This window comes from Elephas maximus, chromosome 9 (assembly GCF_024166365.1).
Source record: "Elephas maximus indicus isolate mEleMax1 chromosome 9, mEleMax1 primary haplotype, whole genome shotgun sequence".
Classification (NCBI taxonomy): domain Eukaryota; kingdom Metazoa; phylum Chordata; class Mammalia; order Proboscidea; family Elephantidae; genus Elephas; species Elephas maximus.
Window position 1 is genome coordinate 98,504,138 of NC_064827.1, and position 144,179 is coordinate 98,648,316.

The 144,179-nt window shown below is 42.4% G+C and overlaps 1 protein-coding gene across 10 annotated transcripts; it reads right to left on the reverse strand.

The window, feature by feature from the left end:
• Positions 1-12,183: 12,183 nt before the first annotated feature.
• On the reverse strand, positions 12,184-114,887 carry TLE1 (TLE family member 1, transcriptional corepressor). Of its 10 annotated transcripts, none has more exons than XM_049897270.1 (21): positions 113,503-114,887; positions 112,635-112,735; positions 111,103-111,166; positions 110,943-110,987; positions 80,379-80,441; positions 78,735-78,809; positions 64,605-64,806; positions 63,855-63,871; positions 48,962-49,078; positions 45,362-45,415; positions 44,150-44,302; positions 41,549-41,693; positions 40,845-40,946; positions 40,323-40,513; positions 38,405-38,481; positions 22,274-22,523; positions 20,282-20,529; positions 15,889-16,036; positions 14,377-14,527; positions 12,958-13,034; positions 12,184-12,815 (listed from the first exon to the last, which is right to left on the reverse strand). In XM_049897270.1, exons 1-21 carry the CDS (start codon positions 113,524-113,526, stop codon positions 12,708-12,710), a joined length of 2,412 nt encoding a protein of 803 aa, XP_049753227.1. In that variant the 5' UTR covers positions 113,527-114,887; the 3' UTR covers positions 12,184-12,707. The 10 variants fall into 10 exon arrangements, with proteins under 10 accessions (XP_049753227.1, XP_049753225.1, XP_049753224.1 ...); XM_049897268.1 differs by having other exon boundaries at positions 40,323-40,510; positions 64,605-64,809; positions 78,705-78,809; XM_049897267.1 differs by having other exon boundaries at positions 64,605-64,809; positions 78,705-78,809.
• Positions 114,888-144,179: the final 29,292 nt, after the last annotated feature.

Here is a 144,179-nt window from a genome sequence, read left to right on the forward strand (position 1 = left end):
ACCTAAAGAACCACAGACTACTGTAAAATTTCTGTTCAAATAAGACTTATTTACACACATCTGTATGTCAACCAACGGAACTCGAAGAAATCACAGGGCATCAAGAGCTTTGGTCAATTCCAGGTAGAATGTCAGCCTCGCCCTTTCACAGTCAGTTTGAGGAAAGAGAGAAGAGAAAGAGAGGAAGGAAACTAGTAGGTTTAAAACTCTTTAGCTTGTGATAATATTAGCTATCTGGTGATTTATCTTAATGTTTCGCTACCCCCGGGAGCAGGGAGAAAGGCTAGCACCAAAATCCATTTCAGCACTTTTCTTGCCTGAGTTGTTCAACCAACCAACTCTTCATCACTTCTCCCTCAGAAAATATGTTACGTTGTGGCTAAGGGGAAGCCTTCCCTCAGCTGTGAACACTAAGAGGAAAAGGGCTTACAAAGACAACCTGACCATGGCACTGAACTCATCATACATGGGTATTGATTTACAGATTTATTTTTCAGATAGGCACGTTTAGGCTAAAAAATTAGAGCATATGTATTTTGTACCATCATTAGTAGGTAACAATTGATTTTTATTAAGCACAAATAGTTCACTGGGATTTAACACTTAAACAATGAGTCTTTAATAGATTTAATTAAAATAATTTAAGTCTAATGTTATGAGGAAGTCTTTGGGTGGCACAATTAAGCGCTGGCTACTGACTAAAAGATTGGCAGTTCGAGTCCACCCAGAGGTGTCTCAGGAGAAAGGCCGGGCAATCTACTTCTGAAAAATCAACCACTGAAAACCCTATGGAGCACGGCTCTACTCTGACATACATGGGGTCGTTATGAGTTGAAATCAACTCAGCAGCCACTGGTTATTAATGTCACTGGAAGAACCCAGAGTAGATGGCACACTGAATCCTATTTTAACAAAAGACAACTAGAAAGCCTCAAATACATAATGTGAGTGGTCCAGCATCTGTATGGGGCAAAGCTAGGGGAAGGGGAGAAGTAAAATTCCCTTGAAGCACTGTTACTCCTTTAGAGTCTTTCCACTACCAATTTTTCCACATCATGAAGAAATGGCCATCCCGTCTTGAAATGCTCAGTTGAATAAGGCTGTGAGGAAGCATTTGTTAGTGGTATCTTTCTCACCTGTGGAGAACTCTGCTCCACATATGCTAGAAACAGAGTAGAGCTTTTGAATTATTTAGATGTGCACATTAATATTTCCAAGGATTACATCCTGAGAGTCCATGTCTTCTAGAAGAAGTCAAAGCATCTAAAATGGATATAAACTAGTAGACTATATGACCAAATTTTAGGCACTGATGCTAAAATTAAAAAAAAATATTAACATTTGCATTCTATACACTGCAGTATGGAAGGTCTGCATCTTCCAAAATAAAAATACCTGATAGAATTCTCAACTACAGCCCAGAGGAGATGGTTACCGTGCTGCTAAGTGTTAGTCCAGAAATTAAAAAGATAAACATGGTAGACAAGAAGGTGTGCCCACTGACAAAGTAGATATAATGGAAAGCAATAATAATCACCTGAATTATAATTTGTTTGTTAATTAAAATGTTAGGACACACATTGTTGCTAGGTAGAGTTCATTTTATTCACTCTTCAAATAAGTCTTTCCAGCCCAATGATATGTCATAGGATTGTACAAATTGGCCTTTGTGAATATCAAAAGGTTGTCTGCCACCCAGAAAGACATGTGAATTTACTGTCGGTTGCTGGCTGCCAGGAGCCTTTCTGATCTTGTTTCCATGGAAATTGACAGTAGATAGGTGAGGGGGGTGGTTATGGTTTCCGTTTTTATTTCATTATTTCAAATGAGATGTTTGAACCTTTTACCTTCTTTGAGCCCATCTGAAACTGTGAGACTGGTTTCCCTGGCAACAGAATCAGGGATGCTTCCCCCCAAGAACTCTTCCTTTACTGATCTAGGAAGACAGAACTGGAGAGGAGAGTCTGCACAGCCTAGGGTTCCTTGGATCAGCAGAAGGGAAGGAGTGTGAGGAAGAGTGGAAAGGAATCAGAACTGTTCTGGAACTTGATACAAAGGTTTAAAAAAATGGAACAAGGTGTTCTCTATTTCAAAATCAAGTCATTCAAGGAAAACAAACATTCAAGTGGTGATGGTCTGCATGGACCTTAAAAATGGCCATTGTTTGGGATAAATACCTAATCCTGCCAGCCTCTTTGGTTCTGACCACTTCTGTCTTGTACATCATGCTCACTTTCTTAGAGGGGGAAAACAAAAAAGAAAAACAAAAGGAAAATACCAGACAAGATCTCATTAGGTCACTTTTTCCCTTAGATCAATGTTTTCACATACTAAGTGATTTGTTTTCCAATGGAAGACACACCTTCTCCTCACTTATCAACATAGTTAAGTTCCAAAGACCAGGTCATTATGTGAAATTGGCCTTACGCAAAAATGGAGGATGACCACATCATTACACAATTGCCAAATTACATCATTACAGAACTACCAAACCACTGAGAATCACGGCCAAGTTGACACATAACATAACTTTATCACAGCCAGCGTTACCCTCACCTCACACCTCGGTGTTCGTTACTGTCAGACATACGTCATTAGTGTGCAAAATAGTCAGACTGTAGATTTTTAAAATATTTTCGTAAATGCAAAATGTTGGATAATGAAATAGTCAATAAGTGGGGAGAAGGTGTAGTTGTTTGTAAAAGGATTTTCACTGCAGAGGGTAGGTTAAATTGAGAATGTGTGGCTCTAAAATAGCTGTCTGCTTACCAAAATAATAATAAAGAAACCATAGGGGAAAGAGAAGAGTGGCCACTAAACTAAATTATTAAAAATAGTTAGCACTTTTCATTCCAAATGTGAAATTATGTTGGGGCTATTACAATTGCAGAGAGCTCCGCAGTGGATTCAGTAGAATGGCCATGTAAATTGAAAAGCAAACTAATGTCTCTTCAAGCTCTGGAAACCACAGAAGGAATTTGCTCCCAAGAGGAACTCTAGGCAATCAACCAATGAATCACTCACCCGAAGAACAAGAGCTTTGTCTTTCTCATCAACCGTCTTTTATGTAGACGTAGGATATGGGTCACTTCATACTACATCACAAAGAAAACTAAAAGGGCATAGACCTCAGCAAATAGACTTCACTTGGGTGCTGATGGTTTGTATTATAGAAAGGGAAACCATTTGTTCCTCTTCTTTAATTTTGCCATATAAAACACTCCCATGAAAAGCTACACCCAAAATGCTTAATAAAAATAAAACTCTTGATTGAGATGCTTATGTTGGGCGGAGGTGAACAGATTTTATTTTTATGCAAACAAGAAACTCAACTACAGAAATGAAAAATAGGTTTATAAGATGTTCACACCCTATGATCTAGCAATCTCATTCTTGAGATTATTCCAAGGCCATAATTCAAAAGGAGAAAAAGAAAGCCCTATATAGGAAGATGTTTAATGAGGTATTTGTTACTAGAACTAAAATACGCTAAAAAAACAAACAAAAACCCATGCAAGACTGCAGAATAAATGGTGGTATACCGTTTTAGGATGGAGAGGGTTTCGCTTTTTAACACTTTGTAGTCCCTTCATTCGGTGATACATTTAGGCAGTAATTCCAATTTTGCACCCTTCCTGCCTCACTTTGGAAACCCTGGTGGTGTAGTGGTTAGGTACTCTGGCTACTAGCCAAAAGGTCGGCAGTTCGAATCCACCAGGCGCTCCCTGGAAACTCTTCGGGGCAGTTCTACTCTGTCCTATAGGCTCACCATGAGTCAGAATTGATTCGATGGCAATGGGTTTGGTTTTTGTTTGTTTGTTTGTTCGCCTCACTTTTGCAAGTAGCTTTGCATGTTGGCCATTCTTTTCCACATTGGTATTACAGTGTACAGTAAAGCTAGGTCACTACACCATTACTTCTCTAACTAGACCTAGAACGAGGAAAATAAATAGTAGCAAGCCCCCATCACAGCAAAGGCAAAGGCCACTTGCATCAAATAATTAGTGAATTTCTGACTATTAATGGAACAGGTGGAAATTGTGCCAACCTTACAGCTCACAACTTTTGAGTGAAATGAATAGTATTGGCTTTAAAATTACTAGAGATGAATGATGCCCAAACTCAAAGGAATGTTGAAACATATTTCCCTCCTAGGTAGAATGGTCTGAATAATCACTTCTAAGAAATGAAGGATCTCCTCCCAAGCTAAAGTATTAAGACCCACTTACTGACATCACAAATGTCTTTTCCAGAGCTGGAAGATGCCATGCACAGAGTGGACAAACACCAGTTATCAGCTGATGGCATCAGGACAAGGAAGGAGGAGAGCTGCTACATCCCTGCCATCTGTGCGTGCTACAAAGCAATGATGAGATTTGTCAGAAATGACCTTTTCAGAAGGTAACACTTGAATTTGGTTATTTTAGGGAAATATGCCGGAGGGCACAGAAGTACCAATGCCACTGAACTTAAACAAGAGTGACATGAAGGCTTTTGCTAAAGTCAGGCTTAAGATCATCCATTTGTTGCCCACGGCAATCCTGAGTAAGGGCCAGTTAGTAAGTTCTAGTGGTCAGCCAAACTGGGCCTAAAGTGGCAAATTCTCAAAGAAGAGTGACCAGCATCATGTTAGACTCTCAAAATATGATGTCTTTTTTAATTCGTTTAAAGGCCTATGAGATAGGTATTTTTATTTCAATTTTACAGTTAAAGATCTGAGAGAGGCTACAGAACTTGCCCACTGCCACACAAAAAAGATAAATGTGTATCACACCTGGGATCTATACCTGTTCTGGATTTGATTCCAAACACGGTGATCTTACTGACATACTGCAGTGCCCAGTGGGCTATTTTCAGTTCGTGTTCTCATTACAAAGGGGATATTACTCAAGTGACTAAAGAAGAGTCTTTTAATTATTTTAAACAACAATATAGGGATAGATTATAGGTCTCTACTTTTAACTTGCTACTAAAGTTTACCATCATTAAAAACCTCAAACGAAATCCCTTGCCTTCAATTGGCGGTTCGAACCCACCAGGTGGTCGAAGACAGGCCTGATGATCTGCTTTCATTAAGATTAAGGCCAAGAAAACCCCATGGAGCAGTTCTGCTCTGAAGCACATGGGGTCACCATTACCATCGTTGTTGTTGGTAGGTGCCATTGAGTTGCTTCTGACTCATAGCGATCCTATGTACAATAGAATGAAACATTGCCCAGTCCTGTGCCGTCTTTCCAATCGTTATGCTTGAGTCCATTGTTGCAGCCACTGTGTCAATCCATCTCATTGAAGGTCTTCATCTTTCACTGACCCTTTACTTTACCAACCCTAATGTCCTTCTCCAGGGACTGGTCCCCCCCACCCCCCAACACATCCAAAGTATGTGAAATGAAGTCTCGTCATCCTTGCCTCTAAGGAGCATTCTGGCTGTACTTCTTCCAAAATTGATTTCTTTGTTCTTCTGATAGTCCATGGTATAGTCAATATTCTTTGCCAACACCTATAGTTGAAAGGCATCAATTCTTCTTCAGTCTTCCTCATTCATTGACCAGCTTCCACATGCATATGAAGTAACTGAAAATACCATGGCTTGGGTCAGGCACATCTTAGTCCTCAAGGTGACATCTTTGCTTTTAAACACTTTAAAAAGATCTTTTGCAGCAGATTTGCTCAATGCAATATATCATTTGATTTTTTGACTGCTGCTTCCATGGGCATTGATTTTGGATCCAAGTAAAATGAAATCCTTGACAACGTCAATATTTTCTCCATTTGTCACGATGTTGCTTTTTGGTCCAGTTATGAGGATTTTTGTTTTATGCTGAGGTTTCTAAATTACCTCTTTAAGGATAACAACACATTTAATTCTCAAAAACCATACACTCTTAACTTTAAAAACAGAACACACAATTTTACAACAATCAGAAACCTACCTTGAGAAAAAAGACAACCACTGTCACTGTCCAAGAGAAGCTATCAAGGGTCTATAAAAGCTCTGCTAGGACTTGTTAAGAGGATAAACATCCATCTTTCTTAAAACTTTTAGGTTTATTCTAGCTGACGGCCAATGAACTGACTTCTTCAGGATCCTTTCGAAGAATGAACCTAAGCTAGAGCAACACTAAATGGAAAAAATAAGGTACCATTTATTGCCTATCATTAGCAAAGGTTTTTTTCTTTTAAGTAAGAACATTAATGCGGCTGAGCTGAGACAAGCTACATTGCCGTGCTTTGCTGGGAGGAGTTTAAATGGGTCCATTGCCTCTGGAAAGCTGCTTGGCAATGTATAATATCAAGGATCTAAAATATCTTTATATTTTCTGATGCAGTAATTCCACTTCTAGTAATTAATCATAAGGAACAAGAAATAAGGAGAGAAAATTACATATGAACATTTTCTTTAAAAGAATTTCTTTACAAAGATATTATATATCTAAATATTAGAAATAGCCTGCATACCTAACGAGTGAAAAATGGGCAAATTAGCATATATCTAACATGAAGTTGTTTTTGATTAATTTTTAATAATCAGGAAAAATAAAGTGGGAACCAGGTTACAAAGTCACATAGAGAGGGAGATAGAGCAGTAGAATGAAGAGAATGAGTTTTGGAGTATGACCTCTTGGTTTACAATCTGACTCCACCAATAAATAGCTGTGTAATCTCAGACTAACTACGTAACAGGTGTGTGCTTCAGTTTCCTCATCTGTTAATAAGTATGAAGCCAGTTAAGCAGCTCACTGGGCTTTTGTGATAATTTAGTGAGAGAATATACATACAGTGCTTAACTGTCCCTTGCATATAGTAAACACCCAGCAAATGTTATTAAAACCCAAAAACCAAACCCGTTGCCATCGATTTTGACTCATAGCGACCCTACAGGACAGAGTAGAACTGCCCCATATGGTTTCCAAGGAGCGCCTGGTGGATTTGAACTGCCAGCCTTTCGGTTAGCAGCCGTAGCTCTTAACCACTACGCCACCAGGGTTTCTAGCAAACGTTATTAGTAATGATGACTATTACATTTGACATAATAATTGTCAAGAAAAATGTCAATATATTAATGGGTTGTTTCTAGGTGTTACAATTATAGGTTTCTATTTTCTTTGGTCGGAAACCCTGGTGGCGCAGTGGTTAAGTGCTATGGCTGCTAACCAAAAGGTCGGCAGTTCGAATCCACCAGGCACTCCTTGGAAACTCTATGGGGCACTTCTACTGTGTCCTATAGGGTTGCTATGAGTTGGAATCAACTCAACGGTAATGGGTTGGGGCTTATTTTCTTTGGTCCTTCAGTAGTACAAAGGACTGGGTCTTTGTGTGGCTTGACTACAAAATGAAAGGTTGGCAGTTGAAATCCACCCAGAGGTGCCTCGGAACACAGGCCTGTAGATCTACTTTCCATTGAAAACCCTATGGAGTGCAGTTCTACACTGATATGTATGGGGTCGCCATGAGGAGGAATTTACTTGATGGCAACTTCCTCCCCCACCCCCCTTATTTTCTTCTTTGGATCTTGTTGTATTTTCCAAACTGAGTGTCAGGTATACATGACACTTTGATGATTAAAAACAATTGTTATAGAAACAAAGGGGAATATATTTCTTAGTACAAGGTATATCTAGTAATTAAATGCAATTAAATGACAAAATATATGGAAGCCCCTGGCACGGTACCAGCCATACAATAGATCTTTAAAGCATTTGTTAGAACGATACCCTTGGGTGTTTTAGCCAAAGGCCAGCCAATGTCAGATTGCTAATTCACACACAAGACTGTTGAGAACTGTTTGTCTATCCCTTACTGCTGGTTTCCTTAGGGCCGTGCCTCATCATACCCTTCCTCCATTACCATCAGCAGATTCTTCTCCAGATCTCCCTCAATGGAGTAATTTCACCTTAGTCACCAGCCCTGTGGCCACCTTGCCACATGATGCAGTTATATCCTCAATCAACACTGGTTGGATAACTGAACCCAATGTAATAATTAGAAGCATAAAAACATTCTATAAAGTCAGCAGCTTACTGTTTTACACACAGTAAGTATTCCAATTTTCTATGACTGACTCCTAACTTTTAATTATATATCACCACTCAATTTAAACTGTATACATTCTTGAGGTCTCTGCTACATTAGGTCATTGTAGTAGGTTTTCCAAACCTTAGAAGATTCACATTGCTTTGAGTTTTGTCTTAACAAAAAAGCATCTTTTTTAAGAGCTCGATTTTGATTTAGACCTATTGTAATATTCTGCTTCAAAAGTTAGTTTGGGGGACAAGACTATCCAAAGAACAGCTGTCAAGCAACTTGAAAACAGCTTGCCTGGCATTTAATTGTCATTTTACTTTAAATCCTCAGCCCCATGGCCTAAAATGTGAGAGGGTTCCTTCAAGTCTTAGGAGAATATGAACATGTTCTAATAGTTTTTGATTAGATTTAGAGTTCTATTAAAGAATATTACTCTAGATCACCAGTTCTCAAAGGGTGGCCTTCCAGACTAACTGCCTGAGGATCACCTGGGACCTTGTCAGTAATGCAGATTCTCAGGTGCCCCCCTACCCAGCCCCTCAGACCCAGTGAATCAGACTCTAAGACTGAGGTCCAGAAATCTGAATTTTAACTAGACCTGCCACTGATTCTGATGCAGACGAGAGTTTGAGAACAACTTCACTAGAAACTTGTGAACCCAATTAAAATCTAATCATTTAATTGTTTTAAGTGCTAGGACAAAATCTAGAGCTAAAGAGGCTTTGAATGTGTGGACAGAAGTTCCCTGGGGCAGAGATGATCCTTACACAAGCGCCATCTTGCTCAGGGAAGCCTGAAACTACAGTGACCTGATGACTCCATTGCCAAGTGAAGAGTGAAGCCGACAGGCCTGAGAAGAGAACAATCCGTGAGTCTATTGTACAGCGGAGGGTTTGAAATACTGCAACTCAGGCTTCTTCCTGCCACAAGAGAGGCAGTAGCCTCAGGCTGGGATTAAGAATTTGATCCCACTTTCTGAGTAACTGGAAAAACTTTGAGAAATCCACAACTTCTGGTGTACTACTAGCAAAAGCACAATTTTTTTAAATGTTTGAATTCTGTACAGCTGTGGAGCCAGGTAGACCCTAAGCTTGACTCTCAGAGCTGCTACTTAAAAGTCAGGAGATCTTAAAAAATGTAACCCATCAAGACTCTATCTCTCAGCTACTGTGCGGGTTCTTACAATCTATGTCCGGCACCTCCTACCTCTATCGCCGGGCGAGTAACAGAAACTTAATGTTAATTATATACGTGAAATATTTTCCTCTTCTTTTAAAGTAAGTGCTAGGAACATCTAGTTACAAAGGTACCATAAAAACGTCAATGGGACTTCAATTTTTACCCAATGAACTCCAATTCCATAGAACAACATAGCAGAAACCTGTGTACAAGGTATAAAGACTGAATCATTAAAAAAGATTAAACATAAGAAAATTTTTGTTGATAAAGAACTCATAAAACAATATGTATATAAACTGAGTTATAAATTAGCGAACACAACCTATCCGTATACCTACAACATTGCATAGGAGTGATACTTGAGAGAACTGTGCAAACTGTAAATATGCAAAGTGGAAAGAAGAAAGCTGTTAACTAGAAGAAAACAACCCACTCCCTGAGACTTGGTTCCTTTAAATAGGCTCAACAGTAACCACTTCCCAAAACTTTTATATTTGAAACTGCCTGGCATAAACCAAAAACCAAACCCAGTGCCATCGAGTCGATTCCGACTCATAGTGACTCTATAGGACAGAGTAGAACTGCCCCATAGAGTTTCCAAGCAGCACCTGTCAGATTCGAACTGCCAACCCTTTGGTTAGCAGCCATAGCACTTAACCACTATGCCACCAGGGTTTCCAGCAGAGTGCATAGAGGGGATCGATAAATGTATTGTTGGATCCAAATGTGTTGAAGCCTACTTTGTATTCCATGTACAAAACAAGAGATATATACTTGGTTTACCTGTGTTTCAAAAATCACGTGATTCAATCTCCAAGAGGAATGGCGACTCCTAATTTCACTGCATAGGAAGCAATCATTCTCCCACCCATGCCTTCCACTCATGGGCCAGTGTTTGCTCACATCCCTGCTTCACATATCCACTTCTGATCCTCAAGACCTTGAGAGCTAAGCATGATAATTTTTATGGTTCCCTTTTTACAAATATGCAAACAATTGTCTAGGCAATTTTGTAAAATTCTAGATGCACTGAGCAGAGCAGCTAGATCTAGAAGGCCTCTTCCAAGACTCTCTCCACCAAACTAGTGAGCGTCTCATCCAAAAATCAAACAAAGTGGCTTCATCAGACTCAAGATAATTGATGAGTTGATATGGTCTAGACCTCAGAAAATTCCACTAGGTAAAGAACACAGGAGCTTAAAACTATAAAGTACGAAAGGAGATGAAGGGAGAAAATCTACTGATAGAAAATAGGACCATTTCTTTAACCCAAAATCCTTTCAAAGGAACTCCCCTTCTTCCACGGGCACAGGGCTACCAGCAAGAGACCACATCTCCCAGTCTCCCTTGTGGCCAAGTGTGACATGTCTAAGTCTCTGCGAATGAACTGATAGTGGAAGTGATGAATCGAATTCCTAGTCCCTTCCTTAAAAACACATCCCTGCCCCTGGTCTTCCACTCTCCCTTTTGCTAGCTGCAAGTGGCGGCAACTGTTAACATCATGGAAGCCCAGAGCTGCACTGCTGGCCTCGCTTCCTGGGTCTTAAGTGGGAGAGAAACAAACCCCCATGGTTTGAAGCCAAGGTATTGCTTTAAAAAAAAAAAAAAAGTTGCCACTGAGTCAATTCTGACTCATGATGACCCTGTATCAGCCTAGAACTGTGCTCAAAAGAGTTTTCAATGGCTGATTTCTTTGGAAGAAGTCAAGTCTTTCTTCAGAGAAGGCTCTAGGTGGAATCGAGTTTAGGTCTCTTTGTTATAGCAACTTAACCTCTACTGTACTATTGTAAGAAAGAAGGAAATAAAGTAGGTGAGGAGAACGAAAAAAAAAAAGCAAACGCTAGGTTAATAAACCACCAAAGTCTATAGAAACTTACTTCGTTATACCAGAAAGGGTGAAAGAGAAATCAGCTTTAGTAATTAGGGGTTTGCCATTCACTTAATGAGAAATGACAATATTTAACAAGCTCTGGAAAAAAAAAAAAAAAAAATTTTTTTTTTTTTTTTTTTTTGTAAAAAGAAAACAAAGTAATGTTTTAAATGTATTTCAAAAAAAAAAAGTCTGGAAAACAAATAAAAATATTAAGACAAACTGTCAACAACTTGCCGGATCATAAGAAAACAAGAGTATTAAAAATTACTTAAGCGCTATTTTTAAATAGCCAGGACACTTGGCTTAATGTTATTAACATTTTCTAAACTATTAACAGTATACGATAGGTATATAAAGAATGAGTCACATAGCCTTTTCAAGAGGAAACATGTATGGTGACTTATTAAAAGCCCAGGGTTACAGATCTCATCTAACCACCAAATTAGCAAATACTTGTCCACAAAAATAAAGACCAAAGACTAATGAGAGAGCGCAATGGCTGTAGCTACAGGGAAAGCTTAATGAGAGATGGGGCTAACTGCTGGGTATGATAGGCTTAAGTAAATTAATATAATGGATCAAATAAGTATTAATGAAGACACAACTAGCTGACTTCTCGCCTTTCTTTTACAGGTTAATGAATTCTACAGCTTTGTGTGTATTATACATCTTAACACAAAGCCTAAGTCACCTCAATTTTGGGAAATGTGAGGCTTGTGAAGAGACAGACTATAGATTTGAAAGGATCAGGACTTCTAGAGAAAATAATATGCAGTCTTCCAATGAATTGCCAGGGAAAAAGTCAAGCTTGAATTCGTGACCTTGAACCACAAGAACATCGTAACAAAAGAATGAATCTTGGTGACGTAATTTTAGCTTCCCAAATAAAGCTGCCGTTAATACAGCTTCAGCTGATCACAATTCCTAGTGTCACGCTTCTGGTAACCCAGACGGGTTTGATAGGTTAGGTTCCAGTGCAGTGAGCGGGAGTCCACGTCCACAAACATAAAGTAAGGAGCTCACTGTAAAACTTCCTCTACAAATGTTTGGGCTTTGCTTATAAAACCCACACCAACAATACCAGAGCTTTCACAAAAACCATAAAGAAAAAGAAAAACCAATTATTGGTACTAAAGCCTTTACTGTAATAAACCAAATATATTTACAATTTATACAAATGTTTAACCTTCAACAAAAATACAAAAAAACATTTCACAAGATGCAAAACCAGGGAACAAGTTCACTGGAGACACCACTGGTCTAGAAAGGGCGAAACGAGAGGTGAACTGCAAGGAACAGGAAGGTAATCTCACGCTCAGGCAACGCGCGAACGGCAGATCACACAGAAAGGAAGTAAGGGGCTCTAAGGCGGGCCAGCAGATTCTGTTCCTCAGTCCTATCACCCTCGGCTCCTCTGTCCACTCTGCCTCGGTGCTCCACTTGGTCTAGGTAGCTAGGTGACCTTCTGTTGATGGACTTGTCGCCTCCTTTTTGCAGACTCCAAGCAGTTTTGTGTCAAGACTCGGAAACAGGTTTTTGTTTTCCTTTTTAAAGTTACAACGTTTCTATTTCTACAAATTCAAAACATTTTGGCCCAATTCAACTATAAACGTTAAACCACATTATGTTTTCAGTAGATGACTTCATAGACTGTAGCCTTCTTGTCCCCTGAGCCAGTGACTATGTACTTGTCATCCACAGAGATGTCACAGCTAAGCACTGACGAGGACTCTTTGGACTGGAAGAGAAAACAGAGGGTACGTGTTTAAGGTGGAGCCGAGATACACAGGGGCCCTGCTCCCTACGAGGGTTCTTCACATCTGGTTTCATGGAGTGAATCGTGGTTGAACTGCCACTCTATGTAAGGAGCACACACTTACCTGGAATATACTGGCTCCGTAGGGGGTCCGCCAAGCATTGAGGAGGTTGTCTTTTCCAGTACTCACAAACCATTTACCTAGAATTAGCAAAGGAACATGCAGTTTTGGCAAGATTAAAATTCCTACGATACTATAAGCATGATCATAATGAAACTCAGATCACTTTTAATGAGTCCCTGGGTGGTGAAAAAGGTTAACAAGTTCGGCTGCTAACTGAAAGGTTGGAGGTTCGTGTCCACCCAGAGGCACCTCAGAGGATAGGCCCAACAATCTACTTCTGAAAAATCAGCTATTGAAAACCCTATGAACACAGTTCTACTCTGACTGGCATGGGGTCACCTTAGGTAGGAATTGTCTCCACAGTAACTGGTTTTTATCATGTCCAAGGGGTTGGTCTATGACATCAGTGGAAAGCGCAGGTGTTTTAAATCTGGGCTCCACTGTGAAGTAACTGTGTGAGCTGGGGTATAATCCAAGCAGTGGCAGGGACAGTGTCAGCCCTGTTAGCCACTGGATTCACAACACCCAGCAGCAGACCTCAAATACTGAATCAATGAAGTTGTTTTCATGCAGTACATTTCCTCAAAATGGGGCTAGTAAGGGCCCAACGCCTCATTTGAGTAAAATGCCAGACACAACATATGGCACATAGAATGTGCTCAGTGACAGCGACTCCTCCATCAGAGTGAGTCCCTGGGTCCACTGTTGCTCTGAATTCTGAGAAAAACACACAATTCTAGGTGTGCCAACGGTTAATGTGTTCAGCTGGTAATCAAAAGGCTGGTGGCTCGAATCCACCCAGAGACACCTCAGAAGGCCTAGAGATCTACTTCTGAAAAACTTGCCACTGAAAACTCTATAAGCAGTTCTACTCTGATACACATGCGATTGCCATCAGTCAGAATTTTTTATTTTATTTTTTTAGATGCATCCATCCATTCTGTGAATAAATATTTGACCACTTGCAGTGCACAAGAACAGTGTCAACATGAACTTCAGTCTTCTTTATCCTCACTGCAGAGTCTCAGAGTCTGGGTGCTGCTAAATATTCTTCCTCCTGGTCAGTCCATAAAGATCTCCACCACCCCTGCCCCTTTCTTCCATAAATTCCCACCTGCCCCTCTTCAGAGTGACAACTAATTACATGACCATCCTCACCCTAGGTTACCCCGGTGAACACAAATATTAGTCAAAACCTTGTATAAGGCAATTTCATAGTCTGACTAACTTCTCTCAAATTAGCCAAACAGACTGAAATAGATATTACTGTCCTCCGAGGGACATATTAAGACATGAGAATTACTGCATCCAGCTGTTCCGAGAATATTTTCTTCCCAGATAGGACCTCCACCATATTCTTTAAGAAGAATTTTCCATGTAGGCCATGAAAGCCCTCCACTTTCCTTTCAGTGAACTCACCACAATAAGCAAATTTTAGGGACAGCACACAGCTCTCGTGGAGATGCAGCTGATACTTGTCTGGCTTATTGACGTGCAGAACCTCCACGTTGCTGCTCTCCATGCCCACGGCCAGCCACTCTCCAGTGGGGCAGTACCCGAGCGAGAAGATCTATAGAAACAGAACAGGCTCACTGATTATCCTGTTCAATAAGCTGAGGAAGCGAGAAGGCAGCAAGACGGGAAAAAATAGCAAGGATGGGGGGATGTCATCAGCAAAATCCAGACTCTGGGAGATTCTACAGGACAAGCAAACCAGCTCAGACAAACCAATGGTAAAAAGCCTTTATGAAACAATTGGGAAAATGTGAATGCTTACAACGTATGATATTAAAGAATTACTCTTAAAAATAATGGTATTAGTTTAAAGAGGCTTAAAAGAGTCCTTATCTTTTCAGAAATACTAACAGAAATACTTATGGATGAAATGACATCATGTCTCTGAGATTTACTTTAAAATAATCCAGTGTTTGGGGGAGAGGGTGGTAGAAGAGACAGAAAAAACTGGCCAGGTGTTGATGGGTATTGATGGCACATGGGGTTTATTGTATAATTCTCTGTATTTTCATATGTGTTTGAACGTCCTCCTCTATGCTTTCAGATATGTTTGAACATTTCCCTAAGAAGTTTAAAAAAAAAAAAAAGGCAAATCAAAAATAGTACCCCACTTATGTTGGGAAAGGAGTGGAACAGGTTCAACTATAAGAAAACTCAACAAAACATGAACAGTGATATGGAATTTAGTCCGCTTTCTCCTGGTTTTTGTTTTTTTGTTTTGAGTGCAATTTATTACCAAAAAAGTAAGTAAACACCAAGTAATGATCAAAAGAACAATTCTCCCCTACTTACAATAGCAAGCACTGACTGTCTTTTCCAAAACAGGTCTGGGTTCAGATACTTGACATCAAAATAATTTTTATAATTAAAATCGAAGTTGCCATTTTTTATGTTATTTCAAAACTCCATGACTCTAGTCAGCCATGACTCCATTTTTTTAAGGGATGAGTGATAAAATGGGCTTCCACTGTGACCTTTGCGTTTTTTTAAGCTTCCCGATGCAAGGGGAATGAATTAACTTTCAGAGCAGTGCTGATTTTTCTCCACTCCTAGCCGACTCCCCTGCATATTTTCCAAGCTCTATTTATATGTGAATCAAATAACCATCTCTCACTCCCACATGAGATGGGGAGAATACGTACTACAGATCAAACACTGTGGAAAGAAAACTGTACATTCTTCTCTGAATGAACTACTTCAGCGAAGTCACATATAAATAAAACAGCTAACGTGACTTAACCAATACGATTTTGAAAACCATGCCAAGAGCTTCAGTATTTTTCTGTTTTAAGCAGTATCTCCAATTCAGCCCTAGTCCTGTTGGTCTAGCTACTACTGTGCTTTGGGGTAGGGAGGGTGAAGAAGGACGCCACAAACAAACAGCTCACACAGGCTGGGCTAGGGACAGCCAATCACCTGGGACGTGAAGTCATGCTGCTGGAGCTGCCGCCCCTCTCGCAGGTCCCAGGATCTGACCGTGTTGTCCAAACCGCCAGTCCAGAGCTTGGTGCCATCGTTAGAAATGTCAATACAGCTGGCTCCATCTGTGTGGCCCTGGAATTGCCTGATAAAACAAACCAGAATGAATAATGATTTCCTGCCAGAGCTCAAGGAAATGCTGTTGTGTTGTTAGTTTTGGATTCTGTGAGCGTGTGTCATCTCTTTGGTGTCTGCTGACGTACAAGATCAAACCAACCTTCCCCCGAGGAGGCTATGAAGCAGCACCTGTGGATTTGCTTTTTCTTTCTTCATGATCCAAGTGCTAAAGACGTGGATGCCATCTTAGGTTACTACACGGAAGAAGTCACATTTGTTCCTATGCTTTTCTTACAAATTCGTCTGGAAGGTGTAATTCCTCCCAGGTCTGTAAAGGTGTTTTAAAAAAAGGGGACAAACACACAAAATTCTAAATATATTCCTTAAAGATAAAGGCCTGCATTTCAATTGTGAAAAAGAAGTGGCTAGGTTACAAGCAGGAGACTCCAGAATCCCTCCCAGTGCCGTGAGTAAGTCAACACAGCGCTGCCCTTTGTGCCAACAGCACAGGAGCTCACACGTCTCTTGCACCTTGCTGGCTGTAGTAGAAAGAGTCCCGCATTAGGAAACTTCAACCCCCAGAGACAAGGGCCATCCTGACCTCCTACCTGCAGGGGTTCTGAGCAGAGACAAAGCTAACTGCTGAGGCAGATCTGTGGTACCTCAGCAAGTCCCCGCTCGAAGCTGAGCGGGAGGTTGTTTTCTTAAAGGGAACTTCACGCTTTACTCAAAGACCTTTGCCAGAAACAACCCATCAATGGAGATGTGTTCAGCGCAGGCACTGAAAACCCTATAAAAGCATGTGGGAGGGTCACTGTGAGCATCATGGGGCTGGCAATTTGTGAAGAATGGTGGCAACTGTCCTTCAGGACTCAGTTTTGCAAGCTGCAGGGGAGCTGGTGGCAAAGGGACAAGAGCAGATGGGAAGAGGTCTGGACCCCATTCTCACCGAGAAGAAGGCCTTTTCTTTCTCTCATCTCCCCTCCACTCCCTATCCCTTATCATTCCTGCAGAGCTCCAAACTCATCAGCTGGGCTTGGACTTTAGAGAGTGTAAGGGAAGAAAGAAATCCCTGGGTGGTGCAAATAGCTAACGCGTGTGGCTGTTCACTGAAAGGTTAGTGGTTCAAGTTCACCCACAGGTGCCTTGGAGGAAAGGCTGGATGAACTACTTCCAAAATATCAGCCACTGAAAGCCATACAGAGCATAGTTCTGCTTTGACACACATGGGGTCCCCGTGAGTCAGCGTTAACTCAAGGGCAACTGGTTAAGAGAAAAGAAAAATGCCACTGTTGTTCTGAATTCTGAGACAAGATGTAAACATCAAATGGCTTCCTTCCTCAAGCTACTCGCACTTCCACACCTCAAGATCTGGTCTAGTCCTTTCCCTACACACATCCTCACTCTCCTCCTCCATGGCCTCCTTGTGGGGTGGTACCTCAACTGTCCCAGCTGGCCTCCAAGACGTCCCCTCAGGTCCACCCAGGCCCAGAGCAGTCCATTTTGCCTTTTGAAAACGCCACGTTTCTCTCCCTCAAACTGCTCTTGAAATCCAGTGACTTCCTCTTCATTTCACCCTCTGACTTCTTTTAACCTTTATACCTCATTAAATGCTTTCACTCCTTGGCTAAAAATGCCTTTCTCTGCTGACCTGCAGAGCTAGATGGGTGTTCCTTTATCCCTCTGCCCTGCGCCCACACACCTTGGCATTATTCTCTGACTCCCAAAGGGCAGATCTCACAACTGTTCAGAATGTGCTGCGTCATCGTAGATACAAAGACATTCCACAGACTGCGTTGCCCCATCGCACATAGTAGCCACCAGCCACATGTGGCTCTTGGACACTAGTCCAAATAGAGAAAAGTTTGTAAAGTGCTACCCCATTATGCCCAAAAAGTATTCATTTACTCTGTGGGAGCCCACACAGGGTGAGGGTTCAGAGAGCAGAATGCCTAGGCTCCCACCTCAACTCCACCCATGCCTGTGCAACACAGGGCAGGTAAATGGAGCCTCTTTGTACCTCACCTTCCCTATCTGTAAAATGGGGGTAACAGCTATATAGGTGTAATGAGGATTACCAAAAACCAAACCTAGTGCCATCGAGTCGATTCCGACTCACAGCGACCCTATAGGGCAGAGTAGAACTGCCCCATAGAGTTTCTAAGGAGTACCTGGCAGATTTTAACTGCAACCCTTTGGTTAGCAGCCGTAGCACTTAACCACTATGCCACCAGGGTTTCCAGAATGAGGAGGATTAATGAATTAATATTTAAAAAGCACTTTGACTTTGTATTTCAAAAGTGCTATTTATTAAGTTAATTTAAACAGAGAAGAAAAAGCAAGAATTTTCTGAGTTACAGGTGGAAGCAGAGCCCTGATGCTACAGTGGTTAAGAGCTACAGCTGCTAACCAAAAGGTCAGCAGTTCAAATCCACCAGCTGCTCCTTGGAAACCCTATGGGGCAGTTCTATTCTGTCCTATGGGGTCGCTATGAGTTGGAATCGACTCGAGGGCAATGGGTTTGTTTTGTTTTTGGTAGATGGAATGGGCTCTCTGTTCTGGCTGCCTCAGTCCACTTGCTCACTTTGAGCTGCACAGGGAGTGGTAAGAAAAAACCGACTGCCACCTGGCTACCCACTCACAGGGCCAGGGCCTGGCTTGGTGACGCTGACTGTATTTCTACAAAGCAGGCTTGAAGGCAGTTTGCTGCTGAGGTGATTTCTACAGTCCCTCCCCTTTGGGACATGGACTCAAACACATTAGAAGGCCTGTCAAATAAGCTGGAGTCCTTGGGTGGTATAAACAGTTAACGAGTATGGCTGCTGTCCTAAAGTGCGGCAGTTCAAGTCCACTCAGGGGCACCTTGGAAGGAGGGCCTGGTGACCTACTTCCAAAAAATTGGCCACTGAAAACCCTATGGAGCCCAGTTCTCTGACGCACAAGAGTCGCCATGTGTCAGAAAAGGCTCAACGGCAGCTGAAACTGGCCAAATAAGCCCCTGCCCTAAAATGGCACCCTCAACGAAGGTTATTTCCAAGTGAGGACATGAAGATGAAACGTGAAACAAAAAAGTGAAGCACAGGCTGATTTTACCTTTGCCCTTTAGCTGATGCTTACTTTTTACAAGACTTTTTGCTAGCCTGTGGTGTGGGCAGTGCCTTTGGACAGGGGCGTAAGGTGGTAGGAGCCGAGGGGAGAGAGGAATGTAGCTGAGCCACAGCCATTGCTAAGGTGAGGAGGGCCGTTTCCAGGAAGCCAAGCAGAGCCTGGCTCACCCCTGGCTGTAATGATCCCTGGGCAGGTCTCTTTAGTTATTGACAAACACCAATACTTTAAAACCCTTTGTGAGTGAAATCTGTGGAATCCCCTCTTCAAACATCCTTTTGTTGATTTTCTGTTACCCTTTATCAGTGGGCTACCATTTGCATAAACAAGGTTCTTGCCAAAGTCAAAAGTATCTAGTACTGAGGACCTTTTGCCCTACTGTGTAATCCGGGTTATGCCATCCCTTGGCAGAAGCAGAAATATTTTTGATAAAAGTTTATTAGCCTCTATATGTCAACTAAAAAGAGAAGAAAAACCGAGAATATGCTGGGTTGTAGATGGAAGTGGAGGCCGTGGTGGCACAGCAGTTAAACATTCAGCTGCTAACAAAAAGGTCAGCAGTTCGAATCCACCACCCTGGAAACCCTAGTGGGGGAGTTCTACTCTGTCCTATAGGGTCGCTATGAGTTGGACTTGACACAACCAGTTTTTTTTTTTTTTAATGCCAACTAAAGAACGGGAGCTATAGAGTCAGTTCCATCTCACGGTGACCTCATGCGTGTCAGAGTAGGACTGTGATCCATAAGGTTTTTAATGGCTCATTTTTCAGAAATGGATCAGATCCCAGGCCTTTCTTCCAGATGCCTCTGGGTGGACTTGAACCTCCAACCTCTGGGTTAGCAAGTGAGCACATCTACCATTTGTATCACCCAGGGACTCCATTAAGGAGGTAAAAATTCTTGATGACAGTCTTAGAGCTCCACAGTGTCAACTCGTGCTGCAGCACACCAAGGCTCAAGGGGAGGGACACAGTTTTGTCTTTGTGAGTGTGCACACATGCACAAGTGCACGCACACACACACACACACCCCACTCCAGGACCGAGTTCCAAGCCTGGTAATTAGCATGTGGGCAGAGATCCTAGGGAACAGTCAGAGAGAAGGAGAGGTGGCCCGGCTATACAAGGAGAACCTCTCCCTCCTGCCCTTAGAAAGCACTATTTGCTCACCTCACCAGTGTCTGGTTGTGCAGGTCCCACACTGCGATGTTGCCATCGCTGCAGCACGAGAAGCAGACCTTGGAGTCGGGGCTGATGGCCAGGGCGTAGCAGGCAGGAGCTGAGGACGTCAACTCCGCCTTGATTCGCGGAGTCGGAGCCGCCAGGTCCCAAATGGATAGAGTACTGGCTTCCCCTCCAACAATTAGGGTGCAGCCATCAGGGAGCAATTTACAGGAACGGATATAATTATCTCTATTCTGTGAAATAGACATAATTCAATTACTATCATGCATTATGAAGCAAAAGATAAGGCCGAGCTCTCTGGCTGCTGTCTTGATTGTTGAAGAGTTTTATTTTACGGACACCCTAACAAGAGTTCTGTAGTCAATATTGGGGTCCTTCAAAATAGTAAACATAATAAACTCATGGGATTGCTGAGGCATTTGGGAAAGCTTAGATAACTGTTCCTGATGTCCAATTTCCTGCTTAATAGACAGCACTGAAATTATCTGTCGATGCAGACCTACTTCTCCAGGAAGAAACCACTTTTCAAAGCCAGTTTATAAATCTTTTACCTCATCATCCTCCACTATTTACTATCTGGAAACTGCAAGACCCACTCTCTCTGTCTTGATTTTTATTACCCTGAGCATTCTACCTAATGCCTGTATTGGGTCCTCATTAGTCAGATGGATCTTTATCTGAGAACTTAACAGAGCCGCTTTCTCACATTGTAATGTGGCTACTGCCACATTTAAGCTTCTCAATCTAGAGACCAAAGAAACTGATAAAAAATGGCCTCTCTCTATGAAAAACTCGTATTTTTTTTTTTAAGTTAAAAAAAAAAAATTCAGTAAGGGTATAAAAAAAAAAGGATCCTAAAATTACTTCCCTCACCCAACAACCAATAACATCTATCCTCCAATTTAAACTCAAAACAGATACAGGAAGTTCTTAACATGCTTGCATAATAGCCTATCTTTCGAAGATGAGAAAAACTTTAAACATTTAACTTCAGAGCAGGTAATGAACGTTACAAAATACTGCCATTACTACGGAATGATGGGCCGTGTCTAAGTCCCAAGTTTCAGAAATAGAGATATTTTTAAACTACTTGCTTAAAAAAAAACCCAACTTCTCAAAAAATTCTTTGTGTCTCAAAAACACCGCCACTCTCCTTTATGGAAATACTTTCTCCAGAATCCTAACAATTCTCCAGGTAGGTATCGGGGAAACTAAGCAACTGAGAGACAGCATCTAGTCAGACACCATACCAGAAGCAGGACAGGTGGCCCGCCTTCAGTTTCCCTAAGGCAAACGGTACGTGGTCTGTAAATCCTGGGGTTACAGCTTAGAGCTTAAAGCATGTCCTGGCGTGTTCCTGGTCCCTGAAATACGTACAATGTTATTCTCATACTCTGAGAGGAGTGGGTTAGGTGCCTTGGGACAGTGTTCTTGTCAGGCCTGTTTATTGAAGGCTGCCCTCATTTCTTACCTGGCACCTGGAGCCCTTTACATTATGATCTATTAACCCTTTCCTAATGCCAGGATCACTGAAACTAAACCAAGCTCTCCCAGGTCTCGCTGAAAGCACGGACTCTGTTCAGATGGTTTTTATGTCACTTTATCAAATGTTTACTATTCAATGTTTATCTCAAGGCGGTAGGGAAATTAAGTTGAGTGGATTGCAGGGATCAGAGTCCAGGCCAAGCTTGTGCTTTTATCCTTTAAATGGGAAACCCCTTTATAACACACATCCAAACAAGGAGAACTTCTGTACGAATAAAAATCCATCAATTCCGAGATTTAACCACTGAAATGGCAACAAATGAAATCTCCGCATTCGAGGGAGCAGGGTGGGGAGAGCTAAATAGCTAACACAGGAAACAGAACGGGCTTCCATTTCCTCATAATAAGAATAAAACCCAGGCCCGGACAGCTATTTCCTTATTGAGCCTCCAGGGAGAAATTACCCTTGTGCGCCAGTTCCTGTTCACTCACCAGGCAGTCGAGCTGGGAGACAGGACTCTTGTTGCCAGGTTGGCTGATGTCCCAGACCTTGACGCAGCCCTTCCCACCCGTGTACACGTGCCGCGTGGGGTTGCTGATGGTCACGGCGCACACCACCTCCCCGTGGTTCAGCGTGTTGATCTGGCGAGCATGCCGGGGGATTCCAGGTCCAATGAGGGCGTCAGGGGGGAAGGGGACAGGCTGCATCTGACCGTCTGCAGTGACGTGGAAGGAGTATGCACTTTTGGAGAGGGGACGGTTGGAGAAAAGAGAGGACAATGGAAAAAGGAAGACAGGGGAGAAGACAGAAAAGTCATTTCTCGTAAAGGAATCTGCCATTACCTCAGCCCTGCTCGGGGAAACACGAAGAAAATAAGATTCTCAATTTCACTGATGTTCAGATTTCCTTCAGGAATCAACATAAGTTGGAGTATTTGCTGACAGAACAAAGTTAAAATAAATAATTGCAGCAATCTTGGGAGGGGGGAGGTACCAGTAGGCACATATATTGAACTGCATTTGCTATATTAGGATTTTAAAATTGTGCTTATGCATTCCACACAGCAAGTCTCAAGTCTCATTATAAAACATTAAATGTGTTTCCAAATTAATATAAAATACCTCCTTCCTGTGTACCTTTTATACCTGTACGATCTTACGACAATTTTACATTATTACTGCCAATGCTTAAGTCCCTAAGAACTCATAATAATCACACACACAGTAAATAGTGCATTTCAACACATACACACACACAAAAAAAAAACAAAAATGGCTTTCTAAACATACCACTTCAAGGCATGGACCTAAAGTCCCTTTTGCATAATCAAGAGAAAATAAGGAGCTTCTCTGATGTCAAATGGCTTTGTGACACAGACTAAGTTTCTTCCTCAACAATCAACCTTACCCTATGGCAACAAAGCTCCCAGCTAAAAAACTACTTTTTCTAGTTCTCCATTAGCCAAGTAGGCCCACGAGATAAGCCAGAAACCACTGGATGGCATTTTATAGAAATTCTTAACTTAAAAGGAAGGGAGAAGTGTCCTCTTTTGCTCTTTTCTATTGACTGAATCATGAGTAAGATGACTGGTGTTTGTTCCAGCATCCATTTTAGAAAAGAAGAATTGAATATGGAAACCAATGGCTGAGAGAGGTAGACCAGAAAGACAGGATGCAGAGGCCCTGGTAACACTGCAGAGCTATAACACCTGCTTTGGGTTGCCAATAACTAGTATCTTTTACGGATGAAAGAGATAAATTTCTACGTTATTTAAGCAACTGTTTTTCTTCTGTTAAATACAACCAAACCCAATTCTCATTGCATATACTTTTTTCCATACCAAAATCTTAAAGCATATTTTTTTCTTCCAATGATCTAGTTATTTAAACTGTATACACTAATATATTATGAACATTATAAAACATACACAAAAAAAGGACATTTTAAAGAACAGAAGAAGCAGAAGTGCTAATATAATCACCCCAATCCCAACTGATGGAATTACGCACAACTCACTCTGAAGACCACCACTGGCCCTTCTTAACATGGTCTTGTAACTCCCACCTAGGTGACTGGGTGGGACTAAATGATAGGGCAATTGTGGCCCACTAAGAGACTTGGTAAGTTTTGTCATCCTGCTGGGCTTGAAATGAGCCACTCCAGAAGTGGGAAAGAGAAGAGCCCACCACCACCAAGGCAGGAGAGACCAGGAGATGACGCAGCGGGCTTCCTGGCCCGCGAAGCAAGAAAGCTGAGTGCCTGTGGGCAGAGACTGATGGCCAAGGAGAAGCCTACACCTGAACCTCGAATTTGGAGCTTGTCAGCCTCCACAACCACGTGAGCCATTTCCTTTATATGGTTCGTTTAGTTCCGTGAGACACTGCAGCGAATTAGGGAACCCAAAGACAGGAGGGAGAGTGCTGAGGGGGGTGGGAGTAGTTGATACTAGAGATGATGGAATGGTACAGCAGCAGCTTGGAAAAGCTGGACATTTGGGACATCTTTAACCTCTGTCTCCCAGGAACCAGCTTTGTGCTGACCCTTATAAAGGAAATTGTGTTTACTTCCTTAGCTTGAAAATAAAATATATGCTATGATTTTTCCCTTCATAAAAGCAAAATATCAAATATGTGAAGGTTTTTAAAATAAATTCCCCTCATCCCAACCAGAAGAAATAATATTAGATGTGTTACTATCTCCTGGAAAACTGGTTCCAACAACTAATATTAAATGGCTATATGGCCCAATTCTTTAATGTTCTCTTAATCTGAATAACTGGGCACATACAATGGGAAACACAGAGAAGGTCCTGGGAAAAAGATACGCATATAAAACAAGTACAGCTCAAGGCTCTCACCAACAACTAAACCTATTATTTTTTTATACAACAGGATCCTTTGGCGTCCTTAGTAAAGGGTCAAGTCCACGTGGCATTTCAATACATGCACATGTACATTATTAGTTGAAAAGGGGCCTATACTACTTATTATAAAATGTCTGGAGTTGGATTCACTTTATCAGCCTTGAGGAAGAGACCACAAGAACTGTAGACATTTAAGACTATTCAAGTCCAAGGAGAAATCTTCTACAAGTAACAAGTTAATAGGGGACATGTGCTTCAGTGGTAGAATCTTCGCATTCCATGTTGAAAGACCTGGTTTAACTCCTGGCCAGTGCACGCAAACTGCAGTCACCATCTGTCAGTGGACAGTTTCATGTTGCTATGATGCTGAACAGGCTTCAGCAGAGCTTCCAGACTAAGAAAGACCAGGAAGGAAGACCTACCTACCTACTTCCAGAATATCAGCCAGTGAAAGCCCTATGGAGCACAATAGTCCAATCGCATAGTACATGGGGTCACCATGATTCAGGGCCAACTCGATGGCACCTAAAAACACGCAAGTTATGTGACCCAGATATCAGGAATCATGATCTGGACCCTAAAACAACAAAGGACTATCCAGGTGAAGCTGGAGAAATGTCGAGTTTTCAAAAATAAAAATAGACTCAAATGTAGTTTGTAAGAAGAGTGGTTAAGGTGGTGAGAGAACTTCTCTGTGGGAAGTGGGAGATAGGGCACATAGGAAATTTAGTTTCTCTTTCTTTGCCATAAATCAACGTGTACACTTCCAGATAGTCCAAGTTTCCATCAAGTGCTCTTTTAATGACTTCAGACTTTCAGGGGAAGGAAATTTTATTTTGCTTCAATTGGCACCCTGCTTATTATAGGGTTAAGTGTTCCAGATTAAAACAGACCCAGGGAGCACAGAGAGATCTGCGTCAGTGTCTCAGGAACAATCCCTTCTCTTCCAGGTGTCCTAGTCTTTAAACTGCACAGAGGGCCTGTGATCATCACACTGAGGTAATTTAAAATTGAGTCACAGTGCAGCCAACTGCTGCCAGAAGCTGTGAACACTGGTCCATCCCATGGGAAACCCATAGGGATGCTAACACAGCAGACTTCGTGGGGCATGGAGGAGGCTGGTGCTGCCCGCACACAGGAGAACATGAACAAACGGTGCGCCAGCCAGGACAGCGCAAAGGGCTGATGGGTATCAACAAGAGATCGACTGGAAGCAGAAACCAGAGGAACAAGCAAGACAGCTTTGAATTAGGTAGTTATTTACGGACAAGAATGACACGTTCTTCTCTAGAAAAGGCCACACTGACGGCTCATCATAACGATATTAAAGATACCCCAGAAGGAAACTTACGTTCTCAACTGATTGTCAGAGTAGGAAAAGTAAAAGGAACCAAGAAAGGGTTTGCAAACAGAATGTTTATGACTATTTCTCAAGGCTGAATTCACAAAGAGGGCAGACACGAAAAAGCATATATGGCATGATTCTATTTATAGAAGTTCAAAAACAGACAAAATTAATCTATGGCATTATAAGTCAGGGTAGTGGCTACCTTCAGAGACTGGAAGGGGCACAGGAGGGGCTTCTGGGGTGATGGCACTGCTGTGCTCCCTGATCCAGGGGCTGCTACCTGGGTGTGTACATGAATATGATGTCACTGAGCTATCCACATACAATTATGCCCTTTTCTCCATGCATGTTATACCTCAATTTTAAAAGTTTAGATTTGTTTATTCAAGAAAAAGTACAGCACCTAACTGATTAACACATCAGATCATGTTCCCAGCCAAGTCCAGAGCCCAGACTTTGCTGTTAATGCACCTTAGGTTTGGAGTCCTGGCTCACCAGCCTCACTAACTGGCCTTAAGGACCTGCATCCTATAATGTGTTCACTTCCTGATCCATAAGACAGAAATGATAAAATATAAGGGTCACTGGGTGGTTGTAAGGATTAAGAGAGAATAACAAAGCACTTAACACAGAGTACTTGGCAACTGCGGTGCATCTTCAGGTCTTTAGGAAATGACGGTATCGTTATTAAACCACCATGGATTTTTTAAGTGGGAAAGCGAGAAATACTGTGAATTAAGGCCTCTTATCTCAACCACCGGGCAGAATCCTGAGGGTCAGAGGATACAGAGAGGAAGGAAGATGTGAGGTGGGAATCAGGAAAGCACAAGGACAATGGCTTTCTAGTTGCCACTGAGTCGACTCGGACTCCTGGCGACCCCATGTGTGTCAGAGCACAGCTGTGCTCCATAGGGTTTTTACACACAGGCTGCCAGGCCTTTCTTCCAAGGCACCTCTGGGTGGGCTTGAACCTCTAACCTTTTGGTTAGCAGCTGAGCTCATTAACTGCACCACGCAGGAACTCCTAGGACAATGACTAAAAAAACAAAAAAGGAGGGAAATCATAAAAATGCATAAATTATAAAAGGTGAGGGTGGGAGACACGACCCTTGGCAAAGGCTTGAACAAACACTCAAAGAGGAGAGCAGGACATTTGGGTAGGACTGTGGCAAACTGCAGGGCACGAAGCTCCACTTCCTGGACCCCTCGTCTGAGGACCATCCTGTTTTGTGTACCTTATCTGTGCAGCCCCAAGGAACTGAGCCCAGCCCCCATTCAGCTTTCTGAATCAAGCCGCTATCAGTCGGGATGGCATCTAATTCTGAAATCTGGTTGTCGAATTTAAAAGAACAAAGCCCACTAAATATCACAGTTTTAGAATGAAATCAAAACTAGTTAGGGGCAAGGGACTTTTCATTTATTGGGCACAGAGCAGAAGGTACAGGATCTAAAAGAAAAGAGCCTCCGCTGGGACTTCTCATGGCAGCCTGAGCTGGAAACACGACTGCGTTCCAGGGAAGCAGTTTATTCTTTTCGTATTGTTAATAAAACTGTGCTATGTTCTGTGGCCAAAGGAAAACAGGTGTTTACAGAGTTGCTGGTTTGCTGGAAATAGAACTACAGTGGCTGAATCAAGTAAACAGTAATGAAGAACCAAAAGCCCCAGAGATAATGGTGCGGCGAGAACCTGGTGGCAGAGGATCCGGACCTCCTGATGTTAAGCATTAACAGATATCAAAAATCCGGTCATGCCAAAAGCCACCACTCTCCAAGCTTCTTTAGGGCACACCAGGCTCTTCACAATTATGACCAATAACTCTCATTTCATGTACAGCCCTGTATCCTCAACTCCCAGCCATATGGGACAATGGGCCAGCCTCCTAAAATATTGCACGATGTCACATCTGAGTGCTGCAAACACAGCCCCCTCCCCTCTACCTAAAGCCCTCCTGAGAGTCTTTTCACCCTGCCCTTCCTCAACCAACCAAACCCCCTCAGGCTGGATGATTCTTTTCCAGGTTCCCAGCTCTTCACATAAATCGCTGCTATAGGGCTTATCATACTCTGCGCTATGACATGTGGTTACACGTCCATCCTTCCCATTACAGAGCTCTTCAGGGACAGGTGTGATGACATCACCTGCCAGCACACTCCCTGGTACACAGCTAGCACTCAATAAATTAATCGAAATGCAAAAAGTGTTTACTGCTACCTAATCACTTGTAAGAGGGCACTGGTGGTTCAGTGGTAGAATTCTCGCTTTCCATTCGGGGGACCTGGGTTCAATTCCCGGGCAACGTACCTCATGTGCAGCCACCACTCATCTAGCAGTGGAAGCTTGTGTGTTGTTATGATGCTGAATGGGTTTTGGTGGAGCTTCCAGGCTAAGATGGTCTAGAAAGAAAAGCCTGGTGATCTATTTCCAAAAATCAGCCAATGAAAACACTACAGATCACAATGGTCCAAGCTGCAAACAATCATGGGACCGGGAGGGACTTGAGGTTGCCATGAGTTGGAGGCTGACTTAACGGCAGCTAACAACAACAATTGCTCATAAAGACATAAAGGTCGCTGTCTTAGTCATCTCCAGTACCCAGTGCCGTCGATCTAATGCTGCTATAATAGAAATATCACCAGTGGATGGCTTTAACAAACAGAAATTTATTCTCTCACAGTCTAGGAAGCTAGAACTCCAAATTCAGGGTGCCAAAACTCCAGGTAAGGCTTTCTCTCTGCCAGTTATGGGGAAGGTCCTTGTCATTAATCTTCTCCCGGTCTAGGAGCTTCTCAGGTGCAGGGACCCCCAGTCCAAAGGATGCGGTCTGCTCCTGGCATTGCTTTCTTGGTGGTATGAGGTCCCCATGTCTCTCAGGATCCTTTCTTTTATATCTTGAAAGGGATTAACTTAAAACACAACCTAATCTTGTAGATTGAGCCCTGCTGCATTAACATAACTGCCTCTAATCCTCACTCACTAACATCATAGAGGTAGGATTTACAACACACAGGAAAATCACACCAGATGACAAAATGGTAGACAATCATACAATACTAGGAATCACAGCCTAGTCAATTTAACACATTTTTTGGGGGGATACGATTCAATCCACAACAGCCACTCAGACAAGGAAAATAAGGCAAAACAAGAAAATCACCTGGATTATGCCAGCCAACTTTTCCCATGGTAGTTCTAGCACCCACACCCAATGTCACCAAGAGATGGTATGAACTTTCCTGAAGCAGAAGGCAGTTTCTAAAGAGCCTTTTGATTTAGACCAAAAACAAGAGGCAAGGAAAGCGACTATAGTAATTGAATAAAACCCATGGCCCTCCTCCAAGTGAGCAGAACCCATACTTCCAAAGCAAAATCTGGTGGAAGCAATCACAGGTAACTGGTCACAAGGCTTGATCCTATGTCTGGGTATTGAAAACACATGACCGAAACAGTAAAGGCCAAGAAGTGCGAAGAGCCAGGTTGCGGTTTCAGTTCAGTCACTAACAAGTGGGAGACCGTATTTAATCTATCATTTCCCTATTTTTGAGTGTGCCCTGACAAAACTTACCCTGTGAACATAACTTCTGTGGTGTAAAGTTAGCGGGAATGCACAATATACAGCCAACCTTTCATTCCCATGTCAAAGGAGGTGCCTGGGTGATGAGAAGGACATTGGATTTGGGAGTTCTGGTTCTACCTTGTACTATTTAGAGAAGAGGGACAGAGGCACAGGAGAGCATCAGTAACTTGCCCCCAACCACACAGCTAGTGGTACAAGATCCAAGTTCAATTACAAGATTCAGGCCAAGTGCACATCTACCTTAGCATCCACATCAGCACTACCTCTGGCATCACCCCCTGGAGACGGATAATATGGGAATGTCCTGAAGGAGACACCTACTCACCCATAAAGGACATGAGGCACATCAACATGAGCAGCGTGATTCATGCTGGAACCCAGAGGCAAGATACCTGGGCAGCAAGAGGCTTTGGGGGCATGTGGCTCACTCTAAGATAAGAATAATGTAACTAATGAGTTTGGAGGGTAGCCTTACCCTGAAAAAGGAGTGAAGGTGGGAGCTGGGGGAATGGTGGTATAGGGTTGTAAGAAACTCAGGTCCTTATTATTTTAAGATTTCAGTTAAAGAAAATAGATCCTTAGTGGTATAACTTATCTGCTTTAAGGTAAAATCTTCCTCTCTGTCAATATAATAGGCTTTATTTTAACATTTAAGGTTTGCACATCTAATCCACAACATCCATAAAATTCTTTACTTCTCATGGGATTTTTCTAGTTTGGCATCTCAGCATCCCCTAAACTGGTAAAAAATATGTAGACCAGGGTACAATTCTTATCTTATTAGGAAGACTTCAATGGATGGCTTCATTACAAATTAAATTACAGGCTGAGAGCTAGGGACCATGGTCTCGGGGGACATTTAGGTCAACTGGCACAACACAGTTCATAAAGAAAATGTTCTACACCTGAGTGTGATGAATAGCGTCTGGGGTCTTAAAAGCTTGCAAGCAGCCATCTAAGATACGCCTACTGGTCCCATACCATCCAGAGCAAAGGAGGATGAAGAAAACCGAAGACACAAGGAAAGTATTAATCCAAAGGACTAATGGACCACATGAACCACAGCCTCCACCAGCCTGAGCCCAGAAGAACTAGATGGTGCCCAGCTACCACCACCTACAGCTCTAACAGTGATCATAATAGAGGGTCCTGGACAGAATGGGAGAAAAATATAAAACAAAATTCAAACTCACAAAACAAGATTAGACTTACTGGTCTGACAGAGACTGGAGGAACCTCCAAAACTATGTCCCCCAGACACCCTGCTAGCTGAGAACTGAAGTCACTCCCCAAATCTACCTCTCAGTCAGAGATTAGACAGGCGTATAAGACAAACGGTAACACGTGCGAAGAATGTGCTTCTTAGTCCAATCAAGTATAGGAGACCAAGTGGTCAACACCTGCCCAAAAACAAAGACGAGAAGGCAGAAAAGGACAGGAAACCTGGTCGAATGGACACGGGGACCCTGAGGTGGAAACGGGGAGAGTGCTGTCACATTGTAGGCGTTGCAACCAATGTCACAAAACAATTTGTAAATTTTTGAATGAGAAACTAATTTGCACCATAAACTTTCACCTAAAGCACAATAAAATTAAAAAAATTAAATTACAATTAGAAAGGTCCAAGCATTAAAAAAGGGAGACTTGTTGTTTCCTTATTTAAGTGAACACAATTCTACTCTTATTTTTTTCTCTAAAAGCAAATACAAACTTCTTAAAATAGAGACAAAAAAGAAAATTACCAGATAAAGAAGACAGTACTAAACAGCAAAGATATTGAAGAGATGGCCTATTTGACAAACTAGAAGGCTGTCTGGCCAAAGTCAGCATCTGAGACTGAGTTCTATGTAAGCCCTACTTCCTTCACCAATTAAGCAATTTCAAAGTTCTAAAAGTGCTGGGGCTAAAAACAAGACTTCTATGCAGGACAAAGGTACAAACTGAGAGATTCCTGGATGAAATGTAAAAAGAGGTTCAAGAATACTACTATTTGAAAACTCAAGTCAAAACTTCTAGTAAAGAAGCCAACTGCTAGAGACAAACAAGAAAACGCCCAAATTACATTTATATCCTATCAGCTGAAAGTCATTATTGAAGGGGTGAGGAGGAACAGAGACAAAGCAGGAGGAAGGACAACTGTCCAGGGCAAAACGTAATTCACATCAAAAAAGAAAAAAAAAAAAGAAAAAGGACCTCACATCAGTACGGCCTCAAAAAACTAGCAAAAAGTCCCAGCTCACCAGAGATTAAAAAAAAGAAACCAAACCCAACCCAACCTATTGCTGTTGAGTCGATTCCAACTCATAGCTAACCGAGAGGACAGAGCAGAACTGCCCCACAGGGTCTCCAAAGAGCGGCTGATGGATTTAACTACTGACCTTTTGGTTAGCAGTGGTATCACTTAGCCACTGCTCCACCAGGGCTCCAAAAACTCCACATGACTATCACAAGGCACAACACAGACATGCTGCTTTAAATATTTAATAGGCAACAAACACCCAAATATTATAAACAAGTAAAAAGAAAGCTGAATTAATTTTCAAATCCACTAAATAAACCAGCTGTGGAATACAGAGCCAGTCAACAGAGAAACCGGAAACAAGGTCAGGAGCGAGAGAGGGTGGTAGGAGCCCCTTTGCCACAGAAACGCCTTCTTGGCTAGAAGCCTGGGAAGAGTCTCTTTTCACCGCTGCAAAACAAGTTTTCGTAAGAGGCAATTTTACCCCAAATGTAGTTTTCTTTTCTCTTTAGGCTCCCAATCCAAAAAGGTACTTTAAGATTTATTTAAACACTAAACAAGTGGGTGGACGATTTCTGAATTACATGTCTGGCATTAAAACACAGGGTGAGGAACCTGGAACTAACCTGGAATCTTAAGCCAAACTATTATCAGTAGGAGTTATTACTGACCTCCAGGTGCTACCATATGAGGCAGGTGGAGCACAGCCCCAGGTATTTATAGGAAGAAAAGTAGTGCTATAGGGCCAGAAAAAAGTCTTAGGGGGCGGGGGATGTGAAACACAATAACAAGTTATCAGTCTATCTAAACTTCAGAATCCCACTTTCCAATAATCATTGCCCCAGAGCTCGGGGCAGTAAATTTCGTAAAACTAAAAACGAGTTCAAGTTAAGCTGACCACACAATTCCAAGGAAATCCACCCTTGAGGATTTGAAAACAAAGTCTGGTTACCTCTTACAAATTCACACTACTTTATTCTAAAATGCAAAGTTCACTTCTTCTTTCCAAAAGGATTCATCAGAGTCTGACTGTCTAAGACGGGGACAGTCAGTGGTGTGGTTCAGTGGTAACATTCTCACCTTCCATGTCAGAGACCTTGGTTCAATTCCCAACCAGTGTACCTCATGCACGGCCACCACCCATCTGTCAGTAGAGGACTGTAAGTTGGTATGATGCTGAATCGAGCCCTGGTGGTGCAGTGGTTAAGAGCTTGGTTGCTAACCAAAACGTCCGCAGTTAGAATCCACCAGTTGCTCCTTGGAAACCCTACAGGGCAGTTCTACTCTGTCCTACAAGGTCGCTATGAGTCAGAATCAACTTGATGGCAACGGGTTTGGATTTTTTTGGTATGATGCTGTTCAAGGTTTTAGCAGAGTTTCCAGACTAACATGGACTAGGAAGAAAGGCCTGGAGATTTACTCCTGAAAAATCTGCCAATGAAAACCCTGTGGATCACAACAGTCCATTCTGCAATTGATCAGGGGAATGGTGCAGGACTGGCCAGTATTTCATTCCACTGTGCATGGCATCACCATGAGTGGGTGGCCAACTGGACAGGAGCTAATAACAACAAAAACAGTCTGAGAGGCCCTGATAAGCCGGGACTGCCTCCCACCTATTTGATGCCCCTGACATTTATTTATCTGTACTCAAAGGGACAAGGGGACTTCAAGGAGCTGAATTCAATTCCAGTGGAGAGGAAGCACAAAGAAATACAGCATGTACACATGATTACAATCCAAGGCCAAAGTGCGAGGCATGCCATAAGATGTTACAGTACACTACCGGGGTGTGGGGTTCTGGAGAGAGGGCATACATGATAGATGCAATCAGCAAAGGCTTCATGAAGAAGCCAGAAGCAATTGAGATGTCTCTGAAGGACAGAATTATTTCAAGGAAAAACCAACCAAAACCAAACCCAGTGCCGTCGAGTCAATTCCAACTCACAGCGACCCTACAGGACAGAGTAGAACTGCCCCACAGAGTTTTCAAGGAACACCTGGTGGATTCGAACTGCCGACCCTCTGGTTAGAAGCCGCAGCACTTAACCACTGCGCTATCAGGGTCTCCAGGAAGAGGTGAAGATTACTGATAAGAGAAGTTGCTCCAGGTAGAAGAGCAAGTGCCCCCATGGAACAGGGCTTCTTCCCATTTGGCCCCAACACGTAATGTAAAGAACACAGGACATGAGCCTAGAAAAGCAGGCTGGGGTGATGTTACTGGACAGCCTCGAATGCCACATTCAGAGTTCATATTCAACTTTTGAAGATACCAGAGAAAGAAAAGGACCTGAACAGATGTGCTTTCTAATAAGAATAAGCTGACAGTCATTTGAGTGAGGTTAGGGGTGGAGAAAAATGGGAAAACTTATCTAAGGTCCTTGTTTGCACAGTAGGTATGAAAGAGGAGGATTTTAACAAAGAATAAGACTGGATAAAAGGAGAATGAAACACGGAAGAAACAAAGGCTGAAAGTTAGGGCCCAGATGACTGAAAAAATGATGCCTCTGAAATAGATAGGGAAGTTAGGAGAAACGAGTGGAGGAGGGAGGGAAAGTGACCAGGTTGGTTGGAAAACCCTACTGAGACTTTAGTCCCTTTAATTCCAGAAACTAGAGCCTAGAATGGCGGCAGTGCGAGTCATCTTGTTCTATTTCACTTTGATAGAAACAATGTAGGCCACAGGGCCTTTGCACATGCTGGTCCTGCCACCTAGAGGTTACTCCCTACTCCTAGCAGGTTAATGCAACTCAAAAAATACTTTTGCCTCAACCCTCTCAGACAGGATCAGCCCCTATCAAATGCTCTCACAGATTGTTTTACTCTCTGTCATAGCTTTTATCTGTATTCTCATTTTGCATGTTGTGGTGATTATTTGATTAACGTTCTCCCCACTATTAGACCATGAATTCCCCATGGTGTCTCCTAAGCCTACCCGGTAGATTTTGATGATTATTTGTGGATAAGAGGACAGGTGGGCAGTGGCTGTGTCTAGAGTTTGGCAAGCAGATGGTGTGAGAACCTGAAATCACAACCCACAAGATATAGCTGAAGCAATGGACTTATTTAGCCAGAAGAGAAGCCTCAGGTGGCAAAATGGTGGTTTGCAAATATCTGAAGAGCCGTCTGGTGGATGATGAATTAGCAGTACACTGGGTGGTCTCAGGGGGTCAGAAAGAGCCAGGATTGATGACTAAAAGTGACAGGGAGACAGATTTCAGCTCAAGGGTTGGAACACACAGCCATGGAAAATGGATTACTCCGGGAGGCGCACAGGTCCTTGGTGAGGAATCGTGGGAGACAGAAACACCAAGGACCATTTACACTAAAGGGACCTGAAGGTCTCTCTAAACCCAAATGAATTCTTCTGGCTTGTTCTTAGTTATCTAGTGCTGCTATAAGAGAAATATCACAAGTGGATGTCTTTAACAAACAGAACTTTATTTTCTCGCAGTGTAGTAGGCTAGAAGTTCAAGTTCAGGCCATCACCTCAGGGGAAGGCTTTCTCTCTCTGTCAGCTCTGGAGGACGGTCCTTTTCATCAACATTCCCCTGGACTAGGAGCTTCTCTGTGCAGGAACCCCGGGTCCAAAGGTTGTGCTCTGCTCTCGGTACTTCTTTCTTGGTGGTATGAGGTCCCCCCATCTCTGCTTATTTCCTCTCCCTTTTATCTCGAGAAAGAAAAGGTGGTGCAGGCCACACCTCAGGGAAACTCTATGTTGGAACAGAGATGTGGCCTTAGTAAGGGTGTTACAATCCCACCCTAATCCTCTTTAACATAATATTACAATCACAGAATGGAGGACAACCATACAATACTGGGAATCATGGCCTAGCCAAATGGATACACACGTTTTTGGGGGGACAAAATTCAATCCATGACAACACTTTACTGGTCTTGCTTCTCTAGAGAACCCAGCCTAAGACACGGTTCTAAGACAATGTTACTTTACTAACACGTAAGCACAGGACATCCTCTTGAACTGATGAATTAATATATGGGCAATAGGACCATAGTAGCTCAGATCCTGGGGACAAAAGTGAAGCTCATTTTTCCCTCTGATATTAATTCTGTGCTCCTCATATCTTACGACTGACCTCAAACTTGAAAAAGAATGCTGGGGGAACAATTCAACTGTTTTAGAAAGAGGAGTGGCCATTCAGATACAGAGGCCAATGGCCATTTCAAAGAAAGAAAATCACCCCCAAACATGGGTGTCTCACAATTTTGCCACTGTGCCCACTGTCCTTTTCTCAGGGCATGTTGTATCCTGGCATACAGGGCTTAAAGCACAAAGCTATCCAAGATGCTTACATGCCAACGACATGAATATTTTGGCTGTAATGAGCATTGCAGCACTAAGCTTTTGTGTCTAATGCAGGTATCCACTAGATCACTTTACACACACACACACACTCTCTCTCTCTCTCTCTAATGTAAGGAACAGGGACCCAGTTAACCATGCCCTACAGCCTTCCATACTAGCTCTGTAGTCATAGCTCTGGCCCCAACCCCAACCCCATCTCTCTCGCATTATCACACTCAAGGTGGAGTCTTGGCAGCTGGACATACCCCCAGACTGCTGACTCTTGAAGCTGGCTTTCCCTAATGGTCAGCTGAACTTGACCTTATTTGCCTATTATTCCTTTTGCATATTCATCAATCACTATTATAATTGCTTCTTATACCAACATTACTCATTGGCTCTTTATCTGCTCACTGATTGGTAGGTCACACAACAGCCACAGCGCCAACACTCAGAGACGAAATACTCCCAAGTGCCTTGGGGATGTCCTGAGCTGGAAGAAAGGAAGTATTCCCAAAAAAACCCCCAATGTAGTTTATGGGTATTCAACCGGAAGAGATCTAAGAAAAGTAAACACTGCCCCATTCTCTAATCCTTCTCTTTATCAGGCCTATAGGTCACCTCAATTTTTTTTTTTAAATCTCTACTAATTCCTAGTATAGACAAAAGCCTCATTTCAGCATGAATCAAATTACCATGAAATAGATAACATAATGCCTAGAAAGTTGAGCAATGGGAATCTGCTTCCCCAAAAGCAGGTGATGGGGTAAGGAATTCAACTTTTTTCTCATGCTGATAGATTATTTGAAACAAGGCTCCAATCAAAACCACCCAAGTATGACTAGGTATTTGAATGGACCGTGCAAAATAATATTCAATAGTGCAATATGCAACTGAAGCACAGAAAAAAAGCTAAAAGCAGTAACACGAAGGTGTAAAAAGTATAGCTGAAGGCAACAAGCATCCCTAACTAGAAAATTAACAAAACTTGAAAAGCCTTTCTGCCATCTTCTACCCAAAGGACAGGCAGTGTTATTTGCTGAGAAGTAAGATAGTCATATTTTGATTTTGCTCTGTTAAAAAATTGAGAATTCACAGAAATCACATTTCTAATAACTTACACATGTGGAAAGCACATGATTTTTTTTTTTTAAGGGACCTAGAAAAAATAATCAGCTAGGTTTTTCAAATTTCAAATATTATTTGCCCGTTCACAATCTTTCTTGCTTCCCCAAGCTACTTTTGCTTGTTTTTATTATTATTGTCATTCATATAATATAAATCTTCTAATTCTTCTAATAATTAAAATAGGTGTACTTTATTACATATAGTAACTTATACCTCAATAAAATACTAAAAATACAATCCGAGTAGTTGTTGTTAGGTGCTATGGCACCACCGAATCATGGGGACCCCATGTACAACAGAACGCAACACCATCTGCTCCTGCACCGTCTTCGTGATCACTGGGATGCTTGAGTTCATCTTGTGGCCACTGTGTATTCTGAAAGCCTTTCAACCCAGGGGGATCGTCTTCCAACACTGTATCATAGGACAATAGTATGTTGGTATCCACAGGGTTTTCTCTGGCTAATTTTCAGAAGAAGATCACCAGGCCTTTCTTCCTAGTCCATCTTAGGCTGGGAGAGCCAATGAAACTTGTTTAGGATCATCGCAGCATGCAAGCCCCCACTGATAGAAGGATGGGTCACGGTTGTGGATGAGGTGCATCGGCCAGGAATCAAACCAGGTCTTCTTCATTGAAAGGGAGGATTCTACCACTGAACAACCACTGCCACCTACAACCTACCCTTCAAACAACACTCATTTCCACCAAAGTAAGGAAAAAGTGGCACTGAATTGGATCAAAAGACAGCCCATTTCAAAGTTTTGAGATTTCAAGGGTGCACAGCTGCATAGAGCCCACAATACAGTACTGCTGAAAATTTCCAGCAGCTACCCTCTCACCAAACGGCAAAGCAAAGCAGCAGCTTTCTGAGTGGGCAAAGCAAGGAGGGTCAGCCCCCTCCAGTTCTCTCCTCCTTCCTTGTCCCATCGCCAACAGCTTCTCTCCAGAAATAACTAAGCACATGAAATCACCAATAGAGAGAAGACAGAGGCATGACACCTACAAGCTGCCTATTTATAGAAAGTGTTAACACTTCCCCGGAAGACACTAAAAATCTCCTTGGAAACGCCCAAGCCTATGCTCCCTTTGGAATTCTAGTCTGCTAATACCAATGACTGAGTAACTGCCTTTAAAACAAAACCAAGGAGTTAGAGGTACTTACGGTTTCCCCCCAGGAATTCCTGCCAGGTTTGGGGGAATGGTAGGTACTCTCATGTGAGGGGGAGGATCGAACCCAACCTGGAAGCAAAATAAAGCATCGCGGACTCAGTTTAGGCCCAGGTAGGCATTTCATTAACATCTAGAAAAACTTTTCATTCGAAATTCCTTTTTATTAGAAATTCATTTCTGTTCCCCCAAAGCAATACAAATGAGAACAGTAATATTACCCAGCATTTCTCAAAAGAAAATTACAACGCAAGAAGCAATATACCCACTTCTAAATACCACAGCACACATTTCCTTTCTGGGAGGTGGGGTGGGCGTGCGAGCCATTTGTGCACTGAGAGCCAGATGCCCATGGTAAATACTTCCCGTAGACTTAGGATATTTTGCCTCGACCAAGCAATTACAGAGAGCAACAGGTGAAGTCAGAATTTCTCAACCGCAGCACTATTGACATTTTGGGCTGGATAATTCTTTGTGGTGAGGGGCTGTCCTATGCTAGGGCGTTTAGCAGCATCCCTGGTCTCTTTAAGTGCTAGTGATAACATCGCCTCCCCTGATAGGACAACCAACAATGTCTCCAAACCCACTGCTGTCTAGTCGATTCCAAATCATAGCAACACTGCCAAATGTCCCCTGAGGTGCAAATCCCAACCCCTCCCCCCGCCCCCCACCGCCATTGAAAACCACTAGTCTAAGTTAATGCTTCAGTATTCATATATGGATAGCCTATTTCGCCAAAATCTGGAGTCCCTGGGTGTTGCAAACAATTATACACTCGGCTACCAATCAAAGGTTGGAGGTTTGAGTCCACTCAGAGGCACCTCAGAAAAAAGGATTGGCAATTTGCTTCCAAAAAAAATCAGCACTGAAAACCCTATGGAGCACAGTTCTACTCTGACACACACAGGGTCGCCATGAGTCTGAATTGACTTGAGGGTAACTTTTTTTTTCCCCTCCAGTAATGTTAGAATCTAGTCCCTCCGCTGCCTGCCTTACTCTGGGCTATCTCGTCCACCACTGCACAGCGTTCCATACTAGTGCAAAATAAGAATAAAATAAACTTTATTGTCACCCCAGACTATTGGAGCTATTGCTCCCTGAAGAAGGGGGAGGAGAGAAACGTGCATGGCCTATTTCAAACAGCAAATAAAAATGACTTGGGGTCTATATTTGCTATGGGTTGTAATCTACTCTCTTTTCTTACGCAGTCAATGGTTACATATTCAATTTTATACTTTAGATGTGGTCCTGAATCTTCTTGGACAAAAATTAGACCATTTATACACTGGTCAAAATGCAGAGCAGGAGAACCTTGCCCCGGTTTCACAGTCCTTCGTATTTCTACCTGGTTTACTGAAATCACTTCTCACACAGAAGCCAGGCTACTGGACTCAGAGAATAATACACATACAGGCATGGAAAAAGAAAGCCCCGGCTTGTCAAATATTTTCTTCTAAGATTTAAAGAAAGGAAGAAAAGCTCAAGAAAACAAATGAAAAGGCTTCTGTGAGCTACTCAAGTCATTTCATCACTTTCAAAAAAAAAAAAAAAAATCTACTTTGGTGCGAGAAAACCAGATGTACCCCCAACCACTGAAGTAGCTTCTAAACGCTGCCTTTTTTCATCCACAAAAACAGTAACACAAAAAGCATTTGGCCCTAACTTAATGAACCAGCATGCTGATGAAGGCTGACAAGAGGAAGGCAATGGCAGGCGTTGGAACACTGGGCGTCTTTGTGAGGCGTGTGGTGTTTGCTGCTCCTGCCCACGGAGCGTGGAGCGGAGGCCTCCACGGCAGCCGTCACTCTCTGACTCTGCCTGAAGCTGGGTGCCTGACAATGCTAAATGAAGCATGCAGCTTTTCTAACTGAACCAAAACCCAACCAACAGAGACGGAGCAGCCAGCGGCCTACCATCGGGGAGCGCCCATAGGCTACCACGGCAGCGGCAGCTGCAGCAGCACTCATCTGGGGAGACATGTTGTGCAAACTTGCGTAAGCGGCGCCCGGGCTGGTCAGCTCGCCGTTCATGCCAGCATGAGGGACCATTCCAAACGGAGCAGGGTACGGGCCAGGCACTGCCAGGGGCGTCCTCAAACCGGCTGCTGAAAGGAAACACAAAGTAAGACAGGACTCAACGGACACAGTCAAATTCAAACCTGATCAACAAGTAGTTTCTAGTATCATTTTTTGGTGCTGTTCATCGTGGAGAAGAGGAGGAAGGAAAGGCTTTGGGAGAAAAATCACCTCAGGTTTATATGCAGGGGCCATTCTTTCCAGGGGCCGATTCAACTCCCGGAAAAAAAAAAAAACCCCGAGGGACACAATACCCATACATTTTCTCATTGGTAGACACTGGGAAATCAAGGGAATTAAGCGGTATTATTGTACCCAACTTACAGAGGGCAAACCAAGGCACAGACACTAAATGTTTACCTGACTTAATCTCAAAAGAAGATTTTCTTGATAAAATCCAAGATTTCTCCTTTAGTCCGAACTTTCCATTCCCTGGTACCAATTCCAAATGAAAACCCAATCCTGGATTTACGTAAACCAAAGCACGGGTTTTAGGAGGAATATTCTGGTGCCTATTTTCCTTTGAGCCCGGGTTGTTACTTTTTTCCCTTTCCCAGGGAGGAAGATAAAGTTGAAAGTTATGAGTTTATTCATGGGCTGGAGTCTCAGTGAAACACTCCCAATTTCCACTGAAGGACAGACCACTGCTTCCCAAGGGATGTACCCGCAGAAAACCAGCCAACAAAAGTAAGCAAGAAGCACACTCGGGGCAGCCAAACCCGGCATTTCTGTCAATATTAGCTAACTCAGACACACAATGATAGTTTGGTAAAGAGCTTACATTTGGAATAATTACCAGAAACTTTATTGAAGACCCTAGCATTTGGATTATTTGGAAATAAAAGAAAAGCCTAATGTCAACAGCCAAAGACAGAACAGAGCACAGCTGCTAAAACCCAAGGACAAACATCTGTTTCTTATCATGGCTTTTCAGAGATAGGAAGGAGGATGGCATTAAGTGCATTTAATATTCACGGAGAAGTGGCGTCACAAGATTAGCAGAAGACGAATCGAGCCGGGAACAGGAAAAGCAAAACAAAGCAAAGCAAGAGGCAGCGCTCTACCAGCTTGGTTAACGAGGGGGTCCATGGCTGGAGGTTTGCCGAGGCCTGGACGGAGTCCTGGAGTGGCGCTGGTGCCCGGCGTTGGCATGTCGCTGCGTGGAGTCGGTGTGCTGGATTTCAGAACAGGCGTGCTGGCTTTTTCATGCTGGTATCATTAAACAAATTAAATGAGTATTATTTTTAATCCAAGCCATATTACACAATTTATCACAACAGCAGCTGGGACACTGGGCACCTTCTAGCGACTCCCTCGGCCAATTTTCATAAATCTACACAATGTTGACAGCATTAACTTGTGAGCGAGAAATGTTGACCTTTCCTCTTCCTGCCAGAATTAAAACTCTAGCGAGAAGGACAGAAGAGGATCCCACTTCTTCCTCTGTGGGTTTTATTTTAAAAAGTATTTTCCGTCAGGCTTGTGGATGTTGAGTCTAGGCCAAGTTGGAAGAATGACCACCCAGAGAAGGGTTCCCTGTCATGCAGAAACAAATGTCCAGGCTGCCAACGATGTCACAGGGACGACCCCTGTTCTGTCCTGCTTTTTAGGAGCAGCTGGATTGAAGCTAACGGCAAGTGGCTGAGAGGGGCCATCAATTTTTTAAGACACAAACCAGCATCTCAGAAGCAAAAGCCCTAGAACTAGTCTCATTTTGTTTGAGAGAGATACCTAAAAAGAATGACTCTTGGGAGTTTAGGATCACTGCCCAATTAGCCTACAGAGCCCATGTGACATCCACCAGAGTAGACAGTGACTTAGCATCAGAGCTAGGGGCCCCTCGGGAGCTGAGGCAGTAGCAGGGTGGCAAGCTATTACAGGCTGAATTGTGTCCCCCAAAGAGATATGTTGAAGTCCTAAGCCCCAGTACTTGTGAATGTGACCTTGTTTGGGAATACGGTCTTTGCAGGTATTAGTAGTTAATTTAACACACGGTCATACTGGGGTAGGGTGGCCCCTAATCCAATATGACTGGTGTCCTTATAAAAAGAAGAGACACAGAGAAACAAGACACACAGGGAAGACAGCCGCATGAAGAGGCAGAGAGTGAAGTGATGCATCTACAAACCAAGGAATGCCAAGGATTGCCAGGAACCACCAGAAACTACAAAGAAGCATGTAGCCTCCAGAATTGTGAAAGAATAAATTTCTGCTGTTTTAAGCCACCCGGTTTGGGTACTTTGTTATAACAGTGGCTGGTGGATTTGAACCACCGACCTTTTGGTTACCAGCTGAGCCGCTTAACCACTGCACTATCAGGGATCCTGCATAACAGCTCTAGGAAACTAATATACATGGCATCTTCCTTCGCCTCTCAAATGCTCATGTCCTTTAAAACAGTCCAAGAAGTGCTATGGTACCGGGAAGAGCGCCGGCCCTCTCAGACCTTAGACCAGATGGGCTGTATAGCATTGACACATTACTCAAGCTAACACCCAGGGGGACTGAGAGTTAAATGAGATGATGACACGTCCACTTGTTTGCTGGATGAGTCCCTGAGCACATGGATGGGCTTTGATGCACACCCCTCCCTCCAGCAGTTCCAGGCTTAACCCAGTGCCTCATGCCCATCACCATTCTGACCAGCTCCCCAAGCACAACATGCCCCAACACTGAGCGTCAGTTTAAAACAAAACAAAACAAAAAACCCAGTGCCGTCTCACAGAGACTCATAGCGACCCTACAGCACAGAGTAGAACCGCCCTATAGCGTTTCCAAACAAACAAAAGGACAGCTAAAGATAATGAGGATTTCTGAGAACCTAAGAGGGTTGAACTATTTTCCAGCTGGGAATTTGTGGGGGGTTCTATACCAGGAACATATTCCCCACATATTATAGACTGAATTGTGTTCCCTCAAACTATATGTTGGAATCCTAACCCCTATACTGTGGATATCATGTAATGTAGTGACCTCCCATAATGCAATCTAATGTTATGTAATGAGGCCATACCAGTGTGTCCTAAATCTGCTCACCTCTGAGTTAAAAAAGAGCAAATTAGACACAAACACATACTGGGGAAAACAGGTGCCATGTGAGGATCACCAAGAACCAAAGGAGGCCCAGGGCTACCAACAAGGAACAGCCAAGACCCTGATTTGGATTTTTAGCCTCCAGAACTGTGAGAAAAGAACTCTGTTCTTTAAAGCCACTCATGGGTAGTAATTCTGTTACAGCAGCACTAGGAAACTAAGACACCAAGTAAGAAGACAAAATGCATGGAATCTTTTCTTCCTCTCTGATCATGGCATGAGGAGCCCTGGCGGCACAATGGTTAAGCACTCTGTTGCTAACCAAAAGGTTGGTGGTTCAAACCCACCCACCCGCTCCACGAGAGAAAAACCTGGTGATCTGCTCCCATAAAGATTACAGACTAGGAAACCCTATAAGGTAGTTCTTCTGTCATATAGGGTCACTATGAGCTGAAATTGACTCGATGGCACCCAACAACAATAATCACGGCACAAAACAGACTGAGACGTACAAAGTGAAATCTGTACAGGGACAAACAGAAGGATGAGTTCCACAAAAACACTTAAAACAAAACCCTTGATCAATAAAACTCCACCTACAAAACAGGAAAGTGACAGGTCTCATTACATACCAAGGTCATTTCTTTGGATTTCAAAGAAGCAGAACTTCCCGAGGAGGCCGTGGACGCTGGGCTGCTGGAAGCATCTTTCTTTAGCAGGCGGTTTTTGTCAATTCCATTTTCCCGGGGTGAATGGGCTGGGCTTGCTCGTGGAGAAGAAGGGTCCTCAACAAGCATAGCCAAGGTTTTCATGAGTTAGCTTATAAGGGACAGAGCTTTCTTGTTACACACTCTACTTCTATGCTGACTGTCTAAGCTAACGGAGAACACTGAAGGTTGTTATATGACTAACAAGGTTGTTATAATTAACAGGATAGTGTTTGCAAACCCACCCACGAAGGCACCATAAACTAAAACCAAATACAGTGGATTAAAAGCCCCCTCATGCTGACCTTCTTTGCCTAGAGGAGAAAGCTGCACTACACTCAATTTAGGAATCTGAAATGATTGAGTAACAGATTATTTAAAAAGGAAATAAGAGTTCATGTTCACGTGACCCTATTGTTCCATCCAGGAACAACCACTGAACTGTTCATATATAAAGATGAGAGAGACTATCACACCATGCCTCTACTTCATTCATTGCTGGGGGGGTTTTGTTTTTTAATTTTATTATAGTAAAATAAAATTTTATTATTTTACTATAGAAGCCCTGATGGTGCAGTGGTAAAAGGGTTCAGCTGCTAATCAAAAAGTTGGTAGTTTGAACCTACCAGCCGCTGCACAGGAGAGAGATGTGGCAGTCTGTTTCCGTAAAGTTTACAGACTGGGATACCCTGTGGAGCTGTTTTACTCTGTCCCACAGGATCGCTCTGAGTCAGAATTGACTCGACAGCAGTGAGTTTTGGTTTTTTATAGTAAAATATGTATGACATAAAATTTGCCATTTTAACCATTTATAACTGTTCAATTGAGCAGCATTAATTACATTCACCATGTTGTGCAACCAGCACCATTATCTATTTTCAAAAGTCTTCATCACCCCAAACAGAAAGTACCCATTAGGCAATAGCTCCCCACAGCCCCCTGCCCCAGCCCGAGGTAACCACTAATCCACCTTCTGTCTCTAAGCACTTGCCTATTCTAGATATTTCAGATAAGCGAAATCAAGTAATAAGTCTGGTTTATTTTACTCAGAGTGTTTTCAAGGTTCACCCATCATTGTTGGATTTTTCACACAACGCTATTCAGGTCACTCTAAAGTCTGATAAAAAGAACAGTTACCTCATTAGACACATCCACAACCAAGTTGTCATCACTTTTGTCACCATCACTATCCTGGAAAGAAAAAATTTAACGCCTCTTAGTAAAGGGCTGAGAAAGGGTTTGAGGCCCAGTTAAGTTCCTTACTATAGCTCTTGGTAGGAGACTGGCTTAAAAAAATGGGCCTGAGATGTGCCCAAAGGCTCCCTTCCAGACTGCCAGCCCTGAGAAGTAATACCACCTTCCCCCTCTTCTCAGGTGACTTGGGACCATACAAAGCCCTAGGCAGAAATTCTGCTGCAGTAACACACCAGCTACTTACACAGTCACAACTTGTATACAGGTGACAGCAATCTGTAAATACCTGGCACACATTAAGGGCTCAATAAATGTTTGCAACAGTCAAAGCTCTCCTGTAAACTGAAAGAGGCACATCCTTGTATCAGAGATCTTTTCCCATTTGATTTCAAATGAATGACCCGATTTCCCGCCATTGTCTTAAGCGTATCACCTACAATTCGGTACTCAGACAATCCATCATTATAGAGACAAACAAAATCAAGCCACGTTCCCGTAAGGCTCCTAGGTACTTCAAAAAACAAATAGAAACTAAAAACAACAAGCTAACTGCTGGCTACAATAAGGAACCAAGATCTGCCCTCATGTTAAAACTAGACCGCTTTATCAACTGGCTTGGAATAGTCTTGCAGGTATGGGAGGAAGGCAGGAGGTAAATATTTGGAGGGCACCAGCACCCTGTGTTAAGACTTTTATTGTCTCTTCATAAAGCCATAAAATTTGATAATCGGAGGAAACTCCAAGGTCGCACTGAGTTTGGAAAAGATTCAGAAAAGCTGTTTAAATTAATGATCTGATCAGTCCTCTATCAAGTTCAGGGCAGGCTGAAAAAGGCCACTTCCTTAGCCAAAAGGCCTTCTGTCCTTTAGTGCACAATACAATAATGAACATATGGAAAAAGTAGGACATGGCGGTGGGTCCAAATTCTCAGAAACAAGAAGGCCTCTAATTTACGATCTAAACCATCCTCTTACTGATATCACTGACAACTCAGAACACACCAATAAAGTTTGAGAAATATTAGTACAAGCACCCATGTTGGCCTTCTGTGGGCCCCCAAGTCCAGGCTAAGTTTACCCTCGACTCTAATGTCTTAAGTGTTTTTGTTCTAATAGTCCCTAAAGCATTAAGTGTGGGAAGCCCAACTTACTTTCTTCAACAACGTGCTACAGAATATATTTTAGTCATTGTTGGAAGGCCCCATATAATTCAAGCGGCTCAATTCAGTGATAACATTACAGTCAGTAAGGAAGCCTGAGTAATCCAAAATAATAGCCCATCGAAAGAAATATTTTCATTCAACAAAGGAAAAAAATGCATACCAAAGTGTGTGTTTTCTCTTCGTAAAGCCCACAAGAAGCATGTATGTTTTCAGCTCTTAAGAACCCCAGCAAAAATAAAGGGCGGGAGGGTGGGGGCGGGGGGTGACTGAAGGTGATAAAGGAATATAAGTTGAACGGGAAAAAAACAATCAGAAAAAAAATTTTTTAAATGGCTAAAGTAGTAACTAAAATGAACCAGCAAAAAACAGCAAACAATTGCTTTACTACCATGGAACTCTGAAGGGGGTCCTTAAGTATCCTTTAGTTTAAATCTTAGCTTTGTATTGGACCCTTCTGAAAACAAGCCTTGACAGCACTGTACATTCTTGTCATCTGAGATCTAAGGTCCAAGGCCTTTGCCCCAGATTCTCAAATACTTGAAATGCATCATACCCAGTCATCTATCCAACCAGATACTGAATACAATCAACTTAGAACAGTCATGTTGAGCTAAGGATTCTGGATCATTCACTATTAAACAACTTATTAGATCCATAAGCCTCATGGAGAACAACTCAAAACTGTACACCAGCAGATTTTCAGATTTCTCTATGTTGTGGACCTTCTGACCTGTTAATGGTTGACATCATGAATAAAAGAATCCCTAGGTGGTGCAAAGGGTTAAGCGCTCAGCTGCTAACCAAAACATTGGAGGTTCAAGCCCACCCAGAGGCACCTAAGAAGAAAGGCCTGGTGATCTACTTCTGAGAAAGCAGCCACTGAAAACCCTATGAAGCACAGTTTTACCCTGACCCACATGGGATCATCCCGAGTCAGAGTCGACTGGACACAACTGGTTATTGAAAATCAAATACACATGTAGGACCCGGGCTCTGGGCAGCAGCAAAGGGGAAAATGATACATGCTAAAGAAAAAAAAAAAAAAGCTGAAGCTGGGGTGGGGAGAACCAACTACTTTTGTTCTCAGGATGTTATTAACCTACAGTGCAAAGTGTGGAAGGATTTGAGGCCCTTTAGCAAAATATCCAATCCTAGCACCTCAGCTCAGAAATGTCAGCATAGTGATATAAAGGACACGGTTCTGGAGCTGGGCTGCCTCCAGGCTCTGCCACTAACATTGACCTTGGACAAATCACTGAAAGGATCTGTGCTTTAGTTTCTTTATCTATAAATGGAAATGATGCCCCTCCCCCGCCCAGGGCAGTTTTAAGACTTAAATGAAATGGACAGGATGGCATCATCACAGGGTAGGTGTGTGAGTTAGGTGAAAAGCACAGGGTAGCTGGCACAGAGTCACTGCCCAAGAAATGCTGCCTACTGCTAGCTATAGGTTTGAGCCAAAGGCAAAGAGGCACAGCTTTTAAACGTTCTCATAGCCTGCACACAAGCCAGAAAAAGGTAGACACTTTGTTCTCCAACTGACGTAACTCAGAGTTTTACTCTAGTACAGTTCCTGAGAATTCATCTATCCCGAAATAGACACTCGGGACACTGAAAGAAACTCCAAGTCATGCGTCAGCTGCAGTGTTTATGACCCCGAGACCAGCGCCATAGCCATTTGGCTTGGTTTGCTCTCCTCTGGAATGTGATTTCAGCTAGGAGATCTGTGTCAGAGTCGTCGTTCCTTCAACCGGTATGTGATCTCATCTGCAGGGTTTGAGCTATGTTCCTCCAACATTTCTTCCATTCCTACATGGACTTACATCTCTCAACCGATCACTCGCGGGGAGGACCAATTCTGTCTTAAGACCTAATAAGAGCTTGAATATATTATCAGAATAGTATGCAAAAAGGTAGTTGGTGACACCAAAATTTCTACCTTGATTATCTTAGCAGGACTGGCTACAAAGTTTGCAGACCCAGGACAAAATAAAAAGGCAAGGGCCCTTGTTCAAAACTTGGAATCTGAAGATGGCGGCAATATAGCACTAAACCAAGGCTGGGACAGAGGGGCTTCTGAGCGCATGGCCCTGTACAACTGCAAGATCACATGACCAGAAAGCTGGGCCGGAGTTTTAGTAACCTCTCTTATGTGTACCTAAGGCAGAAAACCTAAAATGTGACACTGAACCTCATGAAGCATAATTTACAGCCCTAAAAAAAAAATAATGCCCTGTAATATAAGCAATCTGTCCTCTTCACTGTGTTGGTTTTTAAGGCACACAGAATTATCACTAAGACCTTGAAGCACGTTTGTATACTCACTTGGAAGGTGAGCAAGTAAGCAAACAAATATTATTTCAAGTCCTTTCTCCACTTACATAGTGGCTGGAGTCCTTATCATCCACCTTTCTTTTTTTGATGTCGTTGGAAAATTCAGGCCCGTTTCTGCGTTTATCTGCACCTCTTAGACTGTCTGGTACCAAGAGAGAATTACTCTGAAAGACAAAAAAAAAAAAAAAGGTAATTTAATTTATCAAAGATTTCTTCTCAGGTCTTTGTCCACATGAAAACCCAACCTGGACGCAAGAGCTGTTTTAGACACATGATACCAACACAGCCTTTAATTCCATTTAATTCATCTCATCCAAGGACTCTGATGGCAAACATTTATAAAGGTTTATGCATTTAAAAGGGGAACCCACCAAAGCCTGGTGAGTCCCTCAGGAACTCTTCATTGAAAATGTTCTGTTGTATTTACCGTAAGGAAAATGAGGGCTTCCTTTTTATAAGGGGATGTGTTTTTATTCTTCCCCATGCGGCTTTCTGGTCAGGAATATGAATGGCCTATGAGCAAAACTTGAGATTACTCTTAGACGTATTCTCTAAACTGTAGGAGTCACTGTGAGCCACTCTACAAAGACACAAAGGAAGGGGGTGGGACTATAGCTTCCTAAAAAGCAAATCACATTTTCTACTACAACAATTAAAGAACTCTTTTGAATTCCTTTAATTTATTGTTGAAAATAAGATTTGGTGTTCTTCACCAATAGTACTGAAATTTAAGACCCAAAGCGAGAATTTCGGCCAGCGAATCTTCAATAGCGAGGCCAGCTCCCCCACACAAAAGCAAGAGCAAGGACTACGGTCTTCTTTTCCTCCAACCACACAGAGTACTTTCATTCCCATACGCTGAGCACAAACTGTTGACCCAAAGAAAACAGGCATTTTAGATATTTTGGGGTCACATGGCATGATCTGACATCCTTTCAATTCCCATCTCCCCTCCAGCTAAAGCATCAGAACATGTTACAATGAGTTCTTTTAAGTGCTGGATTAGCATATGCAAGGCGGCAATTTGTTCAGTGATGTGTTACTGCTTTGAACAAAGCTGAATGAGCTGTGCAAAATCCTCCTTTCACAAAGCCCAGATCACCCCAATTTCTGAGAGACGTTTGAGAACTAAGGGGAGGGGGTGTACGGGGCCAACAGACATGTAGGGTACCTTTCTCTGCCACAATTTAAAATACAAGGGGGTGAAGAAACCTGTAACTTAGACCACAACTAATGCAACTGCAATGCTAAGTAAAAAACAACAAAAAAAAATTTTGTGGTACACTTTAAAAGCCATGGATCTTCATTCTAAACCAGCCAGGGGTAACGGCTGTTTTCAGGCGGGCTCTAAAACCTCCCCTGGGAAAACCGTGCACACCACCAACGGTGCACTCTCAGCTCAACCACACATTCCACTGCCACCAAGTCGATTCCAACTCAGTGACCCTATAAGACAGGGAAGAACTGCCCATAGGGTTTCCAAGGCTGTAAATCTTCACAGAAGCAGACGGCCACATTCTTCTCCCTTGGATTGGCTGGTGGGCTCGAACTGGCGACCTTTCAGTTAGCAGCCGAGCACTTAACCACTTCACCAAGAGGGCTCGACCACAAGGAGGAGGAAGTCAGAACTGGGACCAGAAGGAAATCTGAAGCCTCCTTTGCCCACGTCAGGGCCTGACTCCAAAGCAAGCTCTTTTATTCATGAATCTTTCGTTAAACAAATGCCAGGAGGCTTACATAAAAGAAGATGGGCGAAACCATGACAATTCAATATAAAGAAGCTCCATGGAATGTCTTTACCACAGTGTTTGGGGACCGAAAGGTGAGCTTGTTGGATCACTTAACTATTACCTTGATAAACATCTGCTAAAACTAACCCCTCCAACCCAGTGCCTGACAGAGGACACGAAAGACTTAACAAAAATCCTGCAAGATGCTAACAGGCACTCTAAGAGAAGCTAGGCCAGGGTGAGCAGCAGCCTGCTCACATATGTAAAAAGTGTTTAAAACACACCTATCTCTGTTCTCAAAGGAGCCCTGATGGCACAGTGGTTAAGCACTCGGCTGCTAACTGAAAGGTGGGCAGTTCAAACTCACCAGCCGCTCTGCATGGGGGAAAGATGGGGCATTCTGCTTCCATAAGGATTACAGCCTTGGAAACCCTCTGGGGCAGTTCTACTCTGTCCTATAGGGTTGCTGAGTTGGAACTGACTCCATGGCAGTGAGTTTGGTTGGTTTCTCAATTCTCAGGAGCCCTGGTGGTGCAGTGATTAAGCACTTGTCCGCTAACTGAAAGGTCGAGGTTTGAATCCATCAGCTGCTCCATCAGGTAAAGATTACAACCTTAGAAACCTTATGGGACAGTTTTACTCTGTCCTGTAGGGTCACTATGAATTGTAATTTACAGCATTGGGTCATCTTTGTTCTAGGTGCCTGGGTGGCGCAAACAGTTTGCTCTCGACTACTAGCCAAAAGATTGGCAGTTCAAACCACCCAGTGGCACTGTGGAAGAAAGGCCTAGCATTTGCTGTGTAAAAATCACGGCTAGGAGAACCCTACGGAGTATACTTCTACTCTGTAACACACCCGGTGGCCACGAGCTGGAATCGACTTGCTGGCAATGGGTTTGATTTTTTTTTGGTCTTTGTTCTAGATTATTTGAGCCTCGGGTTCTCACTGCCCAGACTCTGAGGAGATATATCAAGGGCAGAGCTGTCTCTTACTCAGCATTCCACCCACCCAAGCCCCCAGCAGAACGTGGCATAGTTGTTGTCTACTGGCAATTCTGAAGTTTACCTTTGTAGTCCTCAGGCTGTGAACTAGCTCAGAACTTCCAAAGGACTCAGTCATTCAAACACAGCCTATTTTTAATGTCTTACATTTATTTAATGATGTTAAGTGATATTGCAAATTTAAAAGTAAACTGTAGCTGTTAGGAATAACACAATTTCTAAGGCTGTCAAGCTTTGAGGCCTACACTTTCCTATGTTAGAAGTTACTATTATTGTAATTCTGCCAAGGCAGGGAACCTATAATCCGAATGGGTCTTGAAAAGCTCTAAGAGTTCTTCTGGGGCAGTGGTGGTTCAGTGGTAGAATTTTCACCTTTCATTCAGAGACCTGGGTTCAATTCCTGACTATGCACCTGATGGGCAGCCACCACCCATGTCACCAGAGGCTTGCACGTTGCTATGATGCTGAACAGATTTCAGCAGAGTTTCCAGACTAAGATGGACTAGGAAGAAAGGCCTGGTGATCTGCTTCCGAATATCGGCCAATGAAAACCCTACGGATCATAATGGTCCGATTCCATTGTGCATGGGGTCCCCAAAAGTCAGGCAGGGGCTGACTCCATAGCCACTAAGGACAACAAAGAATTCCTTTAAATTTGGTAAGGGCTGACAATTAACACTCCTGCTTACCTGAAAATTGGCCATTATCAACTAGAAGACCAACGAGTTACAAAACGAATGTCTCATCATACTTTTGATGCTGTCAAATTAACTCAGAACAAGGCTGCAAAGACTATGGACTAGCAAGTCCAAGGAGACCAAGGTCAGGAGCCAGGGAATTCCTGGCCCATACTACAGCCACCACCTGGCAGGCTTTTTGACATAAAGGCAGCCCTACCAAAAACATGCCACTTCCCTCTTACCCTGTTCCCAAGAACCTAGTTTTCTATGTGCAATTCCTCCTGACTTCTTCCAGTCCCTGATGCTGTTTCACTGTTGTTCTTGGTATAATACCCAGTACCCAGTGCCATCAAGTCAATTCCGACTCATAGTGACCCTAAAGGACAAAGTAGAACTGCCCCATAGAGTTTCCCAGGAGCACCTGGTGGATCTGAACTGCCGACCCTTTGGTTAGCAGCCATAGCACTTAACAACTACACCAGCAGGGTTTCCATCAGCAAATAGTCCAAGCCTAATGAACTTCACTGCCAGCACTGACAATCATGTCAGGTTTTTAACTGCTACCTTGGTGACCCGACTCTTGGTGATCTTCCCACTCACTCCCCAGAAGCCCCCAGGTACGTCTCACCAGTACCACTGCATGTCTCATGACACCATAAGTCCTTTTTCCTCAGGAAACATCTAACGTTCCTCAGCGCTCAGATGTGGACTCCCATAGTTTGGATGCTCATCACAGAAGCCGAATTATATGTGCTCTCAGAAGAGGTTATACTTGGGTATTGATTAAACATACTTTTCATCCTTCAAAATTCTGGAAGCTATTTTATCCTAGTCCGTATCTAACAACCCAACATATAAGAAAAGACCGTTTTCAAAAGAGAAATTGTTTTGCTTAAGTTATTTTTAAAGTCATGCGTTCTAAACAGAATGTAATTAGAATCAAAGCTTTGAAGAGACCAAAAGCAACCTAAAAAGACATACGTTGTTCATCTTCCTTGCCCGGAGAGGGGAGAAGATTTGCCTAAGGTTAAGAAGCTCTTTCTAACACATGCATGCCAATTTCCATTATATCAAAGTGCCTCCCCCTCCCTGAAGAGGGATTTTTAAACTCAGTTTATGAACCTAGAATACTAGGTCCCAGATACTTATTGCTTAAGATCCACTGTGGCTCTTTAATCTATTGTGCTTAACACTATAATGTGACTGACTAGTATCTATTGATGTCTTCTTTGCTCCTAACCACAGTCACACACATACACACACACAGACATGAAACCCCTTGACTGAGCTGGTTATATTCCAGCTGATGGTTACACGCCTGCCGTCAAGGTGGCCCATATTCCAGCTGTTGGTTACATGCCTGCTGTCAAGGTGGCCTGAGTCATAGTGATCCATGCACAACAGAACCGCTGCCTGATTCTACGCCACCCATGTGAACAGCTGTGGATCAGAGTGTTGCGATCCACAGGGTTTTCACTGGCTGATTTTACAAAAATAGATGGCCAGGCCCTTCTTCCTAGCCCATCTTAGCCTGGAAGCTCTCCTGAAACCTGTTCAGCAGCATAGCCACGAGCAAGCCTCCACTGACAAAGGGGTGGTGGCTGCACATGAGGCATAAACCAAAAAAACCAAACCCAGTGCCGTCAAGTCGACTGTGACTCATAGCGACCCTATAGGAGAGGGTAGGACTGCCCCACAGAGTTTCCAAGGAGCGCCTGGCGGATTCGAACTGCTGACCCTTTGGTTAGCAGCTGTAGCACTTAACTACTACACCACCAAGGCTTCCAACGCATGAGGTATACTGGCCGGAAATCAAACCCGCGTTTCCCATATGGAAGGTGAGAATTCTACCACTGAACTACCACTTTCCTCTTTGGCTATATGCCTACAAACCAAAAATGTGAACACACAATCAATTAACATTATACAACCTACTTTAAAATTATCTGAGAATAGTCCCAAAACTCCTTCCTTTGCATGCATGAACCCTGGCATACATAAACTAAGATTCACACTTAAAGTACCTCCACGGAGAGTGTCAAGAAGTCCAGGTTCACACAAACAGCTTTGGTTTCATGTAATTCCAATCATGGTGGATGGTGGGTCTACAGTCTTATATGCCACCAGACTTCTCTCCCCGGGGTCCATATTTTGAAAGATCTAAATCTATCAAACAGCATTTATCAAAGTCAAGTTCACTTTTCAAATATTTATTTGCCAAATAAATATTTAAGCATGAATCAGTGTTTTGGTCAGCATGAGAACTGGTGTTACTACACTGACTGATATACTCGAATTCTAGCCAAGAAACTTGATGTTTTGGTTCACCTTGCAGCTGGTAAAATTTAAGTATCTGCCAGAATTTTTCAAACGCTGTGAACACTGGGCAGACATCTATTACAAATGTCCTGAGGATTGGGATTTCTGGGCTGTATACAGGTTTTTCTGGTTTTAAAATTTTATTAGGATCCAAACAAAATCATCTTATTTATCTCATGTTTTCTATAAGAACTCAAAACAGAAGTTATACAGCCCATGGGGAATTATCACAGATCTGAGCAAATACAGATCTGAAAACACAGTATGTTTTCAAAACAAACTAAAATTCTATCCTTGAACAAAACCATAATGATTTTCTACACCTTATGTGTTGCACAAACTTATGGTTATAGAGCCAAGTAAGACAGTAAAGGGAGAGGCATATATGGCAGGTCTTTGAAAAAAATCCTTGGAACACTCGGTTCTAGAAAGAGGGCCCCAAAGACCCATTAGCCCAACTGGCATGACTTTTGCTCCCTTTATATGCAGATACAGCCCATGGGATGACCATTAGCCCAACTGGCATGACTTTCTCTCCCTTTATATGCAGATACAGCCCATGGGATAACCAGCGGAGATGCAAGAACAGAGATAACACGGGAAGACATCACTCCTGCTTAGGAAAATTAGGGACTTTTTTTGAGAACATAAAATCTCAGTGGGCATCTTCACTGACAAGAGGAGAATACTGGCACTAACAGTGACGTGACAGTTAAGGACAGTATGAGAGTAAGCAAAAGAGCCAATGTGACAGGTCTTCCCGTATCACACCCTGTGTCCAATGCCTTGAGCAGTCAAATCCAGAATCGTGCTCTGGAGGTCACTTTCTTAACTGTGGGAACCACGTTTTATAAAAACACCAAATGGATGGATAGTGGTGATGGTGTCACAACATGACGAATTTAATCAACGTCACTGAATTGTACACTTAACAATAGTTACAATGGCAAGCTTTTTGTTAAATATATTTCACCAAAACACAATTTTTAAAAAAATATATACCAGGGCCTTTCCATGTTGTAGTTAAATGGATGCAAGTGGTTGAACCTAGCGGGTAACAAGTGTCCAATATAGTCTCTCAAAACAAAAAAGAATGCAATTATTTAACTGTACCTTCATATAAGACGTTTCAGGGCAAATGGAAGAATCTACTGAATCCCAGAGAGCATCCAATTTTGTCAAAATAAAACGTCAAGATCTGAACTTTGTATTCTATCGATCCTAACTTGACCACTGTGGACAACGATTCCTTCACTTCCACGATCTAACCACCGACCCAAGACAAAGGTAACAAAGATCCAGCTGCCATAATAAAGATAAAAACCAGTCTTTAAAGTCTCGTTCCTCGACTTTTCCTGACTTTTATTTAGCAATCTTACTTTTGCTTAGCAATTTAACAGAAAAAGTCATTCATGCACACTAATATATTTTGGATGGTAACTCCAGAAAATATGAAAGAAAGCAAGTTTAATGAAACATTATACTGTCAGTGTTGGCAAACACTTGCTACAGAGCCTTCGTGTTGTCTTGGGACCTCAAAGCAACTCTTCGGCCAACCAAGTCTAAACCCTGAAACCATCAAGCAGCAAATCTAAAAGGCAAACCCACTTATGGATACAGCAAAAGCTAGACAGGTTTCCCTAATGTGAAAATAATGCACATTATTCAAATGGATTTCTTTAGCTGCCTTGCTGATTCCCCTTGGGAACTTTCTCCTCCCTGCAGGAAAAGTGTTTGTGTCAGAGGTACAGATTGGAAACTCCTGACACCTCATTTATCCTCAGTTACACTAAGGCAGTGGGAACCTAATTTGCTAGCACACTACACTGTCAATTAACTTCTCGGTGAACATTAAAACAATTAGGCAACAACACACCCCATCACATCTGTGTGCCTTCCCCATCTACACCTGGTACCAATTAAGCCGTCACCCTGCGCTGTACTTTTTGCTGCAGTCCAACTGGTCACTCACATATCATATCCTGCTCAACATTTCAGCAAACGCTTTTCTTAATCCATAAAATTCACGAGATCCCCACTTGTCAACAACATGAAGAAAAGCGGAAATGTGTCCACTTGGCAACCACATCACTTGTCCAAAGCCCTGGCTGTACAGCCAGTCTGAAAGGTCCACGTCTATTGCTTATACAGTGTAGACATGCAATATACAGGAGCGCAACTATGGTCTCGCGCCTGGACCTAGGAATAAATAAGCACTGCCCAAATGCATCCGAATGCAGCCACACAGACTCACAGAGAAGAGCGAGCCTCTCAGGACATCCAAAATCAATGACGGTCAGGGCTGGGAAGGGTATCAACCCACACAGTACCTTCACCGTCACCCTCTATGCCCCCCACCACTACCCCAGCTTGTCCTTCAGCCCTCCTTCTCCAGAGAAAACAAAACAAAAACTTTGGAACTGACAAAAAAATTTAGTAATTTAAAAATAATTTTTAAATGACCTCATTCCACAACTCGGAATCTTATCAGAGTAAAAATCAATTCTATATTAAAGCTCTTTTTTACAAGCATGTTCTGTAAGAGCTACTTAGCTGTTACTGGCCATCCTCTCTAGTCTTTGATGAGATACATTCAGATGCAAGAAAAAGCCCTGTACCTGGTCAGGACAAGCCTGTGTGAATTACCTGAATACGTCATGGCACCCACATTCACATCTCCAGGAGTCTGCTGGTACAGATGCTTACTGTACTTGCCTGCTAATCAAAAGGTTGGCAATTTGAGTCCACCCAGAGGTGTCTGGTGATCTACTTCCAAAAAAGCAGCCATCAAAAACTCTAATGGAGCCCAATTTTCTTCTCTGACACACACACTACGAGTCAGAATCAACTCCATGGCAACTGGTTACTGATCACATGAAAGATGGAGGCCCAGGGTTTGTTACCTATCTATGTTCCAGAAAGGGAAAGATAAAAATGATTACTGGGTCGACAAGATAAATAAAACCTGCCCACGATAGTGGGCATTAAGAATTCTGATTCCGGAGCACAAACTGAAATCAAAAAAAGGTTTCAGACGGGAAAAATGTCCTCTACCTTTTTTTTTTTTTTTTTTTTTTAATTTTCCAAGTAAAGATGCCCTATTTTCACTGCAGTCACACCAGGGCTTTCAACTGGTTTGTCCTAGTTGGACCCCCGATTAAGAATTTGCCTTTCTACCCCCAGATACACTGGATCATAATCTACACTTTAAAACAATCCCCAGGTAACTCTTACATATACATAGGAATCATCTAGGGATACATAAGAGTCACCTGGAGTAAACAGATGCCTTCACCTGGTGCAGGTATATGACAATCTGGAAACCCAGGCTTTCCTGTCTTCTCATGACAGTGATGCCAGTTTTCCAAAGAGTGTGTATGTGTGTGTATATATATGTATGTATGTACACATACATACATATATATGTATACATACATACATATATACATATAAATAAACAAAACCAAACTCATTGCTGTCAAGTCGATTCCGACTCATAGCGACCCTACAGGACAGAGTAGAACCTGGTGGATTTGAACTGCCAAACTTTTGGTTAGCAGCTGTAGCTCTTCACCATTACACCACCAGAGTTTCCACATATATATACCCCCCAAAAAAACCACTGCCATCAAGTTGATTCATATACATATATTTAAGAACTCAGTTTTGCTAAAGTAAAAACCCACTGAAACAACAGCTAAGAAAACTCAGTGTTTTTCACTGTGCCTAAAAATTAAAATTTTAGTGACTAATCTTATTTTATTCATTATTTCCAAGCAATTCCTTAATATATATCAGGTCAAGATAACTCATAAATACTTATGTGAAAACATCTCCACCTACTCTAGTTTTACCTTTGATTACTTTGAATATCGTAAGACAACTGAAGTTAAAGAGGCTAGGATCAGTTCCCCAGCCTCAGCACACTGAGAAACACCAGTAACCGCCACGTTGTCACAGAGTCCCTCCCGTCCACGGCTGCTCTGTACACAGGCGTGGCTCACATAATTTGTATTTTAAAAAGCAAGCAGAGGAAATCACAAGTCATTACCTGGAGTGTGACTAATAATGCATTTATTGTTGTCTTGCTATTCTGCAGGAAGAGAGAGGGCAATGTTCTTGCTATGCTGTGTCTGACACCTTCCAGTCTCTTAACCCTCACCTTGTGAGGCAACCACTATCACCACCGTTTCACACATGAGTCCAGAAAGTTTGTAAAAAGGGGAAAAACCTTGCCTGTGCAGCCAGGATTCCACTCAGGTCTACCTTTGTCAAAACCATGTTCTTTTTATTATCCCCAGCTCTCCCCATCCCCCACTGCTGCGGTCACAAACAGCCACTGGGAGCTAATATGATACATATTTTCTAACTTCAGAAGAAGACCAACAATAAAATATTCTCCCAACCAAGTCTTGCATCTTATCCCTCCCTCGTCCTCTATAATGCTTAGGTGTTGATTTGACAAAAAAGGAAAGCAATGGTCCTTCACTAGGCTCTGTTCCTACCTCTGCCATTTAAAAAAAAAAAAAAAAAAATTTTTTTTTTTTTTTAATCCAGTAGCCACGAAGAACTTGAGAAGTTAGAGAAGAAAAAATATAGATTAAATAAAATGATGACTGGCATAACTTTAAGTTCTAAATATGAAACCCTAGTAAATATAATAAATCAGTTACAGGAGTGTTGACACTATCCTTCAGAAAGACATCATCTAAATCTTGGCCTCTGCTAACTAACAGATGCCCAACTTTGAACTTGTCTTAGTGATAAAATGATGGTGTTGAGCCACACGGTGTCAAAGGCAGATGAATGGTGCTTAACTTTGGGTCAGGATCCCCTTCTGAGACTCTGATGAAAGCTATGCTCTCTCCCCACAATCATGCACAAGAGCAGAGACCCACAGTGCTCTACAACAATTTCAGTGGGCTCCAAGGACTTTCTGAAGGCCACCCATGGACTCTGCCTAAGTTTACAGACCCTCTGCTCTGGAATGTGCCCTAGACGCCCCAGAGTCTTCTGCGTTTTCCAAATGTTCTATACAGTGTTCACATGGGTTAGGTATTTCAAGGTTTTTCACTCATTTTAACAAATATTTAACTGGGACATTAAGAGGAAACATTGCCAAAAGGCAGTAAGTATACCCAGTGCTTCCAAACAGTCCCAGGCACATAGTAAGTGCTCAGTAAATATTTGTCACATGAATGAAAGTACTTAAGCATACATTCGATCATACATATTTTTAAAAGCCATATAACTATCAACTCCATAATTCCAAGCAAGCTTATTTAAATATTTCCATATACAACAGCCAATATGATAGCCAACATTCAACATAATTTATCTTTAAGTTAATTCAAATACCTAAAGTTGTTTTACTACTACCAAAGAAATAAAGGCCTTTGTTAGATCATTTCGTATTTCTTTGTTAAACAGTAGCACTCTGATAAGTGGGGTTTTGTAAAGAAAATATATATATACACACACACATATGTATGTTTAGAATTAGAAAAACAACAGCCAGATCTGTTTACAATCAACAGCAAAATACATCTCTAAAAAGCTACTAATCTTACCATTCATCCCTTTCAGAAATAACACTACAAGTGTCCATATTTTCACTCTACTTGGTGGTTTCATTTCTTAGCTTTTACATAAAAATGGGTTGTATTAAAGCTTCACTTGTTTTTCTACCATATAACCTTTAACACACTGAATAATTTTGTTATTTAAAAAACACTTACTACATACCAACGAGTTTTAGGCTTAGAGATAAAATCCATACCTACCCATATACCCTCTGATTTTTGTACCTGACATAAATAATTTGATTGATACATAAAGAACAGGGAAGAATACGACTAAGGAGTTCGGAAAAAAATTCCAGACTGGTGTAACCCCATGGCAACGATTCTCAAAGTCTGGTTCAAGGGCCCCTGAGGATCTAGGAGACCCTTACAAATCTGTATGAAGCCAGATTTTCTTCATATGCTTCAACTGAAACAGTGTATCACAACAGATTGAATAGAGAAGCAGGTGAGAATTCAGCTATTCTCTTTTAAAGCCACACCCTGAAGAGATTTGTGAATGTGTAAAACAAAGCCATACTTTTCTCTAAATTTTTATTTTGGAAATAAATTTATGTTAATATGTAACGGGTTATTCTTAACTTTAAAATTTCTGTGTTTTTATGTTTCAGTTATTTTAAATTTTTTAATTTTGTTTTAGCTCTAATACAGTAAATATCAAAATATATAAACCCACATAAAATTCCTGGAGGTACCCAATAATTTTAAGAGTGTAAAGGTCCTGAGAACAAAAAGTTTGAAACCACTGTCCTAGAGCAACCGCCCTTGGCCCCTTAACTGGGGAAAAACAGCATCAGCAGTACACAGCAATCAAGTGACTTTAACTACCAACTAAAATTAGACTTCATAATTCAAACCACTTTATGAACAGATGAGTACTGTAATATGTCTGGCACTAACAGTCTGCATCATGCCATTACCTATGCCCTTTGCATTAACTTTTACGCCAAGTTTGAAGAGCTACTGTCTTATAGTTATCCGGTGTTACTATAACAGAAATACCACAAATGGGTGATTTTAACAAACAGAAATTTATTATCTCACAGTTTAGGAGGCTAGAAGTCCAAATTCAGGGTGCTGGCTCTAGGGAAAGGCTCTCTCTCTCTGTCAACTCTGGAAGAAGGTCCTTGTTTCTTCTGAGCTTCTGCTCCTGGGCAATTTTCATGTGGCTTGGCATCTCTCTTGCCCCATCTCTACCTTTTGCACGCTTTTTTAAATCTCACGAGATTGATTTAAGACACACTCACATTGGTCCTACCTCATTAACATAACAAAGACAAACCATTCCCAAAGCAGGTTATAAACATGGGCTTACAACACGTATTTTTGGAGGACACAATTCAATCCGTAATAGCTACTTAATTTTATTTTTTAACTGCAGCAAAATCCCACTTATACAGATTAAAAAAAAAAAAAAAACAGTCAGCAATTTACAGATAGTGAGCAATTTAATTCCTCTCGGCAGACTAAATGCCTAGGTTACAGATTAGTATAATTTTTCCATTTTTATATCATCAGCAGAGCAGTATTCTGCAGTAATTCATCAAGAAGTGCAATTATAGACTGGTTTATATAATGTATATAACATATTTTCATTGGCTGCTAACTCTAACATGTGGACTTTAAAGCAGCCCACAACTGCCTAAAATCCAAGAACAATTCTGTACTTCTTTAAAGGTACAACTGATCAGCCTTCCTCCACCCACCTTGCTCTCATCCCCACAGTGAATTAAAAAATTGCTTACATTCTCAAACAAACATACAAATTGGAAGTCACTATGCTCAGAAATCCTGGCAGCACAGTGGTTAAAAGCCACAACTGCTAAACAAAAGGTTGGTAGTTCGAATCCACCAGGCGCTCCTTGAAAGCTCTATAGGGCAGTTCTACCCTGTCCTACAGGGTCACTATGAGCCAGAATCGACTCAATGGCAACAAGTTTGATTTTGGTTTATACTCAGAAATATGGACACATGGAGAAAGTATGAGAAACGTCTCTAATTGCTTAAGCGTGGAAACCACTCATTCATGTGACTGTCATATCAGAGGTGCAAAACATGGTATCACTTCTACAACCATCTAGAACTTTCACTGAAACTTTCTATACTGGTGTTTAGTAGAGGAGCTTTTGATTCTTTGAGAAAAGGTTTGTGATATGTGTGCAGATACAATTCCCATACTGCCTTATATATAGTTCAGCACTTAATAACTACACAGTAATTTAAAGTGAAACTGATTGGTGACAAGAATAGAAAATCATATTACAATTAAAGTCCCAAACCTAGAGTAAATTACAAACATGTAGCAAGCTAAAGGACGTGAGCTTCCCTGACATATTGTCTTCTTCTGCCATCTCTACCCTCTGGTCCAGGATTAGGTGTTTGTATTTGACACTCAGTGAATGCACATGGCAGAAAAGATGACACTCTACAGGGACACCGAAACAGCAAAATGTAAATGTCACCTCCATAAATCAAAATCAGTTTACTCACATTTATACTTTGTGAGTAGGATATTTTATTCCCTATACATTTTTTTCCTCCCCTTTTCTCCTCCCAACATTTTCCAGAGAAAACTTCTAGTACAAGAATTTAAAAACAAACTAGCTACCTTTTCCCTTAACCATTACTCACTCCTCCAAATACACCCAGGTACATAAAGAACACCAAGCTCTGTCTCTAAGAGAATTTCAGAAGGTGCTACTAAAAAAAAAAAAAAAAACTATTCTAGGTAATAGAAAAGAAATTTTTAACTTTTCAAACTGAAAAAGATTTACAAACCTTTCCCCAGCTCTGAACCCAAAAAAAGTAGCAAAATGATGCAAAAGTTCAGTATTCCATTTTTTACCATCTTAAAAATAGCCAAAATTTAATATTTAAGAGATGCATTTTAGATATGGAACTCCCACCCAGCTAACTGGTGGATAAGATATACGTAAAAATCAAACGTGCAATTTGCAAAATGGGCCAAGACTCAGGCTGGTGAAAAGGTGAAATTCTATAAGCACGCGGCCCTACCCATTGAATTTCCTTGTTTTTAAGAGCTTACTCCCATGCTCGGCTCTTTGATCTCAAATAAATTTAAGTTCAAGTTCATTCCCCAGGGACAATTACGAAAAGAAAGCCAGATACGGAAACCTAGCAACTGAGATGCATTCATAGAGGATAATGAATGGTTTAGGTAGAAGTAACACATTACTAACCAATTTCACAAATGGATTTTGACCTCTTATCTGTAAAACTAATTTAAGATTTTATATATATATATATATAAACTTTTTTTTTTCTTTTAAGCGACAGGCAACCTGGCCACAGAACACAACAATAAACATGTATTTAAGCGGGGCTAGGACACTGGTTTTAGGACACATATAGATCCAAGTGAGATACCTAAGTGAGTAATCACAGCAAATAGTGTTGTCCCCATGCCCCTTTCCTCTAACTCAAGTTTTATAGAAAAGACAAGAGGGAGGGAAATAACCAATAAAAAAACAAAAAGGAAAGGAAAAACCCCGGGCACCGAGAGAAGGAAGAGTACACGCGTCTGTGCCTGTGTTTCAAGAAAGACAGCTTGGAAAGCATCGTACGGAAGAGCGCGTGTTTATGTGTGACAGGCGCTTGGGTACTTACTGTGCCCGGTTCTCTGTCTGCTCCCGAGGTAACCAAGAAACGCACAGACATGCCCGTTCAGACACAGAGGCAAGGACAGAAATAAAAAAAAGGGGGGAATAATTAGAACACAAGCCCCAAACAGTTTTAAAAATGGCTTTTATTTATATAAGTCATTGCACATTCCTAATACAGTGATTTCCTGAAAATTACAGTATTTTGTAAACATAAGATTTACAGTTTAACCATACACAAAGCCTATTTTATTTCTTGACAGAATAAATTACTTTTCTTCAAAAAATTAGTCAAGTGCAATTTTGCCCAATATTTAATGCATACTAGAATTAAAGCCTATGAAAAACTAAGTAGTAACAGATGCAATTATCAAACCTTTCATTTGAACACATTCACTTTCAAATTTAACTTCTTATTTCGCCCCATTTAACAACATTACTTTCTTTGAAAATTACCCAATTAAGCAGTTAACAGTTTTCCATAATATGGTACAGGCCACTGGCATTAACTAAGCCACTGCCAAGATGTCAAGATGCCTGCAATCTAAAGAGGTGTAGAAAGCTACACATCTCCACGTCAAGCCCTGAAAACTTCCAGGGTGAACGGTGTTTCACTGGCAAAGCTTTTGCTACAGTTCCTCTTATCTCATTGTTTTCTCTCTGTATAGGGTGGGGCTCTCGTTAGCGATGCACACAACTTTGCAGCACTGTCTGAGTATCAGGACCAAGTCCTAATCTGGCTTGCCCGGCCTCTCACCTCTGTGGTGCTCTGCATCATGGTGCTTCTTGTCATCTTTTATTGCCAAGTGAGACTGCCCACTCAGGGCACTGGACAGCGCCAGTAGGCCGGCGCTGCCCCCGAGTGGCGGGATTCCAGGAGGCTGAAGTCCCGAAGGGTGAGGTGTGAGGGGTACTGGGGGTCCATGGCCATGAGAGAGATGCTGAGCTTGTAACTGCTGCTGCTGTTGGTGGCGGTGGTAGTGGGAGAGGAGGAGGAAGAGAAGGAGGAAGTAGTAATGGTGGTGGTGATGGCAGCATCCAGGAAGAAAAGGACATGACATGAAATGATGGACGAAAGAGGCAGAACAGGTTAAACACACACACGAAGGAAGTGAAGGAAGAAACAGGGAGAAAAGGGGAAAAAAATGTGATTAGTGCTTTCAATTCATCAAAAGTTTCTTTGACCTGCTCAGTTATATCTCCCCGTCTCCCCCAAATATAATCCTCAGATCTACACTGTAACCTTCTGGCATAACTCACCTGCTATGAATAGAGCTGGTTACACTATTAGCAAGCCTGGCTAAGGTGGTAAGCACTCAAATATTAGTTCCATCTCTATGGGTCTCCAAGTATAAAATCCAGTATGTCTCTGAATCTAAGATGACAGAGATTTAAAACTCACTCTGCATGGGGAGAAGGGGGTGCATCCAAAAAACACAGTAACCCAACCCTACTCTCCACTACCAGTACCCACTGCTGTCAAGTCGACTCCAACTCATGGCGACCCTGTGTCTATCAGGCTAGAACTGTGCTCCCCAGGGTTTTCAATGAATGGTTTTTCAGAAGTCAATCACCAGGCCTTTCTTTCAAGACATCTCTAGGGGGACTTGAGCCTCCAACCTGGCTTGCAACCAAGAACATTAACAACCATTTGTACTACTCAAGGACTCCAGTTTCAACCACTGTGGTAGGTTAATACAAAACGGCAGGGGTAGAATGGAGTCACCTAACAGTTACTAGTTATTAGGTGACTCCATTCTACCCCTGCCATCTTGTATTAACCTATCACAATGGTATGATGAGACAAAACAAAAATTATCTGTAATTAACAAAATTCAAAAGAAAGAACTAGTATCTGGATGTCAACTATGCATCACGCAGGCACTTGTGTGTGCCCTACTTCATTAAACTCTCACAGAACTATGAAGAAGTGCTGACATTCTCCTCACACAGAAGGAACGAAGGCTCAAAAGATGTCTAGTAAATTGATGAGCTTCTGCCACTGGGCAGGAAGGGACTGGAGTCAGTGTAGAAATGACCCCTAAAAGCTGAGCTCTGTTTATCGTACCGCCATAAACCATAGCAGTTGTTTCAGGGAACCATGCTTGAGATGGCTGGAGAAACCTTAAGAGATAAAACTGTTTATCCTTCCTTTCTAAGCCTCACACCTGATCCCACTGCTTCTAAGTTACAGGTGAAAACCCTGAGATCTAGAAAGGTTAAGAGCTTGACGAGGAAAGTAGTTTTAACCAGTCTTATCCAATCATGTGGAAGTCCAACCATGCTCACCCAAGTCCCCAATCCCAAACGCCTTTTCCACGATACCCATTCCAGAAATTATAAATCTGTTCACGTTAAAAGGTATTGTTGCTCTCATACATTGTATTTAATACCATGCTGTACAAAATCAAAAATGATTTTTTGAGCAGAAATGATTCTAGCTCAATTTCTATGGTGTAACATTAGAAAATTCTCAAGATTCTGATTTGTGCTACTTCCCTGGGACTCAATTACTCGTTTTATTTATTATCCCCTTGCACGTACTGAATTTATTAAATCTTCATGCCAGATCTTTGGTTATTTCCATCCAGAACACTGATATTTAAATTGAATCCTAAACATGCTTCCCACCCTCAAGAAGAAAAAACATCATCACTGAAAACCGGAAATCAGTTGTCTATGGTAATTTTACAGTACATTTCCAACCACACCTAGCATCTTTAAGAAAATCTTCAGGTGCCAACCTTCTTTTAAAACTTCCATTCTTCCCAAAGCAAGCATAGTTCTGACTAGTGGAAAAATGCAGAAAGTGGTGAGGTTAGAACAGTGAGCATTAACAGTATTTGTGGAGAGTATTTATAAACTACTCATTCACCATTTGAGATCATGATAACAATTTCTATACACATAAAATCACCTTCCTGTCATCCCAAAGACACTAATTCTTGCTCTGTCACCTTTTAAGTGCTCGGCAATCCTGGAACATAAAACTGAAGGAGCTGGCAGCAGCGTCACGGTCCACTAGGCATGCTCATTAGCACTTAATTAGAAACTAGACACCTGCCATAAGAAATGTGCTCAGAGAAGGATGAGGAACAGGTCTGCCCTACCAGCAATTACTATCATTACTTGGAGAGACAGAGCTATGTCCGGCTTGGGGGGGTGGGGCGTGCAACGATGCATACACAAGCAAGTGCAGCAGGGTAATTAAACACAGCATTGATTAAAGGAAGATGAGAGAGGCTAAGCAGAGGGAAAGGAATTTAACCACAGGGTGGAGGACACCACCCACCCCCCAAAACACCAAGTGTGGAATCACCAGAAGACTTCAGAAGTAGAGTTTTACGTCAGAGAAAGCACAAGAAAAAAAAAAGCCTGTTGCCATCCAGTTGGTTCTGACTCATGGCAACCCCGTGAGTGTCAGAGCGGAACTATGTTCTGTAGCGTTTGCAATGGCTGTGACCTTTTGGAAGCAGAATGCCAGACATTTCTTCTGAGGCACCTCTGGGTGGATTCGAACTGCCAACTCTCTGGTTATTAGCCAAGCGCCTATCCATTTGTGCCAAACACACATGCAGGTAGTATTTGGATACACAAGAATGATGGAAAGATTTTCCCCCAAACCCAAGTTAGCTTTTAGTAAGAGGAACTGGAAAACAGACCCTGATATATTACTGAAAAGAGACTACTGTCTATAATAAAGGGGCTTCACCATAGTTGGGAAGTAGACATATGTGGTAAACCCAACATGTAGGCTAAAAACTATCAACAGGGATATTCAGCAGCCTAACTGGCCACAGGTAACTCCCACTTCTACCCGGATCTGGCTTGCCAGGCGCCTTGACGTTAACAGCTCACTGTTATTAGAGGTAATTGGTTTCTTCCATCCTTAGCTTGGCCATTTTGAAAGCTTTTAAAAAAAAATTCTATCAAATTAGAAGGAGCACTAAGTCGTGATGCGACAGGATGGATCACAACTATTGAAGATGTTGTGGTACAAAGAAATGTGGATACTACTACCTCTCCTTCTACTTCTTTATGTTGGTGTACAGTGCTCACAAATAGTATTTTCATGCCATTATTCAGCCTGAGCTCAGAACATACCTGAGGATGGGAATGTGGCATCGCTGCTCCCATTTCATAGTGATTATGTTGTTAGCTACCACTAAGTCAGCCCCTGACTCATGGCAACCCCACGTACAACGGAACAAAACGCTGCCCGGTTCTGAGCCAGCCCCATGATTGGTTTCATATCCGACCACTGTGATTCATAAGGTTTTCACTGGCTGGATTTCCCAAGAAGATCACCAGGCCTTTCTTCCTAGTCCATCTTAGTCTGGAAGTTCCACTGAGTTCTATTTGGCATCACAAGAACACACGAGTCTCCACGGACAGACGGGTGGTGGCTGTACATGAGGTCGGCTGGCTGGAAATCAAACTCGGGTCTCCTGCGTGGAAGGTGTGAACTCCAGCACAGAACTGATACTGCCCCTATAAAAAATACTCAGAGATAAATCCACCTTCATTGCCTGGCCTTAATGGCAGTGACAGATGGAGTTTGCACTAGATTTGCTACTGATGAGAGCTGATATGGATTGACTTATCTCCCCCAAAAAGCCCTAACCGCTGCTCTTTGGTCATATTGGAGTAGGTGGGTCCTAATCCAATCTGAGCAGTGTGCTATAAAAGAGATGAGAGACAGACAGAGGGAGGCAGCCACGTGAACACTGATTTATGCTGCTGCTACAAGCCAAGGACCCCTGTGGGCTACCAGAAGTGGGAGAGAGACAAGAAAGTGTGTTCCCCTAGATCCTTCAGAGAAAACACGACACGGCTGGCACCCTGAATTCAGGCTACTAACCTCCAGAACCAGAAGACAATAAATTTCTGTTGTTTTAAGCTGCTCACTTTGCGCTACCTGGTTATGGTAGCGCTAGGCTGGATACATGAGTCATCTCTCTAGTCTCAACCTCCCAATGCCTATCCCTACACTTGAAAAGACAGGCTATCACTTGCTCCTACCTTTCTCCCAAGGAACTTTGTAAAGAAGAATAAAAACTAAACAGAGATGTTTCTGGCTCCTCTCAGAAGTAAATGATTAACAAACAAGAAGTTTATTTTCAGGATAAAACACTGCATCTGTCATCTACAAACCAAACCTGTAAATATCATTTGGGAAACGGTAAGATGTTTTAATACACGACAGCAAGGGTGGGAAAATTCGTGGTATTGCTTAATGTTACACCCCCTTCTCTAATATCTTTTAGGTGGACCTACCTACTTTAGGAATATAAAAATCTATAAAATAGAGTGACTATAGAATGGGCAAGCTCTCTTGTTCCCAAATAAATTCTCACTTGCCATTAAGTTTATTTAAAAGAGTTGTTCTTATATATATATTTTTTTTTAATTATTTTTGATTCCCCAAACCTGAATCACACAGAAATTCCTGGATGATGGGGTGGCGGGGAGTCTGTACTTGCTCAATGACTAGTTATCCATCATTTGACATAATGTATTAAAGAAGTACTACCCACCAAAAAAAAAAATTCATACCAAAACCAAACCCACTCCAGTAGAGTCAATTCTGACTCATGGTGACCCCACAGGGTTTCCAAGGCTGTAATCTTTATGTAAGCAGACTGCCACGTCTTTATCCTGCTGGGTGGCTAGTGGGTTTGAACGACCCACCTTTCGGTTAGCGTCCAAGCACTCAACCACTGTGTCATCAGGGCTCCTTATCCATTCATTAGTCCATAATAATTAGCTAACAGTTTTTTAAAAATTAACACTTGCAGGTTTACATGGGACAGGACGCACATGCAAAACCGTTTGTAAAGGGAAGACATCTTTGATGAGCAATGGTGGTTTTTAGCAAAACAGTTGTGTTTCTCAGGCTATCAGTCTAGACCAGTGCCCCACCTGGGGACATCTGGCACTGTCTGGAGACATTTCTGGCTGTCACAACTGGTAGAAAATGCTTCCGCTAGTGGGTAGAGGCCAGCAACGCTAATAAACACTCTACAATGCGCAAGACAGCCCCTGACAACAGAGAATTATCAAGGCCAGAATGTCAGCAGTGCCAAGGCTGCTGAAAACCTGCGGTCCAGATCTAAGCCTACACTGTGTTCCGTGACATTAGAATTCATGCTCCTGCGTGCCAAGTGGATTGCCAAATCGTTATTTCAAAAATAAAAATATTTTAAACACCCAAGTTTTCCCTCTCCCTGCATCACCATCGGAGCATACTGTCACAACTCAAAAACAGGAGCATCTGCTTTCTGGAGCTGGCTCCACTAACAACTGCAAAATAAACTCCACCCCCAAAACAAAACACAGAAGGAAAAAAAAGTTCCTATTTTACAAACAATTTGGGAAAGAGTTGGCCTCAGAACTTTCTCATATTGGTGTCATCCTGCCTAAAAGTGGACCATGGAGAGGTTTAGGTTTGGTACAAGGAGATAATGCCCCTGCTCTTTACCCAAGCAGTCTGAGTGGGCTGGGAGACAAGTAAAACCCACACCAACCCCAGGGTTATGATACCTAAAACCCACAAGGAATAAGGCAACCTCGTCCATGTCAAACAGCAGCCACACATACAGAATTTTAATTCATATTTTACCCAGTACAGCACAGGTCAATTGGGTCACTATAATGAAACCGACTTTGCTGTTTACATCCAGGGTTTTAACATCATGGTGCAGGGCTTTCTACACTTTTGTTTCTGTAACACAGGCACAGCCCATACAGCTGTACCCCAGAGCTGCCTATACAACTAGGAAGGACACCCAGTATGAGAACAAAGGCCAACACCAGCCTTATCCCCACCAGATGTTAAGCTCTGCTCCACCAACCACTGAACCAACCTTAATTTCTGAAATTTAACCCACTTCATAACTTTAGGAAAACTATGTCACAAAGATCACAAACTTAACCCAACCACAACTAACATCCATGCCCCCAAACGGCATCTCTGATGCTAAAAGAGGGACAGTAAGTGGCATCTACAGCACTTGGTATTTAAACACTCAAAAAAAAAACAAGTGAAAAGTAGCATTTGTTGACAGTTCTCTCCAAATCACTTCTTGATTTCTGCTATTTCCCTGTTCTTTAAAACACTAGCTCTTATCTCGGGAGGCTGCAGGAAAAAGAAAATTGGTATGCTACGGTAAACAAGTAGGAAAGGGCTGTCTGGCAGCAGAAACATCAAGGACACTGCTATAGAAGTTATCTGAAAACCTCCCATTATGTGAATGGCCTCTCTTGTGGAGAGGGGCAAGGGTGATAAATAGGCAGAAACTGCTTACTGGGGCCAAGAATTCTCAAATCACTTGAGAACGATAAAAAAAAAAAGTAACATCCCCTTGAAAGGCCCCATCTCAAAGCAGGAGCGCACAGAAAAACTGACACATAGAAGCAAGGGGACGGCATATCTGCAGGCAGGCGACAAGAGCAAAGAACCTAAGCCTCTGGGAAGGATTTGAACTCAACTCTACCCTTCTAGTTGTCCTTGGGTGGCAGAACCGGTTAAGCACGGACTACTAATGAAAAGGTTGGCAGTTCCAATTCACCCTTTCAAAATCTCCCTTTTGGAGGAAAGGCCTGGTGATCTGTTTCTAAAAAGTCACAGTCAGTAAAACTCATTAAAAAGCAATGATGTCACTTTGAGGGCCAAAGTACGCCTGACCCAAGCCATAGTATTCTCAATCGCCTCACGCATGCAAAAGCTGGACCACGAATAAGGAAGTCCAAAGAAGAACTGATGCATTTGAATTATGGTGCTGGCAAAGAATACTGAATACACCATGGACTGCCAGAAGGATGAACAAATTTGTCTCGGAATAAGTACAGCCAGAACGCTCCTTAGAAGTGAGGACGGCGAGACTTCGTCCCACATACTTTGGACATGTTATCAGGAAGGACCAGTCCCCAGAGAAGGACACCACACTGGTAAAGTAGAGAGTCATCGAAAAAGAAGACCCTGAATGAGGTGGGTTCGACACGATGGGTACAACAATGGGCTCAAACACAGCAACAATTATGAGGATGGCACAGGATGAGCAATGTTTCATTCTGTTGTGCCACAGTCACTATGAGTCGGAACCGACTCGATGGCCCCTAACAATAATAACACTATAACACTATGGAGTATTTCTACTCTGACACACACGGGGTCGCCATGAGTTGGAGTCAACGTGAGGGTAACTACTTTGGTTCTCTTTGTTTTCTATGCCTTCTGCATGTCAATTCATCCAGACAGGCCAGCTGATCCAGCAGGAGTACTCTGCCTTGTTTGCCCACCTTCCCTGGGTGGACTTAGGGGTTGTGACAATGATCAGAGCCTTAGGATTTAAAGGCCTGAATTAGAACAGGTTTTTAAAGTCCTTGTTTAGAGAGATTCTTCAAAAACCACACTGTGCACATGAAAAGAGGCTCCACATCAGTAACCGTCAGGGAAATGCAAATCAAAACCACAATGAGGTGCTATTTCATACCCTCTAGGGTGGCTATTAGGGTGGCTAGAGTAAAAAACAATGGACAATTTGAAGTGTCACAGAAGATGTGGAAAAACTAGGGCCCTCATAGCTGCTGGAGGAAATGTAAAACGATGCAGCCACTTTGGAAAACAGCCTTTCTAATGCTCAAAAGGTTACAAAGAGAGTTACCATAGGACCTAGCAATTCCACTTCTAGGTCTATGTCCGAGAGAACTAAAAACATATGTCCATACAAAAACCTGTACACAAATTCTTAAGAGCCAAAAAGGGCAAACAACCCCAATGTCCATCAACTGATGGATGGATAAACCAATGTGGTGTATCTATACAATGGAATATTATTCATAAAGAATATGAAGTTAAAGGAAAAAAAGAATGAAGTACATCTACTACACAGATGAACCCTGAATACATTACTCTAAATGACAGAAGCCAGAGATAAAATGCTACATACTGTATGACTCCATTTACAACATGAAATGTCCAGAAAAGGCAAATCCATAGAGACGTAAACTAGATTACTGGTTGCCAGGACTAAAGGTGGAATGGGAAGTGGCTGCTAATTCTTTCTGGAGTAATGAAAATATTCTGGAATTAGTGGTGATGGCTGCACAACTCTGTGCACTTTTGTGCATCAAATTAAACATCTTAAAAGGGTGAATTTCACAATATAAGTTATAACTCAATTAAAAAAAAACACATACGAACTCTACTTTCTACTCTGGGACTTAAATTTCTTTCTCTTAAAATCAAGAGCGGAAATAGTGCAATACCTTCTTCCAAGGTAGGAAGAAAAAATCATGTGAAAATATGTGGAGAAATAAAACTCTACACAGTATTGGTTTTGAAGAGTAAACAATGCATCAGCAACTTTTCTAATAACTAAAAAGTATACTGCCTGCACTTCGAAGAACCCAGACGCTGTGGCCAAGCCCTGCTTATGTCAGAGAGACACCAAGCTGTACTCACAGTAACAAGCCAACTCAACCAAAAGAGACATAGGATGCACAGAAGACTTATTTGCAATACTGCTCCGTCCTCTTCGGAAATTTAATAAAAGGCTGGGCCACGAGAATTTAAGTAGAGGTTGTGTCACTAGATATAAGCAAGCAGAGCTGGAAAACCACACGTTTGTTTTAGTCGTTTCATCCTCTGCTCTTGCTGGCAGGATATGAGTTATTCTCCTATGGTGAATCTGTTTTATAAAGAAAACTTACAGCCCAGTTATTGACGGGCTTTCCGGGGATTAGCTGCATACCCGTAAGAATAAGAGGCTAACCTCATCCTCTTAAACTTCACACACTACAATCCCATAGATAGCTGACAACTATAGTCAAAAAAAAAAAAAAAAAAAATAGTCAAAGGAGAAAAATAATCCAGCATTTTCCTAATCCTTAAACTAATCATATCATGCAACAGTGGAGAGTCCTTTAGGCCTACAACTCAATCTCTCAAGTACAGATGGCCCAAAAGGCTCCTTTTACAGACACGTCAGTCATCTATACACCGGGTCACTTCCTACACAAAAACACACCTGTAATAGTGCTATCGACACACACACCACAAAATACCCTTGACTTCTTTTATTCCATACTAAAGTTTTAAAAAGCATAGAGTTATAAATCTGTCTATGAAGCAAGAATATATAAATCTGACCAATAACTGTGAGCCCCGCAGCCCTTGAAAGAAGTTATGTCCATGGAGAATAAGTCAGACTTCATGCAAGTAAGTGAGAAAGGAAAACAGGGCTGCCTACCCCAACCCCCATCTTCTTGAGTTCTAAAGTTCACAGGCATTGCTATGGAAAACTGTTCACATTTTTTTTTAATTTTGTGCCATGGGATGGACAATCCTCACTGGACATCTGGCCTTCTCTCTCTCCAAGTCTATCACAATGATCCATTTAACCCCTCTGTGCCAGCAAAGACATTTTTCCCTTTGCTCTCTATGTTGACTAAGGAAGCCAGTGATATCTTGTGTTCACATTTTTGCTTCTCAACACTCTCTTCTCCATCTGTTCTAAAACTTAACTCCCCCCCTCAGTTTTGAACTTTAAGTTTGTTCATCAAAAGCTGAACGGCAGTGCTTTTGCACTGTTGTACCCTTATTGTAAGTCATTCATGCGTGACAACCTAATGGCAGGAGAAGAGCATCTGGCTGGGTCTAATCTCAAACACTCATATCCATGTAACCGCTAGGAAAGACAAGGAAGAAGGCGGCCTACCGCTCAGGGCAACCACCTTTCACAAGGGTTTGGCCAACTGGATCCCCAGATCGACTACAGGCACTTAACGAGGCCAGGCAGACAAAAATGAAGCTCAGGGTGCTGGCACCACGTGCTGGGGGAAGGCTGCCAGCTAGCATCTTATCATCACAAAAGCCCTGCCAGGTAGATGGTATTACCCACCTACAGATGGGGACACTGATAGAGATTAAGTAACTGTACCAGGTCACGATTATAAATGGCAGTGCCAAGTGTCCCACCCCCGTCCATCTGATTCTAGGCCTGTGCTTTTTCCCAGGTAACACAATAGAAACGTTCTTATATAAACTACTGCAGACACCATGAGGTTGGCAGCTGGTTCAAAATAGAATATACAACTATGCAATTGCTTTCTTTAAAAAAAAAAAAAAATACAGCTGGTTATTTTTACTTTCAGCTGAAAAAGCAACCCTCTTTCTTCAGAGGTGAGGGAAATCTCTAGGGTGAAGGAAAAGACCTCCCTCTTGAGAGCAGTGTGGATGACATGGGTATATGCATTTGTCAAAGTGACCAAACTGGACATTTAACATCTGTGCATTTCACTGTATTACACTATATTACACATGAAATCTGTGTGTGTATATGTAAGAGTGTATATTTGTATGTATGTTCATGTATTTACGTACATAAGTGTGCACATATATGTGAATTATGTATGATGTAAACCCAACTGAAAGGGAATACTAATTATTTGCAATCCCAATCCCAACTGAAATAAATTATTTAGCATCTATCTCAGCAAGCAGAAGAGCACTTACAGCTCTACACTCTCCAAATAATAAAGTGGAGGGTAACTGTGAGTCTTTCAATTTTCTCTGCCTTGAGGTAGCCACCAGCCAAGTGCATAAATAAAAGGCTACAATGTATCTCTACTATTCCGTGTTGGATATTTTTAATAGAATTACAATTTTTTAAAAAAGAAAACCTTTTCTAAGAATGTCGCTTACTTTAAAGTGTGAAGACGATCCTGATTTAAAACTCAAACTATCAAACAACTGACTAAGTTCCCTTCCGACCAAGCAACTTTCTTCTAAAGCACAACTGAGTTGTATCAAAACAAATAAACCCTGGGCCTCTTAAGATCTCTGCGTTATTAAAGACACTTTTTATCGTGACAAGAACGTATTTAATAGCAAAAAGCTGGTAAAAAGCAAAATTCAGAAAGTAGGGTTGCAGTCATTATTCGGCTAGTCGTCGAATTTGCTATCAGTCAAAGCTATTTAAAAAAAGTCTAACAAGAATATTTCAATGGTTCCTCTATATACTAAATACCTAAGAAACTCTGTAAGAATCTTTCTTAAATACCAGTAATCTATGTAATCTGAAGGCAGGTGCCATGGTAGATTTACAAGTCAGCATTTCCTGTCTGATGTGAGAACTAAGTTTTCCAGGCCGGTATGAAATGGGCTTACGTTAAATTGCCCAACACGGACAGAAAAACGGGACCTCCTAAAAGAGCATCCACAGGCCCAGGACACAAGTTGAGCTTACCTAGAAGCTGGGTGTCCTTGAGAAGCTTTGCCTTTTCCAGGTTTCCTCAAGAGAAGTATCTTTAGCCCTGTCAAGCAAGCAGTAAGCCCCCTGATTGCACCTTAAAGGAAATGAGGTTGTTTCGGCTCATTTGCATTTTAAAGGGTACTCTTTCATGATCTTTCACACTCCTAATAGATGTCTAAACCGTTAAATGACTATTTCTTTTTTTTTTTTTCTTAGCCTGAAAGTCCATGCAGACTAAGAGCGTGGTCTCTCCCATTGTTCTTTACACTAAGTCAGTCCCAAACAATACCTACAGCTGCTATCCAACCAGGCTGCACTGGCTCTGCCAGCAGCTGCTGCAGGCAGGGGCAGACAGCCCCTCAGTACCTCCTCCCCTCTGGGGAGACAGGTTGACACACTGCATGTTCAATGACGGGGTGCAAAGGTCCACTGAATTGTCAACCCAATTTTATGCTACTTCGATTTTCCAGGACGTGCACAATTCCTTTCAACCAAAAATCAAGCATATGCCAGAGTATGAAACTTATGCTGTGGGATAATTATTGATCACTATAAACTTTAAAAAGAGCCTTCTGACATTAATTAATATATGATTCCAAAACTACAATTAGGAAAAGTACATATTCAGAAATCAGGCAAAAGTCTTACACTGGGCACGATTCCGCGATTCCCTTATTCGGGCCATTGTTGCTACATTATCAGAGCTAATCTGCCTCTATAACCTCAACATGCTTCCTGGACTAAGGCCATTCATTTCATTAGCAATTCATCTGCCCTTCAAAGCAACTTTCTGTTTTTCTTTTCTGATTAAACTGAGTATTACCTATAAACATCAGTTAAGTACAACGTCTTCCTTTCTAAGCTGTAGGTCAGAAAGGAAATTAACAAGCGCTGGGCAGTGCCTTTGAGGATTTCAAAGTAAGGGTTTTACCATCACAAAATTATATGGTAAAATGTAGAGCCTATCAGAAAACAAACATGTTCCACAAAGTTTAAGCGGGTACTTGAGAACTGCTTTGCATATGTTTTCTTTTAATCAAAACAGGCTTTTCCATCCTCATTCATTTGGGTTAAAAAATTCTGTGCTTGAGCTACAAGTACAATTCGCTATTAGTCTGTGCTAATCAAACGCGGTACATGCAGAAGTACCAGTGAATATTTGATTTGATCTCTGAAAGAAAGCAATTCATTACACAAGAAAAGGGTACAGAAGGCAGCAGACAAATGCAGATGTAATTGTGTTTTTTGTTGAATGTGATTAGAGAGCCCACTAAGTAACAGTCAAAAATGTGATACTCAAGGGGGAAAAAAACGCAGCGCCCGGATCTAGGGGGACAGGGAGGAGGGGAGAATTGTTTATGCAGAGCTAAGCTGTCAAGTGTAATAAAGCAGCTTGAATAAAATTTAAGCTGAAAATCCACTGAAGCTCCCCATTTCAGGGAGGAAAAAGCTATTAAAAGGAAATGAAGGTCACCCTCCCAGTTTATTTCACCTAATTGACTGCCAATAGCTTACCACAGGCAACCCGACGCAGCTCTGCAATTGAGAAACTGATGAAAGGAAGAGTTTTCAAGCTGAGGCTCACTCTCTAATCCTCCTTCGCTCTTATGTTTTTTCTCCATCTCCAGTTGGGATGTAATTTTAAGCCCTGATGGATTAACTGGTTCCATTGTCTGGGGCCGTCACTGGACTATGGCACTCTTAATCTGTACAGCAGCATGTCTAATTATCATTACAAAGTGTCTGAGGAAACTATAAAGACCAGCAGGGCATCTTCTCACAAGCAATTAACATAAATTGATAAATGAGTAATTTGAATCTGCTCAAGGCACTCACATATGAATAAAATCAGAAAGGATGGTCCCTTGTTTCAGCTACTTCTTTTGCTTAGTCTGGAAGTGCAGAAAACAGGAGAATCCTACCGGACCCTGCCGGGGGCAGGAGGGTGGGGGGTGAACTCATGCAGGGGACGGATAGCATGGTTCACCAGGTTCATTAATGCAGAGCAAATGACTTGTGATTGACAACCCGTCTTCAACGTGGAGCACTGACTGAACTCAACCTACGCCAGCAGAAACCTGGTGAAAGGCTGAAAGCAGGATGGCAGACAATTAATACTTCTTCAATGGCAAGAGAGGGTTCTTTTCATTGGTGTGCCACTTAAAAATTCATGAAAGATGCACAAGAAAGAGAAAGTGCAAACAACAGTGGTGTAGGTTCTAATATCCCAGCAAGCTAAAGGTAAAAGCAAAGATACATAAATGAAATGATCAGAGAGACATGTCTTAACCTTCCGGTGACCTACAGTCGTAACACAGTACTTAAAACTCTAACCTAGAGCTCACGCTTGAGTGATAGAGCATGGGTAGCTTAAGTGTCACACGTTCAGCTACATTTATTTTCCCCTATTTTTCTTCTCCTCCTAAAATGTCTCTCCTACTATCTTATGCTAAATCCTTTCCCCCATTCACCTCAGCATACCCCAATCCCCTGCCCACCCTTATCAACTCCAAATGGGCCAACATTAAGCTACACAAAATTATACAGATATATATATATATAAAGCCATCAAATAAGAAATGAAATCTGGTTATACACACTGTAGGAGGAAGACCTGGTAGGCCACGTACCCCGATGATGGCATTCAACTCTGCCATGGTCACCTGCTTGGCACGTTCAACGGCCTGGGCCACCTGTTGTTGATGCTTTGAAAACAAGAAGAAAAGGTGTTAAAAGCAAGGCAGCCAAAAACTTCACTGGTATGTGACTTAACCAACAACAACAAAAAGACAAACTCTCCATGCAACACAGACTAAAGGGTTTAAATACAGTTTCTCAACCACATGTATTTCACAGAACCCATGTGCAACAGGAAAAGGAAACAGAATGGTGCCGCCCTTTATTTCTAACCAACCGCAGTCACCAGCAAATCTCTGATGGTAATGTTTGGTTCGGACAGTAGAAAGTCACAAAGGACATCAACTGTAGCAACTTGAGGTCTTAGAAAACAAATAGTGTGGAATTTGGAAGAAGGGGTTGTACAAGATTGGACAAGTCAAGTTTACAATCACTTTAAAATACTCATTTTAATACTTAAAACTTGAACATTAAATCTGCAATCACTTTGTTGATCAACACATCTTGACCCACCAGGAGTTTCTGGAAACTTTGACAATCTTCCTCCTTTTGAGTTTTCACCCTCCACAAGGGAAAGGAGGGTCCCACTCTCCCTCACAGGCTGGAAACACCCTGAGCTCCTCCCGACTCCACTCACAAACAAAATCAAAGCCATGAATTTATTTGGGGAGCCCACAGAGGCCAGGATCACTGAAGTCTAGCAAACAACTAGATTCAAAAGACCAACAAATCGAAATTGTAACATCAGACAAATGTTATGCGAGAAAGGACTGCCACAATAATAACAGAAACGGTAAGTGACTATCCAGCAAAGCCAAGCAGATGGTATCTAGAACAGATATCCAATATTCTGACTCCCAGCCCAATAAGCTTTCACCCTGTTTCAAGATACATTCATCCTTACACACTTAGAAAGGATTTTAGCATTTATTCGCCTGTATCAAAAAGTAAGGCAAACTTCTAAGATAAAACTAAAATATAAAGGTCTTGAGTCAAGTGGGAATACTTATTTTATTCTTAGGAATATTATCCACTCCCTCTGTCGACACACACTTGATATATAAGTACCTGCTTTCACACGTAAAGTCAACTCCTGGTAGAATGATTTTTTAAAATTCAACACAGGAAAAACTTTCTACTTAAACAATATAAAAACAAAAAACAAACCCATTGCTGTTGAGTCAATTCCAACTCATAGCAATCCTATAAGACAGAGTAGAACTGCCCCATAAGGTTTCCAAGGAGCGCCTGGTGGATCTGAACTGCCGACCTTCTGGTTAGCAGCCAAACTCTTAACCACTACGGCCACCGGAGTTTCCAAACAATATAAGGGACACCTGAATTATCAGTGGATCTCAAGCTCAAAGGACTCCTCAAAGAAAACAAAAGCATTATCTTTAATACTCATTTTGCAGTTTTCCGTAGAAAAAAATTAATCTGAGGTTGAGCTATTGTCGCCACTTCTGCAGTGTGCTCTCAGATCTGTTACATGGAATAGCAGGGGGCTTGCACACTTCAGCTGTAACAGATGTTCTTCACACTTGTTCCTTGTGATAAAATTAACATCTTAAAGCTAGCTAATTTGCAAACAGAGAAGCAACATAATTGCACTTTAACAGCTGAACAGTTTTACTTACTTCCTGAGACAGAAATGGGATGACTTGTGCACAAATCGTGTTCAATCTCTTGGCGATTTCAGTCTATAAAGACAAAGCCATACAGATGTTTAGAATACTTCATAATCAGAAAGATAACACTTCACCCCAGCACTGGATTCCTCCATTACCTCACTCTTGAAGGCATACAGTTGTCTTCTCAGGTTATTTTATACTTTTATCTTGAGATACACAGTAGACATTAATCCCACTTGCAAAGACAAAATCATAACGCTTTGGTGGTGACTTAAAAAGAAACAGTGGGTCGTTTAATTAAGTCACAGAAGTTATGTGGTTTAAGGCACTATGATCATCTGAACTGGCCACTGCAAACCACTTAATGTTGTTGTTAGGTGTCATTGAGTCGCTTCCGACTCATAGCAACCCTACGTACAACAGAATGGAACACTGCTCAGTCCTGCACCATCCTCATAATTGTTATGCTTGAAGCCCACTGCTGCGGCTACTGTGGTTGATCCAATTCGTTCAGGGTTTTCCCCTTTTTCGCTGACCCTCTACTTTACCAAGTTTTATGTCCTCCAGAGACTGATCCACCACTTAATATACTTACTCAATTATGACATACTGTCATGGTTTTAATTGTGTCCCCTCAAAAATATTTGTCAACTTGGTTAGGCCATGATTCCCAGTATTGTGTGGTTGTCCTCCATTCGGTGATTGTTAATTTTAGTTGAGAGGATTAGGTGGGATTGTAACACCATCATTAACTCAGGTCACCTCCCTGATCCAAGGTAAAGGGAGCTTCCCTGGGGTGTGGCCTGTATTGACTTTTATCTCTCAAGAGATAAAAGGAAAGGGAAGCAGGCAGAGAGTTGGGGACCTCATACCACAACAAGAAAGCAGCACCAGGAGGAGAGCATGTCCTTTGGACACAGGGTCCCTGTGCCTGAGAAGCTTCTCGACCAGGGTAAGATCGAGAACAAGGACCTTCCTCCAGAGCCAACAGAGAGGGAAAGCCTTCCCCTGGAGCCGACACTCTGCATTTGGACTTGTAACGTACCAGACTGTGAGAAAATAAATTTCTCCTTGCTAAAGCCATCCACTTGTGGTATTTCTGTTAGGGCAGCACTAGATGACTAAGACACATGCCATGGCATATTTAAGTAGTTATACCAAGTTCATCCAAACTGATATCAGAAACTATTGGAGCAGTTAACACTGTCAAAGCAGCCTAGCTTTCAAAAAAAAAAAAAAAAAACTGCTGTCCAGTTGGCTCCGACTCATGGTGTCCCCACGTGTGTCCGTGTAGAACTGTGCTCCACAGGATTTTCTATGGCTGATTTTTCGAATGAAATCACTAGGGCCTTTCTTCTGAGGTGCCTGTCGGTGGACTCAAACCTCCAACCTTAGTTAGCAGGAGAGCACCTAAATTGTTCGCATCACTCAGGGACCTCTAGCTTTCCAAGGTAAGGTCTAAAGTGAGAGAGCAGAAGGAAGGAGCCTACTGATCAGCTTTCCACCTGTCCTGCAAAACCGAAACAGGATTTTAATGTTAGCAGCCTTCTCAGTCGCATATATTCAAACAAACCAAGAAACGTTACTGAAACAAACTCATATCCCACATGGTGGTCAAGTCCAGAGGTTCTGGGTATTTGTCAAGTTTTGCATTTCAGAGTCAAACAGAAAAGGCCTCCCTGAGGGGCCCTCGGCTCATCTGAACATAGCAAGATTTGTTATGAGTGTCTGCAGCACGGGCTGTTCTAGAGGAAGCAGGAAAAGTTCCCATTCAGTCAGTATCTAGAGTAGTCCCTCTGCTACGGGGACAAACCGGCAAGGGAGAGAATAAATAAATGCTGCTTTGCTTCCAGCCTAGGGCAGGATCCACCTGCCCCATGGCAATGCAAATCAGTTCCGCTTAAAAAAAAAAAAAAAAATCTGAGAAGACTTCAGATGTCCAGTGTTGACCTTATTGATTCATCATTTTCTGGCAGTGTTAATGCTGCTGCTATTACTGTATCAAGTAATAAAAAAAGGAAGACAAGGAGAAGAAAATTATAAAACACGCAGTCAATTCCCTTGAGAAATAGAGAATGGAACATTTAAGATAAAGTAGAAAAACCCCAGGCACTGTACAAACAAGTACATAAAAAAAGGGTCATCCTTTGTCCTCTAGGATGATTCCAGTTAACTGAACAAGGTCTTTGGTTTTTATGGGACTGGATCAAGGCCAACCCAAACCAGTGAGATAGGGTTACAGGTCATACCATGCAAGAAATGTACTAGAAGGAGAAATGAGAGGTCGAACCCATGACCTTGCTTCGGCCAACAGGGAAAACAGAGATATGCAAAAAGGTTGCAGCTGTACCAGGTGCAAAAACAGAACTGGGTCAGCCCCACCCAGTTATCTGATCACAGCTACCTCAAGGTCATGGCTCTCCTAGAAAGCATGGGCAGGTTTCCCTTTTCTCTGCAATAGGGTTCTGCACTATATATTTGGTTATACGTAAAGAATTAGGAGCCCTGGTGGTGTAGTAGTTAAGAGCTACAGCTGCTAACCAAGAGGTCCACAGTTTGAATCCACCACTTGCTCCTTGGAAACCCTATGGGGCAGTTCTACTCTGTCCTACAGGGTCGCTGAGTCAATCAATTTGACAGCAGTGGGTTTGGCTTTGGTTAAAGGAGTAAGGGTGTCCTTCATGGACTTCTAGACAGGTCCTTCCTCCCCATCCCCCACCTACCACACATTCCAACAGCATTCTGTACACTCCCCGTTCCAAAACTTACACTTGAGGTTTTCCAATTTTAAAAATGCATGCTCACTTTGGAGACACACACACATATAGATGCAGAAATACAAAATAAAGTTAAAATAACCCTAAGTCCATCATGCAGGGATAAGCACTGGTCTGGAGATTCTGGAAGCATCATTCCAAGCTTTCACTATATCTTCCAGAGCCTAGGGTAAGAAACATTTTTATACCAAAGGGATCCCACTACCTTTCCATAACGTGCTTTTTGACTCAAAAATGTGTCATGGCTGCTCTCCCAGTCAATAAGTACATTATCAGCTATTCCACTATACAAGTACACTCACGTTTAAGCACTCCTGACATCAGTGGGTATCTTCATTTCATCGAATATTTTATAATTACAAACTCTTTGTCAAATAGCTCTCTGCATCGATCTCTAAGAGGAATTCCTACAAGTGAAACTGCTGGGTGTAGGGCAATAGGTTTTCTCTTATGTGGTCTTTCTGGCCCTGGGTTTTGTAATTCTCCCCAAACGACTGGTTGGGCCACAATCTACTAAAAGACTGGTGGGTGTGCTATCCGAATAATCAGCTCATAGGGATTGGTCGGTTTGCTATCCACATAACAGGCTTGTAAATCCACCCAATAGGACTGGTCAGTTTATGATCTGCCTAAGTGATTGGTCAGTTTATGAAAGCCATGCCTAAAACTGAGAAGTTTTTCCATAAAAGTGGTCAACCTCACGCAGGCTTTTAAGGTTTGCTGAACACCGAGAGCCAAGAGGGAAGCGTGTCCTTTGGACACAGGGCCCTGTACTGAGAGCCTCCTAGAAGAGCTGTAATACAGATCAAGAGCTGTAACACTGAGCTGCTAACACTGAAGACAGGGAAACAGTCGCGAGCACAGCAGAGCCAAGTGGCAGAGAAACAGTGGCATCAGTGCAAACGGCAGAAACCAAAGACCAGCAGGCGCCAGTGGTGGGCATGGCCAGCCCACAGAGCAGAGTCGGGCACCTCCGGGCAGGGCAGGAGGTCTTGAATGGAGCTGGACACTTCCACGCAAAAGGTCAGCTATGAAGCAGAAGCCTGAGCATACACCATACAGGGGTTGCCTCCAAAAATGGTTTTGCCTCAAAAACTGTCTTCATGTCAGCCTAACCCTGACACTGGCCCAGGGTTGTCCCAAAGCTGCTAGTTGAGAGCTAAACCGGCAAGCACAGGGGGTCAAACCTGGCTAGGAAAAGCTGCAGAGAGAGGCAGAAAACAGCCACTCTGCGCCCGACCTGTGGGCACACATGCCGAGAGGTAGAGAGAGAAGAGAGACCTGCTGAGCCCTGGCCCACAGCGTACATGCCCAATGACACAGAAAGGGCCATGGGTAACCTGGGTTACTGTTTTAACTATCTTGTGTATACGACCCAACTGGATTGAATAGCAGAGTCCTCATCCCAGCAGTCTTATGGTTGCTTGTAATTTTGAGGCAACTGGAGTGTGCGTATACACACAGGTCACTAGGTCAGAGTGTCTGCGCATTTTAAATTGAAATGTGTGCTGCTGAGCTGCCCAGCAGAGAAGCCGAACCAGTTTACATTATCACCAACAGTATATGAGGGTGCTTGCCCTCCCACCCACTGTCAATATTGGGCTTTCTTGACCTTTTCTTAATCTTTAGCCACCTAATAGATTAAAAACTTATCTCATTTTTATTTACATTACTTGGATTCTTCCTGAAGTTAAACATCTGTTCATACATTTACTGGGCTGCTGTGTTTATTTCCTTTGTCTACTTTTATTCATCATTGTCTTTTTGTATGTCAAATGTTAACCCTTCGCCACAGTTTGTCCAGCCGGCCACTTGTCTTTCAACCTTGCCTACTACAGACTTTTTGCTGTACAGAACTTTAAACTTTTATGTGGTCAAACTAAAGAATTTTCTTCCTGCGTTCCTAGCCTTTGGGTCTGGAACAGAACATCTCAAGATTATAAAAGCCATTACTTTCTCCTAGTGCTGCTTGGCTGTACTTTTTATACTTAATTACTTGACCTAGCTGGAATTTACTTTAGTATAAAAAGAAAACATGACCTAATCTTTAATAACAAACACTTCTACGTATTACTACATATAATAGCTTCGAAGTAGAAATGAACGCGGTCAGGGAACAGCAAGACCCAGTTTGAACGGGATGAACTTGTAGATCTTTCATAAGATAAGTTACAAAAAACAAAATAAATGAAGAAATAGAGATTAAAGGGAAAAACGACATAAATTGGGTTAAACACTAAAACAGGCAGAACTACGTAAGACTGAAATAGGAGGAGAAAGGTTGATGATGAAAGCTCAAGCTGATGAAGAGACATCAAACGCAACGGCGTATGTTCTTGGAATTTGAAACAGTCTGAAGAAATGGAAGTGAGTAACAGAGAAGGATCTTTTATCCGCGCTGTCTTCTCCCTCCAACAGGTCTCTAAATCTTATCTTAAGCCGTCTTCTGACAAGCCAGCTTGATTTCAGGCCAGAAAGTCTAAATTCAAGTCTCAACTCTTTGACTTAAAGCTGGTTTATCTTGAACCAGGCACCAGTATTCTCCGAGTGCCCTGGCTTCACTATCTTTACAACGTAGGCAAGAGCATCTACTGTCCAGCTGTGTTGCCGTGAGAATGCAAGGAGTTTACGTGAAGGTGCTTTGTGGGCTCTAAAGCAACAAGGCCATCACCCCCCAGGAAGATGTCATCAAAGTCTCCCCCGTTCCCGAAAGCAGTCTGGATGGCGGCATAAAATTCTATCGTCATTCTTAGTACTATCCCTTGCTTCAACTCTTGGGTGTTCTAAGACACTTTATTTAGCACAAATCCACAAGTATCGGGAGTAGTGGGTTTCCAATCGGGTCAGTGATGGTTCAATGGTAGAATTCTAGCCTTCCAAATGAAGGCCCGGGTTCGATACCGCGGTTTAGTTCCCAGCCCATGCATCTCATGCACAGCCTCCACACGTCTGACAGTGGAGGCCTGCGTGTTGCTGTGATGCTGAACAAGTTTCAGTGGCGCTTCCAGACTAAGACGGACTAGGGAGAAACACTTGGTGATCTACTCCCAAAAATCAGTCAACGAAAACCCTATGGATTACAAGGGTCCGATCCACAACCGATCATGGGGATGACACCGAACAAGGCATGTTCTGCGCATGGGGTCGCCATGAGTCCGAGGCCAACTCCAGGGCAGCTACAAGCATTTGCCAACTCATGCTTCTATTACTAACTAACCACTGAGTTTGCAAACAGGTTACCAAAACCCATTGCTGTTGAGTTGATTCTGACTCAGCCACTCTACAGGGCAGAGTACAACTGCCCCATAGAGTTTCCAAGGCTATAAATCTTTAAGGAAGCAGACAGCCACATCTTTCTTCTGCAGAGCAACTCGTGGGTTTGAACCGCCAACCTTTTGGTTACCAGCCAAGCATTTGACCACTATGCCACCAAGGCTTCCTTCAAATAGGTTAAACTGGTTATTAAACTGGAGGTGCAGTGGTTAAGTGCTTGGCTGCTAACCAGAAGGCTGGCAGTTTGAACCCACCAGTCACTCCACAGGAGAAAGATGTGGTTGTCTGCTTCCATAAAGATTTACAGCCCCAGAAACCCCATCAGGCAGCTCTACTCTGTCCTATAGGGTCACTATGAGTCAGAATCAACTCAACGGCAATGGTTTTTTTTTTGTTTGTTTGTTTTTCAGCCAGAACTGAGAGTTCTGTAACCTTTTCAGAGTTCCTTCTATCTCTTCCATGTGTGAGACAACTCCAGTAAAAAAAAACTGTATGTTAACTACATTTTCCACACTAGCAATCACTTCCCTGTTCAAGGCTGAAGCCGTATTTGTACCTGTTAATAGTCATGTTTATTGTTACACATAAGGTTTTTATTGGCTAATTTTCAGAAGGTCACCAGGCCTTTCTTCCTAGTCTTAGTCTGGAATCTTCTATGAAACTTGTCCACCATGGGTGACCCTACTGATATTTGAAATATTGGCGGCGTATCTGCTAGCATCAGAACAACACACAAGCCACCACAGTATGACAAACTGACAGGCGGTATCTGTGAAATCTAGACAATGAGAAAGACCAAATAAGAACTGACGCATTCAAATTGCAGTGTTGGTGAAGAGTACTGAATATACTACGAATTGCCAGAAAAATGAACAAATCAGTCCTGAAGGAAGTACAGTCAAAAGGTCCCTTAGATGTGAGGATGGTGAGAATCTCTGTCTCGCTTACTTTGAACGCATCATCTGGAAGGACCAATCTCTACAGAAGGACATCATGCCCGGTAAAGTAGAGGGTCAGTGAAAAAGAGGAAGACTCTCAATGGGACGGACGGACCGACACGGTGGCTGCAACACTGGGCTCAAATATAACCATAGTGAGGCTAGCGCAGTATCAGGCAACATTCTGTTCTATCACACATGAGCCAAAGAAGCTGGAAGGTACCTAACAATAACAGTCATGTTTGTAAATAAACATTCCCTGTGCCTGTATTTCTGATACTGTGTTAGGTAACAACACTAAGTCAGTATTCAAGAACTATCCCTGGCCACCCAAACCATTCCTCTGTTAAACACTCATGCCCAGAAACTACACTAGCTGGGTAACGCCCCAGCATGGAGCCTCACTCCACGGATGACCACTACCCACCGTGGCAGCAGGGAGCAGGGGTCCAAATTACCTGTCTAGAACAATCTTCCGTTTTGCCTGTGCCAATGCCAACTCCCCTCACTGATTTGCTTATAGTAATAGAATCGGCCCTCAAATCCAAAAATCTAGATTTGGACTTCAGCAAACTAATACTAGGTATTCTTACTGAAGTCACTTCAAGCACTGGGCCCCAGGTCTCTGATCTGAGTAAGAGAGTATCACCAACCTACTTCAGAGTTTCATGAAAATCAAGTCAGCCAATACATAAACTACTGCATATTTTAACATACACATTATATATACACGTTAAATATACAAATTGACATACACAGCATTATAAATTATAAAGTGCTATACAAATATGAGAGGTTTCCTCAGTTCTTCAAACCAAAAAAATCCAAACCCACTGCTATCGAGTCAATTCTGACTCATGGTGACCCCATGTATAACTGAGTAGAACAGCTCCGTAGGGTTTTCTCGGCTGAGTCAGAACCAACTGGATGGTAACAGGTAATTTTTTATGGAAACGAAGTCTCTAGATGATACAAACGGTTAAGCATTCAAACCCACCCAGAAACACCTCAAAAGAAGGGTCTGGCGATCTGCTTCCAAAAGGTCAGAAACTTGAAAACCCTATGGAGCACAGTTCTACTCTGAGACACGAAGGGCCAGCTTGAGTTGGAAATGACATGACGGCAAGTTAACAACAACAACAATCTTTATGGAAGCCGACCACCTGGGCTTTCTTCCTCGGTGCCACTGGAAATCCACTTAGACGCTGTCTTTCCTCCATAACACCGATTCACAAGCTCTTCTTAAGCCCCTTCCAAATCTCCATAGCACTTACAGTCTTATTGGTAAACTAAATCAGTATGCTCAAGAATCACAGGGTATATAAAGCTTCCATACAGCTTCCTGCATAAAAGTCTTCTTGCTACAAAATGGAAAGCTTCATGAGAACAAACTCCTACCAAACATTTTGTTACCTCTCCTCCACCACCAGAACTAATCACGGGATACACATCTGCCATACTTTTAAGTAATGCTTCACAGAAGTAAAACTGAATCCCCTTGCCTCCCTAAACTCAACAACCAAGATGCGACCAGTTAAACCTCTCCTAAAAGAGTTCAAATAAGGCTGTGTTTACAAAAAGAAATTATATGTTAGTACTTGTAAGATTCTTGTATATTTAAATTGAGTTAAACACGGTCAAATATCTCGAAGACCAGTGATGAATCAAACCCTGGTGTACTCTGTAGAGTTCTTAAACTGAAGACATGTTCTTGTGGGCATCTTAACTTCGTGTTTTAGGGTTCTATGATTCTTTTCATACTCCTTACACCTTGTCCACTACACGCAGGATAATACATGATGAGTGTTGTTTGAAGCTCAACGCAGGGCAAGGGCTGCTTAAGAGTAATGGCCCACGTGTCTCAAGGCAATACAATGGCACTGTGCCCAAAATCAGCTTAGGGAGGGGAAACTCTACCACCATCAAAGTGCAACTTGGTGGATCACAAAAAACGGTGCTTAGGCTGAGGGCTGGCAAAGTAATCTCTTGGTTTTCTTATGCCAAGCAGGAAACCAAGAAAAAAACAAAATGGAGCTTCGGTAAGAGGTGTCTGACAACAGATAAACACGCAAGAAGAAGGAAACAAATCACAGAAGAGGAAGTAAGGAGATAGCCTTTAAGTCCTGTCTGATGAGAAGTTTCTGAGTCTGTGAAAACACTCAACCTCACACCTCACTAACAGCTAAACGAAATGCAAATTTCACTGTAAGTAAGGTGGGTCATTCTGCCCCAGTTAAGTTAAAAAACAAACAAACAGTAAAATCCAATGCTGATGAGTCCTCAGGGAAGCTGGTAACCATCAGACATTCCTGATGGCAAAGAAAAATTGGTACAACCGTCTTGGAAAGCAACTGGGCAATGTGTTTCAAGAGTATGAAATTACTCAAACCCTTTGGTAAGGCTTCCCACAGCTCAGAATTTATCCTTAGGAAATAGTGCAAATGAAAAGCATTTCACGCATGAAGCTGTTCACTGCCGCACTCGTTTCAAAGCAAGAGAGAAAGAGCCAGGTAAAGACGGAACAGCAGTTCAACTCATCAGAACCATACGTGGAGTTGTTATTATAAAAAAAAAAACTTAAGAGTTTCTCCTCCTGAAAAATCATTTGTCCAATACTAGGAGATCACTGAAATACTATAGCCCAACCCACAGGCACAGCAAGTAATCATTAAAGTCCTATTCATGATAATGATGCTAAATGGCCAACACATTCACTATACGCTAGTTATGTAAGAAGTTCTTGGGTGGCACAAGGGGTTACTGCACTCAACTACTAACGGAAAGGCTGGAGGTTCGAGTCTACCAAAAGGCACCTCAGAAGAAAGACCTGGCGATCTACATCCAAAAAATCAGCCACTGAAAACCCTACGGAGCATAGTTCTATTCTGACGTGCATGAGGTTGCCATGAGTCAGAGTCAACTCGATAGTAACCTTTTTTTCTTTTTTTTTTACATAAAAAGGGGAGAAAAAAGACATGTAGTACACTTGTTTTTGTTTTTAAAGTATACAGCCAAACACTGTAAATTAATATCCAAAATAAAAGCAATTGATTATGCTGGGGTGGTAGGGTCAGTGGCGATGTTTCTCCTCCAGCGACCTTAATCATTGCCCTTATTGTTTACGTTCATCATTTAACTGGTACCGGAGAAGAGTTGTCAGGGCCACCATGCTTGCAACTGACTTTGGCACTGAGTCACAACAATGGTGGCAAACCCTGACCATCATTTGAGTACCCTGACCTCTTGCTGACCTCTTTGTTGCTGTTAGGTGCCATCAAGTCAGTTCCAACTCATAGCAATCCTATGTACGACAGAACGAAACACTGCCTGGTCCTGTGCCATCCTCACAATCATTGTTATGCTTAAGCCCATTGTTGTACCCACTGTGTCAACCCACCTCGTTGAGGGTTTTCCTTTTCACATGACCCTCTATTTACCAAGCATGACGTTCCCCCTCCAGGGACTCCCCCCTGATAACATGTCCAAAGTATGACCTCTTACAACCCTCAAATCACACATGGAGAAACAGAAACCTGAAGGAAATGATCTGCCCAAGATCATAAGGCAAGATTAGAACCCTCAACCAGTGCCCAGTCCCTTCCCAGGAAGTCCAAGTGGGAAACTGGGTCTTAACCAACAACAAAGCCAGTAAACTCAAGCCCTGTCTGAGAAACACATTCAAATGGCCAGAGCCCAAACAGGACAAGGCCAGGGTACCCAAAAAATGACTCTGCCAGTGACAGAGTACTGCACGCTTTGCTGCCCCGGCAGGGGAAGATGCCCTCTCCACCATCCCCGTAAGGCACCCTGTGTGGCAGGGTCAGCGCCCTGTAAGGGATGTAAATTGTAAACAGCCAATCTTAAATAAAGGGGATGCAGCCCAACTCCGTTTTCGTTCTCTCCCTCCCAGGCAGAGATAATTAGTGCATCAACCCTCACATCATACCATCTGGCCTACTCGTAGACAAAATCCACAAAAACACATCCACAAATACATCTCTATTTCCTGCAGATGACATCTGCTGTACCTAAAGAAAATTCAGGATGTTTGTATCCAAACTCTGCGCCCGAAATGATTAAATATGCAAAACACTTCAAGTAATCATCCAATCTTCCCCTTCTTTTCATCGGGGAGGGAAAGGTGCCTTCGCCTAGAGACCTCCTTCAGCAGCTTCTGACAGCCACCACCCTTACTATCTCCCAATGGCTCACGTGCTCCACCGGGTACCTGGAACCTCACTTTAGCTAATAAATGCACTCATGAAAGACAAGTGTCTCTCCAATTCTAATGCACCAGAGCAGCTTTCTGTTTAAAACATAATTACTTTGAAAAAGTGATTAGTCACCTTTTGGGAAAATTTCAATTTAAGTAATTCCGGTGTTTTTAAATGGGGGTCCACCTTCTTGCAGTGCGTCAGTGGCTCTAGTGACAATCCACCTGGGGGGCTTGTTAAAACACAGATGACTAGACCCTAGACCCCAAGTTGCTGATCCAAGAGGTCCATGGTGGGGTCTGAAAATGTGCATTTCTAGCAAGTTCCAGGGGTTGTTGAGGCTGTTGGGCCAGGGGCCACACTTGGAGAACCACTGCCATCTATTAACCACCACAAGAGTTGCAGCACCTACAGTTTCACACAAGCCAGGCCCTCTCACATCTACTCTCTCATCCACCCAGCACTTCCAGGACCCCAGTGAGAATGGACAGAAAGGTTAAAATAACTTGCCTAAGGTCAGACACAAACAAGCAGTGAAGTCATGCCTCCTTCTCTCCAAAGTCTTTCCACAACCCAATGGCTGCCTTCTCCACCCATTTTTACAAAACAAGACCAAGGCAAGAACACAAATTGCGGGGGGGGGGGGGGGGGGTGGAGTGTAGGAACGCCTTTGCCGACAGTGGAAAACCTCAAACGATATTCACTTAAATTATTCCACCCATGGCAATGTAATCTCACCCCTTCTTAAAACCCATGATTAAAACAAAACACAGAGTACCAGATGACAGAAACCCTTTAGTGGCTCAACTAATCAGAACATAAGTCACCAATTACTGGCAGATAATAACTTTTATGTTCCATCTCCCTCTCACTTGGCAGCTCCCACAGCATTCTAAATCTGAGTCTCGTCCAACTGGGCACCGGCTCTAGCTTTTCACCGCTCGTCTTTCACACTCACAGCTTCGCTGAAAACAAGGAGAGGTTAAAAGAAAGGGAGGAAAGACAGGAGAAAAAAAAAAAAAACCTGCTGAAAGCTGCCCGGGCGGAGATAGCAACACTAATTGCTCCCATTCTCTGGCTCCTCTCGAGGCAGATTGCAGAGGCCTGCGTCTCCAGAGACAAGGCTCTTATCTTCTCCGCAGCTCTCAGCAGAGCAACTCAAACCCACTGCCATCTTTGAGTCGATTCTGACTCGACTCATAGCGACCCTACAGCACAGGTTAGAACTGCTCCCACATGGTTTCCAAGCCTGTAAATCTTTACGGAAGCAGAATGCCACATCTTTCTCCCACAGAGCGGCTGGTGGGTTCCAAGTGCCGACCAGTTGGTTGGCAGCTGAGCACTTAACCACTGCACCACCAGGCTTCCTTCACAGCAACTCAAGTGCTCTTAATTGTTTATGTTCTTAATGCAGAGCCTCTTGAATGCATTCATTTTTAATAGCAGGCTTGAGTGTGAGGCCCATCAAACAATGACAAAGCAACTCTATTCCCTGCTTCTCCTTCCTGCAATGACAGTCTTTTGATTTATTTGCAAATGACAAGCTTGGCAGGCCCCATTTGAGGGCTGCCCTCTTTTTTTTTTTTTAAAGAATTCAGTTGTATTTTCCAAGATGAAGCTGAGTATGCAACAACGCTTGTGTATTTGTGTAAATTTTCCCCCCTTCAGTTCCTTCTAATTAATGACTTAAATGTTTTGACCCAACTGTTGCCAAGCAGAGCATTTGGGCTCTAATTTGTCCTTTTGGTAAAGATGCATCTTTGACAAAGGCATCGCAGCTGTTTCTGTTCCTAAATAGCGCATTTCCATTATTCAAAAACCCTTGTTTTGGAGTTCAGAAAGTGCCTGTTCACAGGAAATCATACTGATTCGGCCCATGACGGAAAAAGACAGCTTTGGGTGGCCTTAAAAGAAAATGCACTTTGTTGTGCCACACGCAGCGCTCAATACAAACTCTGTGGGGTGAATCACAGGACCCCACCATGAAGTCATTGCTGTTATGCTCAGCATGGAAAGAGAGCAGGCCTCACCCAGGAACATGCCCCAAACAGGCCTACACCTTTAACCCTCTTCACAGGCCTTAGTCATTCCGGAGCTCCTGAGAAAACAGATAACATCACACAGTAGCAGGAAGAGTGGGAGGGAAAGGCAGACTACATCATTGTATGTAGGCTTAAATTACAATCTTAGGAACGGGAATGTAAAAAAAATTAAAGTACCTTCCAAACCAGGGTTATGAGAATTTTCTTTTTCCAAAATTTATATTGTTTTTCATACAACAAAATTAAAAACATTGAAAAATTACAGCTACCATTTAGACCTGTGCGACTTGTCTTTGGTGTCACTGCCATCCAGCGGTTAATTACTACCTCCATGTTTTATATCACTACAAAGCAAATGACCAGTGCCCAAAACTATGGTGTGAAAACTGCAGTGGAGTTCACTCCCAACTCATGGCAGTCAGCCCCATACACAGAAGAACTAAATGCTACCCGGTTCCCATACCCCAAACAACAAAGCACTAAAAGGTATCACTCACTAGCTTTAGCATTTTCCATTGTTCCCACATCTCATTGCTTGGACATTCCCTGGAAGAGCAGTTTGGTGTGAATGTTTCCCCTGCAGGTTGAAATCTTTAAACAATGCAGATGATGGGACAAGAATCTCATGTTCAAGGTGACCATGGGCCAGCGTAGTCGTTTGCTAATTTTGAAAGCATGCTACAACTGAATGACCCACACGCAGGCATGACACTTTCCACCCTTCTCCTTCTTGTGCACCTCTTAGGCAAGGCAACCAACTCCACCAGGAGGCCTATGCCATCACTGCCAGGTGGCATGACAGCAGAATGGTCGGAGTGAGGGATATGTGTGTGCTGGTAAGGCCCCAGGACAGCTTCAGCCAAAGCCATCCCCAGAGCCCCAATCTCAGCACTGAAGTCTCAGTTCAGGGAGCCCCAGACCCTGGCTGCACTCGTTCTCCCAGCAAGGTGGAACTGCTGGAGAGGCAATCCGTTGGGAAGGAAGACAAGGTTCCTGGCCTTCCCTGCTGGAACCTGGGATTCTCTTTTCAGTCGACATTACATGCCAAGAAACCTGCAGAGCTTCAGAATGCAACTTAACCTCCAAGCAGCCAGAAGCAGTATTTGTAAGGGAGGAAAGCTCCTTCAAACTGGCACTACTGTCTCCCCACTAGAAGCCGCGCATGGCTGTACCCCTCAAATGTCTGGAGTGTCAGAGGTTGCGATCCACTGCCATAGGAAAGCGGTTTGTGAACTGTCAAGTCTAGGAAAAAAAATTACTTTCTCAAAAGCATTTCAGATCATCATTAAAACGAAATCTGAGGCACTGGCTAAAATTTTCGAAGCATAAATAACCTTCGGAAAACCTTCTAAGTACTCAGAAGATGGTAAGCAGGACCCCAGATCACAGATTTCACAGTGTGCACAGATGATCAGGCTGTTGACTCATCTATGTAGGTAGGAACAAACATGGACAGCATTTCAAATACAAATTACATTACTTCGTTTAAAAAACTTGCTCATTGCATCACAACACAAAGCACAGAGAAATCTACGCAAGAGAAAAATCGCCATTCCTCCAACGTAACAACCTACTTTCAGAAAAAAAGCGTGCTCTGTGAGAAATCAAGTATTCAGGATTACATGGATTAACCAAAAATATATATAATTAAAAGCATGTCAAAGAAAAAAAAACTGAGCCCCTTTATGTCAACTTATAAATTTAAAATTATGCCATGTTACTACGTTATTTTAAGATATACTCGGGAAGCATTAAATAAGAAGGGAAGGGCAACCAGGGGTAAAATGAGAACAATTTATAAACTAGGGACTATCTTATTAAACTTCCTATGACCACCAGAAGTTGCCTTCCTATAATCCACAAGTTATCTTACAAGTGGACAAATCAATTTACGTGCTCGTGTGTTTTCAGAAAGCATCCGAGATATTTTTCCATTAATTATGTGGGTTCCAGGACATGTCAATTCTCGTTTCCCAGAGCACCAGAAACCAAATTTAACCCACAGATTCGGTTACACTGGTCTGTAGCAGTGTGGTTCCCACAGGGCTGGGCTGGCTCAATAATGCTGAGCTCCTTCTGGAAGAAGAGAATAGACTTCCTGCCATTTGGACTGTGAAACACAGTAATCCACCAGGGAATAAAAGGTCAATGTTGCACTTTTGGTCATTACTGAATCATTTGAGATGATCTGTGGTGAGGACGAGAGGAAAATCGAAGACTGGGAGAACTCTGAAAATGGCTTGACCTCAGACCAATTTTCATCTCCATCTGTCTAATAGATGTGTGGATAAAAAACCCTCCCTCCTTCCGGGCCACTCGGCTATTTTCAAATCCTCAGCACAAGCCAGGAATCAGTTAAACAATACGTTAATAAGGTGAAATAACCTTCGCAGCTCCAGACTGGTGCTTATTCAGGTTTTAGGTCATCAGCTAAAGTTTAGAACGCAATTTCCCAGTCTGCAAGCAGTACTGCAAAGTAGAAATTTTCACAAACGCAGAGAATCATCTGCAGTGAGGGGCATGTGCCAGAATGTACTTACTTGTACATGCAAATCTATGCGTGCTTACACCTCCACCCCCCACCAAAAGACATCCTCTAGATTCCTCTTAAATCTGCTAACACACAAAGGGGTACAGCAGCTCCAAAAACAGGGTGTTGCTGCTAAATAAATCCTTATTTTTTCAAGCGTCCAATTGAAGCTGCTTAATCATTATTAAGGTATTTCAATTCTTAAATACAAAATATTCTTGGGAACCCAGAGCCCAATGATCATTTAGGCCATGGAACAAATGTTCATTATCCTTCTCCTTTATACTAATATACTCCACTTTACTGGTTTGGCTGAGCGACTGTTTTTAAGGTAACGCTGTGCCATACGTAAGTTTAGGCCCCCACCGTATATCAATGTCAAACAACAACGTGTCAAGCTAAGATTCAATTCAGGTAAGTGCCACTGCCAAATTTTCTTGTTCCCAGACGGGCTTTAAGATTATTTTATTGCTTAAAATTTAATTTGTTCCAACTCATGTCTCCATGACAACGTTGGCTAACCCTGCAAATCATTTGGGTAATTGGATATCTTATCTTTCTATTGCTCTCAAATCGAATGATTCTGCTAGAATTGTAACAGCCAATCAAATTTACAGTCCTCCTGAGTAATAGAGTTGGAAAAGTAGCCACATTCATCTCCTCTTTACAGCCATATTAACCAGTATGCGACAAACAGGACAATCTGGTCTTCAAACTGCACGCCAAATTATATATGATGTCAATACCAATATTCTCGCAGCGAAAAGCCGACTCCAATGCCCCTTTTCCTTTTAGATTGCTTTAAGTTGAAAAGCAACAATTGGTACTCATTTCATATACACTTTGAGTTATTTCAGCACTTTTAGTGAAACTGTCAAGACTAATAAGACTAATTCTACAAACCAATCAGAAAAGGAGAACTTTCTGTTGTATGTGACCTTGTGACAAAATGACAACCAACATACAAGATTAGAGTAGCGCAATGACATTGATTTATCTGGGGCTCTTTAGGTGGGTTGTTGTTGTTGTTGTTGTTAGTGACTGTCAAGTCACCTCTGACTCATGGCAACCTTACATATAACAGAATGAAATGCTGTCGGGTCCTGCACGATCTTTATGATCCTTGGTACATCTAAGCCCACTGTTTTGGCTATTGTGTCAATTCATCTCATTGAGGGTTTTCCTCATTTTTGCTAAGGCTTAATACATTAAAAAGAAATAAGAACACACTGTAAACTTTTACCTATAACACAACTAAAAAAAAAAAAATTCCATGGGTGGCGGGGGAGAAAGGAAAGAAGAATACACATTTTACAGCCTGTTCAAAAATCTTTGTACCTTTACAGAAATCTGTGTAGTCAAAATCTGACACCTCCTTTACTTCACTTGGAGTACTGGTGGTACAGTGGTTAAGAACTCAGCTGCTAACCAAAATGTCAGCCAGCAGTTCAACTCCATCAGCCACTCCTTAGAAATCCTACGGGGCAGTTCTACTCTGTTCTGTAAGGTTGCAATGAGTCGGAATCAACTTGATGGCAAGGGGTTTGGTTTGGCTGGTTACTTCATTTCAAGGAAACCTGGTGGCGCAGTGGTTATATCAATCAACTGTTAACCAAATGGTCTGCAGTTTAAAACCACCAGTGGCTCCGCAAGAGAAAGATGTAGTGGTCTGCTTCCATACAGATTTACAGCCTTAAAAATAAAAACTCTATGGGGTCTCTATTGAGTTGGAATTGACTGGACAGGAGTGGGTTTGGTTGGTTATTTATTTAATTTACAAATATCACAGCACCCAGGATACTCAATTATGTAATACAGGTTTCTTCTAAGATTCAAAAGTCAGCAGTTTCTCTCCTGAGTTAGTGTTATAATTCCGGCCTTCAGTCAGCTAAAAAGTACAGAAGTTGGACACATTTCAGTGGTCCAATTCCAATCTTCTCAGTAGCTGAGCGAGGAGATTGGCTTCACGGGAACCTACTGCCCGGGCACTGTGAAAGAGCCAGCCCACTTACAAATGGAAAAGGCTCTGGAACGCAGGCCAACTGGCAGGCTGACCGGGTCATCGAGAACCTAGAGCTTCCCCCACAGATATACAGGATGTCAGGGCCTCTGCTCAAGCTAAACAGAAAGAGAGGATAACTTGAAGCTGCTCCACACACCCATGTCAGCAGCCTGGCGAGCTCATGAGCAAGTGTAAGAGCAGGTACGGACACAATATGTCTGAGCACAGGACTACCAGACCAGCTGTGCTTCCTTTATCCCAAACACTTAGAAAGACACACAAGAAGTTTCTACTGCATCACACTTGGCAGTAAGAGTTGACACCCTAAACTTGCAGTGTGTCCAATCCCAACACCCCTGCTTTTCTCCCTTAGGAGTTTTTTTTTTTTTCCCCGTTTCTCCAAATATTAGCAACATAAACACCAGCTGTCAATGTGACAGCCAACAAAAATCTCAATCCCATGGAGAAGATGGAGAAATATAACACAACTACTCTACTCAAACTTTTGCATGGCACTTCATCTTTTCATAGCTTATATATACACACACTTCATCAAGACTCACGGTGTTCTCCTTCCCTCACCAAGCAACAACCTGACCTTATAATCCACCCCCTCTCATTTTCAGGATGACACATTCTCTCCTCAAAATAACAGCTGGATTTTCCACGTCATGTTGAAAGGGGGAAAAAAAATCTGAAAAGCACCTCCCACTCTTTGTCCTCCCAAATTCACGTCAATAAAATGAACCAAACCTTTGTTGTTTGTGCATCCCCTTAAATGAAAAAACCCTGGCACAACTACACAACTTTATTCTCCCTGGTAGTTGTGTCACTACATAAGGCTGTTGTCTCCCAAGGACATATCTTGTCATTTGGCCCCAGAAAGACATTAGATAGTAGAAAATGCCAACAGGGGCCTTATTTAAAAAAAAAAAAAAAAAAAAAAAAACGCTCCCTTTTGAGCCTAAATATAGATGTTTATGATCTTAGAAAGAAATGAGTAAAAGGCTTTGTGGCCAAAGGGGAAAAATAAAAACTAAGTAATTCAGACATAAAGAAGGAAGCTGGGCTTGGGCAAAAAAAGATGGAAGTATATTAGAGCATAGCCTGCAAGTCCTACTGCAGGGTCCAGCTTAAAGGGAACACAAACAGATTTAGCTATTCCTCCCAGTGATCCTGCAGAGTGTACTGCTCTCAAGTATCCTAACTACTTAAATCTTCGTAACAACACTATGCACTAGGGTAGTATCGTCATTCCCTAACCCTACTAGTCTTCTTCTCTTTTGTAAGGAGGAATAATTAGTATCGACACCAAGGGATGCTGGAGGGTTTACAGAGAGCGCCTACAGAACAATGTACAGGGCACAGTGGGAGCACAACTGATGCAGGCTATGGAGACTCAGTCTCCTGTCCCAAATAAGCTTTAAAAAAAAAAAAAAAACCCAACATAAAGAGAAATGAAGTTCTGACACATGCCGATGAACCCTGAAAAATTATGCTGAGCGAAGTAAGTCACACTTGCTGAAGAGCAAATATTGTGTGGCCCCACTTATATGAAATACCTAGAATGAGCAGATGCATACAGACCAGTTTTATTAGAGGTTACCAGGGGCTGGGGGAGGAATAAGAGTTACTGCTTAAAGGGTACTGGTGATGAGTGAACAAGGGTGATGAAAAAATTTGGAAAGGGATGGCGTGATGGTTGCACAACATGATATAAGTAATTAATGTCACTGAATTGTACATGTAAAAATGGTTGAAATGTCATGTTTTCTTATATATGGCTTGTCACAATAACATATAAACCAATCAATTAATTAATAAGCCCGAGAAGCTGACTTCTATAGCCCAAAAAGCGAAAAGGACAGCTGTTTTGGCAACTGAGGGGTGTCTGTCGCTGCAGACTGCCTGAGATATGTGGGGTGCCCTTCCGCTACCCTGGTGGCCCATCCTTTATTCTCTCCATTCCAGACCGAGATGCAGATAAATGTTAAGACCCCCTTTTCTAAACCAAAAGGAACCTTTTTATGTTCACTCCCTAATCCACAGAAGCCTTTCAAATGGAACAAATAAAGGCAGCTGCATTTTGTTCTCCAAAATCAATTTTCTCCCCAGCCATCAACTAGATGTTCCCGCACAGAGAAAGAACAGCCCTTCCCTTCTAATTCGAAAATCCATACTGCCATTGCCCTTGCAAACTGCTAAACAAGCAGTATCGGCAAGTCACTTGTGTTCTGTAATATATTTACTGCAAATCCCAATGGCTTGCCTCCTAATGCAGTTTTCTATTGTGTCTGTTCGTGTCAATACACTGACTGGTCACCTTCCTTGTAAGTGGCTCTGACCGGCTGTTTGCTCAAGGCATCAAGAGGGCGTGAGGAACAAAGGCTTCACTCCTGAGGAGCCCGGCCTGGAGGCCACTGCCTTGGAGAGCCTCCTTCACAGGCCCCATCCTGAAACAGGTTTTGTTTTCTGGTACCTCACACCTGTTACGCCACCCACAGCCTCTGAGGCCACCATGATTTCTCCACCAGGACAATTTCCATACACACTAAGGTCAAAATCACAGTCCTCCTGCACAATTGTTGTCCAATTTATTACCTATCCACCTTAGTACTACTTCTCTCAGGGAACGTACTGCTAACATCTTAAAAAACCAAAACCAGTTGCTGCTGAGTAAATTCCAACTCGCGGTGATCCCATGCGTGTCACAGTAAAACTGCACTCTATAGTGTCTTCAAGGCGTGACCTTTTGGAAGGAGACCGCCAGGCCTTTCTTCCAAGGAGCCTCTGGGTGAGTCTGAGCTGCAAACCTTTCTTAAAGGTACATTATTCCAAGTTTCATTTAAAGGGCCACAAGAAAGGTCAAGGAGGGGGCTTGGTAAGAGGAGTCTAGCTTTCGTGTATAAGTGCAAATATCTACTGAAAAAGAAAACGTTAACGCTATACTATGGTGGATCACCTAATAAATAACAACCATGCCAAAGACACAAAAAGCAAGTCTAGCAGGAAAACGTTATGAACACCTGTTAAGACAGAATTCTTAGAACAAAAAAAAGCCTTCCTTCATGTATCAGTCTGAAATGAGGTTAGCATCTAGAGAAATGCCTGACCCTCTACCAAACCCTTCCAGGTTCTCCAGATTCTGAGTGAGCAAGTGACTGATTGATTGACTGACCGGGGGCTGGGAGGAGGACAGAAGCGCTCTATAAAATATGGGAAAATGCAGATACTACACAATGTTCATTATAGCCTCTAGAGGGTGAGTATATGGGTATTCAACGTATTCCTTCTCGTCTGTACATTTAAATCCGCCATAAGACAATGTTGGGAGGCAGAGGACTATGTAAAGATTCCAAGTAAATAATCAATGTGTATAATTATCATTAAGAAACTTGGTGACTAAGTCAAGTTTAAGGTCTTTTAAGAAGCTTGTCAGTCAACTTAGCGGTAACTCTACCTGGCAGCTATGATAGACGTCAGGAGATAAAAGCATCATTCCAGGGGCAGTTATGAATCCACACACTCAATTCACACAGAAACCTGTCTCAGAAACATACTAGTTTTGGATTTTTTTTAAGTACAAACCCATACAGATTACTATAATTAAACTCCCCATTAAGAAACCTCAGTGGATACTGACTGTAAATCCCATTTCCAAAAGAAAGACAACAGAGGAAATGTGGTTAGATGGAACGATTAGAAATAAACTGTAATCCTGCAAAAAATATCAAACAGATTTAATTTTTAGTCTTCGCCTAAGTACCCATGATGGTACTCTTAATTCAAGTTTTTAATTTGGGTTTCATAGACTTGCTGAAGGTTCTTAAGATGTCCACAAACAGACAAAATTGTTAGACAAAACTATCCATGTATTTGTGTGTAAAATTCGTGGAACTATTTGTTGCTAGGTAGCTTTCATCTGGTTTTTAAAACGGGTTCAGGGTCCAAAACAATTACAACTAGCACTCTACATTTAAAAACAAATAAATACACCAGTTGCCATCCAATTGGCTGCAGTTCACAGAGTAAAGCACTGTGCTCCATGGGGTTTTCAATGGCTGATTTTTTTAGAAGTACATTGCCAGGTCTTTCTTCCGAGGCACCCCTGGATGCAAGTGAACCTCTGACCTTTTGGTTAGCAGCTGAGTGCACTAACCATCTGCACCACCCAGGGACTCCACCACTCCACATAAGGAGCACGTTAAACACTATGTACTGCATGTCTACTTCGTATAAAGCACTGGGAAGGGTAGATGTAAGTCTCAAGCTCAAGCTTCTAGCAGACAGGAACCTAGTTGGAGTAACAAAAGAGGCACTTGAGAAACATCATCAGTACAGAAAATAGAGCAAAACAAGTGGTATGACAGCTTCCTGTTGGAACGGGCAAGAAAGGAAGGCCTCAGGGTAAACAGGCAGTGTTTCACGTGAACTGGGCCTTGAAGGATACTGAGGAAGGCCAGGTGAAATTTGACAAGGCCCAATTTTTTTGTATAAAGAAAGCAGAAACATACCAAACATATTGCACACCTGAAGAGACCCACTGGCTGGGTGAAAGGAATTACAGGGGTGAGGAGGTACCCCAGTAAACACGAGAAGAAAGTAATCAGAGGCTTTGAGTGGCAGCAAAGAGGCAATCCTTGCAGTGGGAAGTCGAAGTTAGTAAGAACAAAGACCCAAACCTCTAAAGATGCTTGGCATTCACAATCTTAAAGATGCTCCTTTTCCAGGGCTAGAGTTCCAAAGTTGAATGGGTATACCTTAGAGGGGTGTTATGAATTGAAATGTGTCCCCCCAAAATATGTGTTATAAATCCTAACCTCTGTGTCTGTGGTTATAACCCCATTTGGGAATAAATTGTCAGTTATGTTAATGAGGCAGGATTAGTGTAAGTTGTGTCTTGAAATCAATCTCTTATAAAATATAAAAGGAACAAGCACAGAGGGAGGAAGACAGATGCCAAGCCACACGGAGATCTCCAAGAAACCAGGAAAAAGAAGAAATTGAAGAGACAAGGGCCTTCCTCCAGAGCAGAAAGAGAGAGAAAGCCTTCCCCTAGAGCTAGCGCCCTGAATTCTAATTTCTAGCCTCCTAAACTATGAGAAAATAAATTTCTGTTTGTTAAACACATCCATTTGTGGTATTTCTGTTATAGCAGCACTAGATAACTAAGAAGGGGGAAATACGACAAACCCACAACGCATGATGAAATGAGAAAACTCTTATTTCACCCCTTCCACTTAAAATTTACATATATTATAAGATTCCATAAAGACTGCAGTCAAGAAAACCCTTTGGGGCACTTCTAGTCTATCACATGGGTCACTGAGTTGAAATCACCTTGACGGCACCTAACAACAATATAGCATACCAGTATAATAAATTCTGTATACAACTTAAAAATCTGTAAGTAAACAACACTAGAAATATGTGCTCAAAAAATATATGTACTGACTGGTTGTACAAAATACTGTGGACTAATAAGCTATATTAATAATGACAATAAGATCAAACCAGTCTAGTACTGCATGAATTTCAATGGTTCAACAAAATGCATTATTTGGACATGCAAGTTCAAATGCACCTACATTCTCAAAAACGACTAATTCCACTTCATCTAGCTGATAATAAATCTATTAAATCAAAAAACCAAACCTGTTGCCACTGAGTTGATTCTGACTCATAGCAACCCTATAGGACAGAGCAGAACTGCCCCATAGGGTTTCTAAGGAGCAGCTGGTGAATCTGAACTGCTGACCTTTCAGTTAACAACCAAGCTCTTAACCACTGTGCCACCAGGGCTCCGAATTGCTATTAGAACATTGTGAATAGATTTCAGTGGCACTCAGCAAGTTGTATATAAAACCCTATCCCTTCTAGTATATACACTGGTGTACAACTACCAAGCTTAAAAGCAGTTTTTCACCATTTAACAGATGAAAAATTTTAAATTGAACTGATAAAATTTTCGGAGTTTGGTTTTCCCTCCCAGTGTTTTCCTTATACTAAAAATGACCTTCACCTCACCCTTTTTCTGTTAACATATTTCCTGGTCAAAAAATGACTAAGTAGCAGATAATATTACCAGAAAAAGTAAAAAATGGTTTCTTACACCTAGTATGAGAGCTTGTTGGGGGAAGGCAGGAGGGCAACTGTGTTCAAGGTTATGATTTTATATTTTTTCCTAGCAGGTAAGTGGGATTAAATGTAGTAATTCATAATTTAAATGTAAAATAATGAAATATGTCATTGTGCTACATCCCAGGTTATTTGATAAAGCTAAGAGTCAACATTTCTTGGTTTCCCATATAGAGTATTACGGTGATTGGCTGGTCTATGAACTAAGCAATTTTGAAAATACTATTTTATTTTAGAAATCATTTTTTTGTTAAATCAAGTAAATGTCAACGCAAATCTTAATTTACGTTAAAATTTCAGTCTAAATTATTTTTCTCAGATCAAACCATATCTACTCACAAACGTGTCATATGTGTACATATATACACACAGATAGACACGTGTGTCTACTCCGACTCATGGCAACCCTATGTACGGTCAGCGTAGAACTGTACTCCATGTTTTCAATGGCTGATTTTTCAGAGATCAATCACCAGACAGAGGCACCTCTGGGTGAGTTTGAACCACCAGCCTTTTGGCTAGTGGTCAAGCACTCAACCATTTGCACCCAGGGACTCTAGCATACAATAAAACCAAAAAAGGAAACTGTTGCTGATTTTGACTCATAGCTACCCTACAGGAGACAGAACTGCCCTGCAGAGTTTCAAAGGAGCAGCTGGTAGATTCAAACTGCCGACCTTTTGGTTAGCAGCCACACGCTTAACCACTGCACCACCAGGGTCCCCAATATACAATAGCTCTACTTAAAACAGCAAACCATATTCACGGAACAATCTCATGGCAGATTTATTACTACAGAACTCGCCTACTCCATTAGTGAGGACTATTTTGAAGGTATAAAATGCCTAAATCTTGTCAAACCAACCAACCAACAAAAACAGCTCTCTAAAATTTCAGTTAAAAACCACCATACTGATAATCTCACATTAAAGTCCTGGTTCTGAGAATTTCAATTTTTAAAAAAACCTGAAGCATCAGTAGATGAGAATGAGGCCTGGAGGGATTAAATCCATTGACGTCTTAAAGAGTGCCAAGTACGTTTCTTAGTTTCCTCCTATCCAGTTCACTTCTAGAGACCACAAAGGTTCAACAACAGAACAGCAAAGATGCAGATCTACGAAGCTTAAAATGGTTCCATGAGCCAGTAACTGAACACATCTTTAGTTTAACTACCACTCAAGATGCTTTGTTTAAGTGTTTGCTAAAGAAAGGGCTTTTTTTTTTCTGGATTTCATATTAAACACTATTTGGGAGAGCCTCTTAAGCCTTCTGGAGATGAAGCCCTCAGTGGCTGGTCTCTGGCTAACACTCTAAAGTTACACACACAAGGCATTCAGTTCCTCATTTTATACACGGGAAAACTGAGATAACTTACTGATGACTTGCCTACAGTCACTAGTCATTGTTGATATCAACTGCCGTGGAGTCAGTTCTGACTCATAGTGACCCCATGTGTGCAGAATAGAACCGTGCTCCACAGGGTTTTCAAGGCTGTTAACTTTCGGAAGCACATCACCAGGCCTGTCTTCTAGGGCACCTCTAGAAGGGTTTGAACTGCCAACCTTCTGGCTAGTAGTCGAGCGCTTAAGTGTTTGTGTCACTCAGGGACTCTTCCATCACTAGAGTCCCTAATTAAGTGACTTCAATGAACTATTCTACATAAAGGCAGATTCTACAGGTGGGGAGTTCACAACAGGGCACTCAAACTCTTTTCGGTTTTCCAGGAAGGCAGAAACAGGGTGACGTGTGTGAGGTGCCCAGATCCTGAACTTGCAGGTCTTGGCCTCCCCTCACCTCAGCTAATCCTCATGTTGTGAAATCCTGCCTTTATAGAGAATATTGATAACTTGTTCATTGTGGATTTTTTTTTTGCAATGATTTCAAAATTTTAAAATATCACTTATCTTGAGTTTTTTGATGTCCCCTTAAATTCTGTGCCCGAGGCAACTGCTTCCTTTGTCTACCCTAGTCCAGGCCTGGGAAGAAACCAGCCACCTGCCCACTGTGAAAGGGCTGGTGAGGGTTCAACAGTGAGGAGTCTGTACTGCCTGTGATACAAAACAAAGGGTAATCTTGTACCTTGGAATGGAGGCTCTAAACATACAAGGAGCTTTATCTCTGTAAAGTGTGCAAAGGACAGGCCTGGCTGAGGAAAATAAAGTCAGAGGCCACTCCAATCTTGATGACAGCTACCTCTTTGTACTACAAGGTTATTAACACCTGGTCACGCTCAACTCTAAGTACCCATACTCTAGCAAGTCACTCCCCAGTCTGAGAATTTGACTTAGAAGAGAATCTCAAAGTGAGAAACTACACACAACAAACATGGTTAAAATAAGATAAACCTTAGAGACAAATAACAAGACAGTCACATCTCAGGAAATAACTCACAGGTAAAACTTTACAAACAGTTCCACCTAAACACTTTAAAAAAAAAATTTTTTTTTCTCTAAGCTTAATTGTTAAGCAACCTATTTTCTTCTGTTCTTAAGCTTAATTTAATCTGAGGACAGTATCTCTCAACTGGTTACAAGTCTCTACCTACCACCTGTGACTTTTGACCCCCATCGACCAGTCTACGTGCTGAATTTCCTAATTTTTAGAACCTGTGTCTAGCCCTGATGGAACGTTGGTGGCACAGTGGTTGAGAGCTCGGCTGTTAACCAAAAAGTCGGCAGTTCAAATCCACATCCACTCCTTATGGGGCAGTTCTACTCTGTCCTACAGAGCTGTTATATGCAGGAATCGACTCAATGACAAAGGGTTTGGCTCAGGTCTAGCTCTGAAATGTCTTACAAATTGGAGGCTGGGCAGCATGGGCAGCTCAAGAGAAGAAAAAGATGCAGCTTGGGAGAATGGGATTCACTACACAGAGGCCCGAGGTGCTTTTCCCGTGGCCTCAGTTCCCATATGGCAGCAGGGTAGGTTCAGTTCAGGGAAGAAGCCCCGGATTTGGGAGCCAGGCGACCCCAGCTCAAGCTTCCACAGATGCTTGGCCTTGATCAAGTCCCAGACTCTGAACACATGCCCAAAGGTGCAAGCAGAGCAAAACACTTACCCAAACTACTTCACCAGATGACTGCGGAAGTCACAGGAGACAAATCACTTTTGGAAACTGTTAAGCACTGTGCAAGTTTAAGCCACTCATGGTAGCTTATAGCATGACTACTTCAACATGCTGAGAAGATACACCAGTAGGATAAATAAGGCTTTTGTATGTAATTCAGTGTCTTGTTCCCCAAAAGATCAAATGAGGTAATATCAACCCACATGACAGAAAAAAAGCTAAAGATCACGCTGCCACACACACAAGGCACAGCCCTAAAAACGACTAAACTTGCTTCAACTGGTATCAGAACTGCATTAATTTTTATCCTAGATGTCTCTACCTCTTTCTTGTACAGAGATACAGACTTTATAGATCTCTAGTTTATAGATTGAGAGAAAAGCCAAGTTTTTTGTTGTTAGCTGCCATCGAGTCGATCCCTAGCTCTTGGCAACCCCACACGCAGTAGAACAAAATGGGACCCAGTCCTGCGCCGTTCCCATGATCAGTTGCCTACTAAATCACTGAGATCCACCAGGTCCTCACTGGCTGATTTTCAGAAGCAGGTTGCTAGGTCTTTCTTCCTAGTCCGTCTTCGTCTGGAAGGTCTGCTGAAACCTGTTTGGTATCACAGCAATGCACAATCCTCCACTGACAGACAAGCGGTGGCTGCACATGAGGTGCACTGGCCGGGATTCGAACCCAGGTCTTCTGCATGGAAGGTGAGAATTCTACCACTGAACCACCACTGTCCCCAGTAGAAAGGCAGAGATCTAGAAAACAAAGGCTCCAACAAAAAAAAGTCCCTTAAGTTACAACAAAAGATTTAAGTATCTACTAGCATGCCTACTCCGTAGACTTCTCTGTAACCAGCCACAAATGAGAGAAGAGAAAGTAAAGCTTATCAGGAAGTGTTGACACAACATAAACATGGACTGCGGGCACCAAACCAAGGAAGGAAACCACAATTATACCATTCTTGATTTGGACGCACTTCCACTTTAAAACTTCCAGACAGAAAGAATACTTGGCGGTGAGACTTGACACTGAAATCTCTCAAGCTCGCTCCTCTGACAGACCCGCTGAAAGGTGGGAAGGGAGGGCGGTCGTCACACAGGAGACAAATCTTAACAACATTAAAGCTTTCTCCACTGAAAGTTTCCCCATCACTGCATTTTTTTCAGTAACAAAGATGTTGTCAGAAATGACAATTTTTTGTGTCCCCTGATGATGCCTTGCTAGCATTTGGTTATAAGCCATAAAGCAGGAATAATTTCAGCCTGTCAGGAGTCTCACTAATGCCCAGTTTCCCCCTAGAGAGAATTCCTGTCAAATCTAATGAGAGCTCCAAAGGCCCTCTCTACAATATAATGAGCACTTAGGCCATGCTGGTGATCAGGCGGCAAAAAGCATCAATTTGAGCCTGGCTACACCCTGGGGGCCAGACGTCACCGGTTTTAATAAGAATTATGATTACTAGCTGCACCAAATGCCTCCTCAGAGCTTATTATTAATGCGTGACATTCAGAAGGATGTTTTTCAAATGTAAGGCCACTTTAAACTGAATTAGAGCACTGCTTTGCACACCACTCCAGATAAGGGTCTGTCAGCATTTACAATATAAACTGAATTTCGGGGGGCTTAATACCCCACTATAAAGAACACGGTGCCTGTCTCTCAGCTTTTCACATTTGTCAAATTACTGAGCCAGTTATACACAGCATAGAACTAATGCATACAGGCTCAGGGACAGGCACTATAGACCCACCAATGCCTGATGGAATACAGGAACTCATCAGAAAACTATTTCCACACCAGGAGGCTTCTGGCATTCTTTGCCCCTTCTTCCTAATCAGTAAGGAAAAGTAAAGGTCACTCCGCCATGTAACGAACCCAGAAGAATTACACACCTCCTTTTTTTTTTTTTTTAGTGCCCTCCATAAATCCAGCACCAACATACTACATTACAGGAGTGGTGTTCCCTTGTAAATTAGTCAGGGAGCTTATTAAATCCTCTTGAGTTTATGAGCTTAAGAGAAAGCTCAGTTTCCTCTTATTCTTTCAGTATATCTGCTACCAAAAGAGTACCTTTCAGATTAATTTTTTTTTAACAAAAAAGCGACAAGTTAAAACTCCTAGGCCAAGTTTATTTGCATAATTCATTTAAATGACTGAAGCTTAGCCATAGATCTTCGAGCTCAATTATCAACAAGTTACAACTACCTCAATAGGGCACTAGCCATCCAAACACACAAAAACAAAGGCGAAACCCAACACAAACTCGGTTACCAACTCTGCAAATCAGAGTAACATCGGCTTTTTAAAAAGCTCAATTATATTACTGATAAAAGGCCCTGACCTTAACTATCTCCATCCAAATACATATCTGAGAACACATCTACTGTATGAGATAACATTATGAAATCTACGATGAATTAAAAATCAAAGAGGGCAGAGCTACAAAAGCAGAATTCAACTCTGAAACACACTTGCTTAATGAAACTCTTTGAATATAAGGAAGATCTGAAGGCTGAACTAATCAATTTCTCCACTGTGCCCCAGCCGGTCAGCCATGCTCTTTAATTTAATGAAACAAGGGTTTCAGATGAAATAGCACATATACATCAAGTAAGAATTGTATTGTTGCACTTTGAAATGTGTCCAACTGTGCAACTTCATCTGATGATAATTTTTTTAAGAGGCAATCGATTTCTAAAAGACTTATTGTACCAGCGTCTTGATGAAAAAGTGAATGTCAGCATATCTCCGGAATACTTACACCCTGCCATTAATGCTTTCTTTGGCAGACAATGACTACTCAATCAAGGGTCCTTTGGGCTGAGCAATCATTTAGCTTTTCTTCTCTTACGAGGTCCTTAGTGCCTTGTTCCAGCTCAATACTCTTTTTATACACCATTATAGTAGCCATAAGTGTGAATTTTATGGGAACTTGCAAACTCATAGTCATAGCTAAAGCTTTCCAGTCACTAATCTTTTCATGCTTTTAAAACCACTAGGACTGAAGGAACTCCCAACATATGCTGTGGCCATAAAGAGGTGCTTTTTTCCTGTCCAAACCTGCATCAACCGAGGCATTTTTCAAAAAGACATTTGCTAATAAGCCACCGAATCTGGGTGTCTCTTTATGCAGTCCCAAAGCACCAAGGGAACTCCAGAGTTAGTCACATACCTTGTTTCAGGCAATTAGAGAAACTCTTTGAATACCCTCCTCGCCCCCGCAGGTCCATATTTCTTTTCGAAACCAAAACCAGCACAAAAGCAGCTATTCTCAACTTCAGCAACTCTAAAGGATACCCAGATCTTTCAAGAGGAGAATAAATCTATCCCGATTGAAAAGTAAATTCACAGTCTCAATTCCTATCTGCCTATAAACAGACAAGTTTATATTTCCTAAGCTCTCACCTTGTCATGTAAACATCCTATAACTGTCAAGAAATAACCCTTGCTGCAGAATATTACACCAATTCACAGGAAGGGAAACCAAGGCAGAAAAAAGGCTTACAAAACCCCCCACTACTGAGGACAAAGCCAGTATAAAATCATAATGAACTAATTTCTCATTTCAGCTTTGTACGTAACTAAAGCTTACCTGTTTGTGCATTTCAATGTTTAATCCATATGACATTTCATAATACTGTAAAGAAAAAAAAGCATTAAGCATTTCATTAACTCACGTTCTTGTAACGCTAAGAACACATATCTGCTAATATTTATATGAAAAAAAAAAAAGCCCAAACTTTGATACCTACCATCACATAGTGTCTCTGCATTTCTGTCTTTTCACTTGCCAGCTTCTCACATTCCAATTTAAGGCTATGAAAACAAAACAGGCAACTTAATGTAAACATTATGTCACTTGTTTTAACATCTGCCTCACATATTTGCACTCCAAGTAAAAACACAGATCAATTTGGAAAAGCCATAAACTATCTAGGTAAACACCCAAAAGCTTTGTCCTTGCATTTAGTATGGAAAAGGAATAATAAGGTAAACAGTACAAACTACCCACTCAGCTACCACTCTTTTTCTTCTTGGTCACAGGCGACAAGATGGAAAAACTCATCAAAACCTCTGACCTACCCAGAAGACTGATTTCTTCTTCCTGACCATTTATTCACTCCTACTTTCCTGCCTCACACTGTTTCCCTGATCCCACCAATATAGTCTTTGCACCATTTTCAGAAATAGGCTGTGTCATCTTAGCCAACTCAAACAACAGGCTCTAGGTTTGAAAGCCTGTAAAGTTTTTCTATAATTGTTGGTGTCTTTTAGAACCTCTGGTTTTGAAATGCCTGCCGAAATATGTCAAGTAGCTACTGCAGTGAAGTGGGTGGAAGTTGTCCCTGCTCAGTAAACTTGGTGTGAGCAGGTATGCCTCAGGCTCTAGAGATATCATCTGTGAGGAGACAAAAGGTCAATAATCAGAAAGCCCCTGGAAAAAAAAAAAAATCAGAAAATTTACACCCAAGCCACTTAGCTTCATCTGTGTGCCTTTTCCATGTACCACAAAAAATAAAAACTGTCATGACAGTTATTTCGTAGCTCCAACCAGCTAAGACTTCATAAGAGTAAGAGGAGGAACTAACGTTTCTGTAAAGTCCACCATGGGCCAGATACTTTACAGTTTTCACTTATAAATCATTTCAAGGCAGGTATCCTTAGATGAGAAAACTAAAGCTGAGATGGATATAAAAGTGTGACTCCAATCTCCTGTCCTGCCCAAACCTATTTAGAAAGATGCCAAAGCAGAGAGCTTTCTCCTACACACTACCCCCTCCCCCACCCAGTCCCAATCAACGCCAATGATGGACACAGCTAAAAGCATCTAGCCTTCCACGGTGGACTTTGCCTCAGACAATCCAATTCCCTAGTATGACAAGCAGTTATTTCAACACTGGCTTTGCCTCCATGAACCCACACTCCAGGGCTAAGGCATCGATTGAATCAACGTTTTAGCTCAGCCTGTTGCAAAATAACTAAATGAAGTGCAAATATTGACGGTTCTCATGCAACTCCTAAATGCACGAAAAAGGACTCCCTGGAACAGCAGCAAACGGGCAAAAGGGAAACAATGGAAGCAGGAGGAGACAAGAGAAGAGGCGGCCTGGGAAGAGCCAGGAAAGGGGGAAACGTGAATGACAGGTCTTAACTTCGACTCCACACGCCACCGCCTGGACGCACGTACTAAGTACAGCAGCCGCCACCGGGCTGGGCGAGGGGCACCGGGACGTTGCAGATGGACTCCTCGACAACCACTCGCACGGCGCGGCCGGACACGCACCTGTGATACTGTGCCTGCAGGAACTGGAATTCCTCCTTGATCCGGTCCAATGACTCCGGGATCGTGAACTTGAAGGGCTGGCCTGCAGCCTGGTGCGGCGTCTGAGGGCGAGCATCGAGGGGGACGGAGAGATAGGGGTGCGGGCAGATAAAGCAGTCAGTAAGAACAAGGAGTGAGTGGGGCATAAAAACAACAATAATAATAAAGTTAAAAATGGCCCAAAACGAAAACCCGAACTGCACTTTACGACTCACTTTGGAGAGAGAAAAGAGGACACTTCCCTGGCCCCCAGCTTCTAAAGAGGCTCAGAGTCTCTTCCAGCCTTCGGGAAGGTTGGCGGTAAGCGCCCCCAGGTCACATGGCCGAGCAAGGGGGGCTCCCGGAGGCCGGGGCGGACCGGGTCAAATTGTCGTCGCCGTGCCTGGTCCCTCTTCCCCACAGGGGCGATAACGACCCCCGTAACCGCAGGAAAAAAACAACTCCCTTACGCTCCCCGTTCCCAGAGTCGTCGGGGCCACCTCCGGGGGCGCCGGAACGGGGGCCGCATTGACATGTAAATAAGCGAGACCAGAAACAAAGGGGGGCGCCCCCAACCGAACTCGGAGAAGGGGGGAGGATGTGGCTGCGGGAGAGAAACCCCAGCCTCCCTGGGCGCCCCCTCTGCCCAGTCTAGACAAGTGGAAGGAGGCCAAGAGTTTCAGCCCACTCCCCACGCTGAGGAGGCGGCCCGGGACCTCCCTAGCCTCAAATCCGTGGAGGGGTTCGCTAGGTTGTAACAACTACCCATTTCCCTATGGCAAAGGAACAGTGCCTCACGCACCCACAAACCTGCCCCAACGTCCCCCCCACCCACCGGGCCGCGCCTCACCGGGTGCCGGCTCTGCGGGAACATAGCTCTGGCGGCGGCCGCGGCTCTGTTCCCGGGCAACTGAATTCTCCGCTCAATTTCCAACTTTAATCCCGCCGAGAAAAATTAAGCCGAGAAGGCAGGCAGAAGCGGGACACGCAGGGGGCGGGGGGCGCCCTGGCCACGCAAGCAGGCGCGCTCGGCGGGGCGCACCGGCCACTCGGCGCCAGCGGCTGCTCCTGCTCCCGCCGGTGCGGGCTCCCGGGAGCGCTCAGGGCCACATCACGGGCCCCCTAGGCCCGGCAGCTCCAAGAACCTGCGCGGCGACGCTGGCGCCCGAAGAGTAGGCACAGGGCCCACGTTCCAACCCTCGGGCCTCGACTGCCGGGGCGGGGAGGTGGGGGCTCGGCGACTTCGGCCGCGCTCCCCTCGGCGATCCGAGCGCGCGGCGCCCGTCCTGGGCAAACAAATCCAGGCGTGTGGCTTTTCTTTGCTTTTCTCCTGGTCCGTCTCCTCTCTGGATTTTCCCCGCGGCGGCGGCGGCGGGCGAGGTGCAGGTGGCGCCCCGGCTTACCCCACACAAACAAACCCAGAGACTATCGTAGCCGACCACTGGCTACGCCGTTGGCCGGGCGCTTGCTAGCTGCCTAGAGGCGGCGTGGAACGACGCCGGGGGCGCGGTGGAGGCTCCGCGCCCTGCGCTCCGCAGCCTCAGCACAGCCCGGGGAGCGCGGGATGACGCCGAGGCGGGGAAAGTGCGGAGGGTGCGCCGGGAGGAGGCTCGGCACGCCCCGTGCGCCCGGCACTCGGTGTTCTCTGCGCTTGCACAAACCCTCCCGGCCCGACGGGGCTACTCCGCGGAGAGCAGCCCCGCAGCCGTCCGCTGCTCCTCGAGCCCCAGGCGCATCCGGGCGCCGCGCCCTGCTCGTAGTCGCTCCGCACGGCTGCTCCGGACCGTTCCTCCGAGCCCCTTCTTCGATCCTCTTTCTTTCCTTCTCTTCGCTTGCGCCTCCGCAAACGGCGCTCCGGCCGGCTGCAAAGTTCTCTCACGACCCCGGGGATGACATCAACGAGATAGCGGGGAGAAAAGCAAGAGTGCGCGCCGCTCGGCCTCCCTCTTCGGCGGGCAAACTCCGCGGGCGAGCCCGGAGTAGCCGCGGCGGCGGCAGTTGGCGGGGTTTGGTCGCCGCGGGGCGGCGGAGATCAGGAGTGGTGGCGCTGGTCCCGCTCGGTGGGGGTGGCGCAGTCGGCCGGCTCGGGGGCGCGGGGTACCCGACGCTGCTGCTCCTGCAGCCGCCGCCGCCGCCCGCGCCTCTCGCGCCGGTTACATTAACACGCGGTTTCACACTCCGGAGCTAACCAGCGCCGGCCCCGCCCAGCCCCGCGCGGGCGGGGGCGCGAGCGCGGAGCCGGCGGGGGACGCGGGCCCGAGCGAGGAGGGGCCGCGGAGAGACCAGCGTCAGCCAATCGCGCGCGCCGCGCCCAACGTGGGGTGCTGACGTCGAGACTTCCCGGAGCCTATGGCAGCGCAGCGCCGGACGGGCAGCCCGCGTCTCCCCTTCTCTGCCGCCCCACTCGCTTCCATCTCCGCCGTCTCTCCTGTCTCCCCCCACCCCCGCTCCTCCTCCGCCAGCCGCGTCCTCCCGGGCTTGGTGAGGAAGTGTTCCTGAAGGAGCCGCGGGACTCTGGAGCCAGCCAATAGGAAGCGGCGAGACGCGGAGATTGGCACTGAGGATGGGAAGGTCGGTGGGAAGGAGAGCCGCGAGGCCGGGCTGTCAATCAAAGTAACGTGGGGCCAGCGAGGGAGCGCGCGAGCGCGCGCGAGCGGGAGGGACCGGCGAGCGTGCAGTCGCGGAAGCTGGGGGCTCCACTTAGCAAAAATCCTGCCACTTGTTCACTTTTTCCTTCAATGAAAATCCTCAGATCTCAGTAACTCAGAGACTAACTGCGTAGCTTCTTATGAGGGGGAAGAGGGGAACTCTTTGATATTTCAAGCCAAACACGTCTTTCGGTGCTGGCCCCTTGTTTGATGCCATTCTTTTGAAAGTGAAAGGTCACATTCAAATATTTTTGCGGTTTGTTTGTTTTTTGTATTTTTTTCCGGAAAGCTGCCTTTTCACGGATGCGCGAGGAAGGGTGAACTGTGCAGTTGGGGGAAAATGCATAATGGGCAAAGCTTTGACTGGCGTAGGTACACCAGCCGCATGATGCCCACTCGGCTTTGCACCCAAAGTTGTAGAATTTGATTCTTATTGGAGGATTTCAAATACTTTGCAAAAAGGTTCACCTGCCTTCGTTTGGCGGGAAGGATCCCCAAGGTGCCGCCAGGGTAAGGCACGCGTGTCCCAGGCGTAGATGCGATGCTCTGCCCGGGGCGCGAAATCTCGGTTCCTTGCCTTAAAAGTCCAGATTTCGCTATGTGTGTGTGTTGGGGGGGGTGGGGGCGGCGAGAGTTTTAGGAGCCTTGCAGCAACATGACCACGAGTCTGTTTCCAATTCCTGGGAACAAAGGGAGACAATGGAATAAACCAACACTGAGACCTGAAAAACCTGTCCCGCCCACCCCACCCCCATAGTTTGGATGGTACCCGGGCTGAGCTGTATAAGGAGCTAAATGGAAAGAGCTGAATAAATGACATGGCTAAAATTCTTAGGAGATGAAACTTGAGTTAAAAAGGGATTTTCAGATTTTTTTTTTCCTAGCCTTTTTTTAAATTGTACTTTAAAGATTTACAGAACAAATGGATTTTGAGATTTTTAAATAAATAGAGCATGTTGTATAATTAATATTAAGAGTCTCCAGTTTTTCTCTATTTCTCTAAATACACCACACGGCAGAAAACCTTCAATGTTGTCACGTTTCCACTTTTAACGGACAATTCAGATAAGCTATTTCCACATGATCCATGAGTGAATAATGCTGTTTTATCCAAGTAATAATGACTGCTTTCATGAGAAACACCCATCTTTGACAAGCATTCATCTTATGTTAGAACCTAACAACCTAACAAATTTGGGGTATTAATAACCCCAAGTTCCCTTTTTTTTTTTTTTTTTTTACTTTTAAGAGACTTGTGGGAAGGCACATACCTAAACACAAATAGATTTTATTCAAAAATATACAGAGACTTTTTTTCTTGAAATAGCCAATCATTTTAGATAATACATTTCACTGGTTCGTTTGTTTTAAAATACTGATACTGATTTAGCCATAATTGCATCAGTCCTAAATACCAATTGTAAATGAAAAAATAAAAGTGATTTTAGGCAGCCTGCATAGGCCATAGCTTAAACAAGTTCAGCAGTGTAGCTTTGCAGCACTCTTTTTAAGTGGGGTGAGGGAGAAGGTTATATTATTCTTTAGCTAACAGTTAACATGGAGTATGAAAGAGAAGGGAACACTGCCTCTCCTTTAATGGTTAAATTTGGTGACGAGAAGAGCAGACTTGCTCCACAGACAGAACTTTTTAAAATCATGGGATCCGTGGGCAGTGAAGCTTTGTCCTGTGGCAACCTGTGTTCCTTGAAATCATCTCCTAATGGTGGTGCCATATCCGCCAGTGTCCGGTCAGCTCATCTCGTAATCAGCTCCAGGACTGGATGGAAGGTGCTTGCGTGCCACGAAAATGCCTGTAGGCGCTGGGACAACTGTGGTAGCTGACACATCTCCCTGGTACCCAGTTTTACCTACCTGAACTTGCTGACATCCCAGTAATTAAGCATACAGAAAGAAATTAAAAGTGTATTTTGGGACCGGAGCAAGAAGTATTGCTCCTTCTCGTCTCTCGCCACCACACACCCCTCAGAATCAGTTCTGACATGTTGTCCTTAAATGTTTTCTATCATAGCTATTCACTCACTGTTTGCCGTGGGTAAAAATTGTGATTTCTCTTTTGACTAGTGCTTTCTTACCAGTGGAGTTTAAAACACCAGGCCTTCTGATTTACTTAAAACGGAGTTTTTGGAGAAAAGAAAGAACAATGATTTTAAAATTAGAAGACCTTCATTTGTAGCTTAAAAATGCTTGGTTTTCGGTGGCTTTCTCACACAGAGCATCCTCCTTGAGAGGGAGAAGGCTCTGCCTCTTTTCAAGGTCGTATTTTCTCCGTGATTGTCATGCTGAAATAATTATACTACAAAACTCTCATCAAACTGCATCACAAATGATGGTGTTTAAACAATCAAGTAGCTTTAATCTTATGTTTTAAATGAATAATATATGTGTAGATTGCCTACAGTCTGTTTAAAAGAAAATAGTTCTACTCATGAAATCTGTAATTTTGGTCTTCTGTCACTGGGTTGGGTTTTATTTAAAGTCTGTTAACCATAATCTTCTTTACCTTTAGCATATTCATATGTTGATGATGATTTTACATGAAATAATGTCAAGTATGCCACTTTCACAGGAAATTGTCTCTGAAAAAAACGGTATACTTTTTCATTTTCCGCAGAGGACACAGAAAGATTGTCAGATAGTTTATTTTATCATAGATGCGTATATGGGTATATTTCCATTCATTTGCTGCTGAGTATCAAACATTTCAACTCACCAGTAGCATAAACAAAAACACAGAGGTACAAATCCTTTGCCGTCCAGTAGATTCCGACTCATGGCAACCCCGTGTGTCACACAATAGAACTGCTCCATAGGGTTTCCTTAGCTGGAATTATTACAAAAGCAGATCTCCAGGCCTTTCTTCTGTGGTGCCACCAGGCGAGTTTGCACTTCCAGCCTTTGGGTTAGTAGTTGAGTGCAAACTGTTTTTGCCACCCAGGGACCTTATATCGATAGTATAAATAATAAGCAGTTATCAAAACTAGGTGATAGTCTAGGTGCTAAACACAACAGGAAAAATTGTGGGTATTTGATCATAGAAATTATTCATCTTCTTTTAAATTACTGTTTTATTTGAAATAAATAATGTGCCAGTCTTTGAAAAGCCACCTTTGTCATTATCTTTTTCCTTTTAGCTGAGTTATAGTTTTATATATTTGACCTTTTTTTTTTTTAAAACTGGAAGTTTCCTTTAAACCCAAGGATATAGGATCCATAAGCACTTTTCCCAGCATTGCTTTTTAACCTTTTTCTCCCCGCTTCTTTGCCAAAGAACAAGGGAGAGGAAAAGAAGGAGAGAAAGAAGGCAAAAAAGGAAAAAAAAAATCAGTAGCAGATCCATGAAGCAGTAAAACCTCAAATAAAATTACATCCAAAGAATCTCTTGTGGTTTCACACAATATGGTAAAATTAGAGATTGCAGGAAACCTAAACTAAATTGAACTGGGAGCATTTGAAGAGAAATGAGTAGACTTTATGAAAATGACACATTGACTGGCCAGTATGCTTTTTTTTATCAACAATTTCTTTGTTAAGACGCAGATCAAAGGAACCTGCATGTGTTTTCATTTTGTTCTAAGTAGAAAATTACATCCAGATGTTTAATAGGCATTGGGTTGGTTTTTCAGCATTGATTAGATATGTTGGTTCTGTTTGCTTACAAGTGTAGCCGGATCATTAGCTAATGCAAAGAAATGTTTGCTGTGAGTTGCTAATTAGGTCTTTTGGAAATGCTCCACGCTCAAGAACAATTTGTACAGTGGCCAGGAGAACTTGTGGGACTTGGGGGAAGTTTTTTTCCCTTCTCTGTGAGGGTGGGAAGAGGCAGACAGCCCCATCCCCTAATCTCCCTTTGCCCTACGGGGATTGCAGTGCGATCCCCTGAGGATTGGAGTGCAAATAAATTAGGACAAGAGACCACACAGGCACTTCCAAACACAGAGATAGATATGTGTGCTCTTTCTGAAACCACAGCCTGGCTGTCTTTGTGGGTGGGGGGCACGAACCTCTAACACTGAACATTAACACGTGGAAGATGCTTGATGCTAATGTTATCAAATACACAGCATTTTTAAGCATCCTTTAGAGACAGATGGGGAGCCCTTTATGATAAATGAGTGTACTTGAATTCATTACTGTAGTACTTATCATTAAAAATGTCTCCTCTGCAATTTCAGTACTTTCACAGGGTCTGAGAGACCAAGCTTGGGAGCAGGAAGGCTGGGATAGTAAAAGGAGTAAAGGAGAGGAATTTTGGAGACAGAGCTGAGCCTGGGAGGAAATCAAGTGTTTACTTTCACAGCCCACCCATTTGTTTACCTTGTTTAAGCCCCAAAACTTGTAGGAGATTAGCCATTCACTCTGCATTCAAATAAACTGAGCATCTGAGGCACCAGAGGGATAAACTTCTTAGCTGGCCCATCATGCTTTTAAAACTCCTGACTGTGTCAGTGGCCTGCAGAACACCACCTCACCCAGGACCAAGCGTGTGTTTATTTAAATCTATATTCTAGAGAGATATCAGTCCAAAATAAAATAGCATGTGTTTATCAACAATCATAAAAGTGCAGATATGAATGCCATTGTAGCCTGTTCTTCTGCCTTTTAATGCCTCCTTAGAAGCCTGTTTGCATTTTATGCACAAGTATGGCACACTCCTTTGTGTTAAAGGCAGTCTGATAAATTTAGCATTTAGAATAAAACAGATTCAGGATTACTTTCTTTCAAATAGTTTCAGCGGTGTACAGTTCTGTCAGAGCTTTTCAAGCCCACCAGCAGGATGTCCTTGAAAAGCAAGGACAGTATTTGGGGGCAGCAGCAAATACCTGCCTGGAGCTCAGACCATAATAATGAAGTCAGTCCCCCCTCCCTCCTTAACCCATTCTAATGTTTCAGAGTTGAGGTAATACAACTTTTTTTTTTAATTCCTTTAGTTTAGCATTCAGCCAGATAAGAGCTGAGGGCCTTTTGGTAGACAAAAGAAAAAGTAGCTAAAGGAAGCACCTTTGATGCCTCTTCCTGCATATTCGCATAACAAGAGCAGACCTTGGTCCCTTAATACAGGGATCATTCTAAGCTGCAGACCGAGGACTTTCTATAAAGTCAGTGTTACACTGAGATGCCTTTCTTTGAATATCAAGAGCTTTTGCTGTGTCAGTATCATTTAAATAGAATTTCTTCCTGAAGCTAGCAATTTCTTCAAAGGGTTAAAACTTGTTTTTGTTGTTGTTAACTGTTAGTGGATTCCAACCCTAATGGATGATCTCTTGGTGTTCTGCATAGTGGAGGGCAGAGGAGCTTTGGGGTTGTGAAGGCAAGTGGCGATTGCAGAAACCGTCACAGTTTCTAGAATGCAGGGTTGAGGCCTAGGTGAACAAGTTAAATGGCCTAAATTTAGAATGCGGGACATTCCACAAGACAACTGGCCTGGGCTCTTAAAAAAAAGTGGGGAGGACTAAAGACACAAAATGAAAACGCAACATGCAAATCTTGCGGCCCCTGGTTTAAAGACAAAACTATGAAAGACCTTCTTGGGGGCAGTTTTAATGTGGACTGGATATCAGGTAAACAGTGGTTTTTTAGATGTGAGATAATTGCGCTTATGTTGGGGGATGTTCTTACCCTAAGAAGATGCATTTGAAGCATACAATTCAAATGATGTCTGAACTGCAAATAAACTGTGTGTGTGTGGAGAGAGAGAAAAGAGAAAGCAAGTTTGGCAAAATGTTAATAGTTACAGAATTTCAGGGTAGAGTATTCAGCTCTTGGTTTTGCTATTCTTTCAACTTTTCTGTATGTTTGAAATTTTTCATGATAAGAGATTTCGGAAAAAAACTTTTAGGCTCATCGTCTCCATCTTTTCCTTCATTCCCCCCCCCCCCCCAAAAAAAACCCACTGCCCTCTAGTTGATTCTAACTCATAGCAACCCTATACAACAGAGTAGAACAGCTCCTAGAGTTTCCAAGGAGCACCTGGCAGATTTGAACTGCCACCCTCTTTGTTAGCAGCCATAGCACTTAACCACTATGCCACCAGGATTTCCTTTTCCTTCATATGTTAGATGAATTCTCTTCATGGTTACAAGAATGGCCTCTAATGTTTCTAGTTAAAAAAGCACTAAAAAATGGTGATCTTATTTATTTATTTTCTTGGTCATGGAAAGCTATCATACTGATAACCAAAGTACTACACAGAGTTGTAGCGCTGGATCTTTTAGTTCTTTTATTATTTATGCTATTTGTTTTTTGTCTGTTTCTATCCACTACCACCCACCTCCCCTCCCCCTCACAGTCTCAAATGTCCATTAGTTGTCGATTAATATAAAATGGAAATCTTTAAATAAATTAGGGCATTACATTAGCAATCCTCTAATGTGTCATTTTGTGGGCCATCAAGCTCAGAATCACCAGAAAATCTACTATAAAATCAAGAGGAAAATTGCTTACATGTTAAGAATAAGACAGTAGCAAATAAATTTTATTTTAATTTCTTAATTTTCATTATTTACTGGCCTTTTTATCACTAGAGCTTAGTAGTGGTATATAGTTTGCTTTTTAAAGTCCCTAGTTTTAAATATATTGCTGAAACAGATTATAGCTCTGTGTACTAAGCTTTAAATATTAACCTTAAAAAGAAATGAATTTAGCATTAAATCTTGGATACTGAGGTTGAGTCCTTTAGATTCACAGAGGTATATGTTTATCATGTGCTAATAAAGGGCTCTACCACCTGTCTGTCAGTTTGTACTGTGGTCGCTTACGTGTTACTACGATGCTGGAGGCTATGTCACCAATATTTCAAATACCAGCAGGGTCACTCCAGATGGAGAGGTTTCAGCAGAGATTCCAGACTAAAACAGACTAGGAAGAAAGGGCTGATGATCTACTTCTGAAAATTAGCCAACAAAAACCCTCTGGATCACTGTTCTCTGATATAGTACTAGAAGATGACTACCCCTGGGTTGGAACCAAAAAAACCAAACCAAACCCAGTGCCATTGAGTCTATTCCGACTCATAGCAACCCTTTAAAAAAAAAAAGAAAAAAAAAAATTTTTTTTTTTTTTTAGGACAGAGTAAAACTGCCCCATAGAGTTTCCAGGGAGCGCCTGGTGGATTTGAACTGCTGACCCTTTGGTTAGCAGCCGTAGCACCTAACTACTACGCCACCAGGGTTTCCCTATAGGTTGGAATGCATTCAAAATATGCAATAACCACAATGGACTCGAGTATACCAAAGATGGTGACCTTGGAACAGGAGCAGACAATATTTCATTCTTTTGTACACGGGGTCACTGTGAGTAGGGATAGCTGTGAGCTGGAGCCAACTCAACAACAAGAAATAAATAGGTAGTTTTCCCAAAAAGTCATGAAAAGTGATAAGGTGTAATCTGAGAGTTGAAAGTTCAGATGCCTTGTAGATCAAATTTTTTTTCTTCAATCATAGCTATTTAGCATGGTTTTGTTTTTCTTATCACCATTATGCTTACTGAAGGGAGAATTTTTTTGTGACATTGGTTAAGCAGATTCTAGTTTGTGTGTAAACAGATTGAATCCACAATTTCCAAGGAAAAACCTGAGTGCCTCAAAGGGAAGCAAGTACTAAAATAAAGGGAAAACAGCATTATCTCACCCCCAGTGACTAATCAGTCCGTCCAGTATTTCTAGCCATCATCCACAGAATTGATGATTATTTAAAATGAAAATGATTAAAAAAACTTCTGCTTCACCATGACAGAAAAAGCCCCAAGGGAACAGAGTTTTGGTTTCCCCATTAGCAGCCTCCACACTTCAGAAGAACTGGCAAGCTACAATTGGCACTTGAAAAAGTGTTACAAAACACTGACAAGTATTAGAGAAATGTTGATGAATGTAAACTGCCTGCCTCAAGGAATAATACCTTTCTGAAGGAAACTGGTTTTCAAATTAGCATTCCTATGGAGACAGGTATCTTCAGGTAACCCCAGTGCACTGGGTCTTTTTTATAGAGACAGGTATCTTCAGGTAACCCCAGTAGGTGTTTCAAGAGAAGTTATTTGCCTCTGAAGGATAGAGGAGAGAGTGTCATCCTATTTACATCTTTAATTACTGAAAATTTGAAGAAAAAAAAGAAGTCATAGATGAAAAAGTTAGGAAGATTCCTTCTTTTTCCCCTGTACCAGTTTTACAGTGGATTCTCTCACCGTACGCATCTCTTATATTTAAGTATTCCATTATTTGTTTACTGAGCACTTGCTGTGTGTGGCAGACACTGTTCTATGTGCTTTACATGTTTGTATTACCTCATTTGATCCTCAGATCTTTCCCATTAGGTGAGTACTGTTATCATCCCTTTTTCAGTGACAAGCAATCTGAAGCCTAGGACTTGCCAGACTTGAAGACCAGGGTCAGCTGAATAACAGTCAGGCAGATTTTTCTTGCCTTTACACTGTTTGCAGTAAGAAATCACAATCCCTGCCTTCAAGGAATTTACCCTCTCAAGTTGCAAATCAGTAAGGTTCAAAACTCTTCAGAGAATCTCCCGAATAATCCTTTTGTCACCCCTTTTCTAACTGCCCTTTTCTGCCTCACAATTCTGTTTCCCCTCTCAGCCTCCCTCACATCCCATTGACTCCCTCATCCCACTCCCCACTCCCCCCCCACACACACACATCTCAGAGACAGAGGGGGCTGAAATGGAAACCCCAGCAACCACTTACTGTATGGCCTTGGGCTAACCACTTGCTCTCTGGGCCTCAGTTTCCTAACCTCTAAAATGAAGGTAACCAACCCATCTTTCAAGGTGGTTGCTTGAACTGAAAGAGATGACTGAGATAGCATAGTCCTGTAAAGTATTTAGCACAGTCCTTGCCCTTAAGAACGTTGTCCGTTTCCCTTTTTTCCCTGCGGCCTGTTAGAGACCCTGCCCTAGGCCTCCGGGAGCTGAGGAAGTATTGTCCCTGCTATAGATGCATCAGATAGCAACGTGGATTCCAAAAGTGTTTTCTGTGGAATGCTGGTCCAATAGTGGCACAATACTCTGGGGCCCAGGAGTACTTTATCCTATTTCTCAGGGACGACATGAATGGATTTCAGTAAGGGAAAGACAGGAGCCTCGGACCTTGAGGTGCCCCCCTCCCCCATTCATACAATGTTCCACACTCATGAAAAGACAGCACTAGTGCACATATCTTTTTGGAAGCAGAAATGCAATTTGGAGGCAGGAGAGTTACAAAAACAAATAATGACTAACACACAACAGCTATTTTTTGATGGCTAAATGTCCTGAGGAAAACCTGGTGGTGTAGTGGTTAAGAGCTACATCTGCTAACCAAAAGGTTGGCAGTTCGAATCCAACAGGTGCTCCTTGGAAACTCTGTGGGGCAGTTCTACCGTGTCCTATACGGTCGCTATGAGTCAGAATCAATTTGACGGCAGTGGGTTTGGTTGGGTTTTTTAAATGTCCTGATTGGCTGTTTAGATAATAAGAAAAACAAATGGCTAACCAGTGAGAGGTTAATGGAACTAGGTCTCAAATACGCTTTCCTTGAATGTCATGACATCTCCCCCAGTGAACATGATGTTGTGTGTTGGAAAGACTTTGAGAAACACAAAAATTAGGAAGTCAATTAGGTATCAACTGGACTCTCTTTAGTAATGTGATCTGGTCTAGGATTATTTCTGAACTGGGAACTTTCACTTTTCTCCTGGAGACTTTCCCTTCACATCATCTATTTTATTAGCGAAGGCTGAGGTCTCTGAAACCTGTGAATAAGGTTTAGTGAGAATTGATGAGCCCTGGCTAAGTAAGAATTCTAACAGCTGTGGGTTGCTGTTATGTGGTAGAAGTCAAACTCAATTATCTTTCAATTCAACAATTCTCTGTCTAACAAGAGACTCCTTAGAACCTCTTCTTAGTGTCTTTCTTCATTTGAAATCAGGCCTATTTTAGAAAGACAAAAAACAAATTTGAAATACAAAACCTTCATTTATGAGGATAATGAAAGAAAAAGGGAACTTTTTTTTTTTTTCTTTCCAGAGCTGGCTTTTTCCAGTAAGAAAAAAATTAGACCACCAGGTGACCAATCTTAGCTACTCAGATCAGGGTTTGTTTTTTTCTTCTTCTCCTCATGATTTACAAAACATGCTATGCTTAGCGTTGCTGTTACATAGGCCAATTCTACTAGATTTTGCATGGCTATTTCCCACCTCCACCACTGCAGCCGTTTAAGGAAAAGTTCTATTTGGGAAGAACCAAGTCTGTCTTTATGCTGTAAACAGTGTCTAGCTCCCAGGGCTGGAGGAGAGGGAGAAGGGGAAGGAATAACGAACAAGGAGGAGAAGGTGGTACTTACTCAAAAACCAAACTTGTTCCTGTGGAGTCAATTCTGACTCACAGTGACCCTATATGACAGAGTAGAACTGCCCCATAGGGATTCCAGAGAGCAGCTTGTGAATTCAAACAGCCTGCCTTTTAGTTAGCAGCCAAGCTCTTAACCACTGAACCACCAGGGCTCCAAGACAGTACTTAGTCCTTCTTAAATTACACTCAAAATAAGAATTTCTTCAGTGACAAAACTTGAAGGCATATCTAGAATTTGCAGTCTCTTATTCAATGTCTTCAGACACATCCTTTGAAATACACCCCTCTTTTTTCAATATGTCATGATCACATGTATCGGCAGGCATAGTACCAGCATGTCCTGGAAGATCCACAATTGTGCTGGGCTAGGAGTTGGAAAATTCTTTTATGGGCATGAAGTATTCTCATTTACCATCATCCTTTTTTTTTTTGTTGTTGTTGTTGTTGTTGAGTATAGCAACCAAGAGGGTACCAGGGAAAGATGGGAAGGAGTTGTTGGTAATGGAAAAGGTTAGTGTTAGAATTTTTTTTTTCCATTGCGAAAGGAGCCTGACGTGTGAATGCTACCATTCACATTTCCTTAGAAAATGTTCTGATATCACATACTGCATAGTTCTTCAATCTCAACATACACCTGGTAAGGATCCCAACCTAGGTTTAGTTTCACTGAGTTTTCCTCAGCAGTCTACAGAAAGCAAATGCAGCAGCTCTTCCACACGTGATAGAAATCAGTAAGGAAGCAGCTTCTCCAAAAATTGGCGCTGGGACCCAGAAAAGTGTCCTGTGGTAGGGATAGCCTCTGGCAAGATTTTAAAAAGAATGGAATTTGGTGAAGCGCATTTCTCCCATAAGCTAATAAATAAGTCCCCCACGTATCTGTCAGTTTGTTGTACTGTAGGGGCTTGCATGTTGCTGTGACGTTGGAAGCTGTGCCACCGGTATTCAGATACCAGCAGGTCACCCATGGAGAACAGGTTTCAACTGAACTTCCAGACTAAGACAGACTAGGAAGAAGGACCTGGCAGTCTACTTCTGAAAAGCATTAGCCAGTGAAAACCTTAGGAATAGCAGTAGAACACTGTCTGATATAGTGCTGGAAGATGAGACCCCCGGGTTGGTAGGCACTCAAAAGATGACTGGGGAAGAGCTGCCTCCTCAATGTAGAGTCGACCTTAATGACGTGGACGGAGTAAAGCTTTTGGGACCTTCATTTCCTGATGTTGCATGACTCAAAATGAGAAGAAACAGCTGCAAACATCCATTAATAATCGGAACCTGAACTGTATGAAGTATGAATCTAGGAAAATTGGTAATCGTCAAAAATGAAATGGAACACATAAACATCGATATCCTAGGCATTAGTGAGCTGAAATGGACTGGTATTGGCCATTTCGAATTGGACAATCATATAGTCTACTATGCTGGGAATGACAACTTGAAGAGGAATGGTGTTGCATTCATCGTCAAAAAGAACATTTCAAGATCTATCCTGAAGTACAACGCCGTCGGTGATAGGAAAATATCCATACACCTACAAGGAAGACCAGTTAATACGACTATTATTCAAATTTACACACCAACCACTAGGGCCAAAGATGAAGAAAAAGATTTTTATCAGGTGCTGCAGTCTGAAATTGATCGAACATGCAATCAGGATACTTTGATAATTACTGGTGATTGGAACGTGACAGTTGGAAACAAAGAAGAAGAATCAGTAGTTGGAAAACATGGCCTTGGTGATAGAAACAATGCCAGAGATCAAATGATAGAATTTTGCAAGACCAATGACTTCTTCATTGCAAATACCTTCTTTCACCAACATAAATGGCAACTATGCACATGGACCTCGCCAGGATTTGAACCCACAGGATTCAAATTGACTACATCTGTGGAAAGAGACCGTGGAAAAGCTCAATATCAGTCAGAACAAGGCCAGGGGTCGACTGTGGAACAGACCATCAATTGTTCACATGCAAGTTCAAGCTGAAACTGAAGAAAATCATAGCAAGTCCACTAGAGCCAAAATATGACCTTGAGTACATCCCACCTGAATTTAGAGACCATTTCAAGAATAGATTTGATGCATTGAACACTAGTGACAGAAGACCAGACAAGTTGCGAAATGACATCAAGGACATCATACATGAAGAAAGCAAGAGGTCATTGAAAAGACAGAAAAGAAAGAAAAGACCAAGATGGATGTCAGAGGAGACTCTGAAACTTGCTCATGAACATTGAGCAGCTAAAGCAAAAGAAAGAATTGATGAAGTAAAAGAAATGAACAGATGATTTCAAATGGAGTCTCGAGAAGACAAGCTAAAGTATTATAATGACTTGTGCAAAGAGCTGGAGATAGAAAACCAAAAGGGAATAACACGCTTGGTGTTTCTCAAGCTGAAAAAACTGAAGAAAAAATTCAAGCCTCGAGTTGCAATAGTGAAGGATTCTATGGGGGAAAAAAATATTAAACAACGCAGGAAGCATCAAAAGAAGATGGAAGGAATACACAGAGTCATTATACTAAAAAGAATGAGTCGATGTTCAACCATTTCAAGAGGTAGCATATGATCAGCAACTGATGGTACTAAAGAAGTCCAAGCTGCTCTGAAGGCATTGGCCAAAAACAAGGCTCCAGGAATTGACAGAATATTAATTGAGATGTTTCAACAAATGGATGCAGCGCTGGAGGTGCTCACTCATCTATGCCAAGAAATATGGAAGACAGCGTCTTGGCCAGCTGACTAGAAGAGATCCATATTTATGCCTATTCCCAAGAAACGTGATCCAACCGAATGTGGAAATTATAGAACAATATCATTAATATCATACGCAAGCAAAATTTTGCTGAAGATCATTCAAAAATGGCCGCAGCAATATATCAACAGGGAACTGCCAGAAATTCAGGCTGGTTTCAGAAAAGGACGTGGAACCAGGGATATCGTTGCTGATGTCAGATGGATCCTGGCTGAAAGCAGAGAATACCAGAAGGATGTCTACCTGTGTTTTATTGACTATGCAAAGGAGTTTGACTGTGTGGATCATAAAAAATTATGGATAACATTGAGAAGAATGGGAATTCCAAAACACTTAATTGTGCTCATGAGGAACCTTTACATAGATCAAGAGGCAGTTGTTCGAACAGAACAAGGGGATACTGGTTGATTTAAAGCCAGGAAAGGTGTGCATCAGGGTTGTATCTTTCACCATACCTGTTCAATATGCTGAGCAAATAATCTGAGAAGCTGGGCTATATGAAGAATGAGGCATCAGGATTGGAGGAAGACTCCCGAACAACCTGCGTTATGCAGATGGCTCAACGTTGCTTGCTGAAAGTGGAAAGGACTTGAAGCACTTACTAATGAAGATCAAAGGCCACAGCCACAGCACGGATTGCACCTCAACATAAAGAAAACAAAAATCTTCACAACTGGACAATGAGCAACATCATGATAAACGGAGAAAAGATTGAAGTGGTCAAGGATTTCATTTTACTTGGATCCACAATCAACACCCATGGAAGCAGCAGTCAAGAAATCAAACTACACATTGCATTGGGTAAATCTGCTGCATAGAACCTCTTTAAAGTGTTGAAAAGCAAAGATGTCACCTTGAAGACTAAGGTGCACCTGACCCAAGCCATGGTATTTTCAATCACATCATATGCATGTGAAAGCTGAACAACGAATAAGGAAGACCAAAGAAGAATTGATGCCTTTGAATTGTGTTGGCAAAGAATATTGAACATACCATGGACTGCCAAAAGAATGAACAAATCTGTCCAGGAAGAAGTACAACCAGAATGCTCCTTGGAAGCAAGGATGGCGAGACTACGTTTTACATACTTTGGACATGTTGTCAGGAGGGATTAGTCCCTGGAGAAGGACATCATGCTTGGCAGAGTACAGGGTCAGCAGAAACGAGGAAGACCCTGAACAAGGTAGATTTACACAATGGCTGCAACAATGAGCTCAAGCATAACAACAATTGTAAGGATGGTGCAGGATCCGGCAGTGTTTTGTTCTGTTGTGTATAGGATTGCTATGAGTCGGAACGAACTCAAGAGCACCTAACAACAACAACAACGATAAATAACTCCAGCCACAGACCTGTCACCATCCAACTAGGACATGACTTCCATGGTGTTAGTCCTTAGTAGGTGGACATTTTCTAATCTTCTACTCAAGACTTAGCTGTCCCGAGTCCTGGGGGGGGCGGGGGGGGCAGGGAACTGAAGGATGTTAACGTCTTGAAGCATGATCCTTTCCAGAGAACGAACTGTTTACGAATACATTTATTTAGATCTACCAAAAATACAATTCTGTTTTATGCATTGAGGGATAACCAAACCTGTTGCCGTTGAGTCGATTCCAACTCACAGTGACCCTATAGGACAGTGTAGAACTGCCACATGAGGTTTCCAAGGAGCAGCTGATGGATTCGAACTGCCAACCTTTTGGTTAGCAGCCTAGCTCTTAATCACTGCACCACAAGGGCTAAGGAGCTATATGAAAGTTAATCCCTTTCCTCCAAGAGCATAATGTATAATGGGAAGTCGAAACTGATACTTTAAATGATGAGGAATAATAAAAGACTCTAAGACCTTATATACTAAGGGTCCAGTGACTACTCTGCGCAGTGAGTCCTATAGGAGTTAATGGAGCCATGTGACTGCAGATGGCATGTTGAAGACCTTGGATTCCTCTCTAGGGATTCAGATTTGTACAGGTACACTGAGCCCTGATTTTATACTCTTGGTAAAACACAACCAAATACTGATACGTTTAATTCTGTCATATAAATAAGGCTCAGTTTTACAGCAGAAAATGGTTTTCTTATATTTAGGCAGTTTGAAATAAAGCTGTGAGTACATGTTCATGAAATATGACCTGGTGTTGATATTTTAGGCCTGGGTGACTGCTTCTGAGTTTTCTCCAATAACATTTGTTTTCTACTCATTAATACCCTCCCAACACAGTCGCTAACAGCAAAGGTTTAAAAGCTTATGGGACAAAAATTTAGAATTAAAAATCCTACCCGTTAACTTAATTCTGTCTGCAAAGGGTAAGGGTGGGGGAAAACTGCCATTGTTAAATATTAGCAATAAATTACTTTGGTTCAACTCGTGGAACACCAGTATTATGATTGAATTGCACACCCCCCTCCCAAATTTATGTCAAAGTCCCGATCCCAAGTAACTGTGAACGTGACCTTGTTTGGAAATAGGATCTTTGACAATATTTTCAGTTAACATGAGACTGTACAGGTTAACATGGGTCCTGATCCAATCTGAATGGTGTCCTGTGAAAGAGGAAAAGAGACAGGTAGAAGAAAAACAGCCTTGTGAAGATGGAGTTATGCTGCATCTGCAAACCAGGGTATGCCTGGGGCTACCAGAAGCTGGGAGAGACAAGAAAAGATCTTCCCTTGGAGCCTTCACAGAGAACACGGCCCTCTGACACCCTGAATTCAGATATCTAGCCACCAGAACTGTGAGATAGTAAAGGTCTGTTCTTTAAAGCCACCTACTTTGTGGTACTTTGCTGCAGCCACTCTAGGAAGCGAAGACAAATCGCATTCCCTGGAGCAGAGTGTGAGACTATTTTCAAACTAAAGGAATGGTCAGAGGGGGGTTAGGGGTACCATGGCAGTTTGGAGGAAGATATCTCTTGGCACCTGTATAGTAGTCGTCATCATTTTCTAACCGTTGTTCCTTAGTTCCTGTTCCGAGTGCTTTATGTATGGACTCAGTTATTCCTCACAATGACTCTATAAAGTCAACACTGTTATCATTTCTAATAATAGATGGGAAAACTGAGGTAGAGAAATAATAGCTGGCCCAGATCTCACAGGTAGTGAGTGACAGAGCCATTCTAGAGGAAGCATTCCTAGCCAGGATGCACACCACCTCACAGGGAGATTACTGACTACCCCTTTGGGCTGAGGCCTAACCTTTGAGTTTAACTGAAGGAGCTGGACATAGAGAATTCTGATTTGGATTTGCTACCCAAGAGCATCCGAAAAGCACTAGAAGGAAGAGATCTCTCTCGAGTTTGTGGACAGTATTAGCACATTTTTGACAGGTATGAAATTTGTCAAGTTGACCAATTTCTGATCTGAATTTTATCTGGCAACTTTTTCTTCACTTCCAGTACTTAAAAAAATCCAAACAGCTTGGAGCAAGACAGGTTCCTTCCAAGGGCCTCTCAGTTGATTTGGAATTAATTTGGGTGGGCAGCTGTGGGCTTTATCACAGGAGGGTAAGGGTATAAGCATGCTTGGAGAGTATACCTGGTAGTAGTACATCTAGTAGGGGGAATTTCTAATCCCTCATCACAAATGATAACTCTATGTATTAGTTACCTAAACCTGTTGCCGTAGAGTCGATTCTGACTTATAGCGATCTTATAGGTATATAGGGAAACCCTGGTGGCGTAATGGTTAAGTGCTACAGCTGCTAACCAAAGGGTCAGCAGTTCAAATCCCCCAGGCGCTCCTTGGAACTCTATGGGGCAGTTCTACTCTGTCCTATAGGGTCGCTATGAGTCGGAATCGACTCGACAGCACTGGGTTTGTTTTTTTTTTTTTTTTGTTATAGGTATATAGAACTGGGTTTCCAAGGAGCAGCTGGTGAACTTGAACTGATGACCTTTTGGTTAGCAGCCTAACACTTAACCACTGCACCACCAGGGCTCCATTAGTTAGCTAATGCTGCTGTAACACGAATACCACAAGTAGGTGGCTTTAAAGGAATTTATTTTCTCACAGTTCTGGAAGCTAAAAGTATAAATCCAGGTCTAGGCCTTGTCAATTCCTTGTTGGTAGCCCTGGACATTCCTTGGTTCCTGGCTTGTAGAAGATCCTCATATGTGTGTCTCTGTGTCTGTTCTACACTTTTTTTAACTCAGAAGTGATTAGATTTAGGACCCACCCTATACTTCTATGACTTCATTAACTTAAAAGAAAACCCCTATTTTCAAACAGGGTCACATCCACAGGTACAAGGGCCAGGAATTCACATATTTTGGGGGGACACAAATCAATCCATAATCCTCTAGAAGAGTCCTTTTTGCCCTCATAGTTTTGCTCCTTCCTACTTTCTTCCTGGCTGCCTCCCTCAACATCCCCCATCTTCCCTAATATGCTAATCTTGGCTGTATTAAAATCTCAAAACCATGCTCCATTTTTCTCGTTTTTAATTCCTGCCATCCCAATGGGCTAGCCTGACCGTCCTTGCTCATTCTGACAAAGCTTAGACTAAGGATGTAGGTAGAAATAGGTCAAGTAGGAGTCCTGACCTTGACTACATCTTCTTTTACAAATGACCAGAGATGCAGAGAAGCTGAGAGTGGGAGGTGGTTATGGCACAGACCAGCTACTTCTTTCTTCTCTGTTTGGCTTTTGTTTGGAGTGTATCTCTTCTCTCCGTCAAGCAAAGGACCCTGGAAGAACTGGAGAGAGAGGTGGATGAAGTTGTACATCAAAACTCTTGCCTGAACCTCTGATATTAGGAAGACAATGTTAGATAATGTAAAGGTATATACCCCCAGCAGAGCTCTTTGGCAATATTGAATCAAAAGCCATAAAATAGTTCATCTTCTCTAATCCACTAATAACCACTGCTGGAACGATACCCTGAGGAAACAATTCAAAGTAAGACAAGCTATGTGCATATACGTAGTGCCCAGAAAAGGAGCCCTAGTGGCACAAATTGTTAAGCACTCAGTACAAGCTGGAAGATTGGCAGTTCGAACCTACCCATTGGCTCTGTATGATAAAGACCTGGTGATACATTTTCATAAAGATTACAACCAAGAAAACCCCATGGGGAAGTTATACTCTGTCACGTGAGGTTACTCTAAGTTGGAATAAACTCTACTGTACACAACAACAACCACCAGGATATCAGGCTGACGTCTGGGACACATCTGAAACCCCACCCTTGTTGGTGTTGTTCCTAAAAATGCCCAGAAAGGGATCCCTGGTTGGCACAAATGGTTAAGCTCTACTATTAGCTGAAAAGTTGGTGGTTCAAAGCCAGTGAGCATTTACCTGTTGTAACTTTTAAAAAGGTTGTACTTCTTCATGGCTGTATAGATTATACCCTTTAGTAAAGACAACTATGTAAATATATAATATTGACTCAAGACAAGCAGCGCTATTAGGTTAAATAGTACAAATCCGAATGCTCTACTTCAACTGTTCAAATGTTCTTATAAAAATGGTTGTGAAAAAATGGCTGTTCACACAAGGACATGGGCAATCTTAAATGCTGGTAAGTTGGCTGTTTTCCCCTTAGCTGGAGAAGGGAGGTCCATTCACACTTTGGAAGTCAGGCCAACAAATCTCAAGAATGCGAACAGAGTTGGAAACCTTTGAGCCCTTTTTTCCCATCACGGACTTACATAGCGAAATGGATTGCTTTGCAGTAGTAAAGTGGAAAAAAAGAATAGGGAAGAAAAGAATGTATTGGCTTTGCCTGCCAGTGGGTTGAGTATAGGGTGATTTTCTTTTTTTTCCGTTGAAAAGTGGGATCTTACTGGGCGCTCACAGTCGGTGGAGGCAGCCTCTGAAAGCTCTCCTTGTCAGACTCGCCATAGATAGAAGGACCCACTGTTTTCTCCATCTGAAGTTATCACTCTTCCCTTTATCCTTTCTTTTGGACATTTTAGTGTTTGCTTCATTAGGATATTTTAATCCCTAATGTGGTGACTTGGTGTAATTTATCACATTAAGCCTCCCCTATTTTCTTCTGTTTACATGACTAATATTATTGTGTCTTATAGGGCTTAAACCAACAAGCCTCTCCTTTGTCCCATTGTTTCAGCTCTAGGCCAAAAATCAACAAAGGAAGTTTTATCTTTCCAATCTTGGACCTCACCTACTTGTCATTCACTTTGTATAGATTGCATAAAGAGTGTTCCTTTGAAAACAAAGCAAGGATTCATTTTTATGACCTAAAAACAAACAATTACCTTTCTCAAAAGGTCCTGGTCATCTCTTTTTATGAGTAGAGACTGGGAAAGGCTCACCTAAAGAGGGAGAAAAGAGCATACACTTCCTTGTGGGTCGAAAGCCCAAAGTCCCCTAGCAATAATGCCCCACTCCTACCTTATATTTCCTTCACAGTATGTGCAATATTTCAGAAGCAGGGAATCTGAGCACCTGAGCACGGAAAGGCACCTGGTAAGGTTATTGCCTCCAAACCTCTGCCTTTCAGCAAGACCACACCCAAGACCACACCCACAGAGGAGAATCAATCTTGTTTTTCAAGGCAGACAAAGGACAGCCTTCTTTGAAACAGGCACATATTTGAAATGTCATGTCAGAAAATTCCTTTTCTAAAAATCCAGCCTAAGGAAAGCTTTATGTGTCATTTCCTCAGTTACTCTTTTCCAGATTGAAAACAACCGCTTACCATCCTCAGGGAACCAAAAAGAACTGAGAGCAATAACTTCCTATAAGGCAATGGTTCTCAAACTTTAGTGTGGATCAGAATCATGTGGAGAGCTTGTTAAAATACAGATGACTGGGCCTCGCCCCCTAGAATTTCTGATTCTGGAGGTCCCAGGTAGAGTCTGAGAATTTGTATTTATCTAGCAAGTTCCTAAGTGATGCCGATGCTGCTGGGCTGGAGACAACACTTTGAGAACTGTTGATATAAGTCCAGTGTTGGGAGCTGTAAAGAATAAAAATATGAGGATACTTACAGTGTGGGAGAGTGGAAAACATAAAACAAGTTAACTTCTACATGGAAAACAATGTCTATCAGATGAATTCTTTGCTCTCACAGAGCTCAAAAGCTCAGAGCCCAGTAAGGGAGACAGACAAGGAACAGTAGTTTAGGATGCTAGCCATTAACACAGGGAACCAGGTAGGCGCAGAAGAGGAGCAGTGTTCAGGTTAGGTGGGAAAGAGGTCAGAAAAGGCCTCCTATGGAACTGGAAGCTTGGGGAGTAGTTCCTGAGCTGACTCTTAAAGAAGGGCTAAGTAGTGTCCTCTTCCCTTAGACAGAACAGTGTGGAGTTAAAGAGGGGATGTGGCGTTTTCTTGAAACAATAGGTCACCCAGTATTCCCAGAGGGGAGAGTGGCGAGTGAGGTAGTGACAACAGAGCTGGAAAGGTAGGCAGAGGCTAAATCAAGAAGTAACATCAAAGATAGTTTAAGGAGTTTGGGCTAAGCCTGAAGACTATTATTTGACATAGAGTGTAAAGAGAGATTTAATAAGACTCTATAAGGGGGCATCAGAGATGAAAAGAGAATAAAGAACATAGTCATCCAAGATTCTTGTGCTTCCTTCTCTGTTACTAAGACTTCTCCATGGGATTCGCTCTGGTTTCCAGCTGGTGTCAAAGCCCTCCTGTCTCTTCTAGTCTAGCAGTGAACAAAATCCCTTTTCCTTTTGATTTAGTGGAAAGATTTTGAAATTTCATCAAGGGAAATATGTAAAGACGCTAGGCAAAAATAAAACCAAAATGAACAGAGTACAGAAGTTGGGCTCTGGAAGGAAACAGACCAGGCTTCTAGCTCCATCTTTTACTAATTATACAGCCTTGAGCGTGTTACTTCTTTGCCATAGTTTTCATATTTAAATAGAGAGTTAGTTCCCCAACAAGATACATAAGATCTTACATGGTCTAGCTCTTACCTGTCTCTTCAGCCTCAGTAAATACACTGTCTCTTACTCTTTCTGCACCAGCTACTTAAGCTTTCTTTTAATCTCATGTTTTTCATGCTCCATTCTGCCCCAGGGCCTTTGCACAGGCTATTTCCTCTCTCTTCAGTAGTCTTGCTTCCCTCTGCATCCAGTTAATTAATATATTTAAGTAGAAAGCCTACGCCATCACAGACATCTCTGATCTCTCTGAATAGATAAAGTTCCTCCTATTATGGTCTATTTTAGTGTCAGGAACTTTTACTTAATAGCAATTAATTATTGTCATTTTACATTTACTTGTGTAATTATTTGAGTCTGTAGCCTATTGTTATAAATATTTATCGGAACATGGCCATGCCCATTTATTTATATTATCTATGCCTTTTTTTATGCCCTGGTGGTGCAGTGGTTAAGAGCTTGGCTCTGACCAGAAGATCAGCAGTTCAAATCTATCAGCTACTCCTTGGAAACCCTATGGGGCAGTTCTGTTCTGTTCTATAGGGTCACTATGAGTCAGAATCAACTCGAAAGCAATGGGTTTTGATTTCAGTTTATGACTGCTTTTATACTATAATGACAGAGTTGAGTAATTGCAACAGAGACCATAAAACCGAAAAAGCCTAAAATATTTACTCTCTGATCCTTTATGGAAAAAGTTTCCAAGCCCCGTACTAAATTACAAACTACGGGAGACCAGGTATCAGATCTGATTGGTTTACTTGCCTATCTTCAGCATCTAGCACAATGCCTGTCACACTGGAGAGGCACAATAAATACTTATTTAAAAATAAATAAATACATGATACAAAGAAACTTTAAAAATGCCTCTTACCAGGGTGTTGAAAGGATTAAATAAGATAATGTGTGTAAAGAACATAGTGCCTAGAATAGAGTAAGTGGCCAGTAAATATTAGCAGTCATCATTATTTTTCTAAGCCAGTGCTTTTTTTCTTCTTTTTTTAATAAACTTTTTTATTTTAGGATAACTTTACATGTACCGTAAAGTTATAAAGATAATACAGAGAGTTCCCATATAATCCCTACTCAGTTTCCCCTAATGCTGACATTTTACCCTACCACGGTACACCTGCGAAAATAAGAAACCGACATTGGTACATTACTATGAACTAAACTCTAAACTTCATTCAGATTTCCCCGGGGCTGGACTTTTGATAATAAAATCAGAATACGCTGTTACAGCTGGGCTACTGTTAGAAACCATGCATAAGAGATTAGTAACTGGTTTAGTCTCTAAATAGATTATAACCTCAGAATGTCTTTTTAACTAATCTTTATCCTCCTTAGTGAATTCATAAGGAAGTCTTTTCAGACGATTTTATTATGAAAAAATTCTCATTGAGATCCTTTATATATTTGGGGATATTCCATATCATGTATAGAATGGAAAGTAAAAGACTACTTTTTAAAATAAAATAAAAGCCAGAAAAGAACAAAACCAGTTGTATTTGTAACTTCCAATTAACATCAGTTGTTTTACTCCTGTTAAATCTAGCTGCTGCAGTTTTACAATATTTAGAGAAAAAAAAAAATGGAAAAGAAAACTACCTCATTCTAAACCAATTCCTATTTAAAAATGTTTATTTTCCAGTGAGAAACATGTATTACTTATTAGTGCTCGTCTTGCATGCTAGTTTATTTCCCACCTTTTGTTGATTTAAATATCCAATTTTCTTACTCCTTTAAAAAAGCAAAAGAAACAAAAATCAACCTTTGCTAAAGTACTTTACTTGCCTCCTTCCTTGTTGCTTTTCCTTTATTTATTTAATTTTATTGTGTTTAGGTGAAAGTTTACAGAGCAAATTAGTTTCTCCTTCAAAAATTTATACGTAAATTGTTCAGTGACACTGGTTGCAATCCCCACAATGTGTAAGCACTCTCCCCTTTCGCCTTTCCACCCCAGGTTCTCCAGGTCCATTTGTCTAGTTTTCCTGTCCCTTCCTGCCTTCTTGTCTTTGCTTTCGGGCAGGTGTTACCCATTTGGCCTCGTATACGTGATTGAACCGAGAAGCACGTTCTCCACGTGTGTTATTGTTTTATAGGCCTGCCTAATCTCTGGCTGAAAGGTGGACTTTGGGAGTGGCTTCAGTTCTGAGTGAGGAGCATGTCCAGGGGCCATAGTTTTGGGGAGTCAGTGCTCTTTAGTCTTCTCTCTGGGTCTGGATATATGCTGTTGTTTGGTCCTGGGCTGAGTTCCTGTCCATCAGCTGTCCTACCCTCACTTGTCCTCAGGCTTTGGCCTCTGGCATGAGAAAGACAATTCCATTTCTGGCTCAGGATTCTTTCCTTGGACTCAGATTCTTAGCAAATTTTCTCCACCCTTCCTAGAACTTTCTATGAAGTGGACCCATCCATGATGCTCAGTCTCTTTGCAGTATATTATTTGCAAACTTGTCGTAGCCTTAGGTAACATTCCTTAACCTGTCTTTAGGTCTTTACCTCACACACACACACACAAAAACCATTGCCATCGAGTCAACTCCGACTCATAGTGATGCTATTGGACAAAGTAGAACTGCCCCATAGGGTTTCCAAGGAGCGGTTGACGGGTTCTAACTGCTGATCTTTTGTTTAGCAGCTGAGCTCTTTAACCAGTGTGCCACCAGGGCCCTACTAACCAATTGCCGTTGAGTCGATTCCCACTCATAAATGATGGTGGGCACCATTTATTTTGAGTGAGTCACTTTCAGGGACAGCAGACAACTTCTTTTGGTTCCATAGGAGAAGCTAACAACAATAACAGGACTGTGATTGGATGGAGCACATCAGTGGAAGAGTTGACACTGGAGAGGAGAAAGCCATCTCATTTAATGCAACACATGGAGTAGGGTAAAAATAATAGGCACTGGAGATAAACACACTTGTGTTCAACTCTGTCTCTGCTAGTGATTCTGTATGACTGTATAAAACATTAATCTCTCTGAGCCTCAGTTTACCCATCGTCCTGTAACTCAGATGTTCATGTAACTATTCTTTGATTTAAAAATCCATTGCTGTTGAGTTGATTCCAACTCACAGTGACCCTATAGGACTGAGTAGAACTGCCCCATAGACTTTCCAAGGAGTGGCTGGTGGATTCGAACTGCTGACCTTTTGGTTACCAGCCGAGCTCTTAACCACTGTACCACCAGGGTTCCACTCTTTGATTTAGGAAACCTATCTTCCCTTTGGTACTACCTGTCTCCCTCTCAGGTAAAACACATGTAGGCTTCTGTTTCACCCCATGCTTGCTAACAAGCCCATGTGGAAAATTCTCCTTCAGCAAGCTTTTCATGAATTTAGTCAATTTATTTGAAATTTTGAGAGTTAAGCTTTTGAGGGTGAGAGCATATTGTGCCACACACAACCTTTCCCTAGACCTCCTGCTGTCCTCCTGCTTCTATACTTTTTTTTTTTTTTCTGAGTGAAGAGCCCACAGATTTCCCCAGTCCACGCAGAGTTCCCCACACTCCCTGCTTCTTGTAGCCCAAAGAGGCTGGTTAAGTCATTTCCTCACCAAGATGGCTTTCTCCCCAAGAGTAGTTCTCATATCAGCTTCTGAAAGAATATAATTTCCTCCATCCCCTAACAAGCAAACTAGGGATCGTTATGCCTACCTCACAGGGTGTTTGTGGGAATTAAATGAGGTAATGTATCTGCAAGCTCCTGGCATGCACGCGGTACTCTCTAAATGTTACTTTCCTCCTCCCTTGATTCTTCCTTTGAGATTTGAAGAAACAAAGAGAGATGCTGAGAGAGATTTTGAGGAGAAGATGAGGGTAGATAAGGCAGCTAGGAAGGTCATCTCCTTGACCGTTGCCCTTCAGTCAGAAAAAAGATGTTTTGCCAAGAGAAACTGGAAGTGGTGGGGGATGCAGGGCAGAAACCAGACGAGTCTGGTTTATCTTGCAGTCCATCCAAAAGAATTTAGTTACTAAAACAGCAATTTCTGTACATAAATCCTTCAGGTTTCTTGAAAATATTATTAAATCACTCCTGCACCGTAAATAATCATAATTCTATTAATCTTTCCTCTTTTTTCTCAGGCCAAGGTGTAACTCTTGCAAGGTTCTGTATCCTGAGCAGGAAGGCTGATGTGGAAAGATTTCCCAGGTGGAGGGGCAATGTCATAAACGTTACCTGCTGTTTTCTAAGAGCTTTTGGAATCTGGGTTCTGCTTAGTCACCTTTCCTCAGGTGTAGGACTCAGAACTGGAGGTTATTAGCAAGGTTCTGTGTGCAAAGTCATGGGTGCCTCAGGGAATTCTGTGATGTGTCTCTTGGGACTTGTCAGTTGGGACCTTTTACGTCAGTTATCTTTATCCTTTTTTTTTTTTTAACTGCAGACTTTTGTTTTTAACTTGTCCCAAAAGAGCTAATAGATAACCTCTCTTCCATTTTGCTGTGGGCCAAAGGTACTTCTACAGTGTTGTGAAAACAGAAGATTTTTATTAGTCAATGCCAAATTGTATCCTAACACCTCAGGCCGCCCTTTCTGTCGTCCCCAACTGTCCCCATCCATGTATATCTCTCTCTACATATTTTTAAACTGAGAGATTTCCCACAGTCTTTCTTTCCAGAGCAAAGATGAGTTGAAGAACAGCAATACCTGTCTGTGTGATGTGGAGTCACTCAGAGCTAAAAAATACTAAGTTTAGAAAACATGGGCCTGATCCTTAGTTCCTGTTAGTCCTGTCTGTTTCTTCTGAAAGTTTCCTTTTTTATTTAAGTAGTTTGGTTTTCTGACATACTGTTTTCCCCACAAATAAAAATAATTTGGGTTCAACTTGGAAGACACCAAAAAATATAAAGTATAAACAGAAACCATGTCTAACTTCCTCACCATCAGAAACCCCCACTGTTAACATCTTGATGCATTTCCCTAGATTTTGTTTTTTTCTGCAAATGTACATACATACTGACATAATTGTGATCCCATTGTACACGCAGTTTTGAATCCTGCTATTTTCTACTTAAGTTTATATCGTGAGCATTTCCTGGTCAAGAAAAATTCTTCAAAAGCCACCCTCTCAATAAAAAATAGCCGCCTAGTATTTGTGGTATTCTTGTGCCATGACTTCTTTAATCATCCTCAGATTGTTCCACTTTTAAATTGTACCTAGTTTTTCACTATATAAACAAGGCTGCTGTGACATTCCTTGTACCTGGTCTTTGCATATCTGAAAATTTCCTTAGGAGGTATCCCTCTAGGAATTACTGGTACCTCCAGGATTACCTCTAGGATTACTGGTAAAATAGAGTCCTAGAATCTCACTTTATTCTTCACGATAAAGTCAGCCCAAGGTGTTTCATCTTGGATCTCATAACAAAGGGTTTAGTAACAAAAACAGCCAAAGAATTTAGTAATTTTTGCCTCTACGGTGGTTTCATGACATGTAACTAGAGGACAATATAAAGTAATGGTGTTTATTGTAATTATGATTTAGAGCTGTCCCAACGTGATGATGGGAATAGTAACAAACATTTTATTGGGCGTTTAATAGGTGCCAGACCCTATTCCATGAGTTTTACACATATTAACTCATTTAATCTCACAAGGGCTTTGGGAGATAGATATTATTATTATCCCCACTTTTCAGATGAAGAAACTGAGGCCCAGGGAGATTAAGCTACTTATTCAAGGTAAGTGGCTGGCCTGGGATTCAAATGAAAGCATTAGGTACCAGCCCATGCCCTTGACTATTCCTTGTCCCTGCCTGGAAATAACAAAGTGGGGAGAATTCCTCACCTCCCACACTCCGCAGGTGCATTTCATGGGGCCTCCTATACTGGAAGGGAGGGGTGGCTCTGTGGTTAACTGCTGAATCACCTCCTTCCTTTGCCTGAGCTCTTCTTTCCCTCTTCATAAACTGTGTACCTGCCTGGGTATGGACAGGAGGGAAACTAAGCTGCAAAATTCCCAAGTTTGTATCTAAGGGAAGAGGAATATATATTAAGCCAGCCTCAGGAAGCTGATTGATCAGGAAGGGAAGAAATAAACAATTTCAAAAGCACTGCTTTAGGGTTTTGTGTGCCTTTTACTTTTGACAATTGTTAGATCGTTGAACTAGTTGCCATGATCCAATTCCCGGTGACCCCATATATTGCTGAGTAGAACTGTGTTCCATAGGATTTACATGTCTGTGACCTTTTAGACCTTTTGGAAGCAGATCTCTAAGCCTTTCTTCTGAGGCGCCTTTGGGTGGGTTTGAACTGCCACCCTTTTGATTAGCAGCTGAGTGCTTAACCATTATTGTACCTGGGCTCCTTTGTTGGAGCATTAGGGTTGACTGATTAGAAGTAATATTTCCCTTACATTTTTCACAAATCTCATTCCAAGTGGTTCTTGTCTTATCTGTTGGTGCAATGCCAGACCAAACCAGAAGCCAAACCCGTTGCTGTCTCGAGTCGATTCCACCTCCCTCAGATTGGCTGGTTTGTTTGAACTGCCGGCCTTTTGGTTTGCAGCTGAAAGCTTAACTGCTGCATCACCAGGGCTCCCCAATGCCAGATGGGCTGTAAAATAGGAGTTAGCCCTGATAAGGCAGCCGTGGATTCTAAAGGAGGTAACTAGTCATTTTTGATACTCTCCACTGCAGCTTGCCTTTGTTACAAATCACTTCCAAATAACTGTTCAACTTGAGTGGTTCTGAAGGTGCCTCACTGTACAGGGAGTTCTATTTGGGACTGAAGTTCTGATTCATAGCCATGTTCTTTTGCCCCACCAACTTAAGTTTACTTAAAACAATAGCAGTGTTACAAAAGACTGCACAGGGTGTTTCTGTTTAGGTACAGTAGGCAGGTGGTGTGGTCACAATAAACCAAACCAAACACAACCACACCCACGACAAAAGAGAAACAAAACAGCAAATAGATTCATCCTGCCTCAGCTCTTTACCTGGCCCTATGTTTCTGTTTTGAAAACCTAGCCAGAGAATTTGCTTCTGCTGGCTTCAAATAGCACTAGCAGTGAGCTCAAGAAGAAATGAACCACAGAGCCTCTCAGGGCATGCTGCCGCCCGGACATGCTCCCAGGGTGTTAGAGCTCTGTAGGGGGGCAGTCCATCGCAGCCAGGAATATGCTTTAAGCCTCCGCTCTGCCCGGCCCCAAGCATCGTCTCTGGCACATGGAGGCATTCAATAAACAGATGCTGAACTGAAGTGGGTTCTGTGCATGGAATAGTAAAAGGTAGAAATAGAGATGCTTTCTCCTATAGGAATAATCTAATAAGAGTAATAAATCACTTGTTACCAAGTTGATTATGGCTCATGGCGATGCCATGTGTGGCAGAGTAGAGCTGTGCTCCGTAGAGTTTTCAGTGGCTGATTTTTTCCAAAGTAGATCACCAGGCCTTTCTTTCGAGGTACCACTGGAGAGATTTGAACTCCCAGTCTTTTGGTTAGCAGCTGAGCATATTAGCCATTTGTACCACTCAAGGACTCCTAGTAATAATAATAATTTTTTTTTTTGTATTATGGGCTATGCTGTCTTTCTAGGAGCTCTGGTGGCACAGGGGTTGAACGTGCTAACTGAAAGGTTGATGGTTAGAACCCTCCAGGCATTCCACGGGAGAAAGATGTGGCAGTCTGCTTCAGTAAAGATTTATACCCTTGGAAATCCTGTGGGGCAGTTCTACTTTGTCCTATAGGGTTGTTAAGAGTTGGAATCAACGTGACAGCAGTGGGTTTGGTTTGGTTAGGCTCTCTTTCCTGGCACTTTGCATGCATTCCTTTTAATTATCACAACATTCCTGTAAAGTAGCTTTTTTTTTTTTTTTAGCATTCTCATTATACAGGTAAGGGAAAGGAAAAAAAAAAAACAAAATTAGTTGCCATCTTATCAGACTCTTGGCAACTCCATGTGTATCAGAGT

Coding starts and splice junctions, on each gene's coding strand:
- TLE1 (XM_049897267.1), bottom strand. CDS start 113,526: ATGTTCCCGCAGAGCCGGCACCCG. Junction 45,416..48,961: donor ATAAGGACTCCAGCCACTAT/GTAAGTGGAGAA, acceptor TTTTCTTTCCAG/GATAGTGATGGTGACAAAAG. Junction 41,694..44,149: donor AATCCAAAGAAATGACCTTG/GTATGTAATGAG, acceptor TAATGATACCAG/CATGAAAAAGCCAGCACGCC.